Below are 121,896 nucleotides of genomic sequence, written 5' to 3' on the forward strand. Positions count from 1 at the left end.
TAGCACCTACAGTATTTACAACAAGGTGCTACCAAGTATTAGGTGCAATAATCCCACAACGGCTTTTTCGGAAAATTAGGATATAATTGTAGCGTTAAAGGGACTCCAGCTGCGTGGAGGGCATCCGACATTGGAACGTACTGCAAGCCTAATATCCCGCTTCTTCCTGCTGCGAGCATATAAGCTACACCGACGCATGCGCACTAGTTACAGTATGTTTGTTGTCAGCTAATGACAGCCATTTGGCCAAGTTTGGCTAATAATGTTGCTATCATTGAATGCATATTCCAGGGGTGTCCAAACTTTTTCCAACGAGGGTCACATAGTGAAAAATGAAAGGATGCTTAGCATGTCTGCAACACATGCAGACATGCTAAGAGGTTTTTTGTATTTTAAGAAGAAAAAAAACGCATCTCAGCTTTGCAATATAGTGATTTTTTAATTTTTTATTTTATTTTCCAAATATTTCGACTTTCTTCTTAAATAAACTTTGTGAATTTTCTTCTTGTAATATTATGACTTTGTAACTTCTTCCCCGACCTAATTTTCCAAAAATTACTTTATTTTGTGATGTTTCTCATGTTATTATGACATACTTTTAACATATTGCATATTTTGTGTTTTGTTTCAACTCTAACGCTAAAATGACATTATTTGTCCTCATAATGACTTTAGTCTCGTGAAATTGCATCTTTTTTCTCGTTAGAATACGACTTTTTTCTCTTTAATATTTGGACTTCATTCTCATAAAATTACAGCACTATTTTTCCATTTGTTTCTTTTTTAATTTCCAACTTTTTCCACAAGCCAATTTTACAAAAATTACAACTTTTGTTTTGTTCATTACAACGTCAAAAATAATGTCTTTCTTGAATATGAATTCATATCTAATACAGTGTTCCCTCGTTTATTGTGGAGGACAGATTCCCAAAATAGGCCGCAAAGAGTGAAATCCGCAAAGCAGCCAACTAGATTTGTTTCGTGCACTTGATACACTTTTCTCAGACAGGCATGAACATTTTCTCACATTTCTCTCTAGTTTAAACTCTCTCTTTCATTTGAATTTTAGTGCTCGACCTACTATGTTGGACACAAGAAATGATGAAGTGACTCAGGCGTGTTTCACTCCTCTGACCGCCTGCCTGACTGCCTCTTCGTCCTGGCGCCAAAATATTCCCATCCATCCATTTTCTATACTGCTTCATCCTCATTAGGGTCGCGGGGGCATGCTGGAGCCTATCCCAGCTGACTTCGGGCGACAGGCGGGGTACACCCTGGACTGGTGCCAAAATATTCTGTTCCTAAAATGATGTTATTTTTCCTCGTCATATTATGACATTACTTTTTATAATATTTTAATTTTCCTTGCTAGATGATTTTTCCTAATATTTTGACTATATTCTTGGAAAAAATGACTGCTGATTTTTCCATCTTTGCTGGGGGGTTTTTGTTTTCTTGTTAAATTACAGGTTTGGAATGTGGCACGGTGCCACTAAAAACACCCCCCCATGTATGGTACTAAGAAGAAAATAAATGTACATTGTTGGTAGTTTCTCTGTGACTGTGTGAGTGCCACGGACATGGACGTGGATGCATGCAAAACAAAATTCGGGGTGAAGAACAAAAAATGAGGAGACTTTTTATGCAGTTGAATTCGTACTTGAGAAAAGTATACACTTTTTTTGTACCATCTGTTCTTTTACAGCACTATTGCAAATATAAGCTAGCCGGCGTTGGCGGTGGTATTTATTTTTGGGTGAAAAAAAGCGGCATACAGTCCCTTTAGGGAGGCGGAAGAGAATGTGGTGCATCAGCAAACGCAATGGACACAGGTCGCAGTGAATCTTTGATGGCGTGCCTTAAATGTCATAAATGCAATATGGCCGCTGCATATGAAAGCATCAATCTCCAGCGGACGGATGAGCAGCCCGCAGGAAATCAATAAAGGAAACAAACATGAATGCCACACGGTAGACAAATCAATCAAGTTGTTCTTTTTTTGGGGCAAAACAAGTCCAACTTTGGTTGGTCGTTGCTTCAACTTCCCACTGACATACCTTCCATAGAGGAAGCAGAGTCTGACGACACGAACGCGGACAGTTCCATCACCGTGGCTGAGGTATCTGGGGGGGTCAAAACGCTCCCCAGCGGGGGTGGACAAATTTCACTCGGAATTCCTCAAGACTGTTGATGTTGAGGGACTGTCTTGGTTGACACGTCTCTTCAACATTGCGTGGAAGTCAGGAACAGTACCTCTGGACTTGCAGACCGGGGTGGTGGTCCCCCTTTTCAAGAAGGGGGATCGCACTCCTCAGTCTCCCTGGGAAAGTCTATTGCAGGGTTCTAGAGAGAAGGGCACGACCGCGGCTACAGGAGGTGCAATGTGGTTTTTGTCCTGGTCGCAGAACACTAGACCAGCTCTACACCCTTGCAAGGGTACTGGAGGGTACTTGGGAGTTTGCCCAACTGGTCTACATGTGCTTTGTGGACCTGGAAAAGGCATTTGACAGTGTCCCTTGCAGTGTCCTGCGGGGGGTGTTCCAGGAGTACAGGATTGGTGGCGTGCTACTACGTGCCATTGGGTCCTTGTAGAACCGGAGCAGGAGCCTGGTTGGCATTGCCAGCAGTAAGTCCAGCCTGTTCCTGGTGAACGTTGGCCTCTGCCAAGGCTGCCCTTTGTCACCCTTTCTGTTCATCATTTTTATGGAAAGAATTTGTAGGTGCAGCCAAGGCGTCGAGGGAGTCCAGTTCGGGGGCCTTAGGAACTCATCTCTGCTCTTTGCAGACGATGTGGTCCTGATGGGCTGTGACCTTCAGTGTTTACTGGGGTGGTTTGCATCTGAGCCGCTGCTCCTTCACATCCAGAGGAGCCATCTAGTCCAGATGCCTCCCAGACGCCTCCCTGGCGAGGTGTTCTGGGCATGCCCAGCCGGGAGGAGGCCCCGGGGCAGACCTCGGACACACTGGAGGGATTATGTCTCACAGCTGGCCTCTGGACTTCACTACTGAGACTGCTGCCCCCCAACCCAGACCCATAAAAAATTGGATTTAAACACAAAATCTGAATTGGGCATTATAGGCTGCAGCGTTGACGTAGCCTTAGGCTGCAGAGATCAAAGCTTGAGCTCTACTAGCTAGCTACAAACAAACATGACACCATGATGACATGCACATAATTCGCTTTGATAAACTTTCTTTCATTGCAGTGTTTGGCTGTGGAAGCCACCACTGTCACCTACACTTCCTCCAGCTCATTTCACTGCAAGGTTATTAGTTGCCCACCTGATGACTAAACCTGTGTCCTCGTGTTCATAACAGCACGCTCACCCACTCTATTTACACGAGGTAACTGGGGGGGTGGGGGTGTCGAGGGGGGGGTGTCGAGGGGGGGGGGGGGTGCCTGTAAGCTGGCTTTGGCTTCGGCAAACAACTCAGATGGAGAAATAAGATCTGTTTGCACAAATGCGAGACATTGTGTCGGGCCCACGAGCCGGGAATACTGGAATGACTTGTGCAATTCTTTTTGGAAATGGACAGTCTATCCTTCAGTGCCTCTGCACACATGTCAATTTGCTTTATCTCCGGCCTTCACACACACACGCACGCACGCACACACACACACACCGGTGTCCTTTGGAACAATGGTGTTCTCTGGTTTAGGGAGTAGCCAGTCAGTGGTGTAATTACAACCTGCCAGGTTCTCAGCCTCCCAACTGCAGCTGCAACAGCACAGATGAGCATTTATGAACCTATTCTCACAAGAATTCAGTAGGCTTTATATATATATATATATATATATATATATATATATATACACTGTATATATCTATGTATATATGTGTGTATGTACACATATATATATATATATATATATATATATATATATATATATATGTACAGCTATATATATATATATATATATATATATATATATATCTATGTATATATGTGACTTAAAAACCTTTAGTTTGGTGTGGCTTTTGTGGCGAGTTTCTGAACCTTGCGATGCGATCATTGGTCGGGCGGCGGCTAATGTAGCCAAACGTGTGCGTGGCAGTCGGAGGCCTAAGGCACATGGATTGATCGTACCGGATGTCCGCCAGTCGTCGGCAGTGGAGGCTTGCGGGTTTGTGTGCTGTGTGCTCTCGTACCCAAATTCTCATTAAGGAAGACGTCTGAAGTTTCACCAGTGATTTTGAAAAAGCTAAATATTTTTTGGTCAAAATTTGATGGTTCCCCTTTCATGTCATAGAGCCCAGGGGTCACCAACGTGAGCCCCCACAACCACATGAGGCGCCTGCGAGCCTGCTTTTCAGTGAATAATGTGAGAAGACTAGGAAGACATGCGTTGTGAAATAGAAAAGGTGAGTTGTGGACAGCAGCATGTTGCTCATGTTGTGGTCAAACAAGCACGTTGGCTTTGTTTGCCTTGAAATAAGCTATGAAAAGAAATGAGTGGCTCTTGGCCATTTTCATTTTGTAAAAGTAGCTCCCACAAGAAAAAACGCTGCTGACCCCTGATATACTGTAGCCACTAGTATATTTCAACATTTACACTTCATCTACGTGATCGGTATTGGTATCGCCCATTTCATTCATGGATGATTGTATCGGCAGCATAAATCCCTGATCGGAGCATCCCTAGTACATACAGTACATGTACAGTACATGTACATACAGTGTATACAAATACTGCACATTTACATACACACACACACACACACACACACACACACACACACACACACACACTTACACTTTTCATTTTCATTAAATTTGATTATTTCCATTCATGTTTCAATTGATCGACTCCTTGTCTCTAATCCTCATCAATGTATTCTTTTTGGTTCTAAAAACAGCAATTTGAGAGCACTGCAGTGACGGTGGCATAATGAGGCGGGATGTCTGTGCTCAAATCAGCCTTTTATTGGCGTTCCCAAAACAGCAGGGTGCGCCACAAAGCAAGACGCACGCCACACGTTCCATACCGCCAACGCTCTTCAAACTAGCGAGTCATTGCTGCTGCCCCCAACACCTGAAGCACAGGTCAGGCCCATCCATAATGCTCTCATTGCTATTATAATAACCACCAGAGTGTGACTACCATTTTAGTGTTCCATTTTTTTTATATGACTTCCCTCTTAAATTCTTTAAAAAAAAACATCACTATCAAGCAGAAGGTATTCTGCTTCAGCTGCACTGATGAATGTAATCAAAAGGGAAGAAATGCGGACAGATGCTTTACAAAATACAAGGAGAGTGGAAAAAAAAGCTTTTTATAAAGCTTTATAAAAAGTTTTATTCATCGCCCTGACTGCGGATGTTGAAGATGATAAAAAGCTCAGTAAGAGGGAGAGAACCTTGAAAGGCTTGTTGCCATTCAGTGGACGGTGACCAAAGCCTACAAAATCCACACTAAAGTTTAGGCTACAAAGCGCACAGATGGATGAAAAACGACATAAGAAAAAACATTTCAAAAATCACACCTATTAGAATAAGCCCGCGTTATACTCGTACACAGCGCCAAACTGTCGCACAACTTAATACCAAAAGAACTTTGTTCCCACCACCTGCTGCCGCCCCCGTCTCTTTAGGATTCTCACCAATTCAGGGAGGTTTTGGCCGCAAAACAGGCTTTTGGGTCCAGCAGATTTCACAAAAGTCTTTTATCATTTGCACAAAAGGAGTGTGTGCGCATGCAGATGTGTGTGTGTGTGTGTGTGTGCACTTACATAAAGTGATGCAATTGGATTACAGTGGCGTGGACCTGCACTTCTCGGGGTAAAGCTTTGCAAATCCACCTGCCTTATTGAATTAGCTTTTGTTTAAAGTTGTCGGACAAGGATGCATGGTGCAGCAAAGCGGCTAATTCCTCCTCACCTGGGAATATACACGCAAAAACATCGTGCAGATACTGTACACAAACCTGCAAAACAGAGTCGCTTTTTCATTTTCAAGAAAGGAATAACATTTGCAGTATGCATAATATTCAAGCATAGCTCAGATTGTTAAATGCAGCAAAAAAGACTTGTTCAAATAATTAGCGCACACTGAATTACATAATTCAAGCCGGAATAAAAGATGCTTTCATTAGACAGCATTTGAGGTGAATTTCGGTCCGCCTGGCTATTGATGTCTTGTTCCATCAGCTCCCCCCGAGGGGCCGTGCGCCTGGCATTAAAGCACTTTGCTGGCTTTTTGAAAGATAACTGCTTATTGGATGGAACAGGCCCTAAAACACAGCATTTACCTGAGGAATCATTGCAGCTGTTCGGATGAATGGCTAAAAACTCTTCCGTGCCGCCCGTTAAAGTGAGTTATTCGTTCGCATCGCCGGATTGCTGTAAGTACAAGGCCGTGTCGGAGCACTAGCCCCCGCACGCTATTGATTTTTGCGTTTTGAATCAATAAATACATTTTTTCCCTCTTTAAGTGATTGGAAATTGACTGAAAAGGATGATGGTTGCAGGATAAGTAAGGATAATGTGTGCAAACACGCACTGGGTGTGCCGTCACTCAAAAATACAAACAAAAAAAAGAGACATCAGTGCCGTCGTTGCCATAAAAATCTGTTGTATTTGTAGAAGATTGTGAGCCAAATGGGAAACAGCTCGTTCCTCTCTGGACAAAAGCATTTTTCTAAAGGCTCATGATGATATCTCCATCTCTTCCATCTCTACGTGCATTTATTGTGCCTTCTATCGCGCCGATCTGAGCAGCGGCAGCAGGATAAAAATGTAGCGTTTACAGAAATGGACACTGGGATTCCCTTAGCAGGACCAAGTGGTCATGGTGGCGTCCTTCATGAGTGCTGCTGACTGAAGGGTCCCTGAAGTATTGACTGGATGTGTGTTCATGTACCAGCAATGGGGGGGTGTCCCATTTGGTGAAGGTCAAGCATCTACGGGGTGGGGGGGTCTGCTGACCACAGAAGCGGCTGGTAAGTATTGATTGACGGCCTTTACAGCAGATGCTTATCACAAAGGAAATTGATCTGTTGGGGCGACATTACACCGTGTGGGACCAACTGTGACCTTACACGCCGGAAAGAAGGGTCGCATATAACGGCAATGACCACATGATGCTTAAGATTAGCCACAAGGAACAGTTCCACTTTAAGCGTCATGGACGTTTAAAGCCTTTTTCTACCACCCCATTACGGATGGGCGACGTGGCCTACAAAGGCCAAAGGCTCCTTGTTGGGGGTTGGGGGCTGGGGGTTGGGCGTGTGGCGTCAACTCTATTTGGCTTGATGGCTTCCCGTCACGAGTGAGTGGGAGCGTCGTCACAGCCGGAGCTGGTCTATGCATTAAAGGAAAACTGCACTTTTTTTGGAATTGTGTCCATCGTCCACAATCCTGATGTGAAACATGAACACATGTTTCTTTCCCTTTTCTGTGCATCCTAACAAGAGAAAACCAGTTAGCATGAGCCAGCTAACGTTGCACGTCATGGGAGGCACCTATTACGATGATACGAGACACACGACTGCCATTAAGTCGCAGGGCTCTCTTTGCACTTTGGCCTCCATCGGAAGGAAGATGAGACCCGTTCAAGGCGTCCCTGATCATTAAAGCCACACGCAAAAAGAAATCACAAGCTCCTATTACAGCTACCGAGCCCTGCATCACTTTTACAATTCAGCTCCACACAGACACCAAAAAATGTGACGAGACAAGTGTCCCCGCAGACACAACAAGGCCAAAGTGCAGAAACAGATCAACAACTGTGCTATATTACCAAAATGTCACCATCTTTCAAGTCTGAAGTTTGAAGGAGCGAAAGGGCCTTGGATACCTCGGCGAGGCATCAAAAGGAAAGTACTGAGACGAGGAAATTGGATCGTGAGCTTGAAAGTTAAAAAAGATTGGGGAGAAATTGCAAAAGCAAAGGATGCGGAAATACATAAGAATGCAACAAGGAACACGGTGACCTTACGCCACACAGACTCCACTGCTTTGCCGTCCAATCCAAGAAAAGTCCACCGGTTTTACATTTAATTTCCTATCTAGACATTTTGTTTATTATCCTGAATCAATGTGGCCTGTGAATATTCCCATTCATCCAGGTCATTGTCTTCTCAGGGCACTGAATCGATTGGATGTACCAGGTGACACCTCTCATGACAATAATGAAAAAATGCTCTCAAAAATATTTTGTTGATAATATCAATTATCGACGATAATTTGTAGCACAATTATCGACCAGCAAAACCTGTTAGCGTGACAGGTCTATAGATGCGTGTTAGTTTTCCTTCTCGCTATCAAACAGGCTGGATGAAAAGAGGTTTCACTTTGCATCTGTCTCAGCACATGCTGTGTTGGTTCTATAGCGGAGTGAACAGAGTGAGTGAACCCCCCCCTGTCAGTCATTCAGGGGCTATCCTCATGGAAACCCTTTCAGGTCAAAAAGATCAAATATTTGATCATTTCAGCCTCTCATCCACACAGAAACGGCCTTGTGGGTGCCCTGAATCGGTATTTTTTTTAAACGTGAAACCAAAGCTTGTCGTTTTTGTTGTTTTACAAAAACAATGACGTACCGACCCCTCGACACACCGTCACCGTCATGTGGCCAGAAGTCAGCTTTGATGACAAGCCAACGTAAAATCAGAATATTTGGACTGACATGACCCACACCAGTCAACATTTTGCTGATATTCTGTCGTCTTATACTCCATAATGACACACAGAAGTAATTCCACTTCTCGTAAGTCTGGATGAGCTTTGGAAAGCGGAAGACGACGGACTTATGCGCACGTGTTCTTTCTTCTTCTATAGTTTGGTGTGTCACGTGGTTTCGTCTGCGTGTCTGTTGACAGCGCCACACGTAGGTGTGCCTTGTCCATGACATCGTTTTCACTCAGTGATCGGTTCCCGTCTGGATGCAACGATTTACTAATCCAGCACAGTGTGGACAGAGTCTCCGTCTCTTTGTCCCAGTGGGGAGAGGCGGGGTGCTAACTATGTGTACGCTCGCTCGCAATCTGATGTCAATTTCAGCCCATTTGCACATCCTCCTTTTGTGACATGAAAACGTTTGTGACAAAGACAATGAAATAAATCATACAAAACGCTGGAACTTATGTTGCCGAAGCGGAACACCTCATCGTGCACCAATCGCATTTAGCTGCATCCAAAACGCCGACAAAACATTACACCTCATTCAACGTCAGCAGCGCATTCCACACACAACGTTGCTAAGAGTGAATCAAGGAAGTGGATATGCAAATGAGCTGACATCTGCATTGACACACATTGTGAATACTTCCTTGTTATGTTTCTGTTTTTTGTCAAAATTCAGAAAAAAGGAAATTAACACTGATTCAAAATGAGAAATATGGAGTTTATGGGCAATAATTCGAAGGACAATTATCATCCAGCAAAATGTGTTATGGTGGCAGTCCTGGGCTAACTCTTTCCACGGACTGTTTGGAGAACAAGAACCAACATCACCTGGACAGACAAAACAGACGGTTTGAAAGAGAAGTGAGGGAGGCCATCTACGTCAAGGTTATGAAACCCATAAATCTCTGAACAGAGGGGGAGGTCTGCAACACCACCTACTCCCCACATGCAATGCTGTCCTTTCATCCCCTCCAAAAAGACTGAATAATTTAGCCACCTTTGGCTTTCAAGTATGTCCATGACCATTGTTAAAACTGAATGGAATACTGATCAGCGTGATTCCACCGAAAAGACTGTCCTTTGCTGGCCGAGGTTTCACTCCACCATATCCTAACGACTGCCGTTTTACATCCCAAAAGACTCTACCTTAGAGGAAATATCCTTGGGTCCTCCACCATCCCCTCAAACCATCCATCCATCCATTTTCTATGCCGCTTATCCTCATTAGGGTTGCGGGTATGCTGGAGCCTATCCCAGCTGACTTTGGGCAAGAGGCGGGGTACACCCTGGACTGGTGTCCAGCCAATGGCAGGGCACATATAGACAAACACTCACATTCATACCTATGGACCATTTAGAGTCTCCAATGAAGCTAACATGCATGTTTTTGGAATGTGGGAGGAAGCCGGAGTACCCAGAAAACCCACACACACACGAGGAGAACAGAAATGCCCAAGCGGAGATTGGAACCCCCTGAAACTGTCCTAGAGCTGTCCTTTCTAGTCTTTGAGCATGAACTGATGAAGCCTGCTCAGATGAGAAGAGAAACGTCTTCTAAGACAACTCAACAGTCCACTTACAATCGATTCAATGCCCTGAGAACGGAACGCACCACTCAACGAGCCTAATTCCATCCGACGGGGATGACAGCACGTTCATCCTGCTGTCTTTGGAGTCAAAAGCTGTTTGATGACAGCAGAGCTAGCAACTTTTATCTGCTGCACAGAGAGAAGCCACGATAAAACTTTCCCGTCTCCTTGTGACTGTTCACATGCCATCTGTTTTTAGCAATGTGAAAATAATAGCTCGTTGTCTGCCAGAGACGGCGTACCGCTAATTTCCCACCTGTGGATGTGCACATGAGCACAGCAAACACGCCTGATGAAAAGCACTGGAGGCTTTTTTAACAGGGTGGGTGGCATGACAGAAACTCTCTCAAAGGAATACAGAAAGCGGCAACGTGGGAGGGGTTTTTTTCCAACCTCAAGTGGAAACAAAGGTCAACGGGAGTTCAGGGACGTGGGACGTGGGACGTGGGACGTGGGACGTGGCGGTCGGGCCTGGCACGCGTGCAAGGGTAACAAGCAGGTGATCCGCTGGGATGCAGACGCAGGGGCTGGTCGGATGATGTGCTCGGCCGGGCGTGGTTCCCGCATATGTTAACGCAAACTGGGAGAAGAATCCCAACTCAGTCTGTTGTAAATGAAACGGGTTTGGAAGGATAGAGAAACACATTCACGTCACCTGGATGAATAAATCACATTTTATGAAGTGCATTGTCACTTTTAATCTCCCATCCATCCGCTGTTGCCTTTGATAAATATAGCCGCTAATCTAGCCTCCTTGTTCTTTTAATCCACACTGTCCCATAAGTCACCCTTCCATCGTGGGGTGTATTTCAGAGATGGCAACATGGCTGACAAGCGGCAGGAAATAAATGGCAACAGACGCAGAGATACGGCGGCGGTAAAGAGAATTAAGGAGCCTTTGTGGGTGTGACGTCTGACTGCCGTGCCAAACGTACTCATTTCACACCACTGGCCTTTTCCAGCTTTAGCGCCTCAAATATTATTGGCTGGCTCGTGCACGGACACACAGTGGTTAGGACTTGTCAGTAAGTGCTTGGCTTAGTTTTTTTAATAATGTCAGTGGCAGACAAGGGCTGTCCCCAAAGACAAGATGTGGCAGCGAGATCAACAACCACCACCTTCCTGTTTTCAGTCATGCCAACATCACATCTTCAGTGAAGGTGAAAGCGACCTTCATGCATCATTTATTTGCATTTCCAATTGCTTTCTGCATGTCAAACTATAATTGCAAAACTATAAAAACGTGTTTTGTGTTAACATGTTTGGCTTTCTGGGATGGACACATCGAACTTAAATGATTTCTTATGGGAAAAATTGATTCGGTTAGCGTCCGTTTCAGTTAGAGTTGGACCTTCTGTAACGCGTTAAAGATGCTAACCAAGGTTCCGCTGTACTTTCATTTTGTTATTGTATTTTTTCCACACGTGCTTTGGTGACATGAGGGCTTTAAGGGTTTATATGCTCCCTGGACATGCAAGAAAGCTTCACTTTTCTCAGTTTGTCTCCTGTTGAAACATCTGCCTGCTAACAGCAAATAGTTTAGCTTGTTGGTCAGCAGCAGAAAAGCTGCCTTGGAGTGGCCGTCTTCCCGCATCCACGTCTCTCGCTCCATGAGTACAAATAAATAAATACAGCAATCACGGTCAGCACTGCCTTGTTTCTACCTGTCAGGCGTTTGACTCTGGGTGTCATCAAGTGTTGCCTCTCACAAGCAGTCCTGAAGGTCAAAGGAGGCCACTTTGCACCACTTGCGGAACCGACAGAGATGAACTAGGACCTCTTGGCTCCTCTTTGAATGTTGTGCACGGCAGCACTGCAGACAATACCGATGTCAGAGGCGAAAAGGTGCAAGGAAATAAAGTGAAAGAAAATGGGGTGAAAAGCAGTTTGATGAAGCGCTTTGCTTGGAACGCCGTGACTGACAGATCTAATATCCATGTCAAACAGCACTCTGCAGCCGCCTGATTCGGAGCGCTGGTGGTCACAATAACAGTGAAATGAACTCCAGCAAGGGATGGATGGGGAAAATCAAAACAAGCGAGGGAAGCAGTGGGAGTTACAGCAAATGCCAAACGTGACATCACCGCATGTTTAGTGGTTAGTGATTCCGCCGTACGCTATATGCTTTGCCCCGAGGTGCTCGGTGGTTGCTGTTCTAAGGTCAACTCCAAAGGCACAGAGGAGCCAGCCAAATCCCTGTGGCGCCACATCAGATGGAATTAAACATGCACAAGCAGGAGCTATACGTCCACGCCCGAGGCTTAGCTTTAGCATACACTCTCGCAGCTTGAGGCGGGAACGAGGCAGGGTGACAAAGAGTAGGTAGCAAAGGGAATTGCTAATTTGGAGTCACATCCAAATCGGCTTTCATGCAAAGCAGAAAAACACTGACATTGGCGGTCGGTATGCTGTCTTCTGTATCTCATGAATCTTCACCCGGGATGGGCATGACTCTTTGATCGGTTTGATCCTTTATGGAGTCAGAAGGTGCTGCCTAAAAGGGCTAGCAGGGGTAGCCCCCGGACTGGCAGGGTACAAATTGACAACCAGACGCACATGCACACCTGTGGGCAATTTACAATTTACCTAATGTGGAAGGAAGCGGGAGTACCAAAAGAAACCCCACGCAAGCAAACCCGGACCCGGACCTTCAGACCACCGTAAATGGTCTTTCACTTGTATGGCGCTTTTCCACCTCCAAGGCACTCAAAGCGCTTTGATACCATGAGCACGTTGACCTACTGATGACGCAGCGTCGGGACACTTCGACACAATCACGAGAGGACGGACGATGGAACCCACTCTACCACCTGAGCTGTGCCCCCTGCAGAGTAGGAACGTTGTAAAGTAAAAACATACCGCATCGCCATATCGCAGAGCATTTGGCACAACCAGCACGCACGTGAATGCTTGTTTACAAGGGCGGAGGGGAGTCACGTCACAGGCAGGAAGAAAGAAGGAGCGCTTGATTTGCTCCCCTAATCTCACCTCACTGGAGCGATTTTTCAAATTAGCTGTGATCGGAGCCATTTTCAATGTTATCAGATCTATCAGTGTGACGTCATAATTCCCTCATATCGGCCAGATAACTATCGGTCCCATAATTAGCGTGCACCCCTAAGTATAACCTCATGATATTATTACACATTTACAGTAGCCCCCTCGCTCCCTCGTTGCATAACACTCTTCCAAAATACAAATGCCAGGCAGAGGAAGCTTTGTAATTGTGAATCTAGTACTGTATTCTACATCGGCCACTGGATGTCTGTGTTTTGTGAGACTCGTCAAGGTTCCCTAGGGAACACATTTACTGTGACACCACTGGAGCAGGAGGTACATGGCTTATTTACTCTTGTTCTGTCTGCACGTTGGGTAATACGAATGTAAAGCCACAAGGAAGTACACTAGTCACACACAAAAAACAACGCTAAAGTGTGAGTCCGTTAGCTTATTTACGTATGTAGGGATGTCCAATATTGGCTTTTTTGCCAATAACACGCATGCTGATATTGTCCAACGATTCCGATATCAACCGATACTGATATGTGTAACATCACGTATCTCCTGTCCTGTCTACCTATCTAATGTACTTCCATTGCTGGAAAAAGAATCGTTGCTTGTTGTTGAGTTGAGTGAAGTGTAAACTGATCGGTGCCACCTTCCTCCACTCCTGTCTCGTTGTGAATCGCATCTCCACATTTGGTGACGCTCGACGTGGGTAAAAATGTCGACTGACAACAGAGACAACGAGACCGTGCCGGTGCGGCTACACCCACGCGGCACACCCACACCCGTGGTTTCAGCATATGAAGCCCAGTTCCAAATGCGAGGAATAACACAGGACGTGACCAAGTATTTCTGCGTACTGGCGCGGCTGGATGCCTCGGTGACGGCAGGTACGGGCGCCCATAGGCCTATATATCAGTTTTCATCGTAGGGAAAAACCCCAAACTGATATCAAGCAATGTTATATTTTTATGCCAATATTATCGGACATCTCTACTAATATGTCTTATTTTCTCTGATTATACAGTATCTACTATATTGGGTCATACAAATGTAAAGGTGCCTATAGGAGTGTTATTTCATGTCTTAAGGGCTCTAATAATATTAAAAAGCGTATTTTCTATGCCATAACTATGAAAATATTCCATCATCGGGTCTGGAACCAGTTAACCGCAATAAACGAGGGATTACTGTAGAAGGAAAAACCTGAAGTGCATGATTGACACACAATGATGTGGCCCCCGGGACTTGAGTTTGACACCCTTGCTATAGAAAGTGAATGGAGTGAGGTTCCCCAAGTATCGTTGTGGTCATTAACAGGACAGCGTAACAACAACAGATCCAACATACATGACGACATTAGGTATGAAGTAGAGCTCATTTCAATCACAACGTGCGTGCTGCATCGGGGGGGGTGCTGCTCCACTAATTAGGCGGACAACCCTTCTAACATTGTACAATATTTATAGTGTTGTGGTTGCGGATCTTTATGACTGTTTATGGCGACTGGATGCACCGGCACACACAAGCGAGCCTGGGCCTGCTAATGAACTTGATTTTCAACTCAGTTGATTTGTTTAAATCATAAGCCAGGCTGCAGAGAAGGAAAAACAACCACATACTTCAGCGAAACGGCAAAAAGACACAAAATATAGATGGCGACAAGGTGGGAATAATTCATCGGCTCAGATTGTGGGCTTGGAAAAGTGCCCGCGATGCTGCCTGCATTATGTTAGCAGGCCGGGGACACATAAATCACAGCGGCACGCACAGTGGAAAGCAGTCGCCCAGGCTGCTACTCACAAAGTACCTGTTTATAAGGAATGACAGTAAAACTCGGCATCCGGCACACTGTAAGCCTGCCACGAGACGAGCGCTAAGCCGCTTAATGTCAGCGCACAACAGAGGAGAACACAGCGAGAGCTTGATAAGGGAGCGGGCGGATGGACGGGTGCATGCATGGATGCACGGGAGGGAAATTAGACAAGAGAAGGATGGACGGGCGTGGTGGCAGGCTGAAGTCACCTTCCCGCCTTTCTTAAATCCGCTGCTGCTTAATCCCAGTACAAAAATATAGATTACATAATAACGTGCTACACCCTAAAGCGAGATAGCTTGGGGTTCTCCAGCAAGGGACTGCCTACAAAGAGCAAAAACGTAAAGAAATACAACAAATATCAATATTGCTTATTATAGAATATTTACAGTATTTGTAATGAATGACATTTGCCACATGGGGTGTCCAACCCCCAACTGGGTTGAGCTCACACTGCTTTGGAAGACATGCTAGCGTACATGCAGTACAGATATTCTTCAAGGTTTATAATCATTAGACAAATATCAGTGGCTTACGGGCAATCACAGTAGTTGCTTAGTCCCACCTGTGCCCCTGCAGACCTTTTGCTTGATGGCAGCCATGTTTTTCAACCAATCCTCCTCAAATCATGAGCATGTGTGCTTGTGGGTCCCCTAAAGGTGTATGCAGCGGAACCTCCATTGGCGTCCGCCCGTGAAGCGCGTTTTTCAGATAATGTAGAAAATTTACACCACAATTTTGCGTCAGTTTGTGTGCATTGTCTGGTCAGTGTAAAATATGCTGCGCGTCTTGTCATGTTATTAATACGCTGCGTGAGCCCAGCGGCATTCTTAGCATGGATTTTTTTAATCAGAAAATGTCCTCGCTTCTTAGCATCCTATTCGCCTGCAAACAAAATGGCAACCTGAACCGGACGTCATCAATGCCACGTCAGCCATTGACGACAGGGGTCTGCAACCCGCGGCTCTGGAGCCACATGCAGCTCTTTTAATTCTTCTGCTGTGGCTCCCGCTGGTGTATGCTTCTATGTAGTCACTACGCCAACCCTTCTGACGCCGTCACGAGCCTTTCAAAGCTCTGCATCGGAGTCGAGCGATGCAACTGGAACAAATCGATGTGTAGCAACACTTTTATTGCGAATGTTGATCCGAAATCGGTGCTATACACAGTATGTACCGTTACTGCTCAAATAGGTTTTGTGGCTCCAAGTGGGTTTTAATGTGGTGGAAACGGGCCCGAATGGCTTGTTGGGTGTGAAAGGTTGCCGACCTCTGGTTTATGTCGTCATCAGCGGTTGACTCTCCAAAAGGTCAACACAAAACACATTCCTGAAATGTTTTGAAAACAATTCAAAATGCATCTAAATGACAAATGGAGGGGATAAATGAACATTCAAGGTTACTTCCTACGCCCTTCTTTGAAGATGTGACCACCACCTTCCTGTTCTCCTCTGAGTTGTTTCTTACTTTTCTTGTATTCTTCTCATTTCCCTTGCTTTTCTTATTTTCCTTCTTTTCCTCGTTCTCCTCCTCCTCCTCCTCCTCCTCCTCCTCCTCCTCCTCCTTCTCCTTCTTCGTCAAAATGCTGGCACTTGCAACGTTCTTGGTCGTATTTTAGGTTATCGGGGTGAATTCAAGAAGCAACTGATGGAAAAACAGGGAGGAGTCGGTGGCGGTGGTGGTTGATCTCGCTGCCACATCGTGTCTTTGGGAACCGTCCCGTCTTTAATGAAGGTCACAGGTGATGCGAACCAAGGTTCCATTGGGCTAAACACCCTGCCAGCGTTGGGGGTTTAATAACTGCACCAGCGTGTGGCATGTAGGTCGGGAAAATAACAGCACAGACAACACAGCAGGGGTGCATTTTTTGGCAAATGTTTTCCCTTTTGTGTGGAGCAGTTCAAGGGAAGATCTTACACACCCTTCGCTAGTTGCTTACCTTAAGTTGTGTCTTGCAAATACAGTACAGCAGCAGGGAGGCATGTGTGCGAGCACAACAAAGTACGATCTTGACTAAAACTTCTTCCTCCCTTATGGAAAGCTCTGGCGTGAAGCCCCTCCGGGCCCTTGTTAGCAGAAGCCTACAAACCCTCTAATTAAAAGTGGCACTGCACACTGCTGGGGTGCTGGCAGTAGGAGGGGTTCAATGATGAGTTGGAGGAGGTGAGAAGCAAGAGGGCAGGGTGGAGTGGCCCTTTGACGCTTTGACACACATTCCCACAAGAGTTCTGGAACATTCTTACCTTAGGCCCCAGAGCACAGGGCTTAATGAAGACGAATGCGGGGAATCAATTTGCGCTATCTTCCCTTCCATCTGGCCCGGGCTCGTCTCTGAGCCGCAATTAGCACCGCAGCTGGGAGAGAACTCCTCCAAAGCGGCGCTCCGGCGTCTTGCAGGGCAGCTACGAGGTACCAAGCACAGAAGAATGCATCACTGTGTCAGGAATAGAGCAATAACACGCCTGTTATTATCTATGCTAACCTTTTTCAACCATTTTGACAACAACTCATTGAAGGTTGAAATCCCGTGTGGTACGTGCGGGACACAGCATCAGAAGGAAGTAAGAATTCATGAGTAGAGTACAGCCACCCCTCGCTACATCGCGGTTCAAACATCGCACCCTCACTCTGTCAAAGGTTTTTACAAATGAATTCATGAAATGATCGCTGTTTCGTGGTAGAGTACGGCCTATTATTAGTAACAAAAATAAAAATTGAACAAATTGTACTTATTCTTGGCCTAAATGAAGCATTTTCAAGCATGAAAATGGTGAAATGAAGTAAAATCCAAATAAAAGGCAGAAGAAGCATTGTAATTGTGAATGTAGTATTCTACATTGGCCACTAGGTGTCAGGAAGTGTTCACTGAGACGAGCATCAGACGTGATCGCCAACAGGCAGTTGCAGCTTTAAGTGATCTCACAATTAGCACGATAATAACACAATAATCATAATAATAAGCTAAGACAAGCTAAGAAGCAACTCTGAACCTCCGACGTCACTTCCTGTGCTCCACACGTCTGTCCGCCCGCCACTAAGGTCCCCCTTGGAACACATTCACTGTGACTCTGCTTGAGCAAGGGTTTTATTTACGTCTTAAATGGGTTATTTACTCTTATCATGTCTACCATATTAGGTAATAGGAGTGTAAAGTCACCATTACATCGATGAGACAACAGCCACCGCAGGAAGTAAGTATACTGTCCAGAAAAAACAAAATGGAACTGCTATCGTGTGAGTCTGTTATCTTGTTTATGTCTAATATGTCCTATTTCCTCTGATTATATCTTCTATTTTGGGTAATACAAATGTAAAGTCCACTATAGGGGTGTTATTTCATGTCTAGAAGGCTCTAATACTATTAAAAACCATGTTTAGAAGATCGTAAATAGGTTTTCTATGCCATAAATACAAAAATATTGCATTAATTGATATTGAATATTCCCGACCATGAAATTCACTTATTGCGGCCGGGTCTGGAAGCAATTAACCGCAATAAACGAGGGACAACTGCAATTCTCTTTCTTTAAAACATCATCTAAACTATGAATCATTGTGGAAATGTTGTCCAGCAGCTGAAAAGTACAAGACAAAAATCCCTGAGTTGACAGAATACACATGCTAACAATGCTATCTTTGCAGCCTGGGGGAACCTCACTCCATTGACTTTGTGCCAGGGGGTGTTGAAGGTAGGCATTGCAGCAGGATAGATGACTAACTTTGTTCTTTCTAAATGCTCCCGCACCAAACTTATCCCCGCTCTTGAGGAATAACATCCGGAAGTTGAGCGGTTGCAAACGCTAACTACGCCAGGGAACCGCACTCCATTCAGTGTCAGAGTCTGTCGTGGGGAAATATGCTGTACATACATACAGCAGACATTTTACTTAAATGCTGTTTTCCCATTGAAATTCAGCTCAGGTGGCCAAATGAAGTTGGGCATCAAGGCTGCGTTCCACACAGTAGGTGAGAACGTCTTTGTTGACTCAACAGATACACAAATAAATCCATGTACACACTCCCCACCGCTTATTGACTACAATGATCACATTGGGTGATGCTAACAATTAAAGACACACTGCACACTTGTAAGCCAGTTATAATGATGGTCTTGGCAGTGGATGGTCAGGTCTGCATTTTAAACATTTAAACATCCAACACTCAGGCAAGCGGGGGGGGGCGGCGTTCCGCAGAGACCACGCGGTCTCAAAGCCTGTGTGGCCGTGGCGGAGGAGTTGATCAAGAGGCTCGCTGAGGCTGTATGTCGGAAAAAAGCTTAATTAAGTAGGAAAGAAAGCGAGATGTTCATTATTTGCTAATTGCTTGGCGGGAAGCTTGCTACGGGCTACATTCATTATCCTCGAGCTCGGGTGAAATGGAGACCCAGAGGAAGATTGAACCCTTGAATGAGGTAAGGGCAGATACTTTGGCCAAACATGGACATTATTGCGGGTAAAATTGAGCAGAAAATAAAAATACAACTGGCTGGCGACCGCTGTTCTGGTGCCCTGTCCCGTGCCGGCAGCTACAGAGTGGTGCTATGATGCAGTGTACAGTCATCCCTCGTTTATCAGGGTTAATTGGTTCCGGACTCGACCGCGATAAGTGAATTTCCGGCAAAGTAGGAGTCATTATTAATAAACGGAATATTTTTGTAGTTACAGCATAGAAAACCCTAACAGTCACTTTTACACTCCTGTTCACATCACATTCCGCAGGCCACGGGATCTCTGCAGGGGCATCACAGGGACTAGCCGCCGCTAGCATAGCAAGCTACCAAACTAACTAGTTAGCCTCTCCAATGTACTTATTAAAAACTTAAGAAAGTGTTTCAAACAGAGTAGGGAAGAGGGACAAAGAAGCCAAAACCTTACCACTTCCACACAAAATGAGAGGGGAAACTTTTTTCCCCCCATTTGATCTCAGCCATGGCATGGCGGCTCAGTTGTGCTGGCTCCATAGCCAGTCTGCATGCAGTGTGACGTCTAACGTCATGTCTCATAAAATTACTGATGCCTAGCGGCCACAAAACTACATTTAAGTTGCCTTCAATATTTCTAGACTAGGCCTATAATAGGCCGCAGTCAAGCATGAAACAACAATCATTTATTAATTACTTTTTGATTGCACTTGTTGCTGTTAAGGGGGGCCCAACCAGTTATTAGGTTTAGGGGGCAATCACTTTTTCACACGGAGCCGTGTAGGTTTGTATTTTTCTTCTCCCTTAACAGTAAAAAGTTTCATTTAAAAACTGCATTTTGTGTTGAGTTGTGTTGTCCTTGACTAATATTTACATTTGTTTGATGATCTGAAACATTTAAGTGTGACAAACATGAAAAATAAAAAAAGAAATCAGGAAGGGGGCAAACACTTGTTCACACCCCTGTATGGGGGAAGTTGCTTTCGTTCAACGTACAAATACACTTTGCAAGTTCGACCCACAGACTCGCCCCCCCCCCCAGCAGCCGATGACTCATATGCGCCGCTCCCCGCAGCGAAGGACACACCTGAATGAGCTGTACTTGAGCGCCACAGGGGTGAAATAAGGGTAAGACCCCCCTCTGCGGTGTCTACGGTCATGCACGCACTGATGCGTCAGACCGACCATCGTCTCCGGGCAGGGGTGGGGCGGGGGGTTGGCGACGATCCTGTCTGGCTGTGTCAGCATGAGAGACGTTTCAGCCAAATGTCAAGCGCCACAGCATCTCCACGCTCACACAGCACATTAGCATGCTTGCATAATGCCGCAGCTAGCTATTGATCAAGTATTTATGAGGGACATCAACAGAGTTCTGGCAGAACCACACTCGCTCTACAGTCAGTCCACGCCAATTAGCCGCGGGTACAAGCTGGGCTTGTCAGTGCACATCACCTGATCCCTCAACGCCGCCCATTAAGCACTGTGTGCAAGGACACGGGCACTCGGGATCATCGGCATCAATGTCACGGGGGGGGGGCGACAGCGCCACAGCCTTGTTGGCAAATTTCAGGTACAAACGCTCGTGTGTGCAATCAAGACATCTGCATCTCTGCTGCCCCTCTCAGGCAGTGAGTGGTAACTACACTGCACGCTCCCCGTTATTCTTACCCCCCAGTGTTGTGATTATGACTTCCTTCCTGCACTATTTCCATGTCGTCTCCCCTCATAGCCGCAGCTTAGTCTCCTCCTCCCTCCCTCCCTCCCTCCCTCCTCCATGCTGCAGTAGCACGCCCATGGGTGCTGTGTTAGGATGCAGCTTGCAGTGAGCTCATATCAGCTGCCAGAGATACACAAGTGTGCAACCTAAATGAGACTCTCTCTGCAACACAAGCAAGCACACTTTGGCACACGCCTTAAAGGGCTGCAAAGTCTCCAATAAGCACAGGAGGTCAAAGTGCATGTGCAATTAAATTCTCCCTGCTTCCTCTCTGTGCTGCGCTGCGCTGTGTGTGAGCCTTTCAGCTCTGAGGTGACAGCGCCGGGTCTGACAAAGACGTACTTGAGACGCGTATATAGGAGACGGCAAAGTAGCTGACTGCAGAGCAGCGAGCACCGCGGGGGTGCCGGTGGGAGACATGACAGCAGAGCAAGACCAAGGAGGAAGGGAGGATGACAAAGCAGAGGGAACATTATGAAGAATTCATTTTAGCCTGGGTGCTACAATTTTCTGAATATTTACTGTCCATAGTAATCACACTTTATTATGTTTACGCCCCTCTGCGGCCATTCTCTACCTCAGGGTTATTCAACAGGCGGCCCACGGGCCCAATCTGTGCCGGCTAGACATCAGACCAGCCCATGATTTCAGTTCAAAACTTGGAGCAACTAACTTTTGACTCGCAAATTTGCAGTAGGTCCTTAAAAACAGCAGGGTGCTCCTGTCAGGTAGAGGATCTTTGACTCGTGTTTTGCAGGTTCTTAAAAACAGCAGGGTGGTCCTGACCAATGTTCCCCCTAGCAAATCCTTGCAGCACAACAAAATAAAATCCAACCTGAACTGTGAATAAAACAGTTTATTCTGTTCCATGTTGCAATGCAACTCTGAGTGACAGGCAACAACAATCGGTAACAACCCAATGACGAACACAGTCCAGCCAATGAAGATATCCAGTTGGTACGTATTTACTCACGCAGCCAATCAGTTCATTAACGGCGCGTGACGTAGTGCATGCCGCTGTTTTGCAGGTTGTTGTTTAGCGTATAGCTACTGATGCAGAGGAGTTAGGAAGCTAAATGCTACTGGCTAACCTCGTATTATGGCGGAACCGACAGGCGGTGCCACATCCACTCACCAAACGAAAGTAAAACAAAAAAAAAGGTCTTTTAAGGTTGGCTGTCGGAGTATGTGTGAGTATGTGAGTATGTCTGCAAGCTACAAGCAACAATTTTTCAATAATTGAAGATAAAAAGTCATATTTTAAATCAAAGCTGCAGTGGAACTCCTCTGGAAAGTCTGGCTATTGGACACAAACATTGATATTGGACACGAGTGTATCTACACGGTATCACAATACATCAACAGTATGCATATGGTGTCCTTATAGGAAATGTGTCGGCCAACATGATATAGGGTTGGACTTCATGTTTTTGCTTGCAAGGCAAAACCACTGCAGAAATCCTCTTTTGCTTTTGAAAAACATGTGTAATATCTACAAACAGCGGGTGTCTGGCCCGGCACGTTTGTGTTATAAAAGAGGCTCCGCACAGTAAGCGTCTGGTTCCGATGTGTTGCAGCCCTAATAATGTTTTAAGTCGGACGACTTTGTTTTACAAGGCCGGCGAGTCGTTCGGGAGAGCTCATATGCTGGTATTATTTCCTGCGCAGCTACACTCTCTCCTCGTGGTGTCCCATGTGACCTTCCCTCGCACAGCTGAGTAAGAGAATTAGATGAGGGGGTGAGGATTTAGATTGGTTTAAAAAAAAAAAAACTACAGTTTTAGCTGAGTATTTAAAGAGCCGGGATGGAGCGCCTGTGGGTAGAAGCGGGAGAAGGGGAGATCTTTCCCCACTCCACCAACATGTTCATTAATCCACTAATTGGGCTTCATTAGCTGACGGCTCATTAGGGGTCCTCGAGAGTGTGAGGGCCAGCCCACCTGGTAGCGCTGAGTCATGAAAACAGCCTGGTTGACTCTCTTAGTAAACGGAATGCTCTTCTTGTGTGACAAATAAAAGGTAAAAAGATGAGTGTCATCAAGGACGTGATTTAGGAGAGTGAGGAAAGGCCAGGGAGGACATATTTTACATACCACGGGTCTCCAACCCAACCGTGGGCAGGGCCGAACCATCCATCCATCTTCTACCGTGGGCGCAGCAGCCTGAGCAGGGAAGCCCAGACTTCCTCTCCCCAGTTACTTTGTCCAGCTCCTCACGGCAGATCCTGAGTCATTCCCAGGCCAGTTGACAGACATGGTCTCTCAAACATGTCCCGGGTCTTCCTCAAGACCTCCTACCGCTCGGACGTGCCCTGAAAACCTCCCCAGGGAGGCATCCTGAAGAAATGCTCGAGCCACCTCATCTGGCTCCTCTCAATGTAGAGGAGCAGAGGTTTCACTTCAGTGCTTCTCACCTTATCTGTAAGGGAGAGCCCAACCCCCCTTTGGAGAAAACTCATTTTGTCCTTTTGGTCACTACCCAAAGCTCATGACCATACAGTAGGTGAGGGTAGGAACGTAGATCGACCGGGAAATGGAGAGCCTTGCCTTTCGCCTCAGCTCTCTTGGCACCACAACGGACTGATGCAGAGTCTGCATCAGTGCAGACGCCACACCAAGCCGCCTGTTGATGGCTGTGGGCAGGGCTGAACCACAATGAAAAAAACATTCAGATGCAATGGACATGTTCAACTTTTATTTCTGTAAATAACTGCAGGCTCACACTGATGGTGAGTGAAAAACATCTGATGGTGCATGAATGAAGGATCTAAGAGCAAAAGCATTGATGCTCTTAAATAAATAACACAGACCACGCAGAATACAAACAACGTGAACACGAGGCAGGACAACCAACGCCGGGTGTAAGAGGACGTCCTAAGGGTGAACATATGCTGACTTGATTCTAGAACCCCTCCTCTTCCATCCATCCTTTTTTCCTCCTCATTCCGTCCTCTAATAACGATGAGGGGCTGACAAGGCGGCGGGGCCTGCTCTGTTAACGGGCTTATGTAAGCGTGCCCCGGCGGCTCAGAGGATGTGCTGACAGCATGCTTCCTTGCCGTCATTAGCGCAGCATCACAGCTGGCCACCCCCAAAACGGGGGGAGGGGTAAAAGGAGCGGAGACCAGACGTTGCAGGCATGGATCCCAACTTTCCCCAAATGACTTCCACTCAATTCAACTCACTCGCTTTCAGCCGCAACCGCATGGCGTCTGATCCGACCGCAGTTTCCGGCCTCAAAGGACAAAAAAAACATTTTTTTTAAAGCAGGAATTGCTTTCCTTCTACTCGTACATCAGAGGCGGCACCAAAAAAACAAACTCAATTGACATGCAAATAGCAATCTCCCTGTGTACTGACTGAGCACGGATTAGAAAAGCAGCAAGCTTGCATCAGGGAGCCCAAACCAAAGTCGGGAAGACATGCCTGACAAAGATGTAACACGGTGCCGCAGAGGAAACAGGAGCTGGAAATACTGAATTAGGAACAAAAGTTTTGGGATCAGTTCATCAAGACTAGGCCACTTCTTGACCTCGCGTAGCAGGGGTCGCAAACTCAACTTACCTGGAAGCCGCTGGAGGAACGGTCTGGGTGAGGCTGGGCCACATCAAGTATTCCACAACAAAGACTTTCAAGAACAGTGGAACCTCGGTTAGCATGTTTTTTGGTTAACATCAAAAACTTACGGCACAATTTCACTTTGATGCACGCAAAGTGAAATTGCGCCGTAACAATTTCAAAGTGTGAATTTGGCTTGGAGATCAATAAAGTATCAATCAATCCATCTTCTTCGGCTGGCGTACAATATGGCGTGCGTCTTGTTGGGTTGTTAATACATCGTGAGTCCAATCGCTTTGTCAATATGTTTTTAATCACAAAACGTCCATACCCCTGCGACCCTAGTGAGGATTAAGCGGCATTAAAAAAAGAATGAATGAATGAAAAGTACAAGATCATCCATTCTTCTTAGTCTTTATTAATAACAGCTCTGGAGTTTGAACGGTTCTTTCCACCATGAACTGATCTTATTCCCCATGGTGGTAGCAGTTGCCTTAAATGGGCTTCCTTACTTGTGCGCTGTCATTTTTGTGTTTGCACCAATCTGACTGTGTGACATGCTCTCTGCGAGTTGAGTGCTGGTTATTGCTGCCCCAATTAAAGAGGCAATTTGGGGCGCATGGACCATGTGTGAAAAATGAGTACCCACCATGGTGGACTGGACTAACTTTTTCACATTCAAATGTTCACCCTTTTGTGTGCAGCACATCAGGAGTAGAAGATTTCCCCATGGGGCGTCCTCATAATTTCCCATGACTTCATCCAACAAAGTGCCGGTCTGTGTCCTTCCCCTGGCTTGTGGTTTAGCACAAGCAGCTTGGCAGCAGCTGCATGTTTGCTTGCTGCAATTCCAGTGGTGGAAGTGCTCGGTCTACCGAGCGCGCCAAGCTCCAGGTAAACATCCGCCAGGCAAAGGCTGGAGGCAGACGATGCACACAATCGCCTTTTACTTTCAACTTTGGTGCTGAGGAAATTTTCCCCCCTTTACAAAGAGGTGACAGACCCAGAAGGAGACTCATGAGTTCATGTGCAACCTCCTGAGAAGGTCTTTCCACGAGGACGTGCTGTGCAAAGTAACAATTCCCATTTTCATCCTACTATTTACCGTTGCTCCCATCCCTTCCATCTCTCCACAGGGGGCACTCCCAGGGATGAGTTGTGGTTATGTAACCTCTGTTTGCTTTGCAGAGTGTGGAATGCTTAACTTTGACAAGCCCCGCCCATTTCTGGAAGCTGTAAGTGGTCCAACGACACAATTTTACCAACAAAGAGCAAATCGATGGATGGATAGATGGTTCTTCTCCCTGTGATCAGCTTCATTTTTGCTCAAGTTGCCATGGCAACAAGAGTCACAGCCACTCTTCCTAATCATCAACACAGAGGGGCATGATTTTAAGTGGCGCTCTCAAAGTGAGTTGACGAGAGGACAATGAATGGAGCGAGGGATGGCGGGATGCACAATACAGCCAAATTGGCAGCGCCTCCTCAGACGCGCCCGAAGTCGGAACTCGCCGTGCTTCTGCCGCCCAAAGAACATCCCAGACAGCAAGGAAAGGATGATGGAGGATTGACAGTGACTCCATGTGCACTAAGTACTAAGAAAAGGAGAGCAGGAGCTTCAAGGTGGCAGAGAGAAGTGGCTGGCTGGCTGGCTTGTGTGCTTAAATGCTGTCGCACAACCAGGCAGCAACACACAATCTCTCCTTTTATTTTGCTTACATTTGAAACCTTGGATTCAACGTGGCTGTCATCAAATGGGCCATCAAAACTCCGGAAGTTGTGAAAGAATTTCCAAAACGTTATATTCAGGATTCGCCATCGTTATTGCATGTGGTCCGTTCCCACGACTTTGACATAAGTTGAGTTTTAGTTACGTTGGAACTTACCTGAAGCAACACCTATGCCACTCACACTGTACACTGTACACTGTACACAAGGACATACTGCATCAAAGATTCAATCTAAGAATGAAACAAAACGGTAATAAAAAGAGAACAACTCCTTTTATCTGTGTGGTTGTCTTGCACACTGGAAGGGTCGGGCCCTATGAAATCCGCTTTAGTGTTTCCATTACGGTACATTTCTTTCCAATTCAGTTGTTTCCTTTTGAATTTTTTTACTGTTTTTTATCCTTTACTTCTTTTACCAGCATAGAGTGTGTGCATTTTGGATTGGTGAATAAAATGTCCATTAATTAAATGCAAAAATCCTTACATTTATTGATGCAATACATCATTGGACAATTGAGGCCAGTAATTGAGAAATGGATGTAGCCTGGCTAACTTTTCTAGCCTCTGCACACATTGCTACTACACTCAACAAACTGGAATGCCCACACTTGTGACGAAGGAAGATGTAGTCCTTCCATTTTTGCTGTTTTTTAAAAATGTTCCAACTATTTCAACTTTCTTCTTGTAAATTTTTTTCTCCTAATTATGACTTCATTCCCATAATATTTACACTTTATTCTTGCAACATTAAAAGTTTTTCTTCAACTTCATTTTTGAAAAATCACAACTTTTTTTGTTGTTTGGTATGTTCCTCATCATATTATCACTTTTTAAAAACTTTATGCTACTAAACATTATTTATTACGTTATTCTTGTGAAATGATGACTTTCACTCAGATTACAGAACCTTTTCTTTTAATATTTTGACTTTACTCTTGTAAAATGACTGCTGATTTTTCATTTTTTCTGCTGTTGTTTTCCAGTTTTCACTTTAAATGATATTTTTAGAATGTATAAAAAAACAGCCACGGGCTGCAAACACACCACTGATCTTTGCCCAAGACAGGAACGCTCAACCGATTAAGGAGGACGCTTTAAGTGCTTGTGCGGCGGCGCTTGTTTGTATGTTTGTTCATTGCCAAGCCGCACTCTTGCCCTGTCACTCTTCAGCGCACACTTTTCTAAATCACTTTGGATAAAAGCGGGTCTGGTAAAAACATAAATTTAGCATGCCGAGACAGAATGGCGCTCGCAATTTAATTGTTTGGGGAGGGGAAAAAAAGAGAGCAAGAAAAAAAAACGCTGACAAGAGCGAGCAGGTGGTCTACACTCACTGTTTGATTGGGCTTAAGATCATCTCTTGTCTTTCAACGTAATACTACACAGCACTACACGTAAACAAGCTGCAAGTGGATCTTCCTTGGTAATCAGAGAAGCTGCTGTATCGCCACCTATAAGCTAAACTGTGGGGACGCTCTCCTGATCCATGACAATAAAAAGGAAGTTCCCAAGTTAGACAGCAAGAGCATTGATATCGTGTCATGATAATATCGGCGGCATACCACAGTCGGATGAGCCTGGACGATCAAAGTTTGGCACAACAGGATGCACGTCCTCAAGTGAGTTTGTTAGCGACAAGGAATAGCCCTTTAATCGTCGTTTTGGCATAAAAATGTCAAATCGGTGGAGATGAAAAAGTCGGGGTCAAGGTTAAGGTGAGGCAAGTACCGTGAAATAAATGCGTAAACAAGTCTTTTAGTAGCCTGAATGAGCTCCGTCAGGCGGTGCACAACCAGCGTGGACAGAAGACATAGCAGACAAGGCAGAGAGCGGAAAGAGGCGAGGCTGAGGGAAGACAACACGGTCAAGGTCAGGAGAGATTGAGGCTGACACACCAGCGTGTCAACTCCATTCAAACAAAGTGCTGAAGACAGGAAAAGGACAAACGCCGACACAAAGGAGTCAATGACGAAGAAACTAATTCCATTGCGCATGTGTTCACGCATGAAAACCAGTAAGATGATCACTTCACTGACAGAGCTGCTTGGCTGGACAGTCAAACCTCCATTCTCAAATGCCCCCGTTTTCGTATAATTCCTATTTCGACATTTTGCCTTGGTTCTCGTACACTGTCCCAGTTATCGTACAAAACTGCGCATAACAAACTGTGGTACATTGAATTTAGTAGTACTAATCCAGATGTGGATGATACAGCATTGCTAGTTTATTCAGCCATCTTGGATCACACACCAATCACCAAACCTCGCGATACAGTGGTGCCTTAGTTAGTGTCATTAATCCGTTCCAGAAAGTCAGACTCAAACCAAAACGGACTCTAACCAAGATGAATCCAATTAATCCGTTCCAGGAAAACAAATATTTTAACACAAAACACATTTTATAGACGATAATTATTGTTGTTGTACAAGCAGAAACAATGCAAGCATGACTACAAATGACGAATGACTGGACAACTGAACATTTGACATCACTTTTACCTTGTTTTGCCTTTTACCCAGTCAATTTACCAACTATCATTGAAGTTTGATAGTCAAGATTTGTCTAAGGCGTGGGATCCAAGAGAGCAGCATAAACAAACCGTGCACCATATTGCACACTAACCAGGTGGGCGAACACAAACCAAGGCAAAATTTGACAAAAAATTTTGGATGTTAACCGAAAAACGCGCTAACCAGTGAGGACATTAACCAAAGTACCACTGTACTTAGTTGACACAATCCTAGGGGTTTCACTTTCGATCCAATTCCAATATTGCAACCTTGAATATCGGCTAAATACTTTTATTACTTGTGTTTAGTAGCATGGAATGTTAGTCTTCATCAAGTTATATTACTGAAACTGGGAATAATCGTCAGCAACAGTAAGTCTGAGAAAAGGAAAACTGACCCGTTTACTTCTTGAAGCATCTGATGTATAGTTTCATACACAATAGGCACAACGCAGCGAGGCTTGATGTGCTCAAACAAGCGTTTAAACCCGACACGGCTCAACATCGACAGGGGCTGGCTCTTTTCTCTCACAGGCTGCCGAAGTTTCTCACACTTTGCCAATGTTTCAAACAGCGGCGGATGTTTCAGGAAGCCGTGGTGTTGCAAAAATCCTTGCTAAATCCCAAATGCATGATGAGATTGGTCGTATTAAACTTCCCCGGTTCTGTGCCACCATGGGAAACTTGTACATGACAGGTCTGGCACACAGCTGCAATGTCTTTTTCGGACTTTAACAAAAAAACACAGCAGTCCTACTCCTTGCTAAACACGCTAGCACACGCTGTTGTTATGATCACGTGGGTTCTACATGATGGATAAACGTGCTGGCGCGGAGTGTGGATTGGACTGCTTGTATAAGAGTGCCAATATCGGAGATTTTAGACGCAGGCTGATGTAATCCAACATTGATTTTTTTGGCTGATATCAGACCGATATCCGATATAAATATTGGATCGGGACACCCATACACAATATTACAGTATCCTGTAAGGCGCATTCATTTGGCAAAGGAGAATGAGAATGTTACACAAACATCAACAATAAGTTCTATCCTGGCGAAGAAAGAAGAAATCAAGGAAGCTAATGTGCCGAAAGGAGTAGAGGTGTTAACGGAAGGGACATCATAAATGATGGGAGATGCTGTTTTGAAGTTTTTGTTGCCGTGGCTCCCCGCCTCTGTCTTTGCCAACAAGTCTTCAATAAAAGGGAAAAGCAATGTTATATGTTCATTTATGCAAGTCATTCCTCATTTATAGTTATGTCTCATTGTTTCCCACATGTGAAAATATAATTACCCTCAATAAAATTATTTTTGTTCATATTTTTGGGTGTCTGGAACAGATTAATTAGATTTCCTTATTTCCCAAAGAAAAATTGCTTCTGTTTTTATACGTTTCAATGTTCGTCTTGACCTTTTGGAACCAATTAATAACAAAAACCGAGGTACCTCAGTACTACTTTTGCTCTGTGTTGAGATCTTAGGTATTATTTTTTAACAAATGTAGTTATTGTCTATGAGGGAGCAGCAGCTCAATTTTGGGTCAGTGCTTTGATGGAGCACAAAGAAGACAACAAAGGTCTTCAAGGAGGCTCTGGAGTCTCCTGCAAATGTGTTTGTTTCTCCCTTTGCACACTGAATGCATGCTGGTGTGGTCCTAGGGAGTAACGCTCTGCGCAGACACTGTGCGTACAGTTTTGTGTCACTCTTGACAATGACAACGTACATCAGCACAAGCCTGCAGCCAAATGGCCCGCGTCCCGCGTACACTCACTGTTTCCTACCATAGACATCTCACTCAGAGAACACACACACACACACACACACACCCTGTACAAATGCTGTCACAGGAAGTTGTGCTTAAAAATGCAGTGGACACATGCCGACTCAGCGGCCTTGAGAGCATTAAGGGCAGACTAGAGACGAGAGAGGGGAGAGAGGAAAGAACCAAAGTAGGACAGCTAATGGTAAACAAATCAAACAACCTTGAGCTAGACTTTAAAGTAAAAAATGGGAACTAATAAAAAAATGTCCAGTGGTATACATTCTGACCGTCTATAACCACATAGCAAACCTCATAACATTTTCTTCAAAGCTTTATGTGCACACATTCAAGCACCTGGAGCTGATGATCACACATCATTGATTTGTGTGTCAGACACGTAACGTGCGCACACAAACGAGGAGGATCAATGGCGGGCCTGACAAGGTGGGAGATATCGAGTGCTAGCGGCTGCCGATCCGGACGGAAGCATTGGGAGGTTAAAGGGAGAGATGAGGCGGGAGGGTAGGAAGAGCTCCAGCCTGGCAAAAGGTATCAGGAAGGAGAGCCGTGATGAGAAAAGGAGGAGACAAGGGAGGGAAAAGGTCTCGGAGGCGAAAGTGTTGGCGACGGAAGATGGAGCAGCGCTCTGTGTGTGTGCGTGTGTGCGTGTGTGTGTGTGTGTGTGTTGTAGCGTTGATACTCCCACTCGTCCAATCCAGCTGCAGGAAAACGCAGAATCCCCGTCCATAAAAATAGCTTCCTAACCAAATTGAGCAGGAAATCCTACTTTTTAAAAACTAACTACTGAAATGAATGTCTAAAGTCAATTAACAGACGAGTTTCCTATCGTTGCCGGGGGCGTGGTCGACTAAAGCAAACAACCATCAAGGTCTGTAATTGAAATGGGGTCAAAAAACATTGGCTGTGGCTGGAGGCAACCTCCTGTTGGTGTGAAACTAATGCGTTAGACAACATATACTGTTCATATACTGCTCTTTGCCACCACTACAACATTGGTTCTGTTGTTGCTGTGTTGTGCAATGCACTCCTTAGTAAACGACCATGTGGTCAAACAGAGCCCTTTCACTTCCTCATGCACTCCAAGTCCTAATTACAGTTATGATTAAATGAAGTTGGGACACAGCAGCTTCTCTCCAATTACCACCGGTTTCCATTTAACGCCCCATCCTACTTGGGGTGTAGGGTAAACAAACAGCCTCGCTATAATTACAGCATTACAGTCATTTAAATATTGTCAGTTAAGCACTAATTGCGTTTCATACAAAATTCAATTAAATTTATATTGTGTCTGCAACAGAATGTCAACTAAACAACTTTCATCATCCCACTGGGTTCCTCTCACATCATGAAAATATTATATAGTATTGTATATGACATGTGTAATTAGAACAAAAACTGATTGTGTAGTACCTCTTTTGTGGTTGTTTCTCGTGTTAATGTAAGTGCATTGTTGTTGTGTGCATTCCAGAACGTGCACTGCGTCTTCACCGGCAATGCACACTGTCTATACGAGGTTGCTTGCCCGCTAAGATGCTGCAATGCAGACGATTCCTCCCTCCTCCCTGCAGGAAGGCAGGCATTAAAGATGGACGTGTTGATGTAGCAGAAGCACCTCCATCGTCGTGACCTGTGCAAACCACAATGACATCAAGCATCCTCAAGCTGAAGCTTTGACCACAACTTGCAGCGAATTATGTACACATGCAGCAAGGTCACGCCTTTTGTATTCTATTGTATTGTTTTATATGTGATTCCAACTCCTGTTGTGTGCAATGCATGCATACAATATTTGCCCTTGTAAATATATGCATGTGAGTGTGCGTGTGTGTGTTGGATTAAGATCCGAGCGGCGAGCGAGTGCAAGAGGGATGAAAACAAACATCTCCAACCCTGTGAAGATGACGGGTGCGCGTCTGTCAGAGTGAATTTATTTATCGGGGCAAAATTAGCATGGAAATGATTCCTGTGACAGTATCTCTGACAGCGTGCATCCAAAATGTTTGCCTTTACACAAATCAAGGAGAGGGAGGGGTTTGAGAGACTAAAAGAACATAATACAAGAGTATGTTTGAAATAAAAGGCTAATTCTTTGATGCAACTATCACAACAGACTGATGTACTTGCATATTGGTGTCCATAAAGACGCCTGCCTGTAAAAGTCTTTTTTTTGCACATGACAGCGTCTACAAGCTGTCCAACAATTCCACAGATGTGGATATTTTACATCATTGCTAAGATGAACAATCCATTACACGCCTTTTGACAAGCTTGCATCCTGCGAAAAGGATCAATGCAATCCTCTGGACCTCCTCCAAGGATGACTGCATTGATGAGAATGTTTCGCCATTACTTTAGCGTGCGGTGTTATCATAAATGGCAACCTCATTAAACGCCGCTCCGCGGAAAGCGATGTACGCCGAGGGGGATGCATCATCCTCCCCATTATCCTGCTGACTGTTATTGACGGAAGAACGTGAGATACCACCTTGGACCAGCATGGAGGTATTTGATTAAGATGATCATCTGCTGGCCTGTGTTTTGAAGTGCATGAAAAGGAAACCGTAGCTGTCTTTGACCTTGTCTGTGTGATTCATTAACTGCTATGTTGCATAAAAGAACCAATGTTACCAATGTAACAAGCATTGGTTCGTTCCAAGTTCAATGCAAACAACAGCGCGGCAAGTGTGACACTTTCACACCAGCAGCAACAGCAACATTTTAAAGTGCATACAGAGGTAGATGAAGCTGCAGACATGCACACATACACATCTACACGTACATATACACACTCACAGTACATACGCACTTCCCCACATAACTCACTGATTATGTTTTTTTTTTGTTTTCATGTTGTTGGTTTTACTGCAGTGATGGTGATGTGGGCAATACCATTCTAGTTATTACAGTTATTGTCATTTTGTTCACTATTACGGTTCACATTGTCGTTCCTAGTATGGCTGTTTCAATACAGTATTATCACTGTGGTTGTCTGTGGTAATACCTTGTCATTTCCATTACGGTCTTTATGGCAGTCTTAGACATTTGCTGATGTAATCCTTTTTGTTTCTGTTGTTTTGTTATTGCTATTGCAATTGTTGTTGTTGTCGTTGTTGTTGTCGCTCTCTCTGTATTGTCCCCCTCTTGTACGCGCACTCTCCCCCCCGTCTTCTTTTCTCTTGTTCTCTATCCCCTCCTGCTCCGGTCCGGCCGCTCCAAATTTGCATAAAAATAAACATCAAATAAAATCTATATAACAGGGGAGAGTATCTTACACTTTTGCCTGGCAGAGCAAATTTGTTTAGCACTTAAGGGCATTTAGATCAACAATACTATCTGCCCCAATGGCTGCACAGGGAAAAAAAAAGATAAAGCTGCCAGATGCTGACCATTCATGATACAGTAATCTCTTGCGTATCACGGTTAATCAGTTCCAAGTGAATTTCCAAAATGAAAAACATTCATAATTGGAGCATAGAAAACCTAAATCTAAATACAGTTTAACATTATTAGAGCCCTCTAGACATGAAATAGCACCCCTATAGTCACCTTTACACCCCTATTACCCACTATAGTAAACATAATAGGAGAAAATAAGACATATTAAGCATAGAAAAACTGTTTACCGCCTTCTAAATACACTATATAACATTATTAGAGCCCTCTAGACATGAAATAGCACCCCTATAGTCACCTTTACACCCCTATCACCCACTATAGTAAACATAATAGGAGAAAATAAGACATATTAAGCATAGAAAAACTGTTTACCACCTTCTAAATACACTATATAACATTATTAGAGCCCTCTAGACATGAAATAACACTCCTATAGTCACCTTTACACCCCTATCACCCACTATAGTAAACATAATAGGAGAAAATAAGACATATTAAGCATAGAAAAACTGTTTACCACCTTCTAAATACACTATATAACATTATTAGAGCCCTCTAGACATGAAATAACACTCCTATAGTCACCTTTACACCCCTATTACCCAATATACAGTAGTAGACATATTAAGCGTAAATAAGACAATAAGATATAAATAAGACTTGCGCTTTTGTGTTGTGTGCCGGTGTTAGGGGACCTGAGTGGGGGGCGGACAGGAAGTGGTGTCGGGGGTTCAGAGTTATCTTTTAGCTTGCCGTGCCCGTGTTAGGGATTATTGTGCCTGTTGTGAGATCATTCAAGCCTGCAATAAAAGCCTGTTGTTCCGGCGATCACGTCTGGTGCTTGTGTGTCTCACCAAACATTACAGTAACATTACTGGCACCTAGTGGCTAGTGCAGTGTAGAATACTACATATCATCACAACATCATTGAATGAGTTATATTTGAATCTTAAATATATATAAATATGGATATTGTTGACTAATTCAACCACAAAACAGCATGATTTTGGAAATAATGTATTTTTGAAAAATCGTGATAGAGTGAAGCTGCAAAATTCAAAGCGCTAAGTGGTGAGGGATTACCAAGCGGCAGCAGCTCAGGAGGTAGAGCAGGTCATCAGGAAAGCGGGAGGTTCCTCCATCCCAGTCACTGCTGCTGTGTCCTTGGGCAAAACACTTGAATGTTTGCTGGTGGTCAGAGAGGCCATAGGCATGAATTGGCAGCCTTTTCGGTTTCTTTCCGTCTACACCGGGGCAGCTGTGGGTACAGATGTAGGTTATCACCACCAGTATGTGTGAATGATTCATGGGTTCACTGTGAAGCACTTCAGGAACCTTGAGAAGGTGCTACATTAATCTAATCCATTGTTATTATTGCTGTCCTTCAAACTGTGGAGTAAATAAAAAGTCATCATCAGGTTGGTTGCCTACAGCCACAGCTGCAACGTTGTTTGACCTGGCGCTAATTTCAGACCCCATCGGTTATTTGCTCTTGGAAACCACACACCTGGCAACTACAGGAGACTCGGTGCTTCACTGATTAGCAGCGTTTACGGTAAGCATCCGACGTTGGAACAGTCTCACACTCACGCTACTCCGATCAAGCTCTCTCTGGACTCTTCAGTGTGGTCAAAGTGTGGCACGGGGGCCATTTGCGGTCCGCAGGGAACATTCTATACAAAAGACTGACAGTTCTGATGTAGGATTAAGGCCACATGGAAAGGAGAAAAAGGTGAAATGTTGAATATTTGAACAATAATTATTATTGAAATATATTTAACAGCTTAGCATGTCTTCACCTACACCGCAGTGGTGATGGTGTCTTTGATCAAAAAAATAACATAAAGAAACCCCTGCTCTAGATTGTTGGGGTTTTTGCCAGCAGCAGACTTACCCAGGAACCAACAGATTGTAAAAGGAGGAGGCTGTCATGGCACCATGGCATAAATACATCCATGCCATCCTGCTGCAAACCGATGACAGGAATCAGGAGCACAGGGAACATCCCTGCCATTTTGTAATGGAATTGGGACGCCACAGAGCAATACATGTTTTATCAGGACAGGAGGACATGACATAGCGGAGATGGGGAGTAAAGTACTGAAGGAAGGAAGGTCGTGAAATCCACACATTATCTCAAGCTTGAGAGATTACACGCTCCTCTTTATAAAAAGGGGAGGTAAAAACAGAGGTTCTAGGAATCATCTCTAATTTATTCCCAGCAGCCGTGATGTGGCAAGCAAAGAAAGCTATTACAGCAGAGTCAGGATGATGTGCTGTCACATGCCGACAGAAAGATGTCAGCCACCGCAATGAGCCTGCAATAACCGTCGGCATATCATTTTTAGAACCTAAGTAACTTTTTCGTTCCGTTTGGCTCCCGGCGCGCGCAATGCCCTATTATGATAATTTCATGAATATAATGTTGGAGATAACGCATTGAGCCAGAGGAAATCAAAAGACGAGGGATCCCAGATATCAGTATGAGAGCTGAGCTCAAGATTAATTTGAGATGAGGATCATTTTTACTTCTTTCATCAACTTGCTTGATGAGATAAAGCCCGTCTGCTGCTTTGTGTGAGATTTTGAAATGCATTCCTTTTCCATTTTGGAGCGATCGTGCTATTTTGATGATTCATTGAATGACATTCTTAGCTCCGAGCTTCTTTAGCTGCATAATGCATGGTCTATATGTCCTTAACATGAGCACGTGCAATGTGCATGTCACGCCAACTATGTTCCACAGGTTCCTCGTCTGCCTCAAGAATTTAGCAGTAGAAACAGATCAAAAAAGTGATATGATTGAAGTGGACTCCGTACTTTCTGGAGGGATCAAATGAGAACATTGTTGTGAACTCTGACATGCCGCTACGAGACTGAAAGGCTACGAGGCCGTGATTCACAGCAGCAACAAACTCGCAACAGAAAAGCGATGCTCAAAGAAGCAACGCAACAAGGCTTTTATTTATTAACATCTGTGCTCCAGCGCCCTGCAACCAGTCCTTGTAAACAAAGTACACGCTTATGTCCTGACCTAAAGACATCTTTCAAAGGAGAATTTACCCAGAGACATCTTTTGGTTTCATGGAAACAACAATTTCACTTTCATAGACCACGTCGGACATAAAGCCACTCAAACGAGTAGCCTCAATGCCCTTCGATCCATTTGCATCGCGACGCTACACGTGACCATGAAACTAAGCTGAACACGTTAAAGTCAATACTTCATCAACCCTCCATTGTGTTGCTTCACAGGTGGCAAGGGTGATATGGATATTGATATATTATGATATTGACGAGAGGACCAAGGAAACAAAACCTAGTTGGCCCGAACCCATCTTGGTGGTTGACTGGGATTGTCGGTCGATGGTCCAAAGTTTCTAGTACTCACACAGACAGGATTTCACATACAGACCACGCGGAAAAACCCTCGCCTGAAACATTTATTATGTTGGACTCTACAATTTACAAAAGTCATTCAAACATATTTGACTTACTTTTTCCAAAATCACTGGTGAAACTTAGACGATCAAGTGCCTTCTTTAAGGAGACTTTGGATGCGAGACCGGCTTGATGGCGCTCCCCAGGCAGTCGGCAAACCCGATGTCCTCCACCGCCGATGACGGCCGGCCATCCGGTCCGACAATTCCAACCTCTTTTCGAGCTATCCGCCTTAGACCTCAGACTGCCACGCACACACGGGTGCGTGTCCCGCGTTTTAGCTAATTAGCCACCGCTCAACCGATGATCACATCGCGAGCTGCGAAAACTCACCACACGCTGCCAAATGCCCACCCCCCAAATGCCGCACCAAACTTTTTAAGGCGCCACCCCGGCAAGATATTTTTCGTGGCATGTTTTGCAGGGTGCAAAACTTCTATCACTCTCACAACGACAGGAAGTCCCACACGGCAGATATGCTTGTTTTGGCTTTGTGAAGGGAACGTGGGCGGGGGACGGTCACTATAGGGTGGATGCTGCAATGGGGGCGGAGCTGATCGGCGACAGTGATCGGTGTTAAAAAGCAAGTATCAGCATACTGTGCTTTTTTACGGAAATCGCCGTTACTGATCGGTGGCCGATCGATCGGAGCACCCGTACCTGAAACCCTTTTTTGTGGAAGAATTGATGCCCAGACTCTACCGATAGCGACCCCCAGGTAAATTGAATCTGAGACGCCTGCCTTACAACAGTCATGCACTTAAAAAGGCAAGAGTGGACACCAATTTAATAGTACTTCAGAAAGTTGGCAACCCAATCACCTTTAGTGCTAAGTATTGTACAAGGGCGTCGCTGGGCTATGACTGCTTTTTTTCTCTCTCCAAAATATAATGGAAATAGTCGCATGGTCCAACGAGCACAATCAAGCGACAACAGCCTTGCAGAGTGCCAGCGTTCAATTTGTGCTCCCGCTAATATACAGGCGGGCCAGGAATGATCGGGTAAAACACACACCCATTGGTTTAAGACCCTAGAGATCACCACGCACCACCACCTCCTTTTCTAATCCAGGCAATTAGCGTGAAATAATTAACGATTTTGAAAAAATGGGAAAAGTTGAGGGCAGAGAGCCTTGAAGATAGAGTTGTGCACTGTAAGCATTCCATTCTTCAGCTCAAGGTCCTCAAGGTCCACTGCTCTGATCCTGGGGTGCAGGGAGGGGTTGGACAAAGGCTTGTTTTTGCATACATCTTCCGTAAAAACCCATTAAACAGTTAGGGAAGTGGCTGTCAAGTGACAACTGCAAGAAGAAACCCTGATGTAACGTAGAATCATGTCTACTGCCCCAAAGGAAATCATTATTCACATGTGCTGCCATGCCCTGCATGTCTCCAAGCAGACAGGAGCACCACTCCTGAGCACTCCTGCCCCCTGGTGGCCACTACGTGCAGCACTGAGGCCATGCTTGTGCAAGCTGAAGCATGAATAGTCAGCCAGGCAGGCAGAGGGGGAGTTCTTTCTGCTTATTGCACCACCTTTTCCTTCTCAGATCTTTGCCCTCATTTCAATTCCAAAGGAGAGCAAGCAAAGAGAGGAGGGGGAAGTGGGGGGTTGTTTATTCATAAATGCAAACACACCGCATTTAGATCTGGAATAACAGACTGAGAGGAGGAATTATTGCAGCTAGGATTTAGTCAAATATTCAAAGCGTGGACTAGCCACTGGGCTTTATTATCTTCTTACTTTGTTTAGTCTTCCGCCAAGGCATGATGCTGCGGGGGCACAAATAATAAGCAATGTGTACATCTCAGTGTTGGCCAGCAGATGGGGTGAGCAGTTAGTGCAGGGGAACAATCTCCTTCCTCAAGGCCATTGGAGGTTTCCATCCATCCATGTTTTTATGCCGCTTGTCCTCACTAGGGTCACGGGGTATGCTGGAGCCTATCCCAGGTGACTTTGGGCAAGAGGCAGGGTACAACCTGTACTGGTCGCCAGCCAATCGCAGTGCACATGTAGACCATTCACAGTCACATTCACACCTATGGGCAATTTAGAGTCTCCAATTAATCTAACATGCATATTTTTGGGATGTGGGAGGAAACCAGAGTACCCGGAGAACATCCATGCACAGGGAGAACATGCAAACGGCACAAAGAGATGCCCAAATGGAGATTCAAAACCAGATCTTCCCTGACTCCTGACTGTGTGGCCACCATGCTAACCACTAGCAACCGTGAAGACCACTTGAGGTTTGTCACTAAAAAGAATACTTTTAAAAAGGCAAATAAAGTTCCACATTTAGTCAAGTTGTGCCTCATTAATAAAGAAACTAATGAGCATGCAGGGCTTCTTTGAGGGAATCGATGGCAACATCAGAAAAGACCAAGGAGGAGATAAGGTATCGACGGAGGTAATGGACTGCGATGGCATTTTGCTAACTGGTGCTTTAGTCTGCGGAAAGTTTGCAGTTGTAGGGCACACATTCACAACATTTACAGTCAAATGTAAACACCTATGACGGCTGTATGTAAATATAACAATACTGCCTCTATTCATCCACAATTACTATAAAACTGTATTATTTATTGCATGTACAGTCGTCCCTGGTTTAGAGCAGTTAACTGGTTCCAGACCCGACTGCGATATATTAATTTCCGCGATATAAGATTCATCCATCCAATCATTTTCTATGCCGCTTATCCTCATTAGGGCAATACACAATTCAATGTAAAGAAATGGAATATTTTTGGAGTTAAAACATAGATAACGTTATGACTTTCTGAATACTGTTTTATGCGAGCTAACCAGTTAACCAGAATGTATTTCTTCTAAACTTAAGAAAGGGTTTCAACCGGAGTGGGGAAGAGGGACCAAGTAAGAAGCCACAAACTTACCACTGCCGCACAGAATGGGAGGAGAACCTTTTTTTACTCTGCATCCAGGGCTGGCTATATCAAGTGCAAGGTAGGGTAAAGTAATAAGGATGGATGTCTCATTCATGTAACTTTACAGCTGCCTAGTGGCCACAATACCAAATATCACTTACATTTCAATATATTTGGACTAATGATAGACCATATTCTCCCACAAATCAGCAATCATTAATTAATTAATTAATTAATTAGGGACAAAACGCGATATTGCACGGCACAACTGTCTATTAGTACGTATCTATTTCAATACCCGCATAGTCCATGTGGGTCTGTGTTCCACGTGTTACTTTTGGTTGCACCGTGAGTGAGGTTGGCATTGCTGTGAATCTTCTGTTGGTTTGTGGTGTGTGAGTCAGGGTGGAAATATCACGCCGATTCACTGCTTATAAACAAGTCCTCCTCCTCCTCCTCCTCCTCCTCCTCCTCCTCCTCCTCAAGCAGGTTGAAGTTTGCCACTGACTACTTTCTGTACAACTTACGCTTTGCCAACGCATGGCAATAAACGGCCTAATTATGAAGATTATAGCACAAAATGACAGGGTTTCCCATAAACTAAGAAATGTTTTGATCCAAAACCTGCAAATGCTGAATCAGGAAAAAGCAGAGATCAACTGTACAGTATTACCTACCTGCCTGCATCTCTTAGCCTTTGCCACCTAAGTCAAGCAAGAAAATATTATTTTTGTCACTCATTAATGGAGTGTAAGAGACACTATAATGCACATTTCCCACCAATAGCGTCATTATGTACACACTGAACCATACTTGATGAGACATGTCATAGTATATATATTTTAACAATCCCATTAATTAAACAGGTAAAATGCATCATTATGATCCACTACCATGAAAGAGATTTAATTATTATGCTTAATGCATTTTGGCACCCTTACCTTCAATATGGCGAGAAGAGTCACAAGTGCCTGTTTAAATTTGACAATAACGACAATTAAAGTTGTGTGTAATTAGTTCATGTTTATGTTTATTTACTCGAAAAAACGTTGAAAAGGCCGTAATGTCAAGAAATGTTTGTGCATTACCTATCAACGAACATCCGGGTCACAGTTAAATTAGGAATACATAAACCATTTTAAATTACACGCCTTCTTCCGGGAAAATTGATGACGTAATCTGGCGGTGACAAATCAGCAATAAGATAACTGAGATGCAATTTGAAAATGGCAGAACACTTTATGGCAGTACCACGCAAGGGCTTTGTTATCATCTTTTGATAAGGGCATTTCTGAAAACAATAACAATAATTCATCAAACTAAACAGAAAAACAAGCAGAAACAGGTCAACGTTATACTCCACTACACAAGAGATATAATTACTATGCTAATACGTTTTAGCTGTTTGGCCTGTTTGAATATTAAACATGACAATGAGGACAATTAAAGTTGTACGTGGCGTCGTAAGCATGTTTAGTTACTCGCGAAACTGAAAAGAACTCAAAATATTCACAAACGTTTGCCGTTCACGTCAGATAAATGGTTCACGCCCCGACGAACATCCGGGTTTTGCGTCAAACGCCATTTTCCGGGAAGATCGTGGGCGTGGCCGAAGCTGTAACCAATCAGCAACAACCTAACTGAGGCGTCTATTGAGAGTGCCAGTTTAATTTTGTGCCACACTAGGGAGCTTTTTAGGGGGTGATTTCTACTAACTTTTGGAGAATGAAGAATAATTCACTAATTAAGCACATAAGGCTCAGTGTTATGTGGCATGCAAACATTTATCTTGTGTGGCAATCCCTTGACCTTCAAATGCAAATACATTTTAGTGGAAAAAAGCACTAAATGACATCAAAATACATGTTGAATTCAGCAAAAATATCGCACATAATTAGCCATAGTAATAGAATAATAATAGAATAAGTAATAGAATAATAATAATAGAATAAAAGTGACATTTTACGTATTTATTGGTCAGAAAGGGGTGGCTGTGATAAATACAATACAGTAATAATAATAATAATAATATATAGCCTCTAAAAAGAGCCCCCCTCCCTTAACTCTCTTTCTCTCAGCCCGAGGTTTGAATTAATGTGCTGCTATTTTTAGCTCTCCCGTGTTTCCAGGGGAAACCTAATGACGCAATGACGTCAATGCAGGTCACCAGTAAGAAGAAGACGAAGAAGAAGAAGCAGACTGGAGGAATTGAGTGGCTTTTTCCAATCGGGAGCTTTCTTGCATTTGATTTTGGTGTATTTCACCGATGATGATGATGATGATGATGATGATAGTGGAGGAGGAGGATTAAGGTTGGAGATGTTTTTGCGTCAAGCCGGCTGACGTGTCTGGGAGGAGGGATGTGCTGGGGATGGATGGATGGGTGGATGGATGGATGGATGGATGCATCCTCCTGCTGCATGTCAATGCTCAAATCCTGCTTTTTGGTGAGGAAAGACAAATGACGCGGCATCGCTGCATGCACGCTGGCTGCAAGGTGAGCATGTTTTTATTCCTTATTCATCTACGTGGTGTCATCATGCATTGAAGAGGTGTGCGTGCGTGCATTGAGAGGAAAAAGAAGTTTGCTGGTGGATGCAGGCGATGTTTCAGCGCAAACATTCGAAGAGCAGGGGCGTGCATAAAGGCAACAAGTGCCGATTCATCTGGCGTGGTGGGGCGTTCACCGTGCACGGAGCTGGCTGGGTTCGGCTCCGTGGACAGCTCACGTCGTGTACGCACAAGTTATGCGAACAGGAAGAATAGCATTCATTCATTCAACACTTGTTATTGTTATGATTATTATTATTACTAAGAGACTAGATAGGATGTGCCCCCCACCCCTTGCCCTCCTTCACCCCCCACGTATGACGCAGGTGGTGAGGTAAGTGTGGCGTGTACAGATGGTCCACTCTGCCGCCTCTGCGTGACGTCACAGCCCCCACCCTCGCGTGTCTTCATGGAAGCACACGTTTATTGACTGAAAGCTGTTCCTAATTTTTTGGCCATCAAGTGTATAGCTACAAAATTACAAATGTATCTTTTGCGACCTCACAAAATATATGATCTACGCACATGTGACATCTTAGACACACCACATGTCTAATTACGCCTTTTTACAAAATAACAATCTGGCCATTTTTCATGTGCAAGCTGTAAAATGAAATATGGAATATCTCAAATAGTCTTGTTAAATGATACGCAGGGCACGCCAAATGGGCATTAGCTTTTCAAAAAAATGTGTGCTGACAATAGGGGCCTAGTTTAAATATAATAATGCAACAAAATACATTCAAATGACGCGAACAAGAAATAGTTGTCACGCTCCGTGTGACTTGTTGGACTTCTTGTTGGACTTCTTGCCCCTTGTTTCCACCTTTATTTCCTGTTTTGTGCTCTTATTTTGTACATCCGTTTCCTGTTTAGTGCTATTGAGTTCTCTTTACTCCCTTCTGAGGACCCTGCCGGTCCAGCTGGTCCTCATCATTGTTCAGTGTGTGACTTTGCTGTGTTTCCTGTGTGAGACGGTGTCTCGCCCATCAAACCACAGCTTCCACAACCACATTCCACTGGATCTTCTTACGCTACTCCCGTGTAGCTCCTCTCCCCGCAGTGCTTCTTCTCTTGTGCACCGTCGCTTTTTGTTAGATTTTGTATCCTCCACTCCTCGCCGCAGGTGCAAGCCTGGGCCAACTCCAGCGGCCACTCAATCACCAGCACACCCTTGATGCAAACGCACGTCTCAGCCGGCTCTATTTCCAAGTCAGGTCAGAAGTACTCCCCTCTCCTCCTTTCACTCCGGCACCCCCTCTAACTCACCTCGGTGCCCGCTCCCCGTCAGCTTCCGACGGCTCCGGTCCCTGCTCCATGCCAGTCCAAGGCCAAGGCCAAGCTTTCTCCTATCCAAGCACCATGCCTTCTCAAGCCACCACTGCTTCCGGCTGAGCTCCATACAAGAGTCAAGTTCACCTCCAGTTCTCCCTCCACGCCAGTCCAAAGCCCTGACACCCCAAACCCATCTCCACGGCACACAGTCCACGCAGTCCCTGCTTTTTCTGGCCAGGGGGTCAGAGTGGGATGGACTTTGACCCTCCTCCATGTCTCCCACCACCCTTCCCTGGCTTCTGCTTCACATGGGTGGGCAGAGCCCTCTAATGCTGCTCTGCATCAGACCAGCATTAGACCAGCGATTACCCTCAGCTGTGCGACTGGGGACACACAGCTCATTCCTGATCCTGCTCCATGCCAGGCTGAGGCCGAGTCGCCTCCAGCTCCTGTCCTGGCTACATGGACCTGGCCTTGGAGTCGCCTCCAGCTCCTGTCCTGGTTCCGTGGACCTGGCCTTGGAGTAGCCTCCAGCTCCTGTCCTGGCTCCGTGGACCTGGCCTTGGAGTAGCCTCCAGCTCCTGTCCTGGCTCAGTGGACCTGGCCTTGAAGTAGCCTGCAGCTCCTGTCCTGGCTCCGTGGACCTGGCCTTGGAGTAGCCTCCAGCTCCTGTCCTGGCTCCGTGGACCTGGCCTTGGAGTAGCCTCCAGCTCCTGTCCTGGCTCCGTGGACCTGGCCTTGAAGTAGCCTGCAGCTCCTGTCCTGGCTCCATGGACCTGGCCTTGGAGTAGCCTGCAGCTCCTGTCCTGGCTCCGTGGACCTGGCCTTGGAGTAGCCTCCAGCTCCTGTCCTGGCTCCACGGCCACCTAAGGTGCTCTCCTGCTCACCTGCAGCAGTGACGCACGACCTGCAACTGCCAACTCCAGCGAGTCATCAACCAAGCAACCAGAGGGGTCGTCATGTCTGCTCCGCTGGGCCTGCCGTCCCGGCCGTCCCCCGGAATGACCCACATAGCTCAGCTGGGTCTGGAGTTTGGCCTGCAGCCCAGAGTGGCGGATGCACGCCCGGCGACCCTGCGCCAATTCTCATTCTACCCCCTGTGTAACTTTGGACTTTGGGAACGTCTGGGAGCCGTTCTTTTGGGGAGGGGTTGCTGTCATGCTCTTGTTATTTTGTGCTCTTATTTTGTACATTTGTTTCCTATTCAGTGCTACTGAGTTCTCTTTACTCCCTTCTGAGGAATCTGGTCCTCATTAGTGGAGGTTTCATAGGGCGAGTGTGTGGACTTGGCCATTTGCTGGCTCATTGCATGTGACTTTGCTGTGTTTCTTGTGTGAGACGGTCTCTCGCCCATCAAACAACAGCTTTTCATGCATTCCACCGGATCTCCTTATGCTACTCCCGTGTAGCTCCTCTCCCCGTGTAGCTCCTTCTATTTTTTGTGCACCGTCGCTTCTTGTTAGATTTTGTATTTGAAGCTGATTGCTGAAGCTAATTAAAGACTTTGACCTGCACTTTGACTCTTTCTCTGCATCCTGGGGTCACGAGCATGTGCCAGCGTGACAGTGGTTATGTATTGTGTGGACAATCCCACCAGTTAGCGCTCACAAACATATTCAGCGTATTTATTATTGTACCATATTCATGACATATTTTTTATGATAATTATAAAACTTTATTGACTGATTGTTATGGGAAACAGGCTTGTTGTGCACTTAGGTCACCAGATAGGAGTTTCCTTTTCAATTATGGTTCCTCACCAGATTACCTTAACGCAATTTTGTCAGTTTTCTCTCCCAGTAAAGATTGAAGTTACCAAATATGGTTCCTCCTCTCAAACTAGTTTATCAAATGTGCAGATTATTTTTTCCTCTCCCAATAATATGCTGTGTTACCAAATATGGCTCAAAATTGGATTAACGTTACCAGATTTTGTTACATACTCAAAATTGTTTGGTTTCTCGCTCCAAATTAGGTTACCAAAAATGGTCACACCTGTCAACCCCCCGTTTTCACCAGCAAACTACCATCATTTGCTTTGCTTTGCCATATATTTCCAGTATTTTAACTTTCAGGCCAAAATCTGTTGGACCAGAATTGTCCTGATTTTCCACAAATGCTAACATTGACAGGTATGAATATGGTTCCTCACCCAAATAGTGTTCCCTTGCTACACCACGGTTCACCTTTTGTGGATTCGCTGTTTCACTGATTTAAGTGCAATTTTGCATGTTTTTTTAACAGTGCTATTTACTACTCCTACCAGTAGAGGGTGTTGCATACTCATGTGGGAGCTGAAGAGTGTGTTTACGTGCCTGTACGAGCATATTAGGAACCCAGGTAGGTAATAGCTGGCTAAATATAGAGCCACAACAGAGAACCCGCCCATTGTGTTCGGCATCCTGATTGATTGACAATGGTCTACAGCCAATCTTCTTTGTGCCGTTTCCTGTTGTGGTCAATGGCCGATAGCAAAGTAGCTGTGTGAGCTGCTTGCTAACCTCCAATAAACAATAGAAGAAGAAGCTAACAGGCTTTAGGGCGCCATTACGGACTAAATGAATCATCGGTTCAAGGAGGACAACAAGCAGGAGTAAAATACGACAGGTACAATCTGTTTTAACAAGGATACAAAAATGCTACGGTACAGCAGAACGCCACCGGGACGGAGAGGCGCGGTCAGAGGAGTGAAATACACGCAGGTTAATCATTTCTGGTGTCCAACCTAGTAGGCTGATCACAAGAGAGAAACGTGAGAAAACGTTAATGCCTGTCTGAGAAAAGTGTATCAAGTGTCTGGTGAGGGCTTTTACAGACTTAAAACATGTAGAATCATTGGACCAAAATAAAGTTGGCTACAAGGCAGATTTCACTTATTGCGGGCTATTTTGGGAACTTGTCCCCCACGATAAACGAGGGAACACTGTGCTACAAATATGGTTATTTCTGTTTAGACTGCATGACCAAATATGGGTCCTTGTCTAAAATGGTGTTTGTGACCAAACATGGTTGCTGGCCCAAATAACAGTTAAGTCACAAAATATGGTTCATCGCCTAAAAAAGTTGCTACATTGACCCGAATAGCGTGTGGTTCCTCGTCAAAATTAGTTACCATTTTGACCAAATTTGTTACACGTGACGAAATATAGTCCCTCAGTCAATGGACCCAAATGATCTGGTCCAATAAATGACCAAAGAACACACATGCTTTGTGTAGTCATTGACTTTGTGCTTTTCCACACCTGATATTTGCTGAATGATGTTTTTTTTTTTTACTCTGCAGGTGTTGGCAAAGGAGACTGAGTTTGTCCTCCGTGGGTCTTTTTGCGGTCTGGGCTTGCTGTTCCTAAGACAGTAGCCAGGAAGCCCTTACCCCAAAAAGTATCTGCGTTGGACGCTGGCGTCTGTGGACACGGAAGGGATAAGATGGGGTCAGGCACTCTCTCGCACACCCCAATGAGACAGCATCGTCATCTTTTAACGTCTATTGATTGTAAAGCATTTTATGATTATCGACGTGTGGCACGAGATGAAAATCAGATACTGTGAGGGTGCCCATGCCATCACTCAATAAAACGCCGGTGGTTTACCTTAGTGAACGCGCGTGTTGAAAACATCTGCGGGGCAGTACTGCCCTCTTGTGGACACTTTAAGTACACACGAGAAAATGACCCTCAATCGTTTGAATTTGTCTTTAATTTTAAAAGTGGGATTTGGATTGGATTGGGATGTCCTGTGCACTGAATACCCGGACACTTCATTAGGTACACAGTATGAGATCCACGTGTCAACATTTGCATTTGGGAATAAGGGAAACGTGTCCTTTTAAAAACCTCCCAGGTTATGTGTTATGTTGTGGCCATGATCAGAATTGCAAATAAAGCAGCTCCACGTGTGCTTTGACTGTTGATGATTTGAATGCAGTAAAGAAACAAGCACGCTCGTATTTTGAAAGTTACATTTGTGAGTGGACGGGCGTCAAAGGCAGCGAGTTCAGGAAGCTCTCCAGCGTGGAGCGGTACTCCTCCGGGTGGCACCGCATGTGCGCGGCGTGCTTGGATTGCTTCCACTTCCTGCTCCGCACGGCCACGCCCCTCTGCCGCCATCGCTGCAAGGTCCTCTCCAGCACGGCCGTGTCGCACAGGGCGTCGTTCTCGCTGAAGAAGAAGAGGGCGGGCGCCGTGACGGGGCTGCTGTTGAACACCTGGATGGCGCGCTGGTAGACGTCCGCCGTGCTGTCTTTGAAGAGCCAGAAGAACAACATGGCCGTGTTCTTCACCAAGCGCTCCAGACGCGGCGCCAGCGTCTTGCCCAGGCCTGAGGAGCCACAGGAGCATTGATGTCATGTGAACTGAAACGCTTTACCGACACATCAAAGCAGCAACTCAACAAGGTTCCATCAAAGAACCCTACGGAAGGAACTACAGGAAATACACCAAGAGTGCAATGGTGAATAATTCAGCGTAACCCGAGCACCGGCGGGCCCTCGCTCACCTGTGGCCATGTGCTCCAGGCTGCCCGCCACCAGGCTGTCGTAGATGTGACCTACGACCCTGTGGGCCAGCGCGTCGTGCTCGCCCCGCCCGTGGGCCACGTGGGTGAGCACCTGTGCGAAAGTGTAGCCCCCGATGGACGAGGCGTAGACCAGCAGGGGCCGCCCGCTGAACTCGGGGCCCTCCAGCACCCGCAGGACCTCCCGGCTGTAGTCCAGGCCCCAGTTGGGCCACAGGAAGTGCAGGACGCTGCTCTGCACCAGCAGGACGTCCATGTCGCGCTCCAGGTATGTGTGGAAGTATTTGGACGCCGCCGCCGGGTGGGCGCCCAGCCAGGACAGGAAGAGGAGGAGGGGGCGGGAGGAGGAGGACTGTGATTGGACGAGGCTTGGGGTGGATGCAGGAAGCGGGTCAGAGGTTGGAGATGAAGAGGGTGCTTGGGGTCCTTGGTAGTAGGTGATGCCTGTGCCGATGGTCCTGGTGGTGAACCTGCTGTCTGGCTGGGGGGTGTCGGCTGTGAAGAAGCTGGGATGCAAAACAAACAATGCAGCATTCTTTAGTATCAACAAGACCTATATTCTACCAGCCCCCCCTCACACGCAAACGAAACAACACAAATAAACAACAATGTTCTTCTACCCGGTGGAGAGCAGCTGGTTGCCCATCTTCCCCGCTCAGAGGTGCACACAGCCGGTGTGCCGTCGTCGTGTGCGGCCGTTGAATGGTACGGTGAAGCCGGTCCGGCGCTGCGCTATAAAGAGCTAGGAATGTTGCCGGCTCACCCGCCCCGCCACACGTCAGCATCCCCTGTGACGCCACCCAGCGTCTGCATTGCGACGCGCGCTCTCGTCGAAGTCGTAAAGAGCAGCAAAAAGACGCACAACGATGACGCATTCCAATGAAACCTGCACTACTTTGTCCTCAAAGCACTCTTTTTGTAACGGCTGGGATTTAATTACGTATTTACAGCTCGCTGCAGCCAGTGGAACTACTTGTGACTGAGAAAGCCTTTACATTTAGTTTAAATATGGAAACATTTGAAGGTCAGAAAGGTTTAAACTTGCTGCAAGTGCAGCGGCGTCCAACAAGTGCGCTACATCCAATGGCCGCACGGTGGAGCCACAGTGCTGTTCTACATAGCAACGCCGTAGCTGCGTAACAATGAAAGAAAATTAAATCACAACTTTGTTGTTAAATATTAAATATAAACGTATACTTGTCAAAAATGAGATATAAGTGTAAAGATAAATAAATGATGCTTTAAGTTACGATACGCCGCAGTATTTGTCAAATTAAAGTACTCCGGTGCCTTACCAGGGATGTCTACACGCATAGACAGGTCCAAAATTAATAAGAATAATAATAATAACTACAACTGTGAAAACTAAGAAAGATGTATGATACAAATAAATATTTAAAATGAAACATTTTTGGAAAAGTTATATAGTATATGTGTGCAAAAATAAAAAAAAAAACACTAAAATACTCACTTATATATTATGAATGAAAGCTGATTGTGTGTGTGTATATATATATATATATATATATATATATATACATATATATATTTATAGGGTTTTTTTAAGTGTGGAATGCAATGGTGTCCACTAACTGCACTACATCACATGGCCACCAGGTGTAGCCAGAGAGCAACCAAGTGCTCTACATACTCATAGCTGTATGAAATAGTGCTTATATACAAAAAACTATTATTTATTTCAAAAATATACATTTTGAATGTTTTAAAAGTTACTATAATCCATAATACAAACATTTTTATACAATATTTTTCACTTTCAAGTATTGCAGTGCCTTACATAGCGATGTCTACCTGCACATACAAAAAAAAGCCTGCAGTACAAAAGTTACTATAAGAATAATAATAAAGGACTAGTCCTTAAATATTTATGGGAAATGCAAAAATACTATTTTATAATGTTTTGAAGTTTTTAACTGTTAAACATTTATAAATGTCAAAATTATTGAAACATTGAGGGAAAGGCTTCTTGAGACGTCATCTGTACTTCTGTGAAGAAGGTGTCGGACGTTTCGCTCCTCATCCGAAGAGCTTCGTCAGCGAGCATGGACGAAGCTCTTCGGATGAGGAGCGAAACGTCCGACACCTTCTTCACAGAAGTACAGATGACGTCTCAAGAAGCCTTTCCCTCGATGGACAACTCCTGTACGACTGAGAGCCTACACAGATTTATTGAAACATGTTTTACTGAAGTCTTTTTTCCTCATATATATCAGGAAAATAAGGATATGAAGTAAGTAGAAGTAAGGATATAAAACACTTTTATTAAAAACATACAAACAGTATATATGTTTTTAATACCCTCACCTTTTAAAAATATTCAGTTAAAATACCTTATAAAGGGATGTCAAACTACACGTAAAGGCCAAATACGAATAATCATAGTAATAATAATAATAATAATAAATGAGTGTAAAGTATTTGTGAAGTTATTAAAGGTTAAATAAAACATTTGGCTTTTTTAAAATAAAAGGATGATGTCTGTATGCATTATGAGAATAAAGTCCTACATTCTTTAGAATAAAGTCAAACATTTATGAGAATAAAGTTGTAATATTATGAAAATAAAGTCCTAAATGTTTTAGAATAAAGTTGTAAATTTCTGAGAAGAAGGTAATAAAATTACCAGGATAAAGTCGGAAATTTACAAGAAAAAGTCGTACATTTACGAGAATAAAGTCAGTTGGAATATTACGAGAAAAAAGTCGTAAATGTATGAGAAAAATGTTGTCAAGTCGTAAATTTACAAGAAATTTAGTAAATTTACAAAGAATAGTCGTCTATGTACAAGAATAAAGTGGTAAATGTGCGACTTTTTTCAGATAAACGTAAGACTTTAATGTGCAAACCTGAGGTGATTTGGTTCCCAACACTCAGCGTACTACGCTACGCTACGCTACGCTACTCTACTCTACTCTACGCTACGCTACTCTACGCTACGCTACTCTACTCTACGCTACGCTACTCTACGCTACGCTACTCTACTCTACGCTACACTACTCTACGCTACTCTACCCTACGCTACTCTACTCTACTCTACGCTACTCTACTCTATGCTACGCTACTCTACGCTACTCTACTCTACTCTACTCTACGCTACTCTACTCTACGCTACTCTACGCTACTCTACTCTACGCTACGCTACTCTACGCTACGCTACTCTACTCTACTCTACGCTACTCTACTCTACGCTACTCTACTCTACGCTACTCTACGCTACGCTACCGTAGCGACTGCTGACACAATAAACTAAAAAGGTGTGAATGTGACGACTGTGTTGAAAACACAAGACAGCCTCCGTCCATCACTCCTTTTGGACCCTCCCCCCGCTAAGACCCCCGATCCAACTCCGCCCCGCATGGGCTTTTCCTCTGGCCATTGTTCGTCCCCAAGACCAATTGTCCCAGTGAGGAGGGGGTAAAGAGTTATCGGGAAGGATGGGCGGTGGAGATGGGGGCGGGAACTAAAGAACCTCTGCAGCAGCTGATTGGAAAGATCTCGTAAGGATGCAAAGAATAACAATCCACTTGTTGTCAGAAGGCAACAATGTGTTCTATAAAAAGACTTGACTTTCTGTGCAACAGACTACAACTATTGTTCACGTCCACGCACGCAAACACTTTCTCCAGCGCACACACGCATTCTGTGCATCCTCCAGGGACTCTGACCCGCTTTGCCGTGTCTTCAGGACGCCAGGCAGACGTGAAAGAGGACACAAAGTCCCCAAAAGACAAGTGATAAGACAGGAATGTGTGTGAAGGTGCACACACGGCGCCCACTGACACTCGCCTCACGTGGATTTCATCAGCATCGGCTGGAGACATGAAAGGTCACTGAGACGTGCAAACACAGCAGCTCCACAGCGCTGACCTCAAGCAGGAAGCCTGTCATGACACCTCAGCCCTCTAGGGGCAACAGCGAGCTAGCTTGGATCAGTACGCACTCGCAGTCTGGATTTCACCCGTTCACGCTGAGAAATAAGAAGTAAAACATCAGTAAAATAAGAAGTAAAACATCAGTAAAATAAGAAGTAAAACATCAGTAAAACCACCCAACAAAAAATAGGATTGCTCTCCTAAATAATGGAGGTTTTTTAGCTTCTTTGCATTTTGGTTATTTGTATTTATTACATAAGCGTTTTATTTAATAATTAAATGTATAATATTTATTACATTTACATTTTATTTAATAATTAACTGTATTCTATTTATTACATTTTATTTCATTATTCATATTTATTACATATGCATTTGATTTAATAACTAACTTGATTAAATTTGATATATAATTTTATTGAATAATGTATCATATTCACTGGATGTGCATTGGATTGACTAATTTCATTGATTAAAAATCGAATTAACCAAAATTCCTTGGATGTTATGTGGACTAAGAAATGTGAGGGAAATGTAAAAAGTCCATAAAAAGTCCAGAGCCACACTTTTATCTGGATTTGCACCAAAAGTATTTTGTGTGTTGTGTTTTTTTGTCAAACATCTTTGAACCGCCCCCACCTAACAAAAACGGCACGGTCAGCATCGACTTGACTTTTTATTACCAAGCAAATCTCTTTTTAGGCTCACTTCCATTTTGTACGTAACTTTATTGGTGGCGATGACACGCTGCGTGTTCGTCGTATCGCTGAAGACAAAACGTTACCTCCGAGGAGGATCGAGCAGTCGCCATGGCAACCTGGATGTCTCCATCCAGGCTAAAAGCGGGACAGCAAGGAGAGTCAAGGTCAAAGACGTTATTAAGACGACACCGCCTGTGTTGCCATGGCGGCGTGTGCGTGGGGGGTGGGGGCAACCAGGAAATGATACTTCCACGGTCTGCGATTGTTCCCACGATGGGAAAGGGGGGAGGATGTGTGACAGTGAGCCCCCCCCCCCCCCCGCCAGGTTACTAACGTTCATTCGAGGGCGACGAGGAGACATCAAAACAAATCAATGACAGCGTCCAGGCACGTGCCCGTACGTGCACGCGAACCTGATTGTACTCCGCTGATTGTAAAAGTAAGAACATCGCTTCCACGACCCAGGATCACATTGTGGAGGGAAGAGAAGTGGGATTTTCTCAGGCATTTCCGTAAACTCCTCCTCACGCTGCACGCGCGTCCTCACCTGGACGTGCAGGACACGATCATCATCGATGATCACGTACCGATACCAACAGCTCAGCTGCTGGGATGGAGTCTTTTCTGGTTTGATTCATGATGAATTTGGAAGTATTTTAATGACGGGCGGGAGCCGGCTACCAGCCCCCGTGTGAGGGCGTGTAAGGAACAACACGTGATGATCATGAAATGTTACAAATGATCACTTCTTTCTTTTTAAAGACTAATTTCATCCTTCGTGTGTTTTTGCACACTGGAAATAAGGCCCGACCGAGGAGCTGATCTACAAAGAAAGAAACACTTTTCATTGCAACTTCCTCACTTTGCTCAAGCGTGTGCGTGTGCGTGTGCGTGTTTTCTTGCAGCAGTTTGCCAGTGAGGTATGAGCGAGCGACAAGAGGGAGGGAGGGTGGAGAGAGAGGGAGAGGATAAGAGGGGAGGGAGGGAGGCTACGAGTCCATGCGGTGGATTCACGCAGACACTCAACACAAGTCTCTCCTGCACGCACACACACACGCACACGCGCGTACACGTTATTAGGCGTCTGCTGGGATTCTGCATTGGTCGCCATCAGCACAGGTAAGCTTGACCCCCTCCCATGCTAACACGTTTTTAAAGAGGAGCGGCATGACGCGGGTGGAGGTCGATGCGTGTGCGTGCGTGCTAGACAGGTCACATGACAAGAGGAAAACGCTAGCGGTGAGGTGCTCTAATCCCGGGATTAGCGTCGCCCCCCCCCAGCTGTCAGCACGGCGGAAGGCCTGAGGGAGTCTTCATGCCTTCAGGAGCTCAGTGGCGGTGGACAGGCTTCATGGTGGGTGGGGGGCTGGAGGGGAGGAGGGGGCATCAACAGGTTTTTGTGTGTATTTGGGGGGGGGGGCGTAATAAAAATGAGTGGAGGTGCGGAGGAACCAGCGCAGATTAGAACACTTAAGGAATTAATCTGCTTGACATCCTCCGAATGACAAGACAGCATCTGATTGGCTGCTTGTGGACACAGGCGGCCCATGTGCTCATCAACAACGTCCGGGAAGACAAGCTCTGCTCTTTTTAGGGACGTACTGGGAAAAACAGGAAAGGTCCTCTATATGACTGGAGTGTTTTGCTGTTTTTGAAGATCGACTGCAAATAAATGTAGCCAAAGATCCTGTATATGACAGGAGCAATCTGCTGTTGTTGAGGATTTACTACCAAACGCTAGTCAAAGTTCAGTGTTCTGCTGTTTTTGAGGGTGTACTGTAAAAAAAAAAAGGCTAGTCAAAGATCCTTATACAATGACAGGAGTGTTTTGCTGTTTTTGAAAATCTACTGCAAAAAGGCTATCAACAAATCTCTATGTCAGTAGCGTGCCGCTGTTTTAATGACCTTCTGCAAAAATGCTAATCAAAGATCCTGTCTCTATGACAGGGCTGTTCTGCTGATTTTTGGGATTTATTCCTACAAAACACGAGTCAAAGATCCTGTATATGACAGGCACACACTACCGTTTTTAAGAAGCTACAGCAATAAATGCCAGTCAAAGATCCTCTATATGACCGAAGTGATCTGCTGTTTTTGAGGACCAACTACAAAAATGCAAACCAAAGATCTGATCCCTTTTTAAAGACAGGAGCATTGGACCGTTTTTGAGTATCGACTGTAAAAAATGGCAGTCAAAGATCATCTTTATGACGGGAGCATACTGCTGTTTTTGAGGAAGTGCCGCTTCTGCAAAAAAAGCCAGTCAAAGATCCTCTATGTGACTGTTTTTAGGAATGTTGGTGAGAAAAATGTCAGGTGATCGGAACTTGCGGTCATTCCCGTTGGGACCATCTGGATGTTAATTCTTCCCCTTCATTTCCAACAGTGGGGGACAACTTTGGGGAAGGAACGCCCCTTTTTGTTGCCTGCGCCCATAAAAGGACGCTTGGCTTGAGCCCTGCTGACATGAAGCCCATCAAACGCAAGAACACCGCATGCGTACACAAAACATACGCTAAAACAGGACTAGCAAGCAGCTGCACGTGTAGCTAATGCTAATTCGCAAGAATATTTAGTATCCTTGCTAGCATGAATGCTTTTCTGCAGGAATACTTATTCTTATTGCTAGCATGAATGCTAGTCTGTAGGAATATTTATTCTTATTGTTAGCATGAATGCTAGCCTGTAAGAATATTTATTCTTATTGTTAGCATGAATGCTAGTCTGTAAGAATATTTATTGTTACTGTTAGCATGAAAGCCAGCAGGGCAGCAGTGGGCTTGCTTTGGATGCTAAGAAGCTGATCAGGGGTCAGCTTCCACACTTAATGAAAGTCTGGCAGCCAGCCAACTGTAAACCACAACAAAGCCCGCCGACTGCTGCGCCGTTGACTCTTCTCCTGGAGCGCAGAATGCGACGACTGCGTGTCAGTGTGGCGTCTCTGTCTTTGCTTTTTCTTTGTTTTGTTTTTTTAGCTCCGCTTGGTTGGGCTGCAAAATAACGGCGGTGGAATTGTAAATTCCTCCGCCGCCCGTCACAGTGGACAATGAGCTTTATTTATAGGCCGCTACTCGATGATGTGGAAAGTCTAAAAAGCCCCAATAATGGTATAGGGTGGTGGTGTTTGGTGTGGGGGGGCTAACCATTTAGCTTAGTTAGGAGTTTTACTCTAACAGTAAAAGAGCAGCACTTTAGAACTACGGCTAAAGGCTTCTTTTCGCCACTAAAAGTTGTCTAAGCAACACAACAGGTTCCTATAACAGGGGGTGGCAAAATTATTGGGAGGGGTGTAAACAAGACTGCATTTCACAGCGGTATTTATACTAGAGATGCTTTATAATATGATGACATGACTGCTAGCACATCACTACCATCCGGAGAACCAGAGTATAGAGGGGGAGGAGCCACCTGCTGTGGCCCAGCAAGGTGCACTGTATTCGGGCACACGTTCCGAGCAGCCAGTGTGACGCCACGAAGGTCTCTGGCAAACCTTTTGCACTCTTCACACGCCGCGGTGCTGACGTTTCAGGGGGCTGATGAGGTTTCCCCCCCCCATTAGTACAACGAGCACACAAATGTTTACCAGTGAGCTCAGGGGAAATTAACGTCACAGGCAGGAGAAAAAGGAGCGTTTGATTTGCTCCCCCGCACAGCACGGTGACCTTCCTCATTGGAAGGTTTTTCCAAACAATCGCTTATTGGAGCTACTTTTATTGTTATGGGATTCATCGTTGTGACCTCATAATTCCCTCAAATCGGCCAGATAATGATCGTGCGCCCCTGCCGGTTCTGCATTCCTCCACCTCAGCAGGGGGCGCACACTGGCTGGCTTTACTCCCGCAAGCTTCCTGTACACGTTCTGTTGGAGTTGCAGTTCCAAACGTACTTGAGGTTGCACATTGCATGCATTTCTACCTTTTTTTAATGCTATTTTTTAAGGATGTTAAAGAAGGGGTGTCCAAACATTTTCCAGCGAGGGCCACCATACCAAAAAAGATTTTAAAAATGGAAGAACTGAGTTCATTTTGGGGGTGATCCTGATCACCGTCTGGATCCAGGAATCTTTTAAAGGATTCTTTAACACTGCAAGGTGGGACCATTTTCGGCATTTGTGCATTTTTTTTTGGGGGGGGGGGGTTCCAACAGGTTCTATAAAATGTGAAAGACTGATCCAAAAAATGTCGTATTATTATTTTGGTGTGTGCTTGGTGGAGGTCTGCGCTCTCTGAGTGCTTCTCTAGTCTACGAACATTTTAACGATTCCCCAACATAATTCCCAAAAATGTTACTGTTTCTCATATCACAATTTTTAAACATTTTTTCATTTGAATTTTTAATAATTTCCTTAAATATTTCTACTTTTTTTTTTTGCATAATATTACAATTTTATTCACATAAAATGACAGCTTTTTTCCTCGGGCCGCGGGCCATTAAAAAAAACACAAAAAAACTGCAGCGGGCCGCAAATGGCCCCTGGACCGCACTTTGGACACCCGCGTGTTAAAGTAAACAAAAACCAGCTAAATATCGCAGTACGACTTGGAATAACTTTGTCGACGCAGAGTGAAAGCGATACCGACGTGTGAAAGGTGAGAAAAATAAATAATCGATAGACCCTGAAGCAACTAAATAACTGATTGGGAATGAGAGAAGATCATTAAAAACATCTCGTTGTCCTTCCTAGAATCCTGGAGAAGGTGTTAACGGGAGCGTGTGGGAGTGGGAGTTGGTCCTGACGCTCATCTGTACGATGTGTAGGTGGGCCGCTTGCTAGCTTGGACTAAAAACATCCCCGCCCCTGCAGGCTTTCCTGCTGCACACATGAAAGTCAAAGAGTCGAGATTGTGTGGGCCTGCCTGACACACTTGGAGATGAAATAACGGGGAGTAAATGTGGAGAAGGTCTCTGAATAGCTGCCTCCCACACTTTGCAGACTGAGAACCAGCAGGGAAAGGCCGGCCGGGGGTTGGGGGAGGCATCTTTAGGGGGGATACAGGTTGTTGTTCTCACAGGGGGAAATTCCTTTGGTCCCCCCGTCTTTTCACTGAGGCAACAGTCTAGTGACTTTGAAGCACAGAAGAGGGGGAAAAAAACGAGGTCGCTCTCGTCTCTATTCTAATTCTTCTCCAGCCTCCCGCCCCCACTATATTTATTTCCTGACCACTCCTTGCTCGGAGAGGGAAGCTGTCTCTCTAATTGGTCAAGTCTGAAACGTAAAGCGCGACCAGAAAAGGAAACCACTAACTGAGGGTGTCCGTCATACTTAAGTGACCTGCGGCGGGGGAGATCTTTCAGGCGTGTAAAGTTGGGACAAGATGGCAAATAGATTGATCTGGAACGTTCACGCTGCGTCCTGTTTGTGTTTTAGGTCATTCATTCCGCAACAAAGGGTGCCAAAGCAGCCTCGGGGAGAACAACATGTGACCGTTTCGCAGAACACTGACGACATCATGCCTCGCCTCCGCCGGACCTTGGCTCTGGGCTTGTGGTGTTGGTGTCTCCTCCTGGCGCACCAGCCGGCCTCAGCGGACGAAGAGGCCCCTTGGGGTTGGACGCCTTCAACGAGAGAGAAGCCGCCTCAGAAGAAGTCTTACTGGTGGACCCCGACGCTGCCCAAGCTGCCGTCGCTTCCTTCGCTGCTGTTCAGTCTGCCATTTTATCCCTCGGAGGGTAAAGCCAAGGCCTCTGAGTCGGCCACAAGTGCCAAAGGTCTGTTGGAGCCAATCGAACACTCGGGATCGGGAGATGGGGGTCTTTCCGAAGCCTCTGACCCTCCCACCGCTTCCACACGGAGGTTCCCGACCAGCGTGACAAAGATAAGAACTGAAACGCTTCCCACAGGAACATCACATCTTCCACACAATGACACCCTTGTTGCAGACTCCAACTCTCCCACACATATCAGAAATGCTCCCCTCACCAGAAGTCCCACCAGCACAAGCACGCCGGAGCAAAATGGGACACACGCGGCAGAATTTGTCCCTAAGATCTCTGCAACGTTAATGCCAGAAACCACACTTCCTACTGTGGGTCCATCCAAAGAGGTCCGAACCACAACAATAAACCCAGGAATGGGAATCACTCAACCTTTAGGACCCCCTGAGACAACACCTCACCTCACACAGAGCGTGATGGGTGCTGCAGCGGAACCACCAGGGTTGATCACCACCGCCGTTTTCGCCACCACCACAGGACCCGATCACAAATGGGTGGAAAGTGGAAAGGTTAACGCCCGAACAACAGGAGGTGAGCAAAAGTCAAAGCAATCAATAATGACTGAACAGAAGTGATCAATCATACACGCACACGAGTTCAATAGGTTGATCAGTGGGCGTTCTTGACAAAGATCTTGCTGAAATCTTGTCCTAGTTCTACGATGAGCCGGAAGGCAAAGCTCTCAGTTTACCCCCCTATCTATGTTCCCACCCTCACCTATGGTCATGAGATTTGGGTCGTGACCAAAAGAAGGAGATGGCGGATACAAGCGGCTGAAATGAGTTTCCTCCGTAGGCTGGCTGGACTCACCCTAAGAGATGGAGGGTGAGGGGCTCAGCGTAGAGCCGCCGCTCCTTCACATGGAGAGGAGCCAGTTGAGGTGGCTCGGGCATCTAGTCTGGATGCCTCCCGGACGCCTCCCTGGTGAGGTGTTTCGGGCGTGCCCAGCCGGGAGAAGGCCCCGGGGCAGACCTAGGACACGCTGGAGGGATTATGTCTCACAGCTGGCCTGGGAATGCCTTGGTGTCCTCCCGGTGGAGCTGGAAGCGGTGGCCAGGGACCGGGAAGTCTGGGCTTCCCTACTGAGACTGCTGTCCCCGCGACCTGAACCCGCATCAGCGGCAGAAAATAGATGGATAGAACCCCCTTTCTGGAAAAAGTGAAAACTGTACATGGTTTTGTTCCCTGGTGAGATGGTGACACTGAGGGAACATCCTCCCCCTGCGCGGTACCATCCCCCCACCATGGTGTCTGTATGCTGGATAAAGCTCCAACAGAAAACCCTCCTCCAGGTACAAACACATCCTTCATGTTGGGTCAGAGGTCGGTCCACAAGATGAAGGGGGTTGCTAGCCATCTGATGGAAGCATGTGCTGGAGGTACAACCCGCCATGTTTTGTCTGGACTGTCCCAGCATGTTTCTGCTTGCGTTCCAGTAGTGACACACGGTGGAAAAGAGGGCAGAGAGGGTGGGAGGGTTGGGGGGCGCCATGGATCAGTATTCCAAGCGCACACTCAGCGAAACCAGCCGCTACTCCGGTGGGACTGCGCACTCGCCAGCCGCTGTTCACGGATGCTGAACATGCTCCATTCCTCCCCTCGCTTACTCTCCGCCTTTTTGTCAGCTTTGTGCGAAACACAAATCCTGACAAACGCTCGGCTGCTGCGGATGCTTTGAAGGCTGAAGTGTTTTGATGAGGAGGAGTTCTCCGTGGAAGCTCTTCAAGTTGGTAGAATGACACATGTGAAACTAAACAGCCTTCAGCACTGGCCGCCTTTTATTGATCTGCATGACCTTGTCCTTGAAGGCTGAGGGACACTGACAACATCATGGGGGTGTAGCATCAGCCTCCCCCATTGATGTTTCTTTGCATACATGAGAGAAAAGGGGTGTCCAACCGTTTTCCTGCGAGGGCCACATAGTGAAAACTTCCACTTTGATATTTTGGATGCTAAGATGTCATAGAGCGTAGAAATCAAGAAAAAACCATCTCAGCCTTGTCGTAGCTGACAAAGCCTGTTATTGCTACCAGCGTCACTCTTTTTACCCGTTTTTGCTGGGTTTTTTTTTTATTTTCCAACATTTTTTTCCTTCAATCGTAAATTTTCGGAGTATTTTATTATTTTCTTTATTATGACTTTTTTCCAAGCTAATTTACCAGAAATCACACACTTATTTGGTTTTGTACGTGTTTTATAATATAACGTTTAAAAAAATAGCGTATTTAAAAAAAATATTTCACTTCTCTTTTTCTTCACAACATTAGGAGTTTATTCTCATAAAATTGGGACTTTTTTCCTGATTACCAAAGGATGTTTTTCTCCTAATATTTCAACTTTATTCTCGTCAAATTACAGCTGGTTTCCCCCCATTGATTGAAATTTCCTTCTGGCAATTCTGACTTTATTCCTGTGATATTCGGATTTTATTCTCCTAACATTAGAACTTTTTCCGCAAAACTAATTTTTCCCAAATTTACAACTTCATCTGCTTCATCAACTTCATTACAACTTTAATAAAATGCGTTTTTACCTAATATTTCAACTTGATGCTACTAAAATGAAGATATTTTTCATCATATTCCATAATCATGCCCGTAAAATTATGACTTTTTCTTGTTACAATATTTTGACTTTATTCTTGTAAAATTACGGCAAATTATTGTTTTACATTTTTGCTGTTTTTTTTAATTTTCCAAATATTTTACCTTTTTTTTCTTCACAAATCTTCGTACATTTTGTTTTCGTGATATTATGACTTTATTCCCATCATATTTCCTCAATTACAAATTGATTGTCTTTTTTTTTTAATCATTGCTTTCTCATATTACGATTTTAAAACAAATAACATCCTTTTCTTTTTTTTACCTAATATTTCAACTTGATGCTACTAAAATGAAGTAATGTTCTATCAGAATTTTACAGTTTACTATTTTAATACTATTTTTAGTACTATTTTGCCGTTACTCTTGTAAAATATGTTTTTTTTGTATTTTTTTTAAATATTGAAACGCTTTTCGTCTCCAACAATCTTTGTAAATGTTGTTTTTGTAACATTCTGACTTCATTCCCACAATATTTTTGACTTTACTGCAACCATATTTCCCCGAGCTAATTTCACATAAGTTCCAAATGTATTTTGTTTAGACTTTTGCATAATATTACTGCTTAAAAAACATATTTCGTGAATAGTTCAAGCTACTAAATTGACTTTTTCTCATATTACAATTTTCTTCTTGTAAAATTCTCACTTCAACTTTACGCTACTAAAATGAGGTCATTTTTCATCATAATATTCTGACGTTATTCTTGTAACATTTGGATTTTTTAAGAGGAACTTTAAAAAAGATTAAGAGGAACTTTTTTCCTCTTAAAATTTTTCTTGCTAAGAATATTTATTATTTTATATTTTTCTTAAGAATATTTAATATTTTTCTTGTTAAGAATATTTCTTATTAAATATTTTTCTTCAGAATATTTAATATTTTTCTTGTTAAGAATATTTGGACACCCCTGCTATGGAAGTTGCAGCCTTCTAGTCCAGTCGCTTTGCATGACCTGGATCCAGTCATCATTCCCAAGCGGTCCAGTGTAGTTGAGCTTGTAGGACGAGAAGACGGACGTACAGTAAGCGCACGCATCCACAGCACGTGTCAATGCAATTAGACCACAGAGACCCAGACTCCAGCGCCACGGATGACTTGCCTCAGTTAAGAGGAGACACTAGCTAGGCTGGCCCGTTTGACAGAAGTGGGTTAAGGCGTACACACTCGTCCCTTCAGCCTTCTCTTGAAGCACTCGTGTGTTCACAGCCGAGGCGCATGAGGAAGGTGCCGCAGACGCTGACGGACGCACAACGGATGATTCAGCGCCGAGGATGCTAACCACGTCTTCGCCAGAGAAAACAGGTGAGCTCGGTTTCTTCAAAGTCTGGTTCTGGTCTCATCAGCTAACCGCTTCCAAACGGACGTCAAAACCATCGATGACGCGAGCAAGAAAGCGCTGTCCAACAACAAGGAGCCTTTTTATGACAAAATCGTGCCCTTTTTAAAGAACCTGCTGCAAAAACACTCAAAGATCCTTTATTTGACAGGAGTGCCCTAGTGTTTTTGCAGTAGGTCCAAAAACGGGGGATGATTTAGTCATTTAAAGGATCTTTGATTAGCAAGTCATGCTAAAAACACGAGTCAGAGATCCTTTATATGACAAAATCATCCCATTTTTAAAAGGCCCTATTGCAAATACACTGGATTAGTCAACGATCCTCTATAAACAAAATCACTGAATTTTTGCATTTTTTACTGCAAAAATTCTAGTCGAAGGTCCTCTATATGACAGGAGCGTCCTGTTTTTGCAGCAGGTTATTAAAACCAGGGGATGATTTTGCCAAACAAATTTTCTTTGACTAGCATTTTTGCATACGGTCCCTAAAAACAGGGGGCTGATTTTGTCATATGAAGAATCTTTGATTAGCATATTTGCAGTACGTCACAAAAACTGGATGGTTTTGTCACATAAAGGATCTCTGACAGGCATTTTTGCAGTAGGTCCTTAAAAAGAGGGTGATTTGTCATAGAAAGGATCTTTGACAAGTGCTTTTGCAGTTGTAAAACATAAGCGCACTCCTGTAGCATAGAGGATCTTTGACTGCCATTTTTGTACTGGGCCCCATAAACATGGATGATTTTGTCATATAAAGGATCTTTGACAAGTCCTTTTGCGGTTGTAAAACACAAGTACACTCCTGGAATATAGAAGATCTGTGACTAGCATTTTTGCAGTAGACCTTTTAAACGAGATGATTTTGTCCCATAAAGGATTTTTGAGTCGCATATTTTTGATTACACTGTACAATGTGTTTTTTTTAGAACAAAAACACCAAAACACCAGTCAAAGATCCTTTATATGACAAAATCATCCTGTTTACTGCAATATGACGGGAGTGCCATTGTGTTTTTGATATGCATTTTGCAGCAGGAGCTGAAAACAGGGTATGATTTTGTCCTATAAAGGATCTTTGTGTTTCAATATGTGTCCCAGTTCACAGGAGCAGCTGTAACCCACATCTCCTCGCCCCGGAATAGAATAAAGTGATTTCTCCAAAATAGATTTGTTAAATGTGTCACTTGCCCGGAGTGTAACTTAAGTCCAAAGTGTGAAGCTGTCCCTGCTGTAGGACGCATAAAGACTTGGGACATAAGGAGTACGGATGACGTGGTTGGCAGGTGCACTGGCACACAAAGCCTCAACATAAAACAAGTCAAACAAGTTTGGTTTTTTTTAGTCTGAGCACAGCAGATGTGACCAAGCTAGAGAGCTGCTGCCACAGGAATGTGTCCTCCAGAAAGGAATGAGACCTTAATTCCCAGATGGCACTGTGGGCCACCCGAACCCGGTCCAGAATGGCTGCTCAGGCGAGGTACCAACCAGTCCAGTTTTCCATCCCTGCCCTCCCAGGGTGGCATCCCCACCGCCCTGGAAAGCAAACAAACCAATGGATGCTGTCCGAGAGCCGCACCTACTCTGTTTGTTTAACGGCCGGGCGCTGCACTCCCCCTGCTGTTGGCAGGATGACATCATCACGGCCGCAATGATGTTTTCTCCCAAGACCAGACAACCTCATTAAACCGCTGAGATGCTCCCTGCTTATGGCGTCATACGTCCTCCCTCTTGACGCTTTCATTGCAACCTGCGGCAATAATCCAGCGGCTTAAAAGGTGGCGAGGGAAAAAAAAAAATGCTACAAGCTAACTACTTGTGAAAATGCTCTGTCACTGCGGTACAGTAAGCAGGCGTGGAGTTTCCCCTGCCTGAGGCTGAACATGATGGGCAGGGCACCCGCCATGTGGAGCACTCGGGGACCGGGACAGGCTGGGATGGGAAAAAAACACAAGCCCTAAAAAGGTGTGAAAGCACATGCTTAAAAACATCAGACAACCGGCACCAATCAATTTGCAGGTCAGTCTGGGGCGTTGCAATCTATTCTCTATGCGTTTCCTGGCGGCCTGCCACTCTTTCTTTTAGAAGCATTTTACACAGAAAGCAGTAAACCAGCTCACACTGCGAGGGTTATTACTCTGCGCTTGTGGGATTCATTACAGAGTCTGCTTTTTAATGCAGTCTGTGATGAGCCGGCAGAATGACTGCTGAGCTTGGACACGTGCAGCGCAATTAGAGCACGCATCCCTGGCTGCCTCGTCTCAGGACGAGTAGGTACCAATGTATTTGGTTGGGTGGAAAGATCACAGCAATACTGGAGTAGTAGTCCAACTATTTCACATCATCCAGTGAATCCATCCGTCCTTTTTCACTGACACATTTTTGGAATGTGGGAGGAAACCGGAGTACGCGGTGAACGCACGGGGAGAACACGCAAACTCCACACAGAGATGCCCAACGTTGATTCGAATGTTGTGGCCAACATGCAAACCACTAGGCCACCGTGCGGCCCTATCCAGCGAATCATAAACCAGAAACCAGCATTTAAGGGGAGGGGGCACTGTCAAAACGCTTCCACTGGTCCAGAAGTACTGGAATTTCCGGTAATTAAGCCACTACTTTCCCCTCATGCGTTGAGCCGTGTGGCAGTGATGCTGCTTATATGAGGTCACGCGCTGGTCTCGCGACATCTCGCGTGCTTCCGAGCAGCGCACTCATCTTGGAGAAGGCGTGGAGAGATCCATGCAGTAAACTAACACCAAATGTGACAAGCAGATGCAGTTACTGTATGTCCTCAGGAATGTTGAGCAAATGTCTGAAGAAGAGACACTTGCCTCCAGTATTCTGGCATGAGAACATGACAGCACACCGGGGCTGCTCGAAAAGTGCAGTGCACCTTGCTGGCCCACACCATGTGCCTCCACCCGCTCTATATCCTGCTTCTCCCAAACTCCGGGGCAACACACCGGGGCAGTCGAAGTGTGTGTCTGACCACAGTGCACCTTGCTGGGCCGGGTTCCATGTTCCATCGCAAGCTCATTCAACAAGACGTCTGGTCTTTGAAAGATAAACATGTGGTTTATCTTTGGACAAATCTGTTTTCTCTGTAAATTTTGAAGGTGTGTTCAATAGTCTGGAAATTACAGTAATTATGCGCTCTGCTTTTCAGGAACCACAACAGGAAGTCCACAAAATCTTCAAACAAAAGAAAACTGGATGCCAACCCAGCAGGGGGGCTCAGTCATCTTACTTCCAGACCGCAACAAAGAACAAAACACGACCTCCAACATCTCTGACGACTTGGCATCGATGACATCATCGGACATGAAGCCCGTAGAAAACGGCACAGCCACGAACAAGTCCAACAGCCCTGCGATGGTCCCGCCTCCTCTCATGTTGGTTCCACTGTACACTGATTGGAACAGCGCGGTGGCAGCCTGGGGCCTGGCCTGGGAGGCGCATGTTTACGGTGCCGGCTGCGTCTTTGCGATGCTGACACTGGCCTCGGCGCTCAATCTGCTCTGCTTGCCTCTGCGCTGTCCATCTGGCTGCGGCTACTTTGCTCTGGTCAGCCTGTTTCTACTTGCCGCAGGTTGTACTAGATCTTTCACGCTCCTGTACGACGCCTACGGCCACCAGGACCGCTTGCCCTCCGGCGAGGCCTCACTGATGCTCTATGAGGCGCCGTTTCCCTGCCTGACGGCAGCTTTCGGCTTGGTTTTCCTTCTGCTCTCCATGCGCTCCAGAATGCAGCTCTCCTACTCGGCCTTCCAAAGACCATGTTTCCTAGCCTGCTTGGTCTCCCTGCACTTCGCTACTGCATTCGGTCCGATGACTTTACTGAAGTTCTACCAACAGAAACCTGCACTCGGGCTCTTCCTTTCACTCATCTCCCGTGGAGCCTTTGTCGCCCTCGCCACATTCCTATCTGCTGCCTATTTTGTGTTCTATGCCTACGTGCGTGCAGACTCCAAGCACATCTACCACCTGAACAACACATCTCCAACCCCGGCTGAGAGATACAACCGCTGTCCTTTCGCAGACAGCAGAGACTGGGATCGTGCAGCCGTAACGGTTTGTCTTTCAGCGCTGTTTTGTTTAGCCTGCGCAGGCCTGCAGCTGTATGCAATGCTCAACGCGCTAGGTGTCGCCGGGGGAGAAGAGGTCTTCCACCCTTGGTGCTGGTGGGCTTTTCAGTTCAGCTGCAGGCTCTGTGAACTGGGCGTTTGCCTCACCTTGGCTCTGGTGGTGGCACAACCAGTCTACTGCTCTGACCAGCTCCCGTCTCCTGGAAGCTGTTGGACAGAACTGCTGGCATCTAAAGCTCCCATCCTGCCTGGAAACTACCAGTGGAGCTTGAGCCAGCAGGAAAAGCTCGCCATTGTTGACACCGTTGGACTCGGAGAGACAGAGAGCCTTCCTCTTTACACGCTCATGGATGAGAGGCTCACTAGCAGTCTGAACGGGCTGGACTTCCTGTACCACAGCAACCGGGCATTGGCCTACAGAGATCTTGATGTAGATCTGGACTTAAAGGGCTCACAGAAACTTGCCAACGGAGACGGTGAGGAACCTTCTCGTGCATCCTCCTTCACAAGTGACTCCACCACAGACCTGAGGCCACCGTCACCCATCAATCTCCGTCGCAGCATAGATGAAGCCCTCTTTAGCGAGGCTCTCTTTCCCATGAGCTTATTCAGCACTGCCAGGCCCATTCAGGGCAGCGACCTATCCATACACAACCACTGTGCCCCTCCCACCCTCTGTGATTCTGGTCTTTATCGGACTTCCTCTTGTGCAGACATAACCTCCAAAGTGAACACTAAATCCCAAGACATTGCAGCTGGCGCTGCTCCATCTCCATCCCTGTCTTCTTCCAGCTGCTCATCTCCGGAGCGCTGGAGGGCCAGCTCTTCCTCCAGCTCCCCGTACCGAGCGTCCATCGGGGACTCGTCACTGGTGCTCTGCCCGAGCCCAGAGACTCATGCTCGGCAGATCCTCCAGCAGGGGGACCTGCAGAGGCACTACCAAACACTGGGCGCCGCCTCAGAGGAGAGCCTGGACCTAGACATGTCATCTGAGGCGGATCGATCGGTGCAGGAGGAGTTCATCAGTGTTTGCAGACAGATCGACGCGCTGAGTATTTGCAGCGAGACCATCGATTTGTGACAGTCTGGTCCGTCAGAGACTTGAGAGAGCGAGACACAATGACAGCTTTACAGGTGCCTGGTGGCTAAAACTGCCGAAACAAAATGTTTGCTAGGTTTTTAGTCTTTAGTGCATGTCTTGTGGGTACTGTACCAAGTACTTCTGGAAACCAAATTTGTAAATTTGACACATAGTTGAAATTTAACCAGTAGACAGCTCATTTCTTAAATATTTTAATCGCATTTAAACACTAAGACATACAGGTGGCCCTCGCGATGTCGCAGTTTTTCAGAAATTAATAAAGGATGACTGCTTTGTGGCAGACTGTTGTCTATTATGAGTCCAAATTTATGGAAATACAAGTGATATGTAGCACTGTGGTCACTAGGCGGCAGTATGACACAAAACATTGAGACATTACCTGATAGTTCATTACCTTAACACTGCATGAGGTTATGAAGTCAGCCAAGGCATGCTTTTTTCATTCTGTGTGGAAGTGGCACGTTTTTGGCTTTGTAAACTGACAAGAAATAAATTTGAGGCTAACTGGTTAGCGTGCTAGCTAGCTAGTCCCTGCAGATGCGATGTAAACAAAGAATAACAGGAGTGCCAAGGAGACTGTAGGGGTTTTATTTAATGTCTACAGGGCTGTAATCAAGTTAAAAAGGTATTTAGAAACTCAAACAGGTTTTCTATGCTCCAACTACAAAAATATTGCATTTTAAGGTTGAATCCTAGATCCTATAAAATTCTATTTTAAAAATCCTATAAAAGTGCAAAAAAACGCATTTATCGCGGTCGGGTGTGGAACCAATTAAGCGCTACAAACGAGGGAGGCTGCAGTACTACTGAAGCTCCTTTTACGGATTGACGACTTGGGAGTCTTTGTGCACCAGCGCCCTCTGCTGTCAACTTCCTGCAGGTCTGAAACGTTAATGGACTGCTTGCTGCTTGCTAACGAATACACGCTGATACAACACAGTACATAGCCTTGCTTTGCACAGGCCATTCATTCATGAAGTTGCTTGATAATAAGTCACTTATTATTCTAAATGACATGGCAATGCTGAATAAGAGGACAGCAGCAAAATGTGCAGTTCAAGTTCTTTATTTGTTTCACCAAACTGAAAAGGAAAAAAAACGTCTTTGTAGAGTAAACATGTTGTGTCACAATAACTCCCCACCCCCCGCCCACCAAAAAAAATACTGAATTCTAAAGAGTTTCAATCCAGGACTCCAGCAACAACGCTTAAAAGGTCTGTGGGCGTGGGAAGTCTTTCCAAGTGACATGGTTTCTCTGCGTGAGTCGAGCGGACCCGTCGCAGGGTCGAGCACAAGTCAGCCTTCCAAAAAGTCGTCTTCAAGTCCAAAACCCCAAACGCGCCTCGCAGTTCTTTGCAACCCAGACGAAGAGCCAAACAGAAAACAGAAAAACCCGCCCACTTCTCGAGGAGTCTGTCAGGTAAACACCAACTTAAAAAAGAACCAATGAGCGCGATACAAGGTAGGTAACAGGCGCTGGATTTGGTTTAGAGGTTACAAAAAGAGGACGTATAAATAGACTTGGCAGTAAGTACAACAACGCGCAATAAAAATACAGCCGTGTTTGGCCCATGGAAAAAAGAAAACATGCATATCAAAACACCGTGAAGATCTCCTAAAGCACCCCTGCTTGGGGCCGTACAAGTTCTTTCGTTTTCTAGGATAAACAAGTCGTCACTCGTGGAAAAACATACCTGATGTTCACTTTTTGGTCCCGTTGCGTCGCCACGTTAAACGTGAGATGGGACGCTGGATGTGGTGCTGCTGATTGTGGGCAGCGCCGGGGGGGGGGGGACAAGATGTCGTACAACATAACACTCTAATGTGCGCTTGTGTGCGTGTGTGTGTGTGTGTGTGTGTGTGTTTGTGTGTGTTTGCGCGATTGGGGAAACCCTGATGCGCCGCTTCTTGAGTGCAAAGCGCCCCAACGTCGGGTGTGGTCTGAGGCCCGGAGGGAGCGTCTGTTTGGACGTGGTGGTCGCAGGTGTGGCGGTTAAACGTTTGGTCTCTTTTAAATAAGGTCACGTGGAGTGCTGGTCCTCAGTAAAGACGCTTCTCGTAACTGTCGAGGTGAGATCCAAGGAAGACAGTTAGGGTGATGCAGTGTGCGGCTTCACCGTTAGCAAGGACATGCAGTTTTTGGCCCCTTTTTCCACTTTTCTCATTTACCAGGGATATGGAAACTTTTGACCACATTTCCACCAAAATTACCTGGGTAGAACCATGACCCTGATGACCCTTTCAGGTGCAGGAGAAATACAAACTAGGGATGCTCCGACGAGGGTTTTATGCTGCCGATTCTGATCCAAAGTCCCTCGACTGCCAGGGGGCCCAAAAAATAGGTCATTTTTTATCATATTTGTAATCAATTAATGGTTCGGGTAGCAACGTGATTTTTTTCCCCCCTGGATGTACGAAAAACACACTGGACTTACTTTCTGAAGGCAACTCGTCAAACTTCCAGAGGATGAGACACCTTCTTTAAAAGGAGACTTTGGTGAACTTCCACCGCTGAGAAAGGCTGCTCATCTCATTCCGTGAATTTAATTATTCTTATGAGCTTATTAGCTAGCCTAGTCATCTGACCATCTCACTCACTCACTCACTCACACACTCACACACTCACACACACTCACACTCACACGAGTGAGTGGCTGCGTTAGGTGTCGTTCGCCGTGAGCTGCTGTGAGCCCCCAAACTCTGTCAAGTGTTGGTCTTTAAATGCCGCATGAAAGCGTTTTAGTTCATTTCGGTGGCGCGTGCTAGCAGTTAGGTTCCACACGGCAGACGTGATTGCTTTTGTTTTGAGGGACAGTGGAAGGACGACGCTCCGCTGCACGGAAGGATCGCTGCGGCTGCAAAAGTGCTGCCCACGGGTGATCGGCGTTGGAAGGCATTTACCGGCACATGCCGATCACGGAAATTGGCCAATACCGATCGGTGGGCGATCTATCGGAGCATCCCTGATACTAACCAAACCTCACCAGGAATTTTTACCCGGGTAAAAAAGCTCTTGGTTAAAAATGTTGGTGGAAAAAGGGCAATTGTGTTAGTTTATAGTTAGTTTACTGTTCATGCTGGGGGTGTCCAAAGGTTTTTCCAGCGAGGGCCACGTAGTGACAAATAAAAGGATGCAACTACCAACCTACTTTAACAAAAATTGCAACTTTATTTTGTTCATTATAATATTACGACTCAAAGAAAAGTATAATGCCTTTAAGAAAATAACTTTTCTTGAATATTTCAACTTTAAAATTACATTTTATTCTCGTAAAAAAAAAAAATCTTAATGTTTTCATGTTTTTTTTCTCTGCAGTTATTATTATTATTTTTTTTACTATTTATTATTTACTTAAAATGTACTTTCTTTTTGTAAATTTTCTTCTCACAATTATGACTTTATTCCCATAACATAACTTTTCCCGCGACCGCATTTTCCCAACATTGCAACTATTTGTCGTTTTGTTTCTCGTAATATTTTAAAAACTCGTTAAAAAAAACAAAAAACGTCTGTAATATTTCAACTTTATGCTACAAAAATGTTATTTTATAATTCCAGGACGAGAAAATGGAATATATACTGTACATATATATTTATGTTTATATATAAAGTATTCCAACATTATTCTCATGTGACTTTTTCTTGTCTGATTGCAACTTTTCTTCCTCTTAATCTTTTGACTTTATTCTTGTAAAATGACTGCTAATTTACTTAAATTTTTTGTGATTTTTTTTTTTGTCAATTATAGTTTTCAAATGTGTTGCCGGCGCCGATAGCAAAACAGCGGAGGGCCCCAAATGGCCCGCGGACCACACTTCAGACACCCCTGGTTTATGCAATAGAAACAAAAATCAAGGAGGGAAAAAATAATGCATAATCAAAATCCTAATTTTATGTTTATTTTCTGTTATTAGATTTAACATAATATTTTATTCCTTATATTGATTTATTTTTACACATTTGTAAACGTATTTTCCCCACCACCTCGTGTCTCCAACCAGTGCAATGTGTATTTATGATGTATAGATATATTCTTACTATATTTAGTGCTCGTATTGAGGATGAGTAAGTGGCATCAAGTGTTAACTTACGAGTGGAGTCCATGAACGCCCCCTTCCACTTGTGCAGACATGGTTCTCTTCTCAAACTTGAGCTCTCCGGAGTACATCATGGACCTGCCAACAAATAGTTTGTGTCAAGGTCGTGGTGTGTTTTACGGCATAAAGAAAAAGGTGCAAGTTGTCCTTACCGGAGCACAGAGAGACTCTTGGCTCCGATGTCCTGGCAGCCGTGTTGAATGCCGGCTATGAGGTACGGTACAAACTTGTGGATGGAGCCCTTGTCCTGCACGGAGCCCGACACCCCCTGCGCCACCTTCACCGTGTCGCCCTCGCTGGCCAACAGACACACCAGTCACTACGACGACGGCAAAGCTGAGAGCGCCGCTTTAAACGAAGCCTCTGCGTACCTAAAGTAGCGTTTCTGGCTGCTGGTGCTCTTCTCCATGGCGTCCAGTGAACCCATGCCGCGGTACTTCTTCAGCCGCACGCCGTCAGAGAAGAAGTACTCGCCGGGAGCCTCGGTGGTCGCCGCCAGCAACGAGCCCATCATCACTACAACGGCAGATGAGAAACTCAGCTCCACGTTTGGTGACAAACTACACCGAGCGTGTCCAAAGTGCGGCCCGCGCACGGTCTTTTTATTGACCCCCGCCAACAGCATCAATGGAAAAATCTGCAGTCGTTTTACAAGAATAAAGTCCAAATATTGAGAGAAAACTTTGAAGTTATAATTAACAAAAAACTGTATAATTTTATGAGAAACACAATATTAGTAGGAAAAATGACATCTCTTAGTAGCATAAGTTGAAATGTTAGATGTCTATATATACAGTGTATGTACGGTATATATTAGGGGAAACAAAACAAATAAAGTTGGCATTTTTGGAAATGTTAAAAGAATAAAGTCACAATATTATGAGGAAAAAGTCATAATACTACAAGAAAATGTACAAGAACAAGTTAAAATAGTTGGGGGAAAAAAACAGCAGATGTAATTGTACGAGAATAAAGTCTAAATATTACAAGGAAAAGTCACAATTTTACCAGAATAAATTCAAAATATGAGAAAAATGTCATTTTAGTAACATACAAAAACAAAAATACGGTTTTGTTTTGTTTTTTTAAGTCGTAATATTATGAGAAAGAGTTTTTGAAAATTAGGTTGGGGAAGAAGTTATAACACGATGGGAATAAGGACAAATATCACGGAAATAGTCATATTATTACCAAAAGAAAAGAACAAAGTTGAAAAATTATTTGGAAAAGAAACAACAAAAATGGAAAAATATGCAGTAATTTTGCAAGAGTCAAAATATTGAGAAAAAAAAAAACAAAAGTCGTAATTTTACAAGAAAAACAGAGAATTTAAAAAAAAATGATGTAATTTTAATAGCATGAACTTGAAATATTAAAAGACAAAACCCCCGTTTTTTAAAGTCATAACGAGAAACAAAACAAAGTCAGAATTTTGGGGAAATTAGTTTGTGGAAAAAGTTATGTTATGAGAATAAAGCTTAAATATTTTTGAAAATATTTAATACCACAAAAACAAAACTTATAAACATTAAGAAAAATTTCAAATATTTAGAAAATGTAATTTTTTTTTTTGTCATAATATGAGAAACAAAATAAAGTTGTCATTTTTAATTAAGTTAGGTTGAGGAAATATTTATATGAGAATAAAATCATCCACTTGTGGGAATAAAAAGCATACTACTACCAAAAGAAAATGTACAAAGATTATTCAAGAAGAAAGTTGAAGTATTTGGTAAAAGCGGGGAAAGAGCGAGCCAACAAAGAGTGAAGTTGATTTCCACCAATGACAAAGCTGAGATGAAATACGGTCTGAAGGACTTGCTAGCATGCGTTGCCAAGTTGCATCCTTTCATTTGTGGCCGTGCACGAGATGATGGTCTTACCGGTGGACGCTCCAAGCGACAGCGCCTTCACCACGTGGCCCACCGTCTGAATGCCACCGTCGGCGATGACGGGCACGCCGAAGCGCCGGGCGTACTCGGCCACCTTGTACACGGAGGTCCCCTGGGGCCGCCCGCACGCCATGACTGCAAAAGTCCAGAAGGTCAGATGCTCGCCCAGATCAGCTCTGGATTTGTGTCAGTTCTCCCCGAGTCTCCATGGCAACCCAGAACACAAGGAGGCCATGGAGGATCGTGGCGCCCAGGAGGGGTTTCCGTTACCAACGGCAACCGTCAGTGTAATAACGGATCGTTCACTTTACATCTTTTTATGTTTGTCAGCTTTCCAGGCCAGTCCTTGTGTTGCCATGGTGACGTGCCAAGGGAAGGTGGCGAGTACCTTCCTGCGTGATGCAGATGGAGCCGCAGCCCATGCCGACCCGCAGCGCATCCACGCCGGCGTCAATCAGATTCTTAGCCTGAGCCGCCGTCACCACTGTAAGAGCAAAGCCGTCAGACGCTTGTCTGTTCGGGAATTCCTCTGCCTTCAAGTTCTCTCACCGTTTCCTCCCACCACTTGCAAGTCAGGATACTTCTGCTTGATGTAATTGATCATGTTGATCTGAAACACGGAGTTGCCTTGTGACGAGTCCTAGGTGGGGAACACGTATCATAAACACACCACACCTGATTTTTATGTTGGATCAAACATCAGGGCGAGGATTTGTCACACAGTCACATGCTTACCACACCAAATGGATGATATGTTCAGCAATTAAGCAAGAAATTAAAACACAAGCAACTTACACCAGTCAGAGATCCTCTACAGCAGGGGTCGGGAACCTTTTTTGCTAAGAGAGCCAAGAAAGCCACATATTTGAAAATGTATTTCCATGAGAGCCATATACAACTAACAACAACTGACAATACAACTAAATGTGTGCATTGTTAAGCATGACCAACAATTTTTGAGTATAATAACTCTCTGAATTTATTCTTTTTAATAATGTTGTTATATTGAAACTAACCAATAATAAATACTGTAAAATACTTCTTACCATTAATGTGACTTCTGTGCTTGTGGTAGAAAATGGATGAATGAATTAAAGTGCATAAAGAAGTTTTATATTTTGAATGTTATTTTTATCACTGTGATTTTTGTCAACTAAAATTACAATGAAAAAATGTTACTGTATTAAAGCCAGAGAAGAGAGCCAGATGCAACCACAAGAAGAGCCACATCTGGCTCCCGAGCCATAGGTTCCCTACCCCTGCTCTACAGTATAACGTCACTCAACTGGTGGAAAAAAGGTGTCATCTACTAATATTCCTGTAGGTGGCGACAAAGCTCTGTGCTATTTGAACTGTTTCTGTGGAATACACATCTTTGCTGTCGATGTAAGTATTTTGTATTTGGTATGAATGTGCCACGTGAAACCGCGTGTGTGGGGATCTGAAGCGCCCTGCTGCAACAAAGCTAGTCAAGCATCGTCTATGTGACAAATCCCCGACTTCAAGCATCATCAGGACCCATCAGTACCCACCAGCACCACCACGTCCACACCCGCCTGCACCAGGAGGTCCAGCCTGAATTGGTCGTCGTCCCGGGTGCCGATGGCGGCACCGCACAGCAGCTGTTTGCGGGAGTCTTTGGAGGCCAGCGGGTAGTCCCTGTTCTTCTTCAGGTCGGTCCTGGCGATGATGGCCACCAGCTCGTCGTTGTCGTTCACGATGGGAAGCTTGCCTGAATTGAGGGAGAACATCTGAGGCCCGTACTACGAAGCGGGATAAGTTGGAGGATTAATGATACGGCGCACGACTGCTTTGCCGTGGGTTATATTTGTAAACGTGCTTGTGGCAGGACTGGAACATCCTGACTTGACTAATGAGGTTGTTATCCAGCTTGGAGGTACTGCTGATCCCACATCTTCAATGTTTGGCTCGGTTAAGCCGCAAAGCAAAGAAGAGATCTTGCATCATTTCAACTTGCTTCGTGGTACAAGCCTCAGTTTGTGGAACTGAAATATTTACCTTTTTTGCTGCGCTGCAGGATGTCATTGGCTTCTTTCAGGGTGACGCCAGCCGGTGCGACAACCAGCTCTTCCCTCTTTGTCATTGCCTGAAGGGACACAAGCCCCATGTCACATCAGCGCCCCCTCCAAGGATGAAGTACAGGGGTGTCCACGCTTTCTCCACCCGTTACAATGAGTGTAATATCTAAAAATATATCGGACTGACAGTGAAGTCACCCTGCTGCTCTCCTGTGCTTTCTTTTGGCCTCTGAAAGAAAACGGTTCCTCTGATGATGGCGCTCAAAGACGCTTTGCCCGCCATTAAAGAGGGAATTCCCAGCTTGCAGAGAGAGCCATCCTGCGTCTAGATGTCGCTCTCCTGCTGTCACTCACTCCAAGGTCAAGAAAAAACCAGGGACAATAACCACACCAGCACATACTTCAGTTACTGTTTGCTGTTGAATGCTAATAATGCTTGCAAACACATTTAGTGGATTTTTCCCTTGTTACGAAGTAGAACTACCATGTGTGTATTCATTTGACATATTTGTGCATGTAAACCAATACACTATGTGTTCATACAATCACTAACCACCACGTGGTTTTAAAATTCATCATTTGACCAAAATGTTTGGTAAAACACCTCAAAATTTGCACAAAACATCAACTCGCCTTTCGTGGATTAACTTTGAATTAATTGTGCTTTTCTTTGGCTTTTTTAGCAACACTCATTCCAGAAGAAGAATAACAATGTACACTGTTCTCAGTCTTTTCTTGGTTTTATGAAATAGTCATTAACTTCTCTTTACAGTTTTGTGACTACAGTCAAACTTGTCTATAGCGGCCACTAGAGGGAGACTGTAAAAGTGGCCGCTATGGACAGTTGGCCTCTATAGACAGGTTGGTGTCCAGTTTGAATGTTGACCAGTAGAGGAAAAAAAAGAAAAAAAAGGGAAAATAATAATAATAATAATGTTGACCAGTAGAGGGCACTGCGGACTGCGGATAAAAGTTGTACAGCACTACTAGGCTTGTTATTATCATGGTTCATGGTTTTAATCCTGAACATGCATATGAGTCAAACAGTAGCACATCACATAGTACAATTCACAATTTTGCATGTCCAAAAAGGAGTAGGAAGAGCAAAGCTTATTTAATCCTACCCCTCATCAGTTTCACATCAGTTGCAATACATTTATTCACCTCTTGTTCTTCCAAGTGTACTTTGTAGGTCTACATGACAATGTAGTGCAATCATAGCCAAGGTTTTTACTTACTAAAAGGAAGCTAGAGGCTTAATAATAACTGATAGAATATATCCACCACCCACAGAACAAAGCTGTGCTAGTAATGTCTTACGCTTGTTTTTAATATTTTACTTTTTATACGGCAGAGTGTCATTACAGCTTTAGTTCATCAGGAAGTGACGGGAAGTGACGGTGGGCGTCCCGAGCAGGAGAGCTAGGCTCAGTGCTAGCTGTGAGTTTGGAGAGAGTTGGGAAGTGTGTTTATGTTGGCGTGGATGTAAAGTCCTGCAGTGTTCTCCGCTGTTAATAAAGCCATTAAAGTGCATCGGCGACGTGAGTCTCTCCTTCCCCACAACAAGCGGCATTACAGTATTGACCAGTGCACACCAGGAAATAAACGGTGTCATTTCTTACAGGCATTGGCTGGACAGCTATGTAGTGGGGCTTGTTTAACCTTTGCCTTGTGGGAAAGCAGGAAGGAGAGACGATGCTGAGAGATGTGTGTGTGTGTTCTGAGCTGCTGTCTGGTGGCCGCGTTCAAGAAATAAAGTTGGCAGAAGCAACAGGAGAAGTTTCCTTCTTTGCTTCGGAGCTGAATAACACTGACAAGTTAACAGACTAGTAGCGAACGGAAAAGAAGACGGCTTTGTTTGTGTGGAATACAGAAGATGAGGTCTTTGATGGATTTGTGGATGAGGATTGATGAAAAATAACATGAGTACATTCTAAAATACTTCAATTAAGTACAACCCAACTCAGTTTTGCTCCCGCTGCCGCATGCATGCTAGCGTATGTTTTTTTTTATTGTAGCGTCGCTGGGAGCACGTCCTGTTCCCAGCCTAATTTGCGGTAATGTTTTGGTGCAAATGCTCTTAAAGTTACATGTTTGACCAGGAAATAGCAAGCTCAAAAGAAGACGGCTTTTTTATGTGGAACAACTGACAGTTTGTGTGGATCTTGTGAATGATTGTGACTGAGCTAGGACTCAGTAATTAAAGTCTACACACGACGCCTTCATTGATTGAAAAACTAAACTTTTTCGTGCATGAAGCTTCTACTTGAGTTGGTAATTTGGCCGCTATATGCGGTCAGATATTGACCAAGGGAGACAAAATGGGTGGCCGCTGGCCGCGTTGGACAGGTGACTGCTATACACAGGGTCTAAAACATGTAAATTTGCTGTGGGGGATTTTTCAGTGGCTGCTATAGGCAGGTGGCCGCTAAGACAGGTTTGACTGTACTTAGAATTGTAAAACGTTACGAAAACAGTCACTCTACCTTTGATTTAAGAAATGACGAGGGTGTGTGGGAAATACTGATTCAGAACCCAAACAAAATCACCAGAGTCCTGGAATTGTGTGCTCATGCATTAGAGCGATGTAACGTGTCCTATTTATTATGTACCGTGTGCCCCGAAGCCACCCTTTGGACACCCCCGCTGAAACATGTGACGAGCTTGGCACGCACCTCCGCTAAAGGTTTGTTGTGGTCCTTCTCAGACAGGAAGTCGATGTCTCTGGAGGTGACGATGCCCACCAGCTTGCTGCCCATCTTGCCCGTCTCGGTGACCGGGATTCCCGAGAAGCCGTGTCGCACTTTGGCCGCCAGCACGTCGCCGACCGTTTGGCGCGGACTCATCACCACCGGGTCTGTGATGAAACCTTGCTCGAACCTCTGAAAAGCAGACAGGAAACCGAAACATGAGAGACTTCATAGAAGAAAAAGGAATGATGGCGGCTTACCTTGACCTTGCGGACCTCATTGGCTTGGAATTCAGGCGTGCAGTTGTGGTGGATGAAGCCGATGCCTCCCATTAGCTAGAACACGTTAGGTTCCTCACAAGGATGCGCTAACAATCATCATCATCATCTTGACTAATTAGTGTCTTACCGCCATTGCGATGGCCATGGCCGACTCTGTGACGGTGTCCATGGGTGAGGAGATGAGGGGGGTCTTCAACGTGATCTTCCTGGTCAGTGCTGACGTTAGGTCCTGACCATCCAAAATAAACACATTAGTAAATCATAGTTACTTCAAATTCATTCACCTCAAAAATAAATCATTTAAAAATAACAACTACCAATTCTAAATAATGATTATAATGATTTATTATTATAATGATTTATTCTAAATAATAAATCTATGGATAGCCAGGGGTGCTCCGATCGATCAACCGATTTACACGAAAAAGCACGGTATCGGCACATGTCGATACTTGCTTTATATTTGCCGATCAGCTCCGCCCCCACTGCAGCATCCAGCCTATAGCGACCGTTTCCCAAGTTGTGCACCCTGCAAAACACGCCACGAAAAATGTCTCGCCGGGGTGGCGCCTTAAAAAGCTTTAGATGGGTGCAGCATTTGAGTTATCGAGGCTTGCGATGTGATCATTGGTCAGGGGGCGGCTAATGTAGAGACTGTGAATGTCTCTTGGGATGAATGAAGTGTGTATGCTGCGCTGGCCACCAGGTGTCAGTAACGTTACTGTCATGTTGGCTTCAAGGAGGCTCTTTACACAAGAAAGCAATATTGGTGTATTTTGTTATGTAATATACAGTACATGTTGCACACGACAACCTGTCTGATTTATTACGATTACGTTATAAGTTGTTGTTTTGTCATGCCGTAGTATTAGTAGTTAGTGCGTGTCTGCTTATCTGTTGGTGGTGTAGCGCTGATCTGTTATCTTTGTCTGACACCATGGCCGTGCTTTGTGCTCCTTGTAGTTACCCCCCACCCCCCTCATTCCTCACTGCACGTTGCGTCCTGACCACCGCCTGCCCCAATAAAGAGCAACTTCCCAGCAAGTGGCTGCAGCGCCTCCAAACGTCTCTTGGCCGACGTGAGATCGCCACATTTATTCATGCCAACGAGTCAGTCAAAAATGAAAGAAGCTTGGCCACTTGGATGTTGGGCGAGGACATGCTTAGACGTCGTCTATGCTGCATAGTTCAAGAAAAAGTCACATCTCAGCTTTGTCATACATAATATAATACAATAACCTACCTATTATTTTCATTAACTTCAACTTTCCTCTTAAATAACCATTGTAAATGTTCTTTTTGTAATATTCTGAATTATTCCCAGAATAGTTTGACTGTATTCCCATTTGGTCTGCTTCTCATACTATAACTTTAAGAATTATTTCTTGAATATTTCAACTCCATGCTAACATGACCTGATTTTTCCTCATAATAATAGAAGTTTATTCTTGTAAAATTGACACTTTTTCTTCTTAATATTTTTACTTCATTCTTGTAAAATTACAGATATTTTTTTTACATTTCTGCTGTTTTTTTTTTTTTACATAATCCAACTTTCTTGCAAATTCTCTTTTATTCCCATAACATTTTGACTTTATTCTTGTTGTCAAAAAATGGCAACTTTGTTATTTTATTATATATATTATGACTTAACAAAAAATGTCTTTATTTCATCTTTAGGCTACTAAAATGGTAATATTTTTCCTCATATTGCATTATTCTCGTAAAATTGTAACTTTTTACAACTTTTTTCTTTTAATATTTTGACTTTATTCTTGTAGAATTGCTGCTGATTGTTTCCTTTGTTGTCATAGCAGGTAACACAGCAGGTGGCCCGTCCCCCTCTATGCTCTGGTTCTGCTGATAGTAGTGATGTGGTGGCAGTCATGTCATCATATTTCATTAGGACTAATCAACAAGTACAGTTGGTCAAATCCTAATGTGTTCCAGTCCCTTTTACCTGCAGGTGTGCACAAACTACACTTACAGTACGTCTCCACAAAGAAAGCAGATTTAAAATAAGTTACCTGTCTTGAGAAGTAGAAAGTAATCGGTATCAGTTTGAAAAACAAAGATATGGTGCATCTCTACTTCTAATACATGAAGTGTACTTGAGGAGGCAATAACAAGTTGAGCCATGGTCCCGCTTCCCAAAAGCGGCGGGGCCCGTGTGAAAAGAACATTCTCCACATGTGGGAAGCGGTGCCAATGGATTCTTTGCTTTTGATTTCTTATCAGGGACAGACGTGACTCGCTGGTGTTCTCACACGAGTTCACGCTTGGGCGGGGCGAAGAAATAAATCACCTGCCAGCACCTCCAAGTCCTTTGAGACAGCATGGAGCTGCGAGATGCCAGCTAGAAGATGAGAATGTGTGAACTCCGTGACACGTAACCACGTGCACAGCAGGCCCACACCATGAAGTCGTCCATTGAAAGCCAAATGTGGAATTGTTTTTATTCCCGATGCTTGAATGGAGGCGCTATGCAGTCAGACCAGGACTGTGTCTAGCTCCGCCCCTCCCAGTGACGTGGTGGTGCCCTTTCCAACTTCTAACAATGGAAACTATTTCGACTGTGACGGGGTAAGAGAACAAGCTTACGAACGTCAATTAACGAGATGAATCAAGTGGAAGAAGAGGGGATTTGCTCCATGGGATTATCAGCAACCAGCTGGCAGGTGTAAAGACGAGCGTGAGGGAGTAGCAGAAATAGCTCAGACTTATTTTTTTGGGGGGGCGGGACACGCTCTCCAAGGAATAGGGAAGACTCACCACTTCGTCGGAGGTGAAGTCGATGAAGCCAGGTAAAATCAGGAAGTCGCTGAAAGACACAAGAGGGATAAAACCATCAGAGACGTCCGAAGCAGAACAAGCAGAACCACCGCCAACCCGCTGCTTTTTATTCCATGGATATTACATATTCAAGGCTAAATGTCCTCAGAAAGATTCTATTCATTTTCCTATTGCTCTTTATTTTGTGGCACAGACTGTCTGGCCCGACATGGACGGTGTCCCCCCAAGGGAGGAGTCTTGTCTGCCTCCAAACACCCCCGAGCATTCGCATGGATTCCTGCCAAAACATCAGCTGGCGTTTAACCGCCGCAGCAAAAACAAGAGCAGCGTTTGGGAACGAGGTGGCAACTCTTGCCCTGACGCCTGACAAGCACTTCGGGGAATTCGCCCTCCAGTATCGTTTTTTGCTGCGCCGTGCGACCATGAGAGCAACACATAGTTGGTGTGGAGATGACGCAACAGCGGCAGGGCGGGGCGGGAAGACGAGTTCTTGTGATGCGAACATTGAGAAAAAAAAACAGTCACCACAATAAAACACATTAGAACACTTGGGAGAATAAGAAGACGTAGCAGGAGGGAGCAGGTGTTGCCAACTTAGCGACGAGCAGCAAGGGCTCCCCCAGCAAGATGAGCCCACCGCTTCACAAACGACGGAGAGCTTTGTAAAAATAAAACAGCCAGGCTTTGCTACACGTCTTAAAATAAAGCTCTATCCATCCGTCCGGTACAGAAGCTGCACGTTGGATCATTTCCTTTCTCTTCTTCGCCAATAGGCTAACCTAGCATGATGTAGCTGCTGAAATGTGACTTAACGTTAGCCTTGCTGCTAACATCCGTAGCCCCCGTCCCACTCCTTGACGTCACTACGTTGTATGCGATATACGGCATCTAGTGCAGAGCGACAGCGTGCTTTAATCCCTCGTTTATGGCAGTTAATTGCTTCCAGACCCCAAGGGACGGTGATCAGTTAATTTCCGCAACAGTAGGATTCTTTATTTATGTATGCAATATTTTCATACTTGAGAAACCTGCTTCCGAGTTTCTAAATAAAAGTTTTAAACATGATTAGAGCCCTCTGGACATGAAGTAACACCACTATAGTCCCCTTTACCCAATATAGTAGACATAAAAGACAAGACATAAATAAGACTAGTACTCGTGGGCGCTACTGTAAATGTGTTCTGGTGTTGCGGACAGGAAGTGACGTTGGGGGTTCAGCATTGAGATTTAGCTTGGCATGGGTTACGTGCGCAACAGTAGCCCAGTCGGGGATTACTGTGCCTGCTGGGAGGTCACTCAAACCTGCAATAAAAGCCTGCTGTTCCGGCATTCAAGTCTGGTGCTTGTGTGTCTCACCCACCATTACAGTAACACTACTGACACCTAGTGGCCAGTGTAGACAAAAAAAAAGGTATGTTTTACTAATAATATATATTATTACACATATTCATATACATATTCAACCATGAAACAGCGTGATTTGTTTTCAGTTTGGTTTGATTTATTTCCAACATGGATACAATGTTATATTAAAACAATTCACTGTTCAACATGTCCAATAAGGAGCAGGAAGGAGCACTAGCTAAGAGCAGTTAGCACATAGAAAACCTATTTACAACCTTCTAAATATGTTTTACCAATAGAGCCCTCCAGACATGAAATAACACCCCTATAGTCACCTTTACACTCCTACCACCCAATATAGTAGACATGATAAAAGTAAATAAGACCTGTGCTTGTGTTTCGGTGCTAGGGGAGCTGAGTGGGTGGGAAGAGGGCGCGGGTTCGGAGTTGAGTTTGAGCTTGGCAACAGTAGCCCGTGTTAGGGATCATTTTCAAACCTGCAATAAAAGCCTGTTGCTCTGGCAACCACGTCTGGTGCTTGTGTGTCCCACCCAACATTACAGTAACATTACTGACACCTAGTGGCCAGTGTAGAACACTACACATCACTACAATGCCTTTGGATGCATCTTCAGAATGTCTTACCGCGTTTAACCATTTTTATCCTTGAAAATGCTTAATTTAAGCAAAAAATAGGTAACATTTGTTTAGATATGCTTTTTTTTATATGAATCATAGGTGGTCTTCAACCACAAAACAGAATGCTGTATTAATTCATGTATTTCTGAAAACCATAATAGCGACAAGGCATGAAATTCGCAGTGCAAGGAGCGGATCAAGAACACAACAGTGCGTCTTGGAGACACACACCGTCTGGGACCGGCTTGGCATTCAAGCCACAAAAGCACAAAAAAACCCCACAACGACATGGCAGCTTGAAATGTTGGCAGCTCTATAATGTGGGCTCATGCATGTTTACTGTTCCAGAATGAGCTCCACCGCTATCATGGCTGCGATTGAGGAATTCAGGTCCCAACCTGACGAAGGCGCCCAGTGGCTTGCAAGATGAGGTAACCCGGTATTTAATCAGACTTCATCACATCTTGTTTTCACTCATAAAGTCTTATTTTATTATGACCGGGGGGGGCCTACTTTCTTATTTCTTGCCGCTAAAGCGTGGCCTCCAATGGCGAGAATGTGACACCCACTCGCTATGTGCTTTTTGGAGTTCCTTCCACCTCCTGCTCGTCACATGATGTCAACTGGGGCGGTCATGTGGGGGACGTTGGAGGAAAGCGTGATGCCCGCCATTAAGCACTAATTAGCCCACAAAAGCTTTGAGTGTATTTGCAGAGTTCAATGATAACTTAGTCATGCGTTCCTCGTTGGACACCAGGACGCTAACGGAAGCGGGTAGGTCATGCACGTGCACGCTGACAATTAGTGGGAGTTAATCAGGCACTCATGTTCATCTCGTGACGGGGCTGCTTTCAAATGGCTTTGGTGGACCACAGGTAACGTTTGCGAGGACAATCATCACAGTTATCTCAAAGATGACTTGTTCTACTCACTTGTACGTCAACCCATCTCCTTTAGAGCAAAGCTCTTCAGCCGTTTGACCGTCGGAGACAACACACGCTTGTCGGTCACATCTGCTGGTTCAGAACGTGTTGGCCGTTACAAAGCACTACTTTACACCTAATGCACCTCAGGGGGAGCCACCTTCCAAGGCGCTCGGTGGCTCCAGCGAAGCGTGCGGGAGGACGTCTTACTTGTATGTCAGGCCATCTCCGATGGAGAAGAGCTGCTGGGCCGAGAGTCCGTCCTCGGGGACGTATCCTGTACCGCCGCTGATTAGGTAATCTGCCATGCTGGGACAAAAACACAAGGGGAGATGTTGACGTGCCTTCAGTAACCAATAGTCCATTCTTTCGAAGCTTGTTTCTTGGATGAATCCAATAATCGCTAATACGAACCAAACACCAACACTTAGTGGGACTTTTTTTTTTTATTGGCCCGTGGCACATTCTAAAAAGTCATAAATTGCTAAAAAATATTACATCGACACCCTTTTCCCCCCCATGCTCCAGCGTTACAAATACAAAACCCGAACTTCATTGGGAAGTATGCAGACAGCGTCACCTCCCTCCCAATGTACAGGTGACGATATGGGTGTTATGTCATGTCTAGAGGGCTCTAATAATGTTAAAACCCATATTTAGAAGATTGTAAACAGGGTTAGGAGGAATCCTACTTCACGAAAATTCAGTTATCACGGTCAGGTCTGGAAACAACCGCAATAAACGAGGGATTATTGTACTGTATGCATTTTTAGCGGTTCTTGGAGACACAAGATGTGGACAAACAACTCATAAGCATTAAAGGGGTCTGACTAAGATCACTTAAAACTGAATACCCGCCTAAATTCCCTAAACTACTTCATGCAGGCTTCTGATTGGTTAAAAAGCCATTTTAAATACCTTTGCCCTTCTCCCATCGCATTTACAAGCAGAGGTTTAGCCATGTTCTCAGAGGATGGTCACCATAGCAACATTAGCCAGCCAATCAGGTGCCGGGATGCTGCCCTTCTGGCTCAACAATAAAAACAATCCCCACCACTGTACCCCTTAGAGACTCTTTTAGGCAGCCGTACAAACACTTGACTAGCAACAAAAACACTGCGTGGAAATGAAGCGGCGCCCCCAGAAGCCTCCACAAGACGTCATCCATTTAAAGGCGCAGGCGTTTTTCAGAGGTTCAAAGACGGGAAAAAATAGCAACCAATCAAGACGGGAGTGTTGGAAACATCACTGCCAACACGACATAGCTGGGCTAGCCGAGTCTTCGCAAGATATAGAAGACGTATTAAACAGCGCGACGGCCATTAATTGCAGCACTTGTATTAACTGTGCTGCCGACATACATCGGCCGCTAGCTAACCACATCCTCTTTTACACAGGATCATTTATGGCACACTTTAAACATCGCTGACATTTTCACGCCGATTGACAGGTGAGATTGGTTTGATGTGAATACAACATTTAGGCTTAGTTGCTGCTAAATCGCTTGAATTGGGAGGGAGGCGACTCTGTTTCTGCATACTTCCCAATGGAGTTCGGGTTTTGTATTTGTAACGCTGGAGCATGGGGGGGGAAAGGGTGTTGATGTAATATTTTTTTAGCAGTTTATGACTTTTCATAAATTGCTTTTTTTCTCTCCTACTAGCATAAATGTCATTATGAGAAACCTCCACGCCTGATGCAAGAGTGACGCAACTCACCAAGAAAGTCAACAAACTTTGGGCTAATAATTGACAGCGTTTAGCCTAAATAGCGGTATTTAGTAGCCGTAACGACACTGAAATCACAGCTTGGACGCCATAGAATTATTTTTACACATGCATTGACTCACATTCCACACGCTGCATTGCAATATTAATCGGTTGCTGTTGACCAAAGTGCACACGCAGCAAGGCAACTTCTCTCCACCGCCGTTCATGCACAAAAACATGTGGTGCCCCAGCTAGCCATTAGCATTAGCATCCTGCCACAATGACATGTTGAGGCGTGCTGTCTTTTTAGCGTGTGGTGCTTTTTCACATGCAAAAAAATAAGTAATTATCTCCATGACAAGGTCCAGAGTTGACCCAAGAACGCAGAGCAAGTACCCGGCTGGCATCGGGGTGGAAAGGCGGCGATGTGGAGGCGTAGTGAGGACGCGAAAGCTAAAGCTAATGTCGGCAAGAGTTGCCTTTACCTGGAAACAAGATCCGACACGTCGCCAATGGCTCCAAAATGAGTAAAAAAAAAAAAAAAAAAAAAAAAGAAGCAAGGTAATCGTGGAGTGTGTATGCCACGGTGCGTGTTGGCGTTATGTACCACCGCCGCGGCGTCACATCCCCTAACCGCGGGGAGGCGTGTTCAATTCCCCGCGTCAAGCTCGCTCGCGCTGTCTGGTGCTGCCGCCGCCGTGACGTCACAGGTACACGCATGCGCAGACGGGCTTTGGTGTTTTAAGGCTGTTGCTATGTAGACAGACTGGCTGGTCATGTGACCTCGGGTGCCTCTCGGTAAGAATGATGGGTGTCATTGCATTGCGATGATTAGTTTGTTTTTGTGTGAGGCCCCACAGGAAGGCACATGTTGGCTAGGAGGAAAAAGTGTAACGATAACCATAGAGACAGAAATAGTCCTACACAGCTAACTTTGTCACGGTGATTCCAAAGCAGCGTGATCACATGAGGAAGCCCACTTTGACCCCTCCCGTGTAGCTAGAAGACATTTCAACGTGGTTTCCGCTTAACGAGTCGTTGATTTCTCTGCGCTCACGTGGTGACCGCACCATGACGTGGATGCCTGAGGATTCACGTGGCTCCTCCTTGGAAAGCGCATCTTAAACGCAGCACGGGTCTTTTCTACAACATCTCGCCTTGTGATCTTATAAAGTGGTGGCGCTCACCAAATATGGGTCACTGGTCATGTGGGTCGGTGGTTCCCTTTTGTGCCGACGCTATTCCGAGCCGTGTCCGTCCTCTCAGCTGCCTGGGATAGCCCCGCGGCGATGGTGACCCGAAGAGCCCTATCTTTAGCACTGAGGGTTCGTCTTGTTGTTGTAGCTAGCCTAGCATGTGACACGGCAATAAGCTGAGGAAAAGTGCGACGATAACCGTAGAACTAGAAATGGACCTTACTGTGACACAGAAAAGCATCTGGCTACAACGTAAACACACGTATTCATCCTACCAACACCCATAAAGCGCCACTAGGTGGCAGCATCGCTCTCCATTACGTGTCTTTAAAGGCTATTTTTGCCTTATTTGAGTTTTACTGTGCACGGTTTGGCTTATATCAGCATGGCATGGCTGTCATTGCGCTGAGGCGCCATTGTTTTTTTATTATTTAGATTTTAAATTACGACTCAATTCAAATGTGCATGTTTTGTGTCCACCAACAATGGCAAATGGCAAAAAGTGTGATGATAACCACAGAGCCAGAAACAAATCTTACGGGATAAGCGACTTTCCGCAAAGTAGGATCCCTTATTTAGAAATGGAATATTTTCGTAGTTTGAGCAGAGAACACAACTTTCTAAATATGGTTTTTAACATTATTAGAGTCCCCAAGATGTGAAATAACACCCCTATAGTCACCTTTACGCTCCTGTTACCCAGTGTAGTAAACACAATAAGATCAAATAAGCCATTTAAGACAGAAATAAGACTTGTGCTGGAGTGTGTCGCTAGAAATGTGCTCCCTCGGGGAGCTGAGTGGCAGGCGGACAGGAAGCGATGTCGGGTTTTAGCTTGGCGTGAGTTACTGCAGCAACAGGAGCAACAGTGGGAAGGATTACTGTGCCTGTTGAGAAATAATTCAAACTGCAATAAAAGCCTGTTGTTGTGGCGATCAAGTGTGGTGCTTGTGTGTCACCAACATTACAGTAACACTACTGACCCCTAGAGGCCCTTTGAAGACGTCTTCTGAAGGCCTTGTATGTGTATTTTACTTCATTTATGTGCATTCTACTTCAATTATGTGTATTTTACTTCAGTTATGTGCATTCTACTTCATTTATGTGCATTTTACTTCAATTATGTGTATTTTACTTCATTTGTGTATTTTACTTCAATTATTTGTATTTTACTTCCATTTATGTGTACTTTACTTCATTTATGTGTATTTTACATCGTTTGTGTATTTTACTTCATTTATGTGCATTTTACTTCATTTATGTGTATTTTACTTAATTTATGTTTTTTACTTCGATTATGTGTATTTTACTTCCATTTATATGTACTTTACTTCATTTATGTGTATTTTACGTCGTTTGTGTATTTTACTTCTTTATGTGTATTTTACTTCGTTTATGTGTATTTTACTTCATTTATGTGTATTTTACAGTACTTTGTTTATGTGTATTTTACTTCATTTATTTGCATTTTACTTTGTTTATGTGTATTTTACTTCATTTGTGTGTGTTTTACTTCGTTTATGTGTATTTTACTTCATTTGTGTGCAATTTACTTCGTTTATGTGTATTTTACTTCCATTTATATGTACTTTACTTCATTTATGTGCATTTTACTTCGTTTATGTGTATTTTACTTCATTTATGTGTATTTTACAGTACTTTGTTTATGTGTATTTTACTTCATTTATTTGCATTTTACTTTATGTGCATTTTACTTCGTTTATGTGTATTTTACTTCATTTATGTGTATTTTACAGTACTTCGTTTATGTGTATTTTACTTCATTTATGTGTATTTTACAGTACTTTGTTTATGTGTATTTTACTTCATTTGTGTGCGTTTTACTTCGTTTATGTGTATTTTACTTCATTTGTGTGCGTTTTACTTCATTTATGTGTATTTTACTTCATTTGTGTGCAATTTACTTCGTTTATGTGTATTTTACTTCATTTACGTGTATTTTAGGTCATTTGGCCATTTGCATGCTTGAAAATGAAAAAAATGTAGGTAAAAATGCTTGGAATGAGCTTGCGTGCGTATTTTCCGAGTAACGTGAGGCCGTATTCAACCACAAAACAGCTCAGTTTATTCACTCATCTATTTTTGAAAAACGGCGATCGAGCGAGGCTGGAAAATTCATACCGCAAAGTGTCGAAGGAGGACTTCCTGCTTCTACCGATGCCTGGGAAACGCCAGCTAGCCGAGGGGGGGTGGATGTCACCGCACGGGGGTACGTTATCATTTTTAAAATGTCGATTTTGAATGATATTTCAGTGATTTTAGCTCTGTGAGTGTGAGTGTGTGTTTCCCCCACCCCCACCCCATCAGGGTACCAGCAAGGACAACCAGAGAAGGTGTGATGATAACCATAGCGCCAGAAACTGAAAAGCATCCTGCTGCAACGTAAAGACATTTACGACGCGCTACGCCCCACCCGTGCTGCGGCGGCATCCATGACGCTGAGTCTCGGACTCACCTCTCGGGGCCAAGGCCGGCCTGGATGCGAGTGGCGCTGTACCGCTGGGCCGCCGTTTCGTGGCCGTGCCCGTGCAGGATCTGCCGCACCAAGCGTTCGCCCTCCCTGGGTGAGACACTTCTTGGCGGCTCGGTGTGCCCGACAAGCCTCCTGTGGTCCACTTGCAGGTTCTGGGCTGTTTGGGCTCCAAAGTCCTCCATGGCTGCTTGAAGGTCTGCCGTGTCTGACTCACTCAGGTGAAAGTGGACGCTGCATTCAGGGCCCTCCTCGGGCCGCGGCCTTGGGCTTCAAAAACAAAAACTCTCTCAGATGCGCTTATCAGGCGGCGTAGATGTTCCCACGCAGAGACAGACGGAGCAGGACGCACCTGCCTTCAAAAAGACAACGGCCACCCCCCAGGCGTGTCGGCGCGGGGCGTCGCCAAGGAGATCCTCCCGCTGAGAGGGTGTCGCCGTGGAAATGTTAAACCGGCAGCGAGAGCGTCACCGCCGTTTGTAGTCTTCAGAGAGAGAGCGTCGCAGCAGGAAGCAGCGTCGTTGGGTGGAAGTCGGGACAAAGCGGGACAAAGCGGGCGCCGCAGCCTGGAGCGTTTCAATGGACGCCGTCTTGCTAATCCCGCCGAAGAGGATTTCGGGTGAAGATGAGCAACACCGACGTGTCACATTATTGTTTTTAGCGTGGGGGCCGTGACCCCACGGTGACCCCACTTCACTCAAGCGTTAAATAAATCAGATGCGCTTCTCGCGACTCCTTTCCGTTTTCAAAGTGCTTGAATGTAACTTTGGGAGGCATCCTGCAACCCCCCCATGAAAGCTCACCTGCAGGTGGCTTGACTGTTTCTGACAGTTAAGATGGAAAATCCTCTTGAGCGCCCCCGTCCCGGCGTTCCCCGCTCGGCACTTCAGCACATGCTAACGGACCCGCCCCGCCGCGGTGTCACATGCAGGGTGAATGGGGGACGAGCGGCCTTCAATGAGCGGGCCGTAATGGCTGTCATGTGCGCGCGGGGGAAAGTCACGAGGTCGCAAACGCCAGCAAAAAGTGCTTTTTTATTTTCTGAAAGTAACGGAAGTGAACGAGGCTCCATCAGCGAGCACCACCTGAAAAAGGACAAGTCTTGGCAAAAATGTGGACTGAATGTGATTTGGAATAAAAATCACGGATTCGATTTTGATAGCTTCCCAAACACCCAAAGCACCTCAGAATGAAGCGAAGCCATCACTCACTCAAACACTGGGGTGGTAAACTACATCTGTATCCACAGCTGCCCTGGGCCAATTCACGGCAAACATTCATCGGCATTCATACACCAGCGTGGGCGGCATGAGCTGATATTTGCATCTTTATGAAAATCCCATAACAACGTCATCATTCAAGATAAAGGCTGCCTTTACAAAGATAAGCTAAGCTAGCATACGCAGCAACCACAATCATAAACTTGTATTTTGGATTTACCGCCAAAGTTTGGACTACCAGAAGCAGTGTTGATTCAATCTTTTTTTAAAATTCTTCCTAATAGTTTTATATTGTTTAAAAATGTCAATTGAATGTATTAAATTATTAGTAATTAAGTTACTTTACTAGATCAGGTACGGGAGTTAGTTTCCTTGTCCCAGGCATCGTGTGCCTCTCCCTGCGGACCTTGCTGCACTGCCCTCTAGCGGCGAGTACATGTTATTGCACCGAACGTGGGCAGGGCGTCCCAATGTCTTTCCAGGAGGTGAAATATGAAAGAATGCAACCTCGACACTTTGTTCTAAATAAGTGATAAATAAGTGCTGAATGGAATTGGATGACATTTTCAGGAATTGTCAGAAATAGGATATGGAAGAAGTGATGACATTTTGGGGGTGATCCGGATCACCGTCTGGATCCGGGATTTTTTTACACGATTCATTAACATTGCGAGACAGGACCATTTTTGGCAGGCGTGCATATAACGCCACAAAAAAACTTGTTGGGACATTTAGCCTTCCCGGTACATTGCGCTATCATGCTGGATGTTAACATGTAATCATTGATGGCACGTTAGTGTTAGCATGCTAACATTAGCATGTTAGCATTGTTTGCATGCTAACATCACCATAGTTGCATTTTACCCATTTTCATAGTTAGACACTATTATGCTAGATGCTAACTTTAGCATGTTAGCATTGCTAGCATGCTAAACATGAGCATGCTAGCATTTTTTCCGATTTTCATGAATAAGCAGACACATAGTGCTATCATGCTAGGTGTTAGCATGCTAACATAATTATACTAACATTTTTTACATTTTCAGAGGTAGCACCTATACAAACAGTGCTATTATGCTAGGTGTTAGCATGCTAACATTAGTATGTTGACATTGTCAGCATTCTTTCATGGTATGTTTTCATGGTTAAGGAATCTAAATATGTAGATGAAATAAATATAGGACTAATATTTATGGTGTAGCCTTCCCAGTACATTGCGCGATCATGCTAGATGTTAGCATGTTATCATTGGTAGCATGTTAATGTTAGCATACTAGCAGTTTTTGCTATCTTTATGTGTAGACACATATAAACACATACCACCATCATGCTAGGTGTTAGCATGCTAACATAATTATACTAACATTTTTTCCATTTTTCAGAGGTAGGCACTTATACAAACACTTAGCCCTGTTATGCTAGGTGTTAGCATGCTAACGTTAGCATATTAACATTGCTGGCATGCTAACATGAGCATACTAGCATTTTTTGCAATTTCATGAAGATGAACTTAAGCAGACACTTAGCGCTATCATGCTAGGTGTTAGCATGCTAACATAATTATAGTAACATTTTTTGTATTTTCAGAGATAGTCACTTATACAAACAGGCGACAGTGCTATTATGCTAGGTGTTATCATGCTAACGTTAACATGCTGGCATTGTCAGCACTGTTTCATGGTATGTTTTCACGGTTAAGGAATGTAAATATGTTGATGAAATAAATATAGGACTAATATTTATGGTGTAAATCACAATATGGGGGCAACGATGGCGCTTGGCGGAGGTCTGCGCTCTCTGAGTGCTTTTCTAGTTGTTATTGTGTAGCATTTCTATCATCCTGTGTGCTAAAAAAGTGCAGATGAAGTGAAGTTTGTCAATGATAGAATGGATTCAAGTCAGATTGGCTGTCCTTCAGCTGCAGCTGCATGAGCGACACAAAGAAACTTCTGGCGCTTTATGAAACAAAGTGTCACAAAAGCTGCTTGCGCAACTTCTCTTTTCTCTCTTCTTGACTGAGAAAGGCAGGAAATGCACACACAGAGAGGAGCATTCCTGTTCAGCCGCTGCACTCTTCCCAACTTGTTTGCACTTCCATCCCGCAAATGAATATCATCCTGCTGCTCGGTACACGGTTTACGGTTTCACGTCTTCCGCCACTTTGAAGTGAACTAGACAATAAAGGCCGGGTTAATATTTCAATAGACTGACTTGTAAACTGCTCTGAAAGACCCGGTGTTTCCTCCAAAGCCGTGACCATCCTCGTGGGGGCCGTGACATCATCACGCTGCTGCCCACTCGGGGGGAATTTTGCAGGGATTTCCAAAAAAAGATCCTGTCTGCGGCAGCGCTGCCACAGCGGTCGTGAAGTTTAGAACTGAACTCGTGGTCTCAGGGACTGTAGACCATCAACCATCCCCTCCACGCCGTGTGTGCTGGACCGCTGGCCTCATTGACGCAACTGTTGGATCGCTATCAGTGTGGCTCTTTAGTGCTCTTTGTTACAATCGCTAAAATGCTCACATGGTAACAGTTAGCATGCTAGCACCTAGCAAGACAGCCGTTGGGCAGCTAAGTGCGCGTGCACACGGCCATAATCAAAAGTATTACAAACTATTTCGCAATACAAAAGCAATTAAAATCCTTTGGCTATTTGCCCCAAATCCCTCCCGCGTCCAAGATCGCACTCCCCGAATTTGTAAACAATCTAACAATATCAACAATGTGAACAAGACACACGCACATTTGTGAAAGCATACGTCCTTGGTATCGATACTATCGATATTTGGCTCTATCCGCTCAGCCATTCAGACGCGGTAGCTCATCAAGCTGCGGATGATTCTTTCATTTATTCACTTTGAACAGGAGCGCACGAACGCGTCTCGGCGTGCTGGAAACCCGCGAGTGACATTCTTAAAGAAACACAGTGAGTCGAGCCTTCGTTTGAGCAAACCTTCTCAACAATGTGTTTTCATGTGGCAAGAGCAAGGCGAGCTTTCAATTCTTTTAAAAGCTTTTAATTCGCGTTCACTTTCCACACCGTTTTGTCGCCTCTTTAGCTAGCTGGGAGATGTCTTACTGTGGCGTTCAAGGTCGCTGGTTGAATAGCAATTAAACTCATTCCGTGCCTTAATTCAGCTCATTTTCATTGATTCGTGGTATAAAATAGCATCACATTAGATACATTAGCAGCAGATATTTACTCGTTTGACTAGAAGGTAATAATCGATCAACTGTAACGTTGATAGAGGTTAAAACATCATCAAATATGTTTAGTTTTATGAAACAAGTCAATACATGTAGTTAAATGTGTGTAGGAAATACCCGGAAGTGTATAAACACGTACATTTCCCACCCACTCTGTAAGCTTTAGTGGTAACGTCATGTACTGTAACCCTGAAGGCATCATTAATACGCCGCTTCCGCATCATGCGACAGCAACAATGACTGGACGATCTTAGAATAATAATAATAATTCATATTGTAACAAAAAATATCTGTAAAATAATCGTTTTAAATATGTGTAAAGTGATATATTTTTTTAATTATTTCAAAATAATAATTAAAAAAATATATATACAGCACGCAATTATTTATTATTGTAAAAATATTGGAAATATGTTTTAAATATGTGTAGAATAAATTATACATTTTAAATGATCTAAAATAATAAAATATATATTTCAAATAATGATGTATTTAAAAAATATTTAAAATATAATTTAAAAAATATATACTGCTCAAAAAAATTAAAGGACACTTTGAAAACACATCAGATCTAAACTGAGGTGAAAATGATGTTATATGTAAATATGTTTCCTGATAATAAGTGGGTGATGTATTAGTAACAAAATGATGCCACATCATTTGATAGAAATGAAAATGATCACCCTATAGAGGGGGGAAATCAAAGACACCCCAAAAATGAAAGTGAAAAACTGACGCAGCACACTGGTCCATTTAGCTAAAATGTCATTGTAGCAACTCAAAATGATTCTCAGCAGTTTGTGTGGCCCCCACGTGCTTGTACGCATGCCTGACAACGTGGGGGCATGCTCCTAATGAGACTACGGATGGTGTCCTGGGGGATCTCCTCCCAGATCTGGACCAGGGCATCCATGAGCTGGGCATTGTCGTGGACCAGGAGGAACCCAGGTCCCACTGCACCAGCGTAGGTTCTGACAATGGGTCCAAGGATTTCATCCAGATACCTAATAGCAGTCAGGGTGCTGTTATCTAACCTGTAGAGGTCTGTGCGTCCTTCCAGGGATATGCCTCCCCAGACCATCACTGACCCACCACCAAACCGGTCATGCTGAATGATGTTGCAGGCAGCATAACGTTCTCCACGGCATCTCCAGACCCTTTCACGTCTGTCGCATGTGCTCAGGTTGAACTTGCTCTCATCAGGGAAGAGCACAGGGCACCAGTGGTGTAGTTGCCAATTCTGGTGGTCTATGGCAAATGCCAATGGAGCTCTACGGTGCTGGGCAGTGAGCACAGGGCCCACTACAGGACGTCGGGCCCTCAGGCCACCCTCATGGAGCCTGTTTCTGATTGTTTGGTCAGAAACATTCACACCAGTGGCCTGCTGGAGGTCATTTTGTAGGGCTCTGGCAGTGCTCATCCTGTTCCTCCTTGCACAAAGGAGCAGATACCGATCCTGCTGAGGGTTGAAGGACCTTCTACGGCCCTGTCCAGCTCTCCTGGAGTAACTACCTGTCTCCTGGAATCTCCTCCATGCGTCCAGGTGCCGCAGTGATGCCCTGGTCCAGATCTGGGAGGAGATCCCCCAGGACACCATCCGTAGTCTCATTAGGAGCATGCCCCCACGTTGTCAGGCATGCGTACAAGCACGTGGGGGCCACACAAACTACAGAGAATCATTTTAAGTTGCTACAATGACATTTTAGCCAAATGGACCAGTGTGCTGCATCATTTTTTCACTTTCATTTTTGGGGTGTCTTTGATTTCCCCCCTCTATAGGGTGATCATTTTCATTTCTATCAAATGATGTGGCATCATTTTGTTACTAATACATCACCCACTTATTATCAGGAAACATATTCAACATCATTTTTCCCCCAGTTTAGATCTGATGTGTTTTCCAAGTGTATATACACAGTGTAGAAATATATATATATATATATATGCAATATTTATTGTAGAAATACATGTAAAATAATTTTTTAAATGTAAAATAATTATATATTTTTAAATTATCTAAAATAATCATTTTCAAAATGTAGTAATTATTGTAAAAATAAATATTAAATAGTTGAAATGTATGTAAAATGACGTATTTTTATATAATTAAAAATAAAATACAGTATGCAATATTTATGATTGTAAAAGTATAGTAGTTTTAAATATATGTAAAATAATGTATTTTAAAAAAAAATGACCTAAAATAATCATTTAAAAAAAGCATATGCAATATTTATTATTGTGAAACATGTAAAACAATTATGTTTTTTAAATATCTAAAATAAAACATGTAAAATAATCGTTTAAAATATATGTAAAAAAATGATTTCAATTTTTTTATCTAAAATAATAATTAAAAAAAATACATGCAATAATAAAAAAATGAGTAAATAATATTAAAAACCAAAGTGACTCACTGGACATTTTGGGTTGTTGCCCACCTGCAGCCATGGCAGTGCCAGCCATCCTCAGGCTGTACTTCTTCGGAACCGCCTTGGCCATCTTCGTCTTCATTTTCGGACTGGCCGACTCCGTTGGCGGCCTGATGTACGTGCAGGACCATCGCTGGATCCTGGAGATGGAGGGGGATCCCGCACAAAGGCAGCTCTCGTCCTCCGTCTGCCGCCGGGCGGGGGGATCTTCCTCCGCAGACAAACGCGGGGACACATGATGAGAGGGCGACACCGGGTCAGTCGGTGACATCGTTCACTTTGGAACTACGTGGAGAGGAAAGAGCCAAATTCGACGTAGCGTGAGAAATGCTGTGGCTGACCAAAGAAAGCTCAAATGTAAGCGCAGATCATATCATGGCAGAAGGTGTGATATCGGGTGGACAATGATAATGAAACCACAGCCTAAACATGAAATAATAGAAGCGTTGGTGCTTTATCGTTATAGTTTACTTTGAAGGTGTCCTCGAAAGTGCCTCCGTTGTTGTTTGACTTCCTGTTCCACACAATGTTTGCTTTGATGGGTTCACCCATCATCTGTCTTTTCTCTGCTCCAGAGAAGACAAACCTGGGGAACTTTGACCCAACGTTGTGTGTTGTTACGACACAAACAAAGAGGAAGTCAGCTTTCCCAGCAGGAATGATAGATGTTCACAGAGTACAAAGTGATACAGTTGGGGAACACAGTGTACTGCAGGATGTGTCGCTCCAGAGGTACTTCCAGTCAGAAAAGTGTGATAACCCCCCCATAAAGCGTGGAAAGTGGCAAACACTAGTAGTACTTTCCTGAGTCTATTGGAAGATATTCTTACTTGTACATTGTTATACCTGTACTTTTACTTGTAATTGAGTACAATTTCAGTAAAGTACTCTACTTGATGAGTCCAATATTTTATTACTTTTTAAAATTTGTGTTATTTACTTTTGGGTTTACTATACCAGGGGCTGGGCCACGTGGTGAAACACGTGAAAGCGATATGCTAAGAAGTTACATACGGAATGTTTCAAGAAAAAAGAACTGCAGCTCAGCTTTGTGGTGTGATCAACTTCGCTCTGCTCTCTTGCTGTGTTTTTATGTCGTAAATGCAGTATTTCACCTTTCTTTTTAAATCATCTTGATACATTTTCTCTTTGTAATATTGTGATTTATTCCCATCATATTTTGACATTTCCGTAATATCCCCAAGCTCATTTTCCAAAACATGACATTTTTTTAGTACGGCTTTCAAAAATAACTTTTTTTTCTTTAATATTTCAACTTGATGCGACTAAAGTGACATTATTTTAAGTTCATTCTTGTAAAATTGTGTGTTTTTTTTCTTGTTAGAATATGCTTTCTCACCCCATATTTGGATTTTTTTCTTGTAAAATTACAGCTGCGTTTTTGACCTTTCTGCTGGGGTTTTGTAAAACTGATCAACTATTGCAGCTTTCTTATTGCAGAAAATGTTCTTCTCATAATTATAACTTTATTCCCATAATTTTGTACTTTATTCCCGTAACATTAGAACATTTTCTGCAACTTAATTTTCAAAATTTATTTGACTTTGTTGTTTTGTATGTTTCTCATAATATTACGACTTAAAAAAAAAACATGATTTTATCTTATTTCAACGTTACGCTAATGACATTTTATTCTCTTAAAATTACGACGTTTTTCTTTGAATATTTTGACTTTATTTTTGGAAAATTACTGCTGATGTTTCCATATTTGCAGGTGCATTTTTTTAAATTTATTTTAGTTTTCTTGTAAAATTATATTTTTAGAACATGCTGCATCTAATAAAAAATGGCCCCCGGGCCTCACTTTGGACACCGCTGTACTAAACAGTACTTTTCAAGGACCTGTGGTGTTACAGAGCGCCCTCCTGTGGACACTCCTGACTACTACAAACTAACCACGGGAAAGTAGTCTGTTAAACTATAAATTTGTATTTGAGCAAAAATATTTGTACTTGAGTAAAATTTCAATCAAGTAACTGCACTTTTACTTGAGTAGAGCATTTTAGTAGGCTACTGTACTTCCCGCCTTTGGATTTACTCGTTTAGTTACTCAGTGGCGCCCTCTGTGGACACGCATTTCTACTACACGCTACAATTAGGGGAACTGGACTGCCAGGGTGGTTACTGCATTCATCCAAAATGGCTCAAGTGGAGCCCACATCTCGTCCAGGTAGGTCACATGAGGCCTCCCTCCAGCAGGTGAGGAGGATGCGGGCTAAACCACCTGCTGGAGAGCACCCAAGCACTCCACGCAGCACTTTCCATGTTAATGACCCCTCCCAGCTCTTCCCTCCCCACTCCCACACCTGTCGGCGACGCTCACAGCACTCACTCACTTGGGACTCGGGGACACGGCTGCCCACGGACACCTCCACTGGGGCTCCTGAGTGGTTCTGGCACCGGTCATGGTCTGGAGGGTTGTGGTGTTCGGCGGTCTGCTGCTGCTTCAGTGCGGGGAGGGGGATGGGGGCGGGATGCCGCCGACTCTTGGCCGAACTCGGTTGGATGCAGCGCGGAGTCAAGTCCGGAGAGACGCTGGGGCGTCGGCGGGTACCTCCAGGGCTTCCGGCGGGGCTTCCTTCGACTCTTGCCGGGTCAGCCTGACGCCTGTGGAGCATGAGGTTCTGGATGACAACACACATGAGGTGAGGGGGTGTTGCAATTGTTTGGAATGTACACTTTAGTGAAAGGGACAGGGGACAAAGTCCATGTCCTTGATACTACACAGCGTGGTGTCTTTTTGCTCTTAGACAGGTTTTAATGGCGATGACGGCTCGTATGTGATCCTCACGTGGGTGGGCGATGGCACAGGGGTGAGTATCACAACCAGACACAAATCACTTTAAAAAACAAAACATTTGATTTCATCTTTTTAAAAATCAGAAACAATAGGAATTTAGCTTTTCGCTTGATTGTGAAGAAGAAACTTGTACAAAGTGGAGCTACATGGTTTTCATTGGACAGCCACTATTTTATAGTCTGGTTAGCTTTTGGCAAACACCAAATCTTTTCAACAAATTCATCACTAGCCACTAAAAAACATGGAATGGTCAGAAAGCTACTTTGAAATGCATGGTTTTCATTGAAGAGCCATCATTTTACGCTAGTATGTGTTCCGTGCTGCATGCAGATGCGGAGGCCGAAAAACAGCAATAGTCTCTTTAGTGAGTCACACAAAGCCAACAAAGGGGGGAGCAATGGCACCATGGCAGGCAAACAACTGTACTAGAAGACATAACAGGTTTCAATGATCCAAACAGAACAAGAAGTCCAAGTGAGCGAGTCGTCCGAGCGCGGAAGAAAGAACTGGCGTCTCCCAGTTACAAACGATCAGTTCCAAGTAGTCAGACAGCCAATCAGCTGGAGCGTGGACCTCTGGAAACAGAGACAACACAAAGAGGTAGTGAAGGCAAGGAAGGGCAAACGTGAAACGTAACCAATGGTTAGCTTTTGGCAAACAGCAAATCTCTCATACAAATGTAGCACTATCCACTGACAACCATGTAGCTCCAAATGTTTGTCTTCCTTCAGAAACGGTCAGAAAAGTACTTTGAAATGCATGGTTTTCATCGCACAGCTAAAATGTTACGCTGGTGTGTCTTCCGTGCTGTATGTTTGGACCCCAGGTGCAGAGGCATGAGGGTGAAAGACAGTCATAGTCTCTTTAACGAGTCCCACAATGTACAGCAAAGCCAACAAAGGAGAGAACAACACGCACCATGACGGGGAATCAACTGGCCTTACTACTAGAAGACGCAACAAGTTTAAAACGTTTAAAAAGGCTAAGAAGAAAGAACCGGCGTCTCCCAGCTACAAACACTCGGTTCCAAGTAGCCAGACAGCCAATCAGAGTGTGGACCTCTGAAAACAGAACACAAAGAGGCAGCGAAAGCAAGGAAATGTGAAACGTATGCGTATGGTTAGCTTTTAGACAAATATGTATACATATATACACTATCCACTGAAAACCACGTACCTCCCAGTTTTTTCCTTCATCAGAAATGGTAAGTATTTTGAAATACACGCTTTTCATTGGGCAGCCATAAATTCATGCTAGTCTGTTTTTGGTGCTAAAAAGGTAAAAGATCACAGATACACTAAAACAACATGGAGATACATGTGGTTTCCTTGGACTGTGAGGACATTTTGGCGTAAAATTGCCAACCTTTGCAATAACTGAGCTTAAATAAAAGTTACCATGTTAAGTTCACGGTCAGCAGAAGGCATTGATGGAAAACCCCCCACCAAAGATAACACTTTCAAATGAGCGTAGTCTGGATGAGAAGCACCCAAAGTCCATTTAAGTTGGATCTTTCTCACGTGTAGGTCATCCTGGTGTTGTCCACCATCAGCGCCCCCATAGACAGCTTCCTGGAGGGTGGTTCCTCTCGACTGTACAGAAGGTGGGTCGATGGAGCATAAAGCAGTGAAGTCGACATACGACTGTCATGACCTGACGTTGCTTTCTCAACAGTACGGATTACGGCAAGTCCTTCCACGACATCTCTCACAGCATCAACCACACCTTCATCAAAGAGGAGTTTGGCGTCAGCGTGGGACCCGGAAGCTCTGTGAGTCATCTCGTTTTGGTTCTCAGCGCATTCAGTGGATCGCAACTGGACTGTTCAGGTTGTCTTAGAAGACGTTTCGTTTCGCCTCTCATCTGAGCAGGCTTCATCAGTTCATGCTCAAAGACCAGGTGGAACACACACCAGTCAGACTAGATAGGACAGCTCTAGTCTGAGAGCTTGATGCAAGATCCAAACTATTTATTCTCTAAAGGAGGAGGCATGGCTGAGTGGTCAGCACAGGGGTGTCAAAGTGGTGCCATGGAGGGCCGAGACACTGCAGGTTTTCTTTCCAGCCAGTCACTAAAGCAGGTGATTTTAATGATCAACACCTTCAGTTTGAGGGAAGGAGCTCATCAATTAAATCACCTGCTGAAGAAACTGGTTGGAGAGAAAGCCTGCAGCGTCTCGGCCCTCCAGGGCACCAGTTTGACACATGTGGGTTAGCATGTTGGCCAGACTGTCAGGAGATCTGGAAGACCTGGGTTCGAATCTCTGCTTGTGGAGTTTGCATGTTCTCCCCGTGCATGTGTGGGGAGAACATCACACGTTCCAAAATCATGCATGTTAGCTTCGTTGGCGACTCTAGACACTTTGGGTTTTAATTGCCATTTTGCAGCAATGAAATAAGAATACACGACACTAACCCTAACCCAAACAAAAACAGGAAGCTATGAGGCCAATGCCATTAGCTTGTATACGTTTGGCTGACAGGTGATACTGACAGCAGACATCCCGGTGGTGGACCATCCAGGAGGCATCATCTTCACCTCCATTGACGCCGGTGCCACCTTCCGCTTCATCCAGCTGCCCTTCCACCTGGCACAGCCCATCACCTACCACTTCCTCAACCCTGACTACCTGGTGGCGCTCAGCATCGACGTGAGTCACTTTGGTGTGTGCGCGCCCGCCTTGGAGAAGAAGGTAAACATCCCGTGTTCCTGTTCCTGACTTGCAGGGCGGTCTGTGGCTGTCTCTGGACTTTGGTGCCAAGTGGACAAAAGTGCATGATGGAGTGCATTCTTTCTCATGGTGTGAACACACAGGAAGTCCAGCACCACACAGAAATACACCACAGCCCCGCTCTTGGCAGGGGTTACCTTTTCAATTGCCAGAGAATGGTGAAAAAAAATGCGAGTGGTTGCTATCCGATGTTCTGATTTCTGCAGAAAAAACAGCTTATTTTTGGAAGAAAAAACAATTATTGTTTTTTACCAAAAATTTGTGAATGTGCAAAGTCCTGAATGTTGAATCAGAGCTGTCATGCCGAAAATGGAGGAAATATTGTGCAAATGTGCATCTTTCTTTTAGGGGTGCTGGCATCAACTTGTTCTTCAGCTGCAGCAAAGCAGACACAAGTAAGTCCCATCCATCCGTCCATCCATCCATCCACCCACCTTCTATGCCGCTCATCCTCATTAGGGTCAGGGGGCTATGCTGGAGCCCATCCCAGCTGACTTCGGGCGAGAGGCGGGGTACACCCTATTTTATACTTTTAAAATGTACTTATAAAATATTCAAATTATTAGGCCAGGCATGTCTAAACTTCCCCAACTTTGCCACTTGGATGTTTTGTAAAGCAAGACGTGCAGTGTAGATGCTAAGAACTTCTACTGTGTGTCTTTCAACTGCATCTCAGCTTTGTGTGAAGAAGCTGGTTAGCAGCAGCAACTTCACTTGTTGCTCTTTTTTCCCATCCATCCATTTTCTATACCGCTTCTCCTCATTAGGGTTGCGGGGCATGCTGGAGCCTATCCCAGCTGACTTCAGGCGACAGGCGGGGTACACCGTGGACTGGTGGCCAGCCAATGGCAGGGCACATATAGACAAACAACCATTCACACTCACATTCACACCTATGGACAATTTAGAGTCACCAAATAACCTAACATGCATGTTTTTGGAATGTGGGAGGAAGTCTGAGTACCCAGAGAAAAATGCCCAAGGCAGAATCGAACCCAGGTCTTCCCGATCTCCAGGCGATCTCCACGTTGTGTGGGCCAACGTGCTAACCCCTCTTTTTTCCCATTTTTAAAAAATTTTCCCCATTTTTGCTAATATTTGAACTTTTTTCTTAAATAAACTTTTAGTAATATTATGATGTATTCTCTTAATATTTGGCCTTCATTCCATGATATTCCCAACATCATTTTCCAAAAATTACAACTTTATTTTTGCTGCTTGTCCTGTGACAGCGTAAAAAAATCTTTAATATTTCATTTTCATGCAACTAAAATAATTAAATCATTATTTTTCCTCTTAAAATTTTGACTTTATTTCCTTTTTAATTTTCCAACTATTTCAATTTTCTTCTTGGATTCCAGCAGCACGGACAGCATCAAACCCATACGAGAATCCCTCCCAAGCGCACCTTTACCTTTATTTTGTAACTGTAATAACGATGTAGGGTTTATTAATAGTGGTAGCGTGGTGTTGCTGTTACCGTGCATGAGTGTCAACATACGCGTGTAAAACGGAGCTTGTACTTGCGGTTGCAGTGGATGCAGAAGAGCGAGGAGATTTACAGCTGAAGAGGACAAAAGACCTCGGGAAGACCTTCACCATCATCCACGAGGACGTCTTCAGTTTCGGATACATCGGAGCCTTTCTCTTCTTTTCGGTCATGGAAGACACGGTAACGCATGTTCTTTTACGGTATGTTTTCCAATGGCAACAAAGTGGTAGCATTTACGCCACATATGTTATTTCACTCCCAGCGGTCCCCCAGGGTGATGTATTTTTCCTCCGACCAGGGAGACACTTTCAGTCGAGCGCTACTTCCTTCTGCCTCCACTGAGCAGGTCAGCATTTTTTTGCAATGTTTTTAATTAGAGACGTGAAGCAAAAAAAACAAAATAGTGGTGATACACTCCTGATCAAAATGTTAACACTGTTTGAAAAATGTCAAGAATGTACATTTTGCACTGTTTGGTCGTAAGGAGGTTCCAAGTAGAGCTTCAAAATGCAAACAGAAGAAACGGGACAAAAAATTTGGGACTAAGCAATTTATTGCAAAGAAGCATTCAAGTGAAACAGGTTGTTCATCAGATGATCTAAAGTTAAAGAGCCTTTAAAAGGCAAAAACTTAGCAAAAATATGTATTGAATGTGATTTAGTGTCAGGTATTCACTGTCATGATCTCTTGATGGCAAAGGCAAAAAAGCAAAAGTTTTATTCTCCCTTGACGGTCCTGACGGCTTCCAATGTTACTGGCATGACAAGGAGATCCACCATTACGATCCTTCAATGGAACAATGGAGCTTGAGGTTGCGCGGGGGCGTCAGACGGCAGCTGGCTATGTGGAGATGTTGCAGGGGGCGTCCCTCATGACCCTCGTCTGTGTGGTAATGACTGGCTTTTTCAACAGGACAACGCTGCACTTCACAAAGAGGAATAAGCTCACTCTTTTGGACCATCCTGCGTGTCCCCCTCACCTAAATCCAATGGAGAACATTTGGGGATGGATTTACAAAACTGGACATGAGTTCCAGACAGTGGATGCCCTCCGTGAAGCCATCTTCCCCACCTGGACACTGGCATCAAGCACACCCAAAGCCATTTTTCACCTCATGAACAAGACTGGGGCAGCCACTCATTACTCACTCCTCTTTAGACGTTTTATTATGGCTTTTGTGAGCTGTGGTTTTAAACTTTTGATCAGCTGATGAAGCGCCTATTACACTTTAATGCTTGTTTGCAATCAATTGCTTACTCCAAAACATTTTTGTCTCCCTCCCATTTCTTCTTTTTTTTGTTGCATTTTGAAGCTCTACTTAGAACCTCCTTAAGATCCAACAGTGCAAAACGTACATTCTGGACATCTTTTAACTGGTCTTGTTGGTATCAGCAATCCTGATCCAATAGCGGTACTTGATGCAAATGTACCTCGTGTGTGTGGTAAAGTAGACAAAGTAGTGTATTTCATATCCTAGCTCGTGGGACGTGCTTGCAAGAGCACGGCAGTCAGCACAAGTCACTTGACAACACAAACAAGGCAATTTCTTGAATGTTTTTCACCAGCGTTTCCTTTCAAGGCTACGTGTGTCTCGGGAAGATTAGCCCAGAAAGAAATGAGTCATCACATTCTCTCCTGCGCACGTTTGCTTGCAGTTTTACTCCATCTTGGACGGCGATGAGGACATGCTGTTCATGCATGTGGACAATCCCGGAGGTAAAAACAAACAAATACACGCTATCGACTCTCAGCCCACTTTTTTTTTCTGTTGTTGTCATGGAAAAGCTCAACGGCAGAACATCAACCGGTTTCACCAGTTGTGGCTGCTGCTGACACATCATTCCATCACCACAGGACAGCTGGACAGCGTTGGCTTTCCCAAGCCTTCCTCCTGACAAGTACGGAAGCCCCTTTCCACCAGCAAAAGAAAACAAAATACCCAAATGGCCATCCAAGTCATCAATACGAGATAAAAAGTCATCATTATGAAACCAAAAGTCAAAGTTATGAGCTAAAAAGTCAAAATAATGGGATAAAAAGCCCATCTATGAGATAGCAAGTCATACTTATGAGAAAAAGTGAAAAGTATGAGATAAAAAAGTTAATCTATGAGACAGAAAGTCATACTTATGAGAAAAAGTGAAAAGTATGAGATAAAAAAGTTAATCTATGAGACAGAAAGTCATAATTATGAAACCCAAAATCAAAATGATGGGATTCAAAAGTCTACATTTTGAGATGCGTATTGTGCATGTGCCACCGTCTTCATCACATGGCATTCGGCACATGTAGAGTTTGTATCTCCATCCATCCATCCATTTTCTATGCCGCATCGTCCTCATTAGGGTCGCGGGGGCATCCCAGCTGACTTCGGGCGACAGGCGGGGTACACCCTGGACTGGTCGCCAGCCAATGGCAGGGCTCATATAGACAAACAACCATTCACACTCACATTCATACCTATGGGCAATTTAGATTCGCCAATTTACCTCACCTGCATGTTTTTTGGGAATGTGGGAGGAAGCCGGAGTACCCGGAGGAAACCCACGCACACACGGGGAGAACATGCAAACTCCACACAGAAATGCCCAGGGGAGAATCCAACCCAGGTCTTCCCATCTCCAAGCTGTTACTGTGTTGGCCAACGTGCTAACCACTAGACCACCGTGCGGCCCAGTTTGTAACTCATTTAAATTTTTTATTTCAGAATTTCATTTTTTCAATCTCAATCTAATCTAATTTTGACCTTTTCTCTCAAATTTCAGCTTTTTATCTCAAAATTATAACTTTGACATATCTTTTAATTTTGACTTTTGTATCCCATAATTTCATCTTTTCAATGTCATAATTATGACTTTATTATCTCAAAATTTTGACATTTTATCTCAAATTTAGACTTTTTATCTCATAGTAATAGCTTTTTGTCTCATAAGTTCTATTTATCTCATAATTATGACGGATATTTTTCTTTCCGTGATGCAAAGGGGTTTCCATGAAAAGGGCGTCATTCCCTCCCTTTTTCCTTTCAAAGCTGGCAGGAGTTTCGATGAATGGGGGCGATAGAGGGGATTTCGGTGACAATGTAAACGGGCTGCCAAATGTATCTGGACGTCACACTCATCCAACACTCCTATTTGACCTTGCCCGCCCTCCACGGCTGACACGTTTATGTTTATTATTTACAGAAGGTCATGTGATGTCATGTGATGTCATGTGATTACGTTCAAATATTTGCTAAACGTCTTTTTCCCGGCGCTGCCAAAGACACCTACTTTGGAACCATGTACACGTCGGACGACCGCGGCATCCTCTTCTCCAAATCCCTGGAGCGCCACCTGTTTGACGGGCAGAGGAAGAGCGATTTCCGGAACGTCACGTCGCTGCGAGGCGTTTACCTCACCAACAAACTGGACGAAGGTAAAGGTGGTCCGTATGGCGTAGCTGACAGAAGTGGGGGCAGCATCACATTTCATATCTTCTCCACAGACAAAACTGTAGAAATGAAAATAAGTTAGAGAAGTCAGTGTACAGCTGAACCTTGCTTCCCGTCGTTATTCCATTCCAATCGAAACGTCCAAACACCAAAATTGTTTTTTCCTAAGGAAATGACGTCAAGCCAAGGAATGTGTTCCATTCAGCCACAAATATTAACACAAAAGACGTTTTATAGTTTGACATGCAGAAGATAATGCAAAAGACACACAATGATGGCTAAAATGGCTAAATGAACATTGAACATGACTTTTACTCTTCCTGAAGACTTGTGTTGGTGAACACCAGGGGTGCGTACTGATAGCGCTACAGTACTGGACTACCATTGACCAAACTTGGTCGGTACTACAAAGCACATTGGTAGGAGTGCAGTGAGAGGAGCCAGATGAGGGCATCTTGGATCCCTCCTGGGGAGGTGTTCAGGGCACGTTGGAGAGACTATGTCTCTCAACTGGCCTGAGAACGCCTCGGGATCCACCAGGAGGAGCTGGACGAAGTGGCCGGGGCTTCCCTGCTTAGGTTGCTGCCCCCATGACCCGACCTCAGACAAGCAGAAGATGATGGATGGATAGAACGGTGGCAGTGATGGAGTGACCATCACGTATGTGAACCCAATTGAGCACCTGCGGAGGAAGGAAGGAAGGTGGAGGGGTGCAAGGTGCCTTCCAGTAACAACTCGTTCATTTCCATGCCCAAAAGGATTAAGGCAGCGCTAGATAACAATGGTGCTCCCAAGTACATCCAAGTTTCTTTTAAAAGCACAGTCGTCCCTCACTATATCGTGGTTTGATTATCGCTACGAGAGTACGGGATTGGTGGCACGCTACTACGTGCCATTGGGTCCTTGTACAACCGGAGTAGGAGCCTGGTTGGCATTGCCAGCAGTAAGTCCAGTCTGTTCCGGGTGAATGTTGGCCTCCGTCAAGGCTGCCCTTTGTCACCCATTCTGTGGACAGAATTTCTAGGCACAGCCAAGTAGTCCAGTTTGGTGGCCTTAGGATCTGGTCTCTGCTATTTGCAGACAATGTGGTCCTGATTGCCTCATCGGGCTGTGACCTTCAGCGTTTACTGGGGTGGTTTGCATCTGAGTGTGAAGCTTCTTGGATGAGACTCAGCACCTCCAAATCTGAGGCGGATGCAAGCGGCTGAAATGAGTTTCCTCCGTAGGGTTGCTGGACTCACTGTAGGAGATGGGGGAGGAGTAGAGCCGCTGCTCCTTTCACATGGAGAGGAGCCAGTTGAGGTGGCTCGGGCATCTAGTCCGGATGCCTCCCGGACTCCTCCCTGGCGAGGTGTTCTGGTCATGCCGGACCGGGAGAAGGCCCCGGGGCAGACCTAGGACACGCTGGAGGGATCATGTCTCACAGCTGGCCTGGGAACGCCTTGGTGTCCTCCCGACGGAACTGGACGAGGTAGCTGGGGACTGGCAAGTCTGGACTTCCCTAATGAGACTGCTGCCCCTGTGACCTGGACCGGGATAAGCGGAAGACAATGGAATGGAATGGATTATCGCTCCCTCGCTATATTGTGTTTTTTCAGAAAAAGGATGTCTGTTTTGTGGTAGACTGAGGTCCATCATTAGTCAAAACACATTGAAACACGTTGTCCTTCGAGGAGGCATAAAAGGAATAAAGCGCTTGCTGAAATGTAAGGGCTGTACTGTTTTCCCATCTCTTTCAGATGGACGAATACGATCGGTCATTTCCTTCAATCGCGGAGGAACGTGGCAGCAGCTTTCCAAACCTGAGAATGTAGAATGTGGACAGGAAGTAAAGAATGTGTGTTCCGTGTGCTTTGGAAATACAGCACATGTGTATTTTGGTCTGAGTAATTACGTTGTTTCGACCAGTGCAAGCTTCACATTCACGGGGAACACAGTCGCATCAATCGCATTGTGCCCATGCTCCTCATGTCTGAGCCCACCGCCGTCGGCCTGGTCATCGCCCATGGTAACCCCTACTTGTCCCACCTTCTTAAACCGTACGTTACTCAGCGTTGGATTTAACTCTCCTCTTTATTAGGTACCGTGGGGGATTGCCTGTCGTCCTCGCAACACCCGGATGTCTTTGTGTCATCAGACGGGGGCTACAACTGGAGAGGCACTTTAAGGGGTCCCCATCACTACAGCATACTGGACTCTGGCGGCCTCGTGGTGGCTGTTGAGGCTCAGCGCGAAGGACAAGTCAAGACCATCAAGTATTAACACACACGCGTGTCAAGACCAGTTTGCCCTGTCCTACATTGCTTGTCCTCATTTGGGTCACATGTGAGCTGGAGCCTATCCCAGATGACTTTGTGGCGAGAGGTGGGGGCAACCAATGACAGGATACGTATAAACAAACAAGCGTTCATTTCATATAGAGCATTTAGAGCTGGGGTGTCCAAAGTGGGGCCCTTGGGCTGTTTGCGGCTCGCCACAGTTTTTTTTATTGGCCCACGGCACATATAAACAATTTAACAAGAAAACCATTAAAAAAAAAACATAGCAAAACTAAGCAGTAATTTTACAAGAATAAAGTCAAACTATGAACAGAAAAATGCCAAAAAAAGTTATAAATTAACAAGAATAACATATTATGAGGAAAATGAACATTATTTTAGTATCACAAAGATGTTTTTTTCTTTCCAAGCCATGATATTATGAGAAACTAAATTAAACAAACAAAGTTGTAATTTTTAGAAAATTCCATTGCGGAAAAGATTAGTAACAAGAATAATGTCTTTTGACTTATGGGAAGAAATACAAATAAAATTAAATAAAAATAAAAAGATTTTCACATTACTTTTAAAATAAAATTAAATAAATACAAGAAAATTTACACAAATACAACTGAAATAGTTGGAAAAACAAATCAACAGCAGAAATGCAAAAAAACAGCAGTAATTTTACAAGAATGAAGTCATATTCTAATGAGAAAAAAGTTGCAATTTTATGAGAATAAACTTGTCATATTATGAGAAAAAATTATATCATTTTAGTAGCATATGGTTGAAGTATTTTTTTAAAGTCTTAATATTACGATAAACACAAAATAAAGTTGTCATTTTTGGGAAATTATTCTTGGGGAAAAGTGATGAAATGATGTGAATAAAGTGTCCGTATTACAGGATTAAAGTCAGTATTATGAAAAGAAAATTTTCAAAGTTTATTTTTTTATGAAGAAAGTATTTGAAAAAAAACCCCAGCAAAAATGGGAAAAAAGAGACTTTTCCCACCAATATCACAAAGCTGAGAGGCTGGTTTCGTCATGAAATATACTCTATATCAAAGTGGCCCTTGCATCCTTTCATTTTTCACAATGTGGCCCACGCTGGAAAAGGTTCGGACACCCCTGATTTATATTCTCCAATGAGTCGAACATGCAGCATCCACACGGATGTTCCAATGGAGATTTGAGCCTGTCTCTCCAACCTGTGAGGCCACCTTTGAAGAATATGAGTCTACAGACGCACACATGCAAACCACACTTCTCCCTGAGCCATTTAAAATACTTGAAGGGGTCGTCTTATATTCGGGACAATACCTTACCACGCTGCTGTTCTCAGGTTCTCCACAGACGAGGGCCAGTGCTGGAAGTCGTATAATTTCACCGAGCAGCCCTTCTTCTTCGCGGGCCTGTCATCCGAGCCGGGCACCAAGGCTCTGATTGTCAGCGTGTGGGGCTTCCGACCCGAAGACGACGGCCAGCCCATGTGGGTGGCCGTCACCGTCGACTTCCAGAGCCTCGTCACCAGAGAGTGTGAGTTTTTTTTAACGCGGGATACTTCCAGAAGAGCTCCAGAGCCTACAGTCTGGTGTTCCTTCAGGTGATGAGCAGGATTATGAAGAGTGGTTGGCTCATTGGCCGCAGGGAGAAGCTTCAGAGAGGGACGGCTGCGTCCTGGGCATCAAGGAGACGTACAGGAGGCGGAAGAAAGAATCTGTGTGCAGGAACGGTCGTGGTTTTGTCCCTAGGAAGAAGGAAAGTCCCTGCTCGTGCACCAGGGAGGACTATTTGTGGTGAGAATGGCAGCAGCATGATCTCAGCGTAAGGCTCCATTTTGAAGCATCCTTCTTCACAGCGACTACGGCTATTACCGCCATGTCAACACGTCCAAGTGTGTGCGACAGCCCGACGCTCACAACAAAACCTTGGAGACGTGTTTGAACGGTCAGGAGGATGAGCTCTTCACGGCGGGGTAACTGCCACGCCCCATGAAAACACCATCAAGACCCGGTCTCTTGTAACCTTCTCTTGTTGGCAGGTATCGGAAGGTCCCAAGCGACAGATGTGAAGGTGGATTTTCTCCTCAACTGGCGGTCCAGACCATCATAAGACCCTGTGGTGTCAAGCCCACGTCTAATTCACCGCCTGCACACACCGACTTGCCAGTTAGCCATTTCGACACACCGGTACATTGCCTTTTTGGCTCTTATTCAACTGTTTTTATGGCTTTAACGGCTGTTTCCCGTCTAAACATTCCAGCGGGAGAGGATGGTGCTGATACTGGTGTGCGCCGGAGCAGGCGTCATCGTGCTGGCGGCAGTCCTCTCCGCTTTCATAGCCATCAAGAGAGGGGTTTACCGGAACAGGTGAGCCACTTCTAGAACACTCCCCAGGTTTTTAGGACCCTTTCGGCTGAGTTTGCACTTCACCCCTGCAGGGCACCAGACTATCGCTTCTCCAATCTCCAGAGTCAAGATGACCGTAACGGCGTCACAGGGGACCTTGAAAGCGCCGCCAGCAGCAACGGAACAACCTGTCCACAGGACTCGGACAATGTAGCTACCACTCGCATGGCCTCCATTTGTTTATCCTAAGAGAACTGATGGCTGCATGCGTCTTTTTCAGCAAAATCTTCTGCAGTGAAGCTCCTCTTTTGGACCGTAGTTGAACAAGGAAGGTTGTGTGGATCCGGAAGACAACCACGGAAGGATTAAATATCTTTTATTTATTGACAGTCATGCAGTTTATTGCTTTATTTTCTTTTTTTAACCCTTGACTTATACAATATTTGTATTTTAAGATTGAAAAGAAATGAACCTACTCTTATTTTATATAGATTTTTTTATATAAATTACCTACAAAATGATTAAATGAAAATAGTGTGAAATAAAAGATGGGTGAAAATGTACATTTATAAAAAATGAAAATAAAACTAGTGTGTGAAAGCAGCCCTGGCAAATAAATCCATTGGCGTTTCTCCGAGACGACTGGGGGCGCTAAAATGTTTTCTACATCTTTTAAAATAAGTGAAGAAGAGCATTTGCAGAAGTACAAAAGATCTCGTTTCGGCCAGACCTGTCACCGAAAATAAACAACAGTTTTTATTACTTAAAAACAAATAGACCAACCTATGCAAGCCGATTTCACCTCATTTTCCACTTTCGCTTTCCTGTTGCTTCTTGTTTGTGTTGACACGAAACAAAAACACTGCTTGTGTCATTCTCTTCCGCATTCCTTTTTTGGTAAGAGTGAACGCTCTGTTGGAGTACACCAGCTCAGGTATCATTTCAGGAGTCCACCGCGGAACAGTTGGTTGTTGCTGTGGTTATTGAACTTGTAAGTAAATAAAATACTTATGTTTTTATATTTTCTCCACAAAAACGCAAATACTGCCATTACTTTAATAGAGCTCTTGGGTCGTCGGGTTGGAAACGCCGGATGGAAGACTCCACAGCGTCAGTTGTAACTTTAAAAGAATTGTTTTTTTTAATCTTAAATGATGATAACAATGTAAGTGTCGACGTCTTTGTTTAAAGTTTCTAATGGTACGACTGTTTAAAGGTTTTAAGTGTGTTTAGTAGCGTTCAAGTGACACTCGAGTATGCTTACAAAGTTTGGGTGGCAGCTAGCCAAAACATCCACTAGCGGCTAGCTCAAAGGCGCTCACTCCTCCTCCGTGTTGTTTACATGCTAAATAAATCATCGTTAGTGTATTGTGGTTCCTCTTTAAGGTGATCAGAAGTGGCTGGAGGTGACCACGATGGTGCGGACTGGAGGTAAAAGCACGAATTACGCCGATTTAGTGCAACTTTAGTTGCATGACAAGCGGATTTGTGTGTTTTGTTTCCTCTGCAAGGTATTTTGAAACTAGCAGCACTCATTTTTGCATTCCTCCTCGCCATCTATTTGGCTTTCCAGCTGCTGGAGGTCAAGATGGATTTCAGGCTGGGCAGCATGATCGGTGAGTGACCGGGAACAGGAAGTGTGGATCTTGAAATCTCCTTAAGTGCGTTGTAAAGATATAAAAACAGATTAGAAAGAGGCAGCTAAGAATGCACGGGACGGGCTGCACCTATTCCCCTTAGAAAGGCTTCTGACAAGAACCTCCATTAACCACCAACAATGCGCCATTTACACAATCTTTACGTGCATCCTTAGCTGACTCTTTTTAGCTGAGCAAAAAGGATTACATAAGGATTGTGGATGATGGGCAACATTCCAAAAAAAGTGCATTTTCTTTTAAATGTGTCTTCTAGTCAAATCGGTACCGATGAACGAAGTCTGTAAGTATGTTTCACTTTGTTGTTTCTTAGAATTCCTCTCATTTGATTACCGGAGAGGAAATCTGTCTTTTTTCTTTTTTTTTTAGTCGTCAAACCAGTCCAGCACAAATGTGGTCTGTCGAAGGCGTGTCCCATTGGACACTTTGCCTTCAAGATGGCGAGCGGCGCCGCCAGCGTGGTGGGGCCTAAAATGTGCCTGGAGGACAAAATGTAAGAGATGGTTGTAAAGCAACACTGTCATCATTGCCGTGTTTGATGAAGGTGTTGGACGTGTCAAGCCAAACATGGACGTGGGCGTGTCTCAGTCCTCTGTCATGCGGTTCCTTTTCAGGCTAATGAGCGGCGTGAAGAATAACGTCGGAAGAGGAATCAATATCGCCCTCGTCAATGGTATGAAAAGTCACATTTGAAAAAGGGTGGCTTTCGTGTCGTTTATACACCACCCAAAATGTCTCCCGCAGGACGAACGGGAGAGCTTAACAAGACGGACTACTTCGACATGTGGGCGGGAAGTAAGAAATGCTTTCATGGGTTTTCATAGCGGCGTTAAGAAGCGGCATGTAGCGTTTCACTGTGTCTCCTCCTAGATGTGGCCCCTCTCATCCAGTTCCTGAAGGGAATCCAGGACGGGACGATCGTCATGATGGCGTCCTTCGATGATCCCTCCACCAAGTAAGAACGGCTGTTTCATGTCATCATCCATCCATCCATCTTCTACTGTGGTCAGGTGGTGGGGGCAGCAGCCTAAGCAGGAAAGCTGCTTCGTCCAGCTCCTCCTGGTGGATGCTGAGGTGTTCCCAGGCCAGTTGAGAGGCAGTGGCTCCAACGTCTCCTGGGTCTTCCCTGAGGCCTCCTCCCGGTCGGAGGAGCTAGGGTTCTACAGACCGCCGAGGTCCCCGCTTTCAGCTGCCACCCGGCTCACTCTGCACCTGACCCCTTTGGCCTTGGGGACCCGTGTTGCCTTTTCTGGCTGTGCCTGGCCACCAGACGCTCGCCATCATGCCCCACCTCCAGGCCTGGTTCCAGAGGGGGGTCCTGGTGATCCGCGTCCGGTCGAGGCAAAACCCAGGTCCGTTTATCTTAGTCATCATCGGGGCCTGTTTGAGCTAGGATTTGTGTGCTCCCTCACAGAGGTGCTGTCTGTGGTGGGTGGCCTACCAGCCACATAAAAGACCTCGACAACGTAGCTCCCTGGATCATTGGGACACGCAAACTCCTCCACGATAAGGTTGGATACAAGGGAATAATTACGTGATCCCAACAAGTCATTACATAACATGAAAAATAGCTCAGATAACTGATCATTTCAAAAACGCTCCAATGGGGCAAGATTACCAGCACTGTGGGGGTGAGCAAATGAAGCGCTCCTTTTCTCCTGCCTGTGACGTAAACGGGCTGTCATAACTTCCCCGAGCTCACTTGGAAACAGACATTTCATGTGCTAGTTGTACCAAATGCTCTGCGACGAGGCCACCTGAAGCGCCACATCGCCACCACGCATCACATGCCGCAGCATCTGAAAAGTGCAAAAGCTTTGCCACAATACAGTGCACCTTGCTGGGCCGCGCCAGGTGGTTGCTCCCCTCCATACTCTGGTTCTTTGTTTGCAGGCTCAACGAAGAAGCTCGAAAACTGATTGCTGACCTGGGAAGCACGGCCATCACCAACTTGGGCTTCCGGGATAACTGGATCTTTGTTGGAGGGAAAGGAATCAAGACCAAGAGTCCGTTTGAGCAGGTAGCGTGGCGCCACATTTCAGTGATGTAAACCAGCCTTCACACTAAGTGCTGGTCACGGTTGACTGCCACGGTTGACTGCCACGTTTACCTGCGATGCATTTCTTGTTGTCCACGTCTGTGCAGCACATCAAGAACAGCGCAGACACAAACAAGTTTGAGGGATGGCCCGATGTCCTGGAGATGGAAGGCTGTGTCCCTCAGAGGCAAGACTGAGCTGGTCCCTCCCGTCCTCATCAGAGGCGTCCGCCTTTTATGCGTTAATCCGCCGTCCTCGTCGCAGTGAGCCTCTCCACACGGACAATCTTCCAAACGGCTGCAGGTAGAGCACACTGATAAAAGAAGGGACTTGATCGTTACTTTGCTGGAGTACAAAAAAGTCCAGTTGTAGTATTATTGCACTGTTGTTGACTCCTTCCCTACCTGCTAACCTGCCTTCTATCTTGGTAGCAATTACTCCTTTTTTTCCCTCTTTCCTGACTGTGAACTTTGTACATATTTGCCAAGGGGAGGGAAATAAACAGTGTACAGAATAATATAATTTCTTAAAATAAACGATATGGCCAGTAGGATGCTGTGGTTACTTCATGTCAAGACATATGAATGTCTTCTTTGTACAAAGGGAGTTAATGATTAACACGCTTATCTTGGTACTTACATTTAATGATATTTTACAGTTTAACACACACAATGAAATACACATACAACTATATAGTTGTGCAAATAAAGATCTAGTCTCGAAATAACACGAAAAGTAAAGAGTTGTGGTTCATTTTCTCTGTAGCCGCTGACGGAATGCAGACAAATATGATGCAATACTACGGTGACGCCGCTGGACGGCAGCAAAGCAGCATGATGATTTCTAGTTGCGGGTAAAAGCGCCACAGAACAAATCCCCTCTGTTATACATTTGGCCAGCAGAGGGCGACGTGTTCTCATTTATCGTCGACCTTAATGGCGCTGAGCCTGCTAAACGCAAATGACGCCACGCGCTGCAAAAATGAATATATTTATCACATATGAAGATTAAATTAAACCTTGAGACATTTCGTCTACATTACGTACTGAACCTTTATCAGGAGCTGGGTTAGTACAAATTAAGTGGGTATAAATAGGAATTATGCACAGCGTGACCTATTTTCAAGCTAATTTATTGAATGTAGCAGTGTTTGCATAATGCATGTGCAAGCAATCCCACCGTACTGCGGAGCGCTCATACAATATTCCCACTAAATGAAAACGCAACATCACCGCCATCCAGCATCCTGTGTGTGGCTGCTGTGCTATCTCTGCATATCAATAAGTTAGCGTGGGCATCTTTAGGCGGCTTCTGAGCAAGACGGCATGCACGTATGTGCACACCACGCGATGTGGGAAGTGGAATTATACAAGACACGCGAGGAGATGCATTATGGATGAACATCTCCGGTTGCGTAAACCTCTCATGATGAACCATGTCGTGGGAGCAGAGCGCGCCGAGCTCGCTTACAAAGATTTAAGACGGAGGATGTTCCAAAACAAAAGTATTTTGGGATGTACTTCTCCCCCCGTCCCCTCTCTCTGTCAGCTAAACAAAGGCGGCTCTCACAGAAGACTTCAGCCTTCTCATCCCTTCTTGGCTGAAGCCGACCCCTGAACCCTGAACCCTGACCGTCGGGCCAACCTTAATCCTGTAACTCGACCAAAAGTAGCTCGGCACCTGCCACCAGTCCGCAACATCCGCCCGTCCTGGGGGCCATGTTTTGACAATCCAAGGCCGGGACTTCTTCCGTCACGTTATTTTTATTTACAGTCGTCCCCCAAACACGAACGAATAAATGATCACTGTTTCGTGGTTGAATAAGCTTATTAGTTTAAAAAATGTGCATATTTAAGCAAATTGTTCTTATTCTTCGCCTAAATGAAGCGTTCTCAAGCATAACAATGGCTACATGGACAAACTACAGTAAATGAACTAAAATAGAAATACAAGGCATTGTAATTGTCAATCTAGTACTGTATTCTACGGTGAGACAGGCACGAGACCTGCCACTTAAAGCCGCACGGAAGGACGCTGGCCACAAAAAAACAACAAAGAACTGCTATAGTGCGAGTCTGGTATCTTATTTATGTCTAATATGTCTTATTTTCTCTGATTATATCTACCATATTGGGGAATACCAACGTAAAAGTGACTATAGGGGTGTTATTTAATGTCTAGAGAGCTCTAATAGATTATATCTACCATATTGGGTAATACAAACGTAAAGGTGACTATAGGGGTGTTATTTAACGTCTAGAGAGCTCTAATAATGTTTAAAAAAACATTTTTAGTAGATCGTACACAGGTTTTCAATGCCAATAGTAAAAAAAGTCTTCAAGTTATTATTACTCAAACCTACTTTGCAGAAATGGACTTATTGCAGTCGGGTCACGAGGTCACTGTACAGTACGTACCTTCACATGGGCACCTCACCAAATGACTACGACATATAATGTCTTAAACCAGGGGTGTCCACATTTTTCCACCACGGGCCGCATACAGAAAAATCCAAAAAATGGGGCTGCTGTGATATTTTTATAGATTTTCTTTCATTTAGTAAAAAGGCTAAAAAAAAACCAAACATTTGTGTATATACATTTTTGTGTGTGTGTATATATTTTTTCTTTAAACAAAGCTTTTAGCATTATCATTATTATTAGTAGCAACATTTCAGTCTTTTCTTTGTGCCTTTTTGCTCTAGTTTTACCCGTTTTTGCTTTTTAAAATAAATAATTGATTTCCACAATGTGTCGCAGGCCAATAAAAAAAGTACAAGGCACACTTTGGACATCCCTGTGTTAAACAATGCTAGCTAAGGAGCATCCTCCTGTCACACTATAAGATGTCACTCTATATGATGTCATGTCACTCATGGGCGACTCTACAATTACGTCTTTACTTGTACTTTTTATATTTATTCACTGTTCATTTTTAACTTCTTTCCACTACACTGACACCACTTCCTCTAGGATTTCTGTGTAATGTATTCATATTTATTATTCTGATTTTAAAAGCTCACAAGAAAGGAGCGTCAACAGCCTGAGCTCGTGTCATTGTTGCTGTAGTACACCTTCTGGCCAGTGGTGTCAGCACTGAGCCGCTTCATGCTCCCGCTGAGCTGCAGTACGTGTGAATAGACTGCGAGCAGTTGTCTCTCGTGACCCTGAAGGATCTTTACCAGCGATGTCATCAGTGGTCGGGCGTGGGTAGGACACATTTATAACACAAAGTTCCAGGCACACGAGGTTTAAAAAGACGCAGGGAAATCCACACTGGCTGTGCATTTTGTCTGGTTCCCGTCCACATCTGCCATCCATTTCCTCCCTCGCCTTGCTTTTCTTAGATAAACAATCTGCAGGTTTCTACATCCACTTCTGTCTGCCGGCGCTCCCCCTCCTAATCCGGCCCCTCATCTGATACCAGACCCCCAAAATGGAGCCCCACCCTGGTGTTAACATGCCACTTTTTGCAAAAATAAGCCTTTTGGTTGTTTCACCCTCCTCCCTCTCCTTCATGACCTCCCTGCCCTCGCCTTCCATGCCAACCTCCAATCCTACAACCGCCTCCCCCCAACCCACGCGGATCCAGACAGCTGTGTTTACACGGTGTAGGATCTGTTGGAAGCGTCTGCTGACCTCAGCACAGCAGACTCGCACGCCGAGCCATCAGTAAATACGCGATCATGAGGATGGGTTCACATGCCTTCATAAAGCCAAGACACAACTAGTGGACTCATCCAAGAAGTGATGGCTTCCAGTCCCAGGTTGCTCCCTCGTGCCGCTGTGAAGGTGTCATCTGTCTGACGTTTTCGAAGGAAAGAAAAGACCTTCCTCACAGACCGCACAAGCATGTGGGCGGACCACCTCAGTGGTCTCCACTCATCCTGCAAGTCTAGACTGGCAGTGCGGCGCAGGAGCGTACGTGTCACGTGTGTCGTCTGAGAGAACAAGGCTCACGGGGGGGCACTTTTGTTTTGCAGTGAAACATCAGCACGCTGGCCTTTCCTCCCATAACTGTTAGAGAAATTCCACTCTGTTCTTTTTGCATCCTGCACTCTTAAAGGCGCCCTCACGAGGAAGAGCTGCAGGAATGGAAGACCAGCTGTCTTTCTCAAGGCCCACAGAGTAAGGACATGACCAGCTCAGCTTTTATCAACGAAATGCGGTCTGCACGGTTCAACACCTTGTTTTTCATGTTCTGCTGTTTTCCTCATTAAGGTCTCACTATACACTTCTAAAGCAGCGGTCTGGTATTAATGCCAGTATCGGCCCATCTCACTCATGGCAGCATGATTGGAGCGTCCCCACTTTTTCTCTAACTTGTAGGGCTTAAATATTGCAGCGCGTGTCTTATTTTGTAGGACTTAGGAAGCCTATCCGAGCGCAAGAAGCATAATTTTCCATGTCATCACATGAGATGTGACCTGACGTGAGTTTGCTGCCAACAATGGTATCGGTTGATATCAGAAGCAAGGGCGATGCCAGCGTCTTCTGGTCTTAACAAAGAAACAGAAAATATTTGCAGCTCATACAGACCTCAACAGTTTGTATCGTGTGTACGTGACCCGAGGTCAGTGAACTTTGGGAAGGTGTGGCCATCCCTCAGGCCATCTGACCAATGAGAACACTGCAGCACCAGGTGAGCCGACAAAAGGGGGCGGGGCTTGCTTGCTTGCTAGCAAAACAACATCTTGAGCGTGTGATGAAATGTGTGTCAGAGGGTGTGGCAGCGCGATAAAGAGACCGCGTGGATGTTTTGGCCAAGCGGGGGGTGGGGTGGGGTGGGGGCTAAGGAGTGAAACCTGTTCTTGTACGCCTGAACTGCACTTTTGTGTGTTTTGGATTCTTGTGCACACACCTTTGTTGGTTTGGGCGTCATCATGTGCATGTGCAGCCTCACGCTCACACAGGAGACATCCCCGCTCTCCCCGCACCCCCCAAACCCGACACCACGCGCCCCTTCCTCTCCGTTGGGCACCACAAATCCTTCCATCATTCCCCACATAAGTTCAATGTAATTCCTGGAGCAGACACGGACCATCCGAGTGGGAATCTTCACAAGGACGCGGCCGTCTAAGCACGCTGTGTTTATAAAGTTCCACCTCATATCATATTTCTCATGTGCGCCAGCGTCCTTTATGGTGGTGAACTGTCAACTATGGTGTTGTGATGCTGTAACACTAATGTCCATGTTGTGTACATGCAGTGTGTTCATGTGTTGTGATGCTGTAACACTAATGTCCATGTTGTGTACATGCAGTGTGTTCATGTGTTGTACGTCTGTGATGCTGTTCCACTAAAGCATAGAGGGGGTATAGTAGGCGACACTGGTGATTGAGCTGTTTAAACGGGAAGGGTACGGAGCAACAAGGGAATGGTCTCCATTAGATGCCATGCTGCTTACTTAGAGGGTCATTTCATCACAAGGATCCCACCGTCTTTCATCTAAAAAGGGCTGGCACTTTAAAGCTACCATAAAACCCTTCAACGTCTCCTCTTTTGTGACTTCCATTTGTCTCCGTGAGGGGGAACACCACAAGACATGCCAGGATTCATCAATCAAGGGCTGGACACGCTGCTAATGAGCCGCAATGCAAGTTTCTCAACATGTTTGGTGAGCAAGGACTCGATTGGCAGCACGGCAGCGTAAACAAAGCGCGCCCACGGGGAGCGTCCTCATCGTCACGCCCAGGCTTGCGTCCCCTCAGGCAGGGAGAGTTCATCAGGTGTCGGAGCCGTAACAAGTCGTGTAAAAAGGTGAATGAATGAATGAATCATTTGGATCCCACTGGGTCCTTCTTCCGCTCGGGGGTTTATCAGCTCTTCCGGCTGGCTTCCATTTCAAGCTAGCCTAGTGTTATCTCCGGTCACGCTGTCCGTCACCGACACACCACGTCTGTGATAAGT

General features: G+C 44.8%; 5 protein-coding genes across 22 annotated transcripts; 3 read left to right on the forward strand and 2 right to left on the reverse strand.

Annotated features, from left to right (window-relative positions):
* Positions 1-47,981: 47,981 nt before the first annotated feature.
* On the reverse strand, positions 47,982-49,878 carry LOC129167964 (uncharacterized). Its single transcript, XM_054752690.1, has 3 exons — positions 49,435-49,878; positions 48,797-49,320; positions 47,982-48,619 (listed from the first exon to the last, which is right to left on the reverse strand). The coding sequence occupies exons 1-3, from the start codon at positions 49,458-49,460 to the stop codon at positions 48,258-48,260; spliced, it is 912 nt and encodes a 303-aa protein (XP_054608665.1). The 5' UTR covers positions 49,461-49,878; the 3' UTR covers positions 47,982-48,257.
* A 4,443-nt stretch (positions 49,879-54,321) lies between these two features.
* On the forward strand, positions 54,322-71,877 carry prrt4b (proline rich transmembrane protein 4b). The gene is made up of 4 exons (XM_054800889.1): positions 54,322-54,527; positions 58,777-59,654; positions 62,936-63,031; positions 66,232-71,877. The coding sequence occupies exons 1-4, from the start codon at positions 54,331-54,333 to the stop codon at positions 68,229-68,231; spliced, it is 3,171 nt and encodes a 1,056-aa protein (XP_054656864.1). The 5' UTR covers positions 54,322-54,330; the 3' UTR covers positions 68,232-71,877.
* On the reverse strand, positions 69,330-99,882 carry impdh1b (IMP (inosine 5'-monophosphate) dehydrogenase 1b). 12 transcript variants are annotated; one of them, XM_054800893.1, is made up of 17 exons: positions 99,564-99,882; positions 97,192-97,491; positions 85,162-85,260; positions 84,961-85,044; positions 82,025-82,073; positions 79,380-79,481; positions 79,232-79,306; positions 78,957-79,163; positions 76,262-76,349; positions 75,775-75,974; positions 74,792-74,882; positions 74,631-74,726; positions 74,234-74,377; positions 72,722-72,866; positions 72,503-72,646; positions 72,345-72,428; positions 69,330-70,314 (listed from the first exon to the last, which is right to left on the reverse strand). In XM_054800893.1, the coding sequence occupies exons 2-17, from the start codon at positions 97,335-97,337 to the stop codon at positions 70,293-70,295; spliced, it is 1,776 nt and encodes a 591-aa protein (XP_054656868.1). In that variant the 5' UTR covers positions 97,338-97,491; positions 99,564-99,882; the 3' UTR covers positions 69,330-70,292. The 12 variants fall into 12 exon arrangements, with proteins under 12 accessions (XP_054656868.1, XP_054656871.1, XP_054656870.1 ...); XM_054800896.1 differs by having other exon boundaries at positions 84,961-85,041; positions 97,216-97,491; positions 99,564-99,880; XM_054800895.1 differs by having other exon boundaries at positions 97,216-97,491; positions 99,564-99,880.
* si:dkey-159a18.1 (sortilin) lies at positions 99,228-112,857 on the forward strand. The gene is made up of 21 exons (XM_054800890.1): positions 99,228-99,872; positions 99,978-100,040; positions 101,554-101,630; positions 101,702-101,798; positions 102,510-102,677; positions 102,754-102,827; positions 103,107-103,153; positions 104,294-104,430; positions 104,513-104,596; positions 105,906-105,966; positions 107,515-107,667; positions 109,423-109,520; positions 109,592-109,691; positions 109,764-109,938; positions 111,289-111,482; positions 111,550-111,742; positions 111,805-111,921; positions 111,988-112,135; positions 112,209-112,315; positions 112,387-112,504; positions 112,575-112,857. Exons 1-21 carry the CDS (start codon positions 99,633-99,635, stop codon positions 112,590-112,592), a joined length of 2,469 nt encoding a protein of 822 aa, XP_054656865.1. The 5' UTR covers positions 99,228-99,632; the 3' UTR covers positions 112,593-112,857.
* Positions 112,858-113,006: 149 nt separating this feature from the next.
* On the forward strand, positions 113,007-119,722 carry fam3c (FAM3 metabolism regulating signaling molecule C). Of its 7 annotated transcripts, none has more exons than XR_008573876.1 (12): positions 113,007-113,285; positions 113,681-113,725; positions 113,806-113,910; positions 114,206-114,232; positions 114,319-114,442; positions 114,564-114,622; positions 114,694-114,744; positions 114,820-114,904; positions 114,960-115,301; positions 115,364-115,460; positions 115,843-115,969; positions 116,095-119,721. XR_008573876.1 is itself a non-coding variant. In XM_054800907.1 (11 exons), the coding sequence occupies exons 5-11, from the start codon at positions 114,387-114,389 to the stop codon at positions 116,182-116,184; spliced, it is 810 nt and encodes a 269-aa protein (XP_054656882.1). In that variant the 5' UTR covers positions 113,007-113,285; positions 113,681-113,725; positions 113,868-113,910; positions 114,206-114,236; positions 114,319-114,386; the 3' UTR covers positions 116,185-119,722. The 7 variants fall into 7 exon arrangements, 5 of the variants coding, with proteins under 5 accessions (XP_054656882.1, XP_054656880.1, XP_054656879.1 ...); XR_008573875.1 differs by lacking the exon at positions 115,364-115,460 and having other exon boundaries at positions 116,095-118,138; positions 118,218-119,718; XM_054800907.1 differs by lacking the exon at positions 115,364-115,460 and having other exon boundaries at positions 113,868-113,910; positions 114,206-114,236; positions 116,095-119,722.
* Positions 119,723-121,896: the final 2,174 nt, after the last annotated feature.

Source organism: Dunckerocampus dactyliophorus, chromosome 15 (assembly GCF_027744805.1).
Source record: "Dunckerocampus dactyliophorus isolate RoL2022-P2 chromosome 15, RoL_Ddac_1.1, whole genome shotgun sequence".
NCBI lineage: Eukaryota > Metazoa > Chordata > Actinopteri > Syngnathiformes > Syngnathidae > Dunckerocampus > Dunckerocampus dactyliophorus.

Bases quoted from the DNA above. Each gene is read 5' to 3' on its own strand.
- prrt4b (XM_054800889.1), top strand. From the start codon at position 54,331: ATGAGCGAGCGACAAGAGGGAGGGAGGGTGGAGAGAGAGGGAGAGGAT. The intron at 54,528-58,776 runs GTAAGCTTGACC...TTTGTGTTTTAG, and splicing joins ATTGGTCGCCATCAGCACAG to GTCATTCATTCCGCAACAAA. The intron at 59,655-62,935 runs GTGAGCAAAAGT...GTGTGTTCACAG, and splicing joins TAACGCCCGAACAACAGGAG to CCGAGGCGCATGAGGAAGGT.
- impdh1b (XM_054800891.1), bottom strand. From the start codon at position 90,532: ATGGAGGACTTTGGAGCCCAAACAGCCCAGAACCTGCAAGTGGACCAC. The intron at 85,045-85,161 runs GTAAGACGTCCT...GTTCTGAACCAG, and splicing joins GGAGATGGCCTGACATACAA to CAGATGTGACCGACAAGCGT. The intron at 79,482-82,024 runs GTGAGTCTTCCC...TTGGATGGTCAG, and splicing joins ACTTCACCTCCGACGAAGTG to GACCTAACGTCAGCACTGAC.
- LOC129167964 (XM_054752690.1), bottom strand. From the start codon at position 49,460: ATGGGCAACCAGCTGCTCTCCACCGG. The intron at 49,321-49,434 runs GTAGAAGAACAT...TTTGCATCCCAG, and splicing joins AACCAGCTGCTCTCCACCGG to CTTCTTCACAGCCGACACCC. The intron at 48,620-48,796 runs GTGAGCGAGGGC...GTGGCTCCTCAG, and splicing joins CCTGGAGCACATGGCCACAG to GCCTGGGCAAGACGCTGGCG.
- fam3c (XM_054800904.1), top strand. The intron at 113,911-114,205 runs GTGAGTGACCGG...TGTGTCTTCTAG, and splicing joins CAGGCTGGGCAGCATGATCG to TCAAATCGGTACCGATGAAC. The intron at 114,233-114,318 runs GTAAGTATGTTT...TTTTTTTTTTAG, and splicing joins GGTACCGATGAACGAAGTCT to TCGTCAAACCAGTCCAGCAC.
- si:dkey-159a18.1 (XM_054800890.1), top strand. From the start codon at position 99,633: ATGGTCTGGAGGGTTGTGGTGTTCGGCGGTCTGCTGCTGCTTCAGTGC. The intron at 100,041-101,553 runs GTGAGTATCACA...TCTCACGTGTAG, and splicing joins GGGTGGGCGATGGCACAGGG to GTCATCCTGGTGTTGTCCAC. The intron at 107,668-109,422 runs GTAAAGGTGGTC...CATCTCTTTCAG, and splicing joins CACCAACAAACTGGACGAAG to ATGGACGAATACGATCGGTC.